Source organism: Anopheles ziemanni, chromosome 2 (assembly GCF_943734765.1).
Source record: "Anopheles ziemanni chromosome 2, idAnoZiCoDA_A2_x.2, whole genome shotgun sequence".
In the NCBI taxonomy this organism is placed as follows: Eukaryota; Metazoa; Arthropoda; class Insecta; order Diptera; family Culicidae; genus Anopheles; species Anopheles ziemanni.
In genome coordinates this window covers 83,112,985-83,250,170 of record NC_080705.1, presented here as the reverse complement: position 1 = coordinate 83,250,170, position 137,186 = coordinate 83,112,985, and the positions used below count along the sequence as shown (strand labels likewise).

At 44.1% G+C, this 137,186-nt stretch overlaps 19 protein-coding genes across 20 annotated transcripts in view; 8 read left to right on the top strand and 11 right to left on the bottom strand.

Moving 5' to 3' along the window:
- Positions 1 to 1,784, bottom strand: part of LOC131294557 (uncharacterized) — a 4,008-nt gene extending 2,224 nt beyond the window's left edge. Inside the window, exons 1-3 of the mRNA XM_058322602.1 lie at positions 1,673 to 1,784; positions 925 to 1,001; positions 85 to 593 (exon numbers count right to left, since the gene is read on the bottom strand). Of these exons, the coding sequence (XP_058178585.1) occupies positions 85 to 593; positions 925 to 1,001; positions 1,673 to 1,772 (686 nt within the window). The 5' untranslated portion in view covers positions 1,773 to 1,784. The remainder of the gene's footprint in view (positions 1 to 84; positions 594 to 924; positions 1,002 to 1,672) is intronic.
- A 416-nt stretch (positions 1,785 to 2,200) lies between these two features.
- On the bottom strand, positions 2,201 to 3,656 carry LOC131294556 (odorant receptor 82a-like). Its single transcript, XM_058322601.1, has 4 exons — positions 3,181 to 3,656; positions 2,666 to 3,101; positions 2,381 to 2,533; positions 2,201 to 2,263 (listed from the first exon to the last, which is right to left on the bottom strand). The coding sequence occupies exons 1-4, from the start codon at positions 3,654 to 3,656 to the stop codon at positions 2,201 to 2,203; spliced, it is 1,128 nt and encodes a 375-aa protein (XP_058178584.1).
- Positions 3,657 to 25,202: 21,546 nt separating this feature from the next.
- Positions 25,203 to 28,469, bottom strand: LOC131294555 (ionotropic receptor 75a-like). The gene is made up of 4 exons (XM_058322600.1): positions 28,146 to 28,469; positions 27,579 to 27,962; positions 25,721 to 26,539; positions 25,203 to 25,616 (listed from the first exon to the last, which is right to left on the bottom strand). The coding sequence occupies exons 1-4, from the start codon at positions 28,467 to 28,469 to the stop codon at positions 25,203 to 25,205; spliced, it is 1,941 nt and encodes a 646-aa protein (XP_058178583.1).
- Positions 28,470 to 29,560: 1,091 nt separating this feature from the next.
- Positions 29,561 to 33,085, top strand: LOC131281904 (uncharacterized). Its single transcript, XM_058311268.1, has 5 exons — positions 29,561 to 29,813; positions 30,040 to 30,128; positions 30,220 to 30,514; positions 32,629 to 32,915; positions 32,993 to 33,085. The coding sequence occupies exons 1-5, from the start codon at positions 29,561 to 29,563 to the stop codon at positions 33,083 to 33,085; spliced, it is 1,017 nt and encodes a 338-aa protein (XP_058167251.1).
- Positions 33,086 to 36,365: 3,280 nt separating this feature from the next.
- On the bottom strand, positions 36,366 to 42,611 carry LOC131282668 (CTD small phosphatase-like protein 2). The gene is made up of 6 exons (XM_058312193.1): positions 42,485 to 42,611; positions 38,697 to 40,561; positions 38,135 to 38,523; positions 37,947 to 38,066; positions 37,774 to 37,876; positions 36,366 to 37,701 (listed from the first exon to the last, which is right to left on the bottom strand). Exons 2-6 carry the CDS (start codon positions 40,554 to 40,556, stop codon positions 37,636 to 37,638), a joined length of 2,538 nt encoding a protein of 845 aa, XP_058168176.1. The 5' UTR covers positions 40,557 to 40,561; positions 42,485 to 42,611; the 3' UTR covers positions 36,366 to 37,635.
- A 761-nt stretch (positions 42,612 to 43,372) lies between these two features.
- LOC131294554 (DNA polymerase epsilon subunit 4) lies at positions 43,373 to 44,399 on the bottom strand. The gene is made up of 3 exons (XM_058322599.1): positions 43,966 to 44,399; positions 43,806 to 43,895; positions 43,373 to 43,740 (listed from the first exon to the last, which is right to left on the bottom strand). Exons 1-3 carry the CDS (start codon positions 44,360 to 44,362, stop codon positions 43,475 to 43,477), a joined length of 753 nt encoding a protein of 250 aa, XP_058178582.1. The 5' UTR covers positions 44,363 to 44,399; the 3' UTR covers positions 43,373 to 43,474.
- Positions 44,400 to 44,684: 285 nt separating this feature from the next.
- On the top strand, positions 44,685 to 45,321 carry LOC131294553 (uncharacterized). The gene is made up of 2 exons (XM_058322597.1): positions 44,685 to 44,731; positions 44,798 to 45,321. The coding sequence occupies exons 1-2, from the start codon at positions 44,685 to 44,687 to the stop codon at positions 45,213 to 45,215; spliced, it is 465 nt and encodes a 154-aa protein (XP_058178580.1). The 3' UTR covers positions 45,216 to 45,321.
- Positions 45,322 to 83,334: 38,013 nt separating this feature from the next.
- LOC131282935 (G2/mitotic-specific cyclin-B-like) lies at positions 83,335 to 85,489 on the bottom strand. The gene is made up of 6 exons (XM_058312762.1): positions 85,294 to 85,489; positions 84,618 to 85,130; positions 84,364 to 84,549; positions 84,186 to 84,302; positions 83,791 to 84,117; positions 83,335 to 83,714 (listed from the first exon to the last, which is right to left on the bottom strand). The coding sequence occupies exons 1-6, from the start codon at positions 85,318 to 85,320 to the stop codon at positions 83,409 to 83,411; spliced, it is 1,476 nt and encodes a 491-aa protein (XP_058168745.1). The 5' UTR covers positions 85,321 to 85,489; the 3' UTR covers positions 83,335 to 83,408.
- Positions 85,490 to 86,279: 790 nt separating this feature from the next.
- Positions 86,280 to 88,564, top strand: LOC131282864 (G2/mitotic-specific cyclin-B-like). The gene is made up of 6 exons (XM_058312407.1): positions 86,280 to 86,393; positions 86,557 to 87,069; positions 87,138 to 87,323; positions 87,402 to 87,518; positions 87,587 to 87,913; positions 87,990 to 88,564. The coding sequence occupies exons 1-6, from the start codon at positions 86,367 to 86,369 to the stop codon at positions 88,293 to 88,295; spliced, it is 1,476 nt and encodes a 491-aa protein (XP_058168390.1). The 5' UTR covers positions 86,280 to 86,366; the 3' UTR covers positions 88,296 to 88,564.
- Positions 88,565 to 88,917: 353 nt separating this feature from the next.
- Positions 88,918 to 98,687, bottom strand: LOC131281490 (A disintegrin and metalloproteinase with thrombospondin motifs adt-1-like). The gene is given in 13 exon segments (XM_058310825.1): positions 88,918 to 88,973; positions 89,036 to 89,237; positions 89,338 to 89,601; positions 89,685 to 89,938; positions 90,006 to 90,465; positions 90,528 to 90,579; positions 90,653 to 90,939; positions 91,002 to 91,251; positions 91,319 to 91,447; positions 91,518 to 92,475; positions 92,478 to 92,606; positions 93,745 to 93,817; positions 98,517 to 98,687. Coding segments are annotated over 13 exon segments (3,285 nt in total).
- Positions 98,688 to 100,516: 1,829 nt separating this feature from the next.
- On the top strand, positions 100,517 to 101,855 carry LOC131288172 (proteasome subunit alpha type-4). The gene is made up of 5 exons (XM_058317287.1): positions 100,517 to 100,642; positions 100,775 to 100,980; positions 101,048 to 101,345; positions 101,427 to 101,550; positions 101,625 to 101,855. The coding sequence occupies exons 1-5, from the start codon at positions 100,640 to 100,642 to the stop codon at positions 101,771 to 101,773; spliced, it is 780 nt and encodes a 259-aa protein (XP_058173270.1). The 5' UTR covers positions 100,517 to 100,639; the 3' UTR covers positions 101,774 to 101,855.
- A 54-nt stretch (positions 101,856 to 101,909) lies between these two features.
- LOC131281402 (protein immune deficiency) lies at positions 101,910 to 103,051 on the bottom strand. The gene is made up of 2 exons (XM_058310731.1): positions 102,334 to 103,051; positions 101,910 to 102,264 (listed from the first exon to the last, which is right to left on the bottom strand). The coding sequence occupies exons 1-2, from the start codon at positions 102,994 to 102,996 to the stop codon at positions 102,100 to 102,102; spliced, it is 828 nt and encodes a 275-aa protein (XP_058166714.1). The 5' UTR covers positions 102,997 to 103,051; the 3' UTR covers positions 101,910 to 102,099.
- A 756-nt stretch (positions 103,052 to 103,807) lies between these two features.
- Positions 103,808 to 107,311, top strand: LOC131281399 (GPI ethanolamine phosphate transferase 2). The gene is made up of 8 exons (XM_058310727.1): positions 103,808 to 103,959; positions 104,027 to 104,426; positions 104,496 to 104,684; positions 104,748 to 105,090; positions 105,160 to 106,141; positions 106,344 to 106,665; positions 106,744 to 106,901; positions 106,987 to 107,311. Exons 1-8 carry the CDS (start codon positions 103,808 to 103,810, stop codon positions 107,225 to 107,227), a joined length of 2,787 nt encoding a protein of 928 aa, XP_058166710.1. The 3' UTR covers positions 107,228 to 107,311.
- LOC131281400 (origin recognition complex subunit 1) lies at positions 106,641 to 110,355 on the bottom strand. Its single transcript, XM_058310728.1, has 4 exons — positions 110,159 to 110,355; positions 109,900 to 110,085; positions 108,811 to 109,832; positions 106,641 to 108,726 (listed from the first exon to the last, which is right to left on the bottom strand). Exons 1-4 carry the CDS (start codon positions 110,269 to 110,271, stop codon positions 107,414 to 107,416), a joined length of 2,634 nt encoding a protein of 877 aa, XP_058166711.1. The 5' UTR covers positions 110,272 to 110,355; the 3' UTR covers positions 106,641 to 107,413.
- A 385-nt stretch (positions 110,356 to 110,740) lies between these two features.
- Positions 110,741 to 114,010, top strand: LOC131281401 (DNA replication licensing factor MCM4). The gene is made up of 7 exons (XM_058310730.1): positions 110,741 to 110,923; positions 110,998 to 111,548; positions 111,619 to 111,717; positions 111,789 to 112,768; positions 112,838 to 113,204; positions 113,268 to 113,720; positions 113,814 to 114,010. The coding sequence occupies exons 1-7, from the start codon at positions 110,839 to 110,841 to the stop codon at positions 113,907 to 113,909; spliced, it is 2,631 nt and encodes an 876-aa protein (XP_058166713.1). The 5' UTR covers positions 110,741 to 110,838; the 3' UTR covers positions 113,910 to 114,010.
- A 77-nt stretch (positions 114,011 to 114,087) lies between these two features.
- On the bottom strand, positions 114,088 to 115,077 carry LOC131281403 (uncharacterized). The gene is made up of 3 exons (XM_058310732.1): positions 114,771 to 115,077; positions 114,423 to 114,683; positions 114,088 to 114,347 (listed from the first exon to the last, which is right to left on the bottom strand). The coding sequence occupies exons 1-3, from the start codon at positions 115,075 to 115,077 to the stop codon at positions 114,151 to 114,153; spliced, it is 765 nt and encodes a 254-aa protein (XP_058166715.1). The 3' UTR covers positions 114,088 to 114,150.
- Positions 115,078 to 116,866: 1,789 nt separating this feature from the next.
- On the top strand, positions 116,867 to 118,180 carry LOC131281770 (rhythmically expressed gene 2 protein). The gene is made up of 3 exons (XM_058311120.1): positions 116,867 to 117,021; positions 117,171 to 117,253; positions 117,621 to 118,180. Exons 1-3 carry the CDS (start codon positions 116,867 to 116,869, stop codon positions 118,178 to 118,180), a joined length of 798 nt encoding a protein of 265 aa, XP_058167103.1.
- Positions 118,181 to 118,617: 437 nt separating this feature from the next.
- Positions 118,618 to 120,744, top strand: LOC131282136 (COP9 signalosome complex subunit 1b). 2 transcript variants are annotated; one of them, XM_058311536.1, is made up of 3 exons: positions 118,618 to 118,701; positions 118,800 to 120,193; positions 120,288 to 120,744. In XM_058311536.1, exons 2-3 carry the CDS (start codon positions 118,859 to 118,861, stop codon positions 120,360 to 120,362), a joined length of 1,410 nt encoding a protein of 469 aa, XP_058167519.1. In that variant the 5' UTR covers positions 118,618 to 118,701; positions 118,800 to 118,858; the 3' UTR covers positions 120,363 to 120,744. The 2 variants fall into 2 exon arrangements, with proteins under 2 accessions (XP_058167519.1, XP_058167518.1); XM_058311535.1 differs by having other exon boundaries at positions 118,678 to 118,701; positions 118,844 to 120,193.
- Positions 120,674 to 122,104, bottom strand: LOC131282137 (corepressor interacting with RBPJ 1). The gene is made up of 3 exons (XM_058311537.1): positions 121,957 to 122,104; positions 121,601 to 121,881; positions 120,674 to 121,534 (listed from the first exon to the last, which is right to left on the bottom strand). The coding sequence occupies exons 1-3, from the start codon at positions 122,026 to 122,028 to the stop codon at positions 120,865 to 120,867; spliced, it is 1,023 nt and encodes a 340-aa protein (XP_058167520.1). The 5' UTR covers positions 122,029 to 122,104; the 3' UTR covers positions 120,674 to 120,864.
- Between the last annotated feature and the right edge of the window lie 15,082 nt (positions 122,105 to 137,186).

Sequence of the window (137,186 nt, the reverse complement as noted above, 5' to 3'; positions counted from 1 at the left end):
CGAGGAAAAGGACACCGCGTTGACCACAGACCCGGCCCCTCCCGGGGGGAGCGATGGTTTCGACCGGCCCTTATTAATATTTACCTTCGACGGGTCGGCCCATCCACGTCCGCCGGCTCGACGACCCCGCCATCCTTCCGTAACCGGTCCTCATCGAACAGCTTCCAGAATTTGGCCATTTTCAGATTATTCCGCCGATGCGGCTGGTCTGTCTGGTGCGTGGTGGTGCTTTTGCCGCTACTTGCGCGGCTCCGGAAGGGGGCAGAGGCAGCGGAGGGTGGTCGCTTTTCCGAGCCAAACCTAATGAAATCGCCCCCCGACTCGATGAGATGGCGACCGGCGATGGTGCCGTCGATGCTGCTGATCCTGATGTTGCCGATGTTGGTCGGGCTTATGCTACCGGCCGCCAGCAGCCCACCGAGCGAGTTCGCCTGCTGCTGCTGCTGCTGCAACTGGTTGGCATCGTCACCCGGTGGCGCCTTCCGGCCGCATGCTGCCGCCCTCCCACCGCAGCTCATCTCGGCGGCAGTTTTATTATTCACCGTTAATGCGCGCCCGGCCGGAGAACCGAACAGCTCTATCATGTCCAGATTCTGCACAACGAAGTGAAACAAATTAGATCGAGACGGCAAGGGGTAGTCCGTCCATGCTGAAAAGCCCGTGTCCGAACATCGACATCATCAACTACAATTGTTTGGTTCGTTCCGCCCGAAAGCAATGCGCAATCACATCCAGTACTTTTACGACTGGTTGTTCATTTAGTTTTCACTAATTAAAAACGGTATGCGTTTTAAACACATCATTAAAATGTCAAACATAGTGCCAATAAAATGTAATCTCACTGAAGAATCGAAACTTAATTGAATTGGTGCACTCTGGTATTATATATTTAATTAAACATGCAAGTGTAATAAAGTTGCTTACCCCATAGCGATAGCTGGAGTTTAGCACGTAGACGGTGTTCCTGTTGTTGCATTCTTCCACCAATATGTCGTCCATGTCTGAAATGGCCGAAGTGCAAACAAATTCAAAATACGTCCATGGCGCAGGAACTCTTTACTTTATTCTTGCCAAACGCAAACATTTTCTTTCGTAAGCCACGAAGAGCTCTACTTAGCAAATGTCCTAGTTTTCATTGTGAAATATGTTGAATACTTGTTTTACTAACTAATATGTTACATTTAAAACTATTTTCTTATTTTTAACTAAATAGTTTTAGTAGCGAATTTTATAAACTGCTATTTTATTCTGATTTTTGTTCTCCAAGAGCAATTTACACTTCTATGTAAAGAACGGTGACACAAAGCAGACTTCTAATATTATTGCTTTCCAAAAGTTCAAAAATCTCTTTCAAATTTTTTTTTCGTTTTGCGATGCATGGATATTCTAATTATGTAACAGTTGAAAAAATGAGTTTTCTTAAAGGTTCACGATTCATTTGCAGTATGGTAAATACAGTCTACTAACAAATAATATAAGATACAAAAAGAATACATCCATCACTTCTACGAACTATATCAGCATAAAACTTCGTCAGAAACATATTCATTTAATGAGAGTAAACGATGCGTACACATTCGTACGTTGTGAAATTGAACGTACTCTTCATCGATACGATTTGTTGAAACATGAACGAAACATTACCTAAGGCAGTTGAAAATCTCAAATTTACCTTTTGTGTTGAAGTTGGGGGAGTAGAGAAAGTTCACCAACGCTTTCGAAGGATACTCGTCCCGCTGACCTTGACCCCAAGGACTGCAAAGCGTAGTCATCCACAGCGATTGGAGACCTGGGAGAGGGAGGAGGAAAGATTTTCGTGAAATGCAAACCATCAAGATAAGGCAAATTGCGAAAGACCTGTAAGATAAATTTTATAAGACGACAAGGAGACCCCCATCGTTAGGAGTGATTTGATAAATGGATATTCTTTCGAAACATTCACCCGCCGCAAAGCATCAACATTCCGACCCCGAAGGGGGAATACGCAAGTTTGGCAAATTTATTTTCCAACCAGAGAAACACTGTTTTCTCTTGCAAACGACGTGAAACTCTACGAAACGTGCAATGCAAAAACACACACAAGGTGCGACACGGTGTACGGTGATGTTAACTTCGCCACTTCTAAACTTGTGTCAATGAGGTTAAACTCGAGTACGATACACTCCGGGGACAATTCCCTCCCCTTCGGCGTCTCCTTCCCCTATTGCAGCTCCGTATCGAGGGACAGTAGCATGGTGATGTAGGAACCGGTGGAGTTTAAAATCTGTAACGAAATTTGCATATCATTTGCCTGCGCCTGTCGACCTCGAGCTCGAACGCCCCCCCCCCCCCCCCCCCTCAGCGGGCCACCCGTCAGGCCCTTTCCTCTATCTATTCCCACCTTCTTGAGGGTGGGCAGAGTGGCTTTTATGAATCCTCCCCGGGTGACGATGGGTTTCTGCGCTCGCATCATGCATAATCGCAACCGTTTCTGCACGGCTACCGGTGCCTCGTACCAATTGCTTTGATAAATGGCGTCAGCAACCTTGAGGCCCTGCATGTTCCCACCGAATGGGGGGAACGCGTGGAAAAACATGTTGTTAAAAGATAGCAAAACACGTGCGGAGATGTGTTATGGGTTTTTTTTTGTTTCGTTTGTTTTCCGCTTGGACCTTGGACGCCGTACCTCCTCGTGGATCATGGTACCGTGGTAGCAGTAGATGACCGCCTGCAGCACCATCACGAACGCCATCGCCACCAGCATGAGGGCCCGGGGCGTGCTCATGAATAGCACAAATTGATAACCGATCACGCACAGCAGCACCGAGTCGAGCAGCAGCAGGTAGAACACGGTGTGCCGGAACAGGTCCGTCATGGCCCGGCACAGCTGCAGTACGTCCCGGTGGTAGGCCACGATCGGTTCGAGCCCGCCGGCCCCGCGCCGGAAGTCGAGCGCCCGAAAGCGCCCCTGCAGCACCGCGAAGTGGATCGTCACATTCGTCGCCAGCTCGGAGAAGCACGTATCGACGCTTCCGCTAATGAAGATGGACATGTGGATGGAGTCGCAGTTGAGCAGGAACGTCAGCGCGAACACCGCCGGATGTTGATAATTGTGGGGAAAGCTGCACCACGGTGAAGAAAATGGGGATTATGACGCCGGCAAGCGTCACCGAACGTGAGACGATGTTACGGATTACTTACGCCATCGGTGCCACAAAGTGCAGCCTCCCATCGGCGAGCGTCTGGTAGACGCCAGTCAGCACCGCGCTCATGATATAGAACCATCCCACGATCAGCGCCGAGACCATGTAGATGCGAGTCAGCTTCGAGTGAAAGCGACCGCAGCGGCGGAACAGTGCCAGCTCGTCACCGGTCGCGCGCCCCTGCAGCGCCTTGAACGAATCAATCAGCGCGAAAATGGTCGCCGGGTGGAACACGAAGATGTAGAACTTCGACAGCGTCACCATGCCCACCACCAGCGTCGGGATGGCGTCGCAGATCCGCCCGAAGTGGTGCACGTGCTGGAAGACGAACGTCGACTGCAGGGCGATAAAGGTGACCAGCACCGCGAAGCAGCCGTTCGTCCGCACGCCGGCGAGGACGCTTTTCCTTCGCACCACGCCACAGTAGCGCAGATACCACATTTGCGCGTCGAGAAATTGCTCGATGCAACCCATTACGCTGACGATGCTGATGATGGCGATGATGAAAGTGATATCGTTCGGGTGGACGGATGCTGCCTGAATGCAAACACTTCGTCAGGTTCGAGGAAAACCAGACCACACACTCGCAGAGGACTGGCCGAATGACTGGGCCGAAAGGTCGACGAAGGATTGCACTGCAGTTTTCCACCGCCGCTCGGGATGGAATGGGCACCGGGTTGACATTTATATTACGACCGCGCGGTGTACGGGTGTGAAATTCCCCACGGAGAAGTGTTCCACCCGTGGCCGTTTTTCTCGTTATTTGACAACTGCCCATTACCGGTTGACACTTAAATGTGTTCCGACCCGTGGGCCGGAGCTGGTGGATCGGAAAATTTTGCCCAGGGTAACCCGATACGATGCGACCCACGCGAAGCGTTTTGCAAATTCCAAATTGGTAGGTTCGACTTTTGCTTTAATTTTATACCTTTTCCCCGGCCCATTTTTCCACTGCCACTTTGCATACATATCGTTATGGCGGGAAATGTGAATAGTATTTTTTTTTTTCCTGTGAACGTGTAATCGATTTTTCACTCCCGGCTAACAACGGGTGTAATAAAGCTATTGTGTGTGGAAAATGGGAAAGAAAATTATCTGAACCTCGTTGCGTCGAAGGAACGAACGGGGATTTGGTTTTCGTCGGTTTTTTTCCTTCCTCTCCCTCTCTCTCTCGCTTCGACACCTCGTTCTTCGGGGTGGTTCAGGATATGTTTCAGGCCCACCCAAAACGACCGAGGACAAAGTTCACCAGTTTTGCGCCAAACGATAAGCATAATTGCACCGTTGTTCCACTGCGACAGCTCGCGCTCGCCGGCAACATCTGCGACGCCCCGTTACGCCTTGGCGCTGGTTTTTATTCCGCTACGCATCTTTTTATCGCCGCATGCACATAAATGAAGTAGAAACATTCGCGCTAGGATTTTGATGATGTCCTCTCCCACCCCGCCTACTCTTTAGAAAGGCTAAAGGGAACTTTGCGCCTTTGGGAAACGCGCCACACGCGCCAACGGTGACACAAAACCCACCGAGATGGTGCTGTATTAACCTAACATGTTCATGTGTGTGCAGGGCGATTTTTAGCTGGAAACTGCCGTGGTGTCGGACGAGGGAAGTAAGGTTTTCCCTTCACCCTTCGTGATACCATTCGGCGAGGGAAATGTGACCACCCACACTTGCTAATGAACGGCAACGGGGGATGAACTGGGGGCGGAAGGGGGATGCTGGCTAAAGGGCAACGACTAAAAGACAAGCACAAGAATGACTTGGTTGGTGGGTGTTTTTCTTGCTCCAGTTCCGTCACCGAGCTCCGCAGCATGTGCCAAATAGGAAGAACTGCGGATAATCTCCGGTGTAAATACACATCCGGCCGCGATGGTGCGCGGGTTTTTGGCTGGAGATCAAGTCGGCGGGAGTTTCCCTTGCTCGTGGGGCGTCGTTTATACGCAATTTAACGAACTTCGCCGGTTTTGGTTTGATATTTGAAAAGGATTGTTTGATGTTACTCGGTTGCAGATGCGAGTGTCGTCTCTTGACAAATTAGCTAGGTTGTGTAATGAAGCAATAAGCGAAAAAGTAAGATGGATTTAACATAATGTGTATGATCTTTGCCATGTATGAATATAATTTGTATGTTTGCCAAATATTCCGGGAATATTATTGTAAAAGTGCGCGAACAATGCGATAAGTCACAAATAATAGCAAAAATACCATCATAATAAATTATTCTACTAACATAAACTGGTAGCCCGAATGTAATGCGGCTAAAGTCAACAATATTCTATATAATGGTTGTAAACAGGTTTAAGGTAGCTTTTTTCATTACTTAGAAAATGAACCCAGGCGTTTTTCTATATTGCAAATAATTGGCTTTGATGTTAAAGCGCACAGAAATCTTCAGAAACGAAGTTATTAGTACCATAGCGAGATTAAATCTGGTTAGATTTTTGAATTTAGTGTCACATCGATATTTTAAAATTTTACAGTCGTCTTTTTGAAAAAAAAACAAAAACTCATGCTTAAAAGAAACTGAATTTCCATCAGTTGAAGCGAGAAATTAAATTTAATATATTTTGCAACACGGGTTTATCGTGAATTTATAAATTACATTTATTACGAGTAGGATGTGGTAAAGGGGTCCGCGACAGCCGAGCGGTAGCGCCGGTTAGAAAATCGGCCCATGAGCGCCGGGGCTCACCACCTCGACGGCGTGGGTTCGAATCCCAACCGAGACCGGACCCTCCCCTGTACGAGAGGACTGACTATCCACGTACAATAGGGAAACAAGTCTCGTAAGCCCTTAACGGGCAGGCATGACCAAGTGGTCGTTACGCCAAGAAGAAGAAGAAGAAGATGTGGTAAAGTATTTACTTACTGTATTGAATTATAAAAGAAAAGTAATTGTAAAATTTTTAACAAAGTGTTGAAAAGGAAACCAAATAAAATAGAAATTGTTGACACACTTTTCACCAAGGACTCTTCTTGTATGCAGTTTACTTTATTTTGGGTAGATTATGAATAAAGAAAGTGATAGAAATATCATATGTTTCTGCACTGGTATATTGAACGACTTGAAATTAGTCAATGGTCATACTACTAAGATTTAGCCAAACTAACTCTAAACGGATTGTGGAGGAAACACTTATTCTTAATTGCGTAAAACACGGAAAACCATGAACCATGTGATTTTGTTAATTGTTTACCCATGCGAGCTTGCATCAAATTGCATCAGTGTGATATAATGATAGGTCTTATAATCGCTTCCTTGCCAATTTTCTGCATTTTTTCCCCGCATAGCGTATGCATCCCATCAATTTAGCCAAACGGCTCCTATATATGGACCCGCTCGTTTATCTAATTACTCACTTAGCCATCGGAGTAAGTGATTCTTCCGACGCAAGCTGCACCGAGCACCACTTTGTACAAGCAGGATGTAATTTAATTTGTGCACTCATTACCGACATGCAGACCCGGGCTCCGGAAGCGGCCCCCCGCTACACTCAAGCCGATGAATGCCGGAAACCCATCAGGTGATGAGGACTGGTAAGTGGGCGAAAAAAAAAGAAGAAAATGCTACACACAAAATCAAACCTGAAAGGCGCGCGAAGGCTGGCCATGGCACAAGATCGCACTGCTACAGCGGTTACGCTACATGTTTAGCATAATGAATCCTGCTAGCTAATTGTCATAACTGCTCCGCAAACCGCAGTTAGCGATGTGTGGTCGTAAATTGTTCCGCCTTTTTCCAAGCGCGCATGGCAGTGGCAGCGTAGCGTGGAAACGTAGCGTGAAAACGAGGAAGAATAACTTTTTTCGTGTCGTACCATTCGGAGCGGTCTGCAGCTGACTTGGTGCATGTAGGAAACAGTCACTTCCGCTTGTTGTAATAAACCATCTCACGAGCAGCGATGAGTGAAAAAACAACAGCAGTACATCCGGTGCATAAGTCTAGCGGGTTTGTTTTTCTACTCTCTTTTTGAAAGAATATCTCACCACTCTACGAAAGTAGAAAAACTACAGCTAAGCTTAAACTTTAGAAACGTCAAAAAGAAAATTTGAATCATAAAACATGTAAAAAAAAATAATTCTGCTTCCATTATTACTAGAAACATATTTTTGGTTTTTGTTTCTAAACTTTTATATTACAATCCATTTCATATCCTATCTCTATGCAATCATTTTATTTTATTTTGATAAAAAATCATATGTCGATCATCGTGCTTCGTAACAACACAGATTAAACCGAATAAATATTTTCAGGATTTCGTACCACCACATGTAAAGAGTCAAGAAAATATTATTGCAATTCCTGTTTTAATTTGTTTTGTGTTCCTTTTATGTCTGCGTTTGTTCGCTCCGGGGTTAGATTGCACTTTTAAGCACTGCTCGGACAGCAGACTCTCCTCCGAGTCGAATGGACTTTAAACATAAATATCCATTGCACACACTTAGTGGAAAAGCACGTTTCACTGTCAGAAATTAATTGCTTTCTAGACAAAGCATTCACTTTTTGCCGTCGTATTTATCATTCGCAGTGCACTGCAAACCGACACACACACACACACACCACATCCCGTGTCCATGGATAAGGGCAGCTAAGCTTATTGCATCCATAACGAAGCGAATTGGGTTCGGCTTTCCAAGCGGCAAGCGGGCTGGTTTGTTTTTCTGTCCTCCAAAGCGAAAAGAGCATCCGATGCTAACAAAAAATGACATCAAACGGTGGTTTCCTTTTTTTCTCCCGCCCAAAATTTTGGATGCAATATCGTTTTGCCATGACCTACTTCGGCGATGTGTATGGCGTGCTGTTTTTCATTCGTTTTCTCCTGCACTTTCGAGCTCTAGGAGCGTCGCTTCAAAAGACCAGACCGACCGGTTTATGGCTAACGGCCGCCGTTTTTGCTATTTCCGTCGAGCCTTATTTGTGCCGAAAACAGATTTGGCACATCAGCGACAGTTATAAGGAGAGAGATAACAAGACGTAAATGTTGCGTCAATCTGCTGAGATTAGTGTGACGCTGGCAAGAATAGTTCAAATCGTTTGCTGGTTTGAATGTCTTGGGTGTGTAGAAGAACGATTACGAAACCGTGTCTGATCGACATTTGTCTAGAGCATGACAGGAAGATTGAAATTGGAGTTTTGTATAGAACGCCATGTTAGTCGTGTCTAATTTATAGTTATTAAAAAGATTTTTCAATGCTCTTATTAATTCAGCATGAATTGCGTAGAAGCATATCTAAATATTTGAAAACGAAATAAAATATTTAATTTACCTTCACCAAGGTTGCTATCGAGCTAACTTTTTTCAATAAATAAATCATTATTTGAACGAGATATAACAAGTAGTGGTTTTATTTTCTCTTAAAGCAGGTTGTTTGCGACTCATTACGAGTGTTTTTTAAAATTCTAGAAACGAACGTTTCTTGTGCAACTTGTAATCGTTTGAGTCCCGAAATGGAATGCATCAACCTGTTACATTTTCTTCATTCTGTTTGGATCACTGGTAATATTTTCTTGTTAAACCCAATTGAGATGACTTATCATTCAGTTCCAAAGATTTCTTTGAATTTTATAATTATTTTCACATCTGACAAAAACCGAATATCCTTTTATTACCTCCATAGAGCATTTAGTTTGACTTTTGGCTACTGTAAAATTTGTCCAATTTTATACTTGTAATCCTAAATAACCTTACGAAGTGTTATTTTCTTCTCGCTAACTAAACCCATGGTAATTTTTCCCAAACGGGCTTTTTTATCGCAAGCATTTGTCCGCCGAACAATTGTTCATTCAGTTCCTGCACGGAAAAGCCTCACTTCGTAGCAAGACAAATTTAAAAAGTGACATTTCATTTCCTATTTCTTTTCCCCACCATTGACCACCGAAGCCTTTGTTCGAGAGCTTTTGTAACGCCGTGTGGGCTTAATGGAAAAATCAACACACTCCACCGCCGCCACCACCACCACCACCACTACGGCACCATAGTTCAATAACAAATAATCGAATACCATAAATTTTATTGATTTACGATACGTCTTTCCAGCTTCGGCGGTGCTTCGGCTTGAAAGATGCGGTGGCAATAAATTTTAAAGCTTCCACGCGTTGATACTTGCCATCAGCGCGTGGACCTCAATGCGGAGCGATCCATTTCCCGCTTGGTCCGTTTCCATTCCGAGCGGAAAAAAAGTAAAGCGAAAAAGTCCGATGCGACTGGGAAGCATCTGTGCGATGCGAAAGACGCATCCATTTAGTTTAGGGGTTTGTTTCTTCTTTCCCGCTTTGACCTCCTGTAAGATGGTGGGTAGTTTTTATATTACTTCGTCTGCAGTTGGCGCAACGTTTCACATCTGTGTGTGTGTTCCGCAATACGATTTGAAAGAGAAAAAAAACCTGTTCCCACCGAATGGCAGTGGTTTGGTTGTTTTACACTCAATTTTCCTCAAATCTGTTCAATTATTACGCGCACATGATAAACGTAAAAAGATCGTCGGGCCAAATGAAACAAAAATTACTCAAATGAACTGCACGGAAAATGATCATCCGCAAGAGGCTCGAGAATTCCGGGAAAATTGACGCAATCCACCCTCGACCTTTTCGTCGGCACCAATCAGGATAAACGCGAGTCGAGTTTTCCCGAGGGGTAAAAAAACTCATTTCCTTTCTTTAAGGTTTGTTTTTTATTTGCTGCCTTTCATTTGAACAACTCGGTACGCAAATGTTACGCCAAGATTTGCGCCTGATCCATTCGGAATACAAATTGCAGCGGGAAAAGCCAGCGTTCGGTCCGGGCGGCACTTTATGCGTTGCGTTTGTGGAAAATCCACAAACAAAACCAAACACCACTGCCACCTGGCTCGGCGGACGGGAAGCTGGTAGCATATTGTAACCATGTTTTGTTCTCTTTTTTTTTCAAACAGCCCGTTTCATCACTTTCGTCGGCTTTTTCCCGTATCGTAGCGGACAAAGAAAAAGGATGGATTTTCCCCGGAAGGAACGGAACGGAAGCTCTCCGCCAGTCAAGCACAACCGTTTCAAAGACAATAACGGAAAACGTTTGTTTTGCCTCCCATTGTGCATTGAGATTGCTAAGGAATTGAGTAAACGGTTATGAATTTTCATGCTTATCAAAGCTGCAAACGAATATCGGCTTGAGTCGTACTCAGAAAAAAGGAATGTCTGCCATACTACGAATTTAATATTTCTAAGTGGCTTATAAATGGCAAACAAGTATGTCTGATTTTGTTTTCGTGCTAAATAAAAACCTACAAAAAATGTGGCAATAATACATGCTTGAACAAAATAAACAAAATAGGTGGCAGTTGGTTTTAATAACATTAAATAAAGAATCCTAAAATGATTGAGGGAAAAATCTGATACAAAACAGAAAGATTCACGTTCATCGCAGAAGATAATCTACAGACCCATCAAGCAATACGATTTTCCTTCCACTGCTAACCTCATCTGTACCTAGGGAATCTAGGACAAACGGCTACAGTTTGCGAAGCTCATGTCTTAATAATGCAATCTACTATCGTTGGTAGATTATGCTGGAACGGACGCCTCACTGCTGCTCATTTTACTGTGTTTCATTTTTATTTTTGTCATTCTTACACGCTTTCTTTTCTTAAGACAAGCTTAGAAACCACCAGGCGGGTGTACTTCCCCCAAAGGAAACCTTTTATTCCTCGTTGAGCAATGGCGCAGCGAAACGAGTCCCATCCTGCGAGAACCCCCTAGTGCCGTGTGTTGTCGTTCGACGATGGAGTTATTTCTCGTTCTTTTAATTTAATTTACAGCTGGTCCCTCCATCCTTCGGCTGGCAGAGTTAAGGGCATGAAAAAAATCACACTTGCTGTCTTGAGAAAATTGCGAGAGAAAAGTGGGATGCCTCAGCGCCTGGAACTACCACTACGCAAATGGACCGATGAATATCTTCCAGCATCGCCGCATTCGCCACTTCCCTTGAAAGTTCCTTGGTTCTCGGTCCGCAGTAAGACACAACAAGCAAAGTGAATTAAAACTTACTTTCCCCTTGGACTGGCGTGTAAACTTTTACAATTATGATGGACTACTGGGCACAGCAAATGAAGTGTAAGAAAATGGAAAATTATGTTAGTGTTTTTTTTTGTGTGTGTATTTTTTTCCGTGTGTTTTTTTTTTCACCACCGCGCCAAACAAGCATTATTAAAATACAAAAGGAAAATAAAACCAAAAACTGCCGCTGAACCGATTTAAAAAAACGCAAATGCTGCAAACCATTCCGTGCTTAAAATAATCTGTCTGGAGGCGAGTGTATTTATTCGTGTTAAATTTTGTCACATTTTATCCTTTTCCTCCACCACCACAGGGAAACACATAAATTATGGAAGATACTTAATGGACAATCCCGCTTATGTACGCTTCCATTGTGGCCCTGATTGTTTTCTTTTATGAACCGAACCATGTCCTTTGCAGGCCGTCGCGCCGAAACCGTCCCTTCCGATTCGCTCGGCTGGTTTTATTTTATGAACCTTCTTTTATTCCTCGCCCAGTGTGGCCCAGTGTGGCCCAGTGTCCGGCGAGTTAACCAAATAAACGAGCGCACAAAGCGCACCATATCAAAGGGCTTTTCATTTTCCACTTTTCCACGGCTGATCCCCCCCCCCCCCCCCCCACGTAGGCGAACAACAGAAATAGCGACCGGACGTAACGGAGGTCCGCCTGAAGACGTCGGCCAAGGACGTCACCTTCGCAACCTACGCTTTCTTTTCACCCCCGTAGCCTTACCTTTCTTGATTTCGGCCCACGTCGTGATGGTTTTCTTTTCGGTCGCACAAGACACGACAGGCTCCAGCTTACACGTTTTTCTCCACCGCCACACACGCACACACACACTCCCTCACACACCCTCGCCGTCTTCGGCGATGGTCGCGATCGATAGCGGTTGATCTCGCTGCCCTCCCTCACCTTGTCTCACCGGCCGTTCCTCGGCGTGCTTCCTCAGCTTTTCAGGTACTTAAGCATAACACAAAAGCGACCACAATATCAACAATGACACTCACGGAACACGCCAACCGGATAGCATAACAAACTCACTCCAGCGTCCGGACAGCACACACAAACGCACGCACCCACACACACACACAAGCGGGACGCAGGCTCACTCCGACATTTCCACGGGATGTTTTTCTTGTCGCTTGTCTCCTTTTCGTCGTGCGTTTTCCCTCCGCCACGTTTTTCGATTCTTTTCGTCCGTTCCACGACTCGTACACACAGGCACAAACACACTCACACTGGTTTCCTTGGTTTCCTTGGTTGCTTTGTTCCCCTCACATTCAGTTTTCCACGCCTTTGAGCGAAGGAAGAAAAAAACCTTTCACTGACCTGTAACCGGATTAGGTTTTATCTATTTCCCACCGAAGCTCGGAAGAATGTACCAAAACTGAACGAAAAAAAACAAAGATGTGGTAGAGAAACACAACCACCACAAACCACCCGCTGGCGACTCCTTCCTGTGACCTTTCCACCCGCGGCCCCCCCCACGCGGGGAAAAGTCAGGGACTTGATTTCCGAACGTGATAGGCGATAATTGATTGATTCCGTTGGACACGGTTATTATTAGCGTTGGGCTCCCGCTTGTCGCTGCCAGCACCGGACAGATGTTATCGTTTGTGTACTGGTGCTTTTCCTTTCGCTAGGCACACGCACACAAACACACACACACACAGACTCGTGCAGTGTGATTAGCTGTTCACCGGAGTTCGGAATCGAACCGCACAATCACAGGAGGCTGATAAATTGGGTGACTTTCTCGGGTGATTACGGGAATTTCGTCGCCCGGTTTCAGATGAAATGCGATTGGCTTGTACTTTGGAAAATCCGTTCGCTTTCCGAGGAGCGTTGTGCGATTGATGATTTTCCGACTGCGCGGCACGCCAAGTCTCGAACGTGTGTTCCCGTGTTTTGGTCGCCCCGGAAGCCAGCTGCCGTCGGTGTCGGTGTGGCGAAAGCAAGCCGATTCGTTGTTCGCTGTACCGAGGGCGTCAAAAAACTAACGTTCACCCAGGCTGGGTCGACTCTTTTTGAATGAAAACCCCTGGTGACCCCGCGAGGCGTTCCATACCGTCATTCGTCGTCGTCGTCGTCGTCGTCGTCCTGGCAGGGCTCGGATCCGCCTGATGCTGGCTCGCGTTTGTAGAACGAAGCAGGAGAAAAGCTGTGCAGAGGTTAATTGGGCAAGAGAGTGAGAGAGTTTTCCCCTCGACGAGAGCGGGATAAATGTGATGCTGGCTGCTCCTTCACGCAGCCACGCGCTCGTATCGATCTTCCCGTCGACGTCGTACCAAGGCTCCAAGAATCTTGTCTCCGCGTTGGCGCTGGCTCCGGCCAGTCTTGAAGCCCGTGCCACACGTGTCCGCACCGTTGTCCCTGTTTTCTCCTCCCCCCCAACGGTGGCTGCGAGACGTCAAACGATTGCTATCTGTGCGGAGGGTGTCCTTTCCCGTATAAACAACAAACACCTTTTCAAACGCGCCCGGAGAGAAGGATGCTGGTGAGTGAAAGCTCTCCCTGCCAAGAGTGGCAAGGCCACACAAACACGAGAGCAAACTCCCAGAGAGTCCGTGGCCGAGCCCGATGCCGAACTGCTGCCGAAGATCAAACTAACGGATCCTTGTTTTTGGGTTTGTTCTAACGGCAAAACAATCACATGGTCTAAGAGGGGCTCCCGCGGGTGACCACCCGGAATTGGAACATCCCTCCCCACCGGGGCAGAACACATTTTCTCTCACATGCTTTCCGGTTTCGCGTTCGGATTTCTATTTCATCGCTGGTTCGGGGTTTTTTTTCGCCCCGTTCGCTTCCCTAACTGCTCCAACGGTAAGTATTGGGGACGGAATTGAAACAAATTGAGCATTGAGTTTTTGCATCGGCTGCGCCCGGGCGAAAGGGCATTAAATCTTTGCGGGTTGCGCCTAGGATCGGCTGGGCAAGGGCGCGGGAGGGTGCCCTAATGGCCGTGGCGTGGCGTAAATTGCGAACGGGACTGAAGCAAATAGTCCAATTATGATCGATCAAAATGTTGTAAATAGATTAATGGGAAATTAGCAAAGTTCGCGCGATAATGGGCCCGACAGTTTCTGCAAGGCATTGTTTGGGTTTGTGTGTGTGAATTCTTTTTTGCCGGAATTTCTTGTTATTTTTTATTACACCTGGTTTCGGAAAAGGTTCTTTTGAGTACCGAATAATCAAAGTTGAGAAACAGAAGCTATTGCGAATTCGTTCGATATTACCATGTTCGAACATGGTTTTTTCTTGTTCCTCCTAACAATTTGGTTCTCTTTACCAAATGGTGTCTAAAATAATTTTTAAAAGTATTTAATGAGAATCAAGCAATTTTCTTTATGGTTCTAAATCGCTTTAAAAATCGTACTAAATACGCCTCGTCCATCGTGGTTTACATAAGTTTTATCTGAAAAACACCTGTTTTGGGATCTAAAAATAATATTTTCAGATGATAGTTACCTCTAGGAGATTATTTACATATCTTTAGTTTCAAAACAACTTGATGAAATTGACCACATAAATTCAGTTCCAGTTCTACCTCTTTCGACTCACAAGAAATTCTACATTCATAACAGTTTTAGAACGTGCATTCACCTATTTACCGAAAAGTGGAATGTTTAAAAATGACACACTTTCGTAATGTATGTAATGAGGCTACTATATTGTGGTTATTTTATTTTTAATTTTTGGACGTTACTGGTAACGGCAGTTAGAGTGCACTCATCCCATCAAATAAATATCACAAGACATCACAATTTACAAATATTCATTGCATAAATATGATTGTAGTTAATTGTTTGAAAATTAATATAATCAAAGTTTGTTTTCAATCGTAATCGTAGCGAGGATTAAAAGTCGATAAGTAAGGCAATACAGCGGGCCATCGTCTGTTTGTTAGAAAATCTAATATCAAGTACATATTTTGTAACTCCGGTTTGTATTACAAAAAAAATTCAAGAAATTGGCTAAAGTCGAAGAATTCCGATAACATTTTTTCATGGAAGTTTAATGAAAGGTATTCAATTGCTCTCAATGTTTCAAATTTAATAACAAATTAATCCAACTGTTGACATTCAATAATTAAATACATGAAGTTATGAAAATGAAACCATCGGTAGCTTAAAATACAGTCTACGATTGTACAAAATTTAATTTTAATCATTTCGACTCACTTCATGATAACATTGGCCTATCTCTACGAAAAACTTGATTTAAATCGTGTACTCGAAAGCAAAACTATAAAGTTCATTCCATCTCGCCAAGCTCAACTGCCTCAAGCAGACAATTCTTCACCGATTGCACGCCAAGAACGCGGGCAGCAGCTTAGAATAGATCCAATTTGTGCCGCCACCGAACCAATTACTGAAATTCTCATTTTTTGACACCGAATGTTGACCGGAATCCAATCATCGGAGCCGCGAGCCGAACTTTCCGCCCGGTGACAAGTTGGACGTTAAGCTCATTATCCCCGGGAGGTTGGAAGAGCAGATAGAAATCATCCACTTAGCCCGCCGCAGCACCGAACCGAAGAACCAAGGCAGATTCTATCTATCCACTCCGCACGCGGCAGCATAGCGAAACACACAGACACCAACCAAGATGCTGCTTTCGATTGAGTTACGCTGACGAATTTAAACTCTTAGTGGCGCGCTTTCGCTTTTGCTGGTGTTACATTTTCAATTCCGCCAAAATATTTAACACTTTAAAAAAAAGGCAAAATTGGAATGCCTAATGAGAAACATCCTAGTTGAATGTTTAACATTTATGCAGTTTCAACTGAAAGACTACAAATAAAACAAAATAACTAAAAATTGTTGATAAAGATATTGATATCAAGAAACTGTCGCAAAATTGCGGATATATCATTCGTTGCGATAACATCCAGCCCTTCTTTCCCTTTAACCCACATGTCCTTAATCCTTCCAACAGTTTTTGCACCATTTAAATGTCAGCCCGTTTGCTTTATAACCCTCCAATGGTCACAGTTCCAACGGCTATCGTTTTGACCGAGGCAACCACATTCCCGACCATAACTAACACATTCGTTAGCTTTGGCTCATTTTCCAAGCACTTTCGGTGATCCCACTTCATTCCTCCGGAGAGCGCACACCGGTACCCAAAGTCCCAAAGGTGCCGGGCGATAGTATCGTGCGCTGGTCCGCGCGGCACGCCGTAATTCCATCGATAATAGACCAAATGCATAATGAATTACACAGCTATTAACATGAATGTGGCAAGCTTACCCAAATCGACCTATATAATATTTATATTCACATTACTTGTCCGTGCTGGTGCGGCGGCTGCTACTTGGAACCGGTTCGACTTCCAGTAAGGCGCACCCGGAGATGGGGGGGAGGGTTGCCGGATGACGGATTCAGAAGACGGGAAGAAAGAAAAACTATGCAAGCACGAAAGGAAAGCCCTCCCCGGAAAACTGTTTGAGAGGGGATTTTCCTGCTGCCGTTTCTTTTTTGCTGGCGTATCCTATCTCACCCACTGCGCGCATTGAGTTTACCAAACGAACCGTTACAGATAGCGTTGAGGTGTGCGCTCCGGCGGGCTCGTGTTACGTTAAACGTCGACACCCGAGCTGTAGAACACCCCTTTTGGCTTCCATCCCGTCCCACGTTCCATCTTCTTGCGGCCTACCGAAAGCCATCAGCAAGTGCCCACGGGCTAGCCTTTCGACACCCGAGCCCGCTGTACGTCCGGAGCCGGGGCGGACCATTACGGACGCCAGCCTCCCGAATCAGCCAACGACGCCGACCCCATCGTCATAAGAGCGCCATACATCATTCACATTTCGATGGCCCCTCCGGGAGTAGAACTTTTTCGCTGCACCGTGCTACACACACGCACACACACACACAAACACCCACACTTTGGTCGACTCGTGGTATGTTTTGTGGGCGAGTTTTTCACACACGCGGGCAGGAGGTTTTTTTTCTCTTCAGCTCGTCATCCTCTTCATCTTCGACTCTCGCTTTCCATATTCCCAAAATGGCATTTATGGCCATGGCGTGCGGTAGCAAAAACCTTCCCGACCGTTCCTGGTGGGGTTTCCGCGTGGCAAGAGGAGGCGAGGGTGGAAAAACTGCTCGACACCATCGGTGTCGGATCGGAAAATTCACAACGAGCGGTGGCGGCACCGCGCGGCCATATACGAAAGTGCGGGCCGCCCGTAAAGAAAAGCGAAGCATCCAAATGGAAACTAAATTACTCGCTATTATTTCTGCTCAACGCGCCGGCATTCATCATTTTCCAAAGAAAATAAATGGGCTTCCGAAGCTGGGGCACCGGTAGGTCGCAAGGGCGTCGCTGTTCGCAAGGCGGAGGACTTTGAGGAAATGTTGCCTGCGGTATCGCGCGCACATATTTGTAAAAGCCCAGCCCAGAACGATGGGGAAAGTGTTTTCCACGCTTTGTAGACGTCTATTCCTCTCTGTGGCGTTCACCTTTATCACCCCGCCTGCATGCGAGGTGGTCTTTATGAGGATAAGGAATGGTTGTTAGGCGTCGGAGTGGTATGAAGTTTACATACACACACACACGTGGCCCTAACCCCATAACACAATCCGCCAACGACATGTTGGCATCTGCCGGGAACGGATTTTTCTTCCCTACCGAGCGAACGTTCCGGATCGCTTGATTTCATCATTCCGACTGGAGACGTCTCGAGGTGGAACCTCTTTTGCCTGCGGGAATCGAAGCGAAACCCCCCGTCCCGTATGGGAAATGGTCGTGACGTATGGTAGAACACCGTTAACCACGACAAATCAAAGGCATCACACGGACAATTTATGGGGATTGGCCGCCGCCGCCACCGCCACCACCACCCGTCATCGTCTGGCCTGTCGGGCGAGGATATGTTTTCGGATCCGTGTTCCGTGCATTCGCGCATCCACGGTCGACTGCAGACGGGAAAACACTTGACTTACAATCGGGCCCGCCTGCTTCTGGCAGCTCCCGACTGCTGCTACCGCTTCGACCGCCCGTGTTGTTGTTTGTTGATCCTTCGGCTACGTGCCCCGAGGCGACCGGAGAGAAGCTTTCAAACGGGTAGCAACCTTGTTGAAGTGGCTCAACAAACGGAAGAAAAGCCTCGACGGTGCCTCGGAGCGACCGATGGTATTCAAGTGCGGACGGGAACCATTTCAAAGAAAGCCTTTCATTGTTTACTGTGTTCTTTGATTTTTGAGTTTTTTTTTTCTTTTGTTCTCAAGGGTTGGGATGGTTCGGTTATAGTTTCGAAAGGGGATAAGAGCAACTCTAGCTAGATATACTAAACTCTAGCAGGAAATCACAGGGTTGAAGTTTACAAATTTAAGATTTTAGTTTTGGATTGTGTTTATTATATGTCAAAGCTTTATCCCCAACTAATAAAGTAATAAAGTGTTACTTACCACAGAAAAAAGAAGGAAAATGATAAAATAAATATTCAAGATTTAAAGATGAAAAAATGTGACTCGTTTGTAAAACACAATTTTTCGAATAAAATAATTGTTCAAGCTATTTTTCCTGAGTTTCCTGATTTCCTTGATAATAAAGCATTCTTTAATCGTCAGCTTGAATCGTTTTAGATTTGGAGGTATACAAGACTTTGACATTTACAATATTATTTTTCTTAAAATTTTCTTCAACTGCTAACTTTCAGTTAAAATGATGATAAAAGTAAAAAGTTCGTTTGAGTATTGTATATATTATATAATGCTAATCTTACATTTGTTCAATTATCAGTAACTAATGAAATGTTTCTAATCACTAGTTGGGGACTGTTTATTGATTTTAAAATACTTTAATCAACCACGATAGAGATTTCAATCGACCGCACACTAGTTTGTTGATTTAAAATCAACGACTCAATTAAAGAAATATCAACAGGAATTCAATCAATTCATGCTCATTTGCTGTATAAAGCTTATTGATCGAGTAGAATCACTGCGTCCAGCCTAGAGGGATTTTAGATTTCTATTGTTCTGTGCTAGAGTAATCTTGCATGGGTGTTCAATATTTGTTCGATCGGTGGAAAACCTAGCCATTCGAGTTCATCCCACTTTTTTAATCCTTCCAGCGAAACTGTAACATATTGTACCAACTATTTGTCAAATGTAGCGATAGCGCACTGTTGAGAGGAAAATTTGATTCCACTCTCACACAGCGCACATATCAAATGCTACCGAACGGGCATGATGGCGATTTGCCGGTGAGTGTTTTCCTGCCACCATACAAAACCTCAGAAATCACTGATGCACGCGACGAGGAGAGGCCAAACCACGAAGTACTGTTCATTGTTACAGGCATGTTACCGTTTTTCGCTTCCCTTCAAGCGTGAACCGTGTAGCCGAGCTTTATCCCTTCGTTTCCACGCGCTGCCCAAGGTCAGTTCTTCTCTGGCACCTACTGCGAAGCGATGCAATGGGATACGAGGTTCCAAACCAAATGCAGTAGGACCGAGAATGCCGGTGGCGATGCTTTTCATGATTTCGATTTTCCATCCGAATGCTGACGGCCACTATCGGTCGGGAGTCGATTGGACTGGGGCCTGCGCCGGAAGTGGCGGCGGCGGAAGGCTTCGAAGGCTGCCGACGGACGTTATCCCCTACCCTGAAAGGCTTTGTGCTCCCGTGCGCCGGGCCTGTGATGCCGTGATTTACAACTATTGTGCACCGCCGACCGCAAACCAACAGTCACCGAGCTCGATATGCACTCGAGACCGCTGGATGGAGTGGAAGTGCAATAATTCATCAAATTTGATGCATTTACCGATTCCTGCTGACGCGGTATTACGTAAACCGGAACGTTTTGATCCGCGCCATACGATATCAACGATTTACCGACGGAAGTGCGAGGCACAAACGACATGATTGATAATGGCAGGAAGACGGGGGAAAAACTGCCCTCCTTCAATGCGGCAGTTAATGAACTTATTACCATTTTACTCAACGAAATCAGATGCGGTAAGTGCAGCAATAATTGAAAGTACTTTTGCTTAACTTAAAGCAAAATGCAAAAAATAGTTGAGATCAGAGACGTATTACCAAAACATGGAATTAGCATTATTAAAATGTTGAATCGAATTCTCCTTTGAAGTTCCAAACAATCCTTTCCATTTTTAAAGAGGGCTGAAATCTATAATTGGAGTGTTTTTATTTCAAATTTCAATCGCACAACAAACGAAACATGTAGAGTTTATAACGTAAGACAATAAATTTTTCAAAAGCTCCTCTTAAAGCTCTCAACGTTTTCACAGGGCAAGCTTTCCGGAAAGATAGCGAACAAGGATTTTTATAGCAACATTTTATGGCGTAGCTTTCCCTTTCGATATATTGCTTATGGATAGAGTGGAAAACTGTACATGCGTACTACGGGCGGCATGTTTGACAGCTCTCTTGCTAGTTTTTGTTACTTTGGGAAAAGTTTCCTCTTGCAAGGACATTTATCGCCTTTGTTTTGTGGATTCCCGGTGGAAAACTAAGAAATCGTCGATAAACTTGGTACCATTTTTTACATAACAAATGTTGTGTTGAAGAACTGCTTGGATCCTTGTAAAAGGATGCTTGTATATTTAGTCTGATGGCATGTGGTTTGATAGAGCGTCCTAGCCTGTCAACAGAGTTGTCAGAATTTTGCTCTCACCAACATTACATCCTTGTTCAAGCCTCTCTCCGCCAGAGTCCTTCAAGTCTCAGTGCTCAATTTCAGGCTAAAGTCAGACGGTGTGTCACTCGCCGAGCACAGACGGCCCTCAAACTACGCAGCATTCTGCAGCAGGCAAACCGTGCGTCTCCATCAGTAGTGTATCGACCAGCCGTCGTTTTCCTGCTCGGGTGAAACGGTGTGTTTTCGTAACTATCTGGTGATCGTGAAAGCGTCTCCGTGGTGTTGCCTCCAATTTCTCCACCCCGCTGTGACGGAAGGTGCCAAGCTGGGAGCAGGCCCCATCGGTGGTCAGCTGTTGTGAATTTTGATACAGAACTCCACTCGCGCTCGTGAAAACAAAACGCGGTGAGGGAAACCCCTGACGGCAGGTGATGCCATTCGGAACGGTATAAGCTGGTGTATTGATTTTCCCTTTGGAAGAATATGACCGGACTGGCAGCAGATGGAATAATCGAACAGGAACCGGAAAAATATCCCGCACAGCCCTCAGCCTACACATTCCAGCTGAGTTTGCCCCTGTAAGGCGCGTGGCCTTTCCCCACCCTCCCCGCCCACCGGGTGAGTACATCTTTCGCTGGCGTACTGTGCGTCCGGAAGCCCTTCTTTGTATCATTCTGAAAAATGGAATCGCTTGTTTGTTTTACTTTCCCTTCATTTGGCGTATTTGCTCGTTTCGTTCGGTTTGAGCTCGTTGCGTGAATGAACACGGTAATGTCAGTTTTATTATCATAGTAGTGCTGTAATATTTGAGTGCGGTTTGAAGCTTGATCAAGTAGTAAGTTGCGTAGTTCGTATCATGCCAGTCATCGGGACGCGATTTGTGATGCTATCAAAAGAAACGATGTCAGCCCTCACCAACATTTCGCAGCTCCTCGACAACTTACAAACACTTTCGCCAGCGCTTTCGTCGCCTATTTTTGCTGCCGAGAAAACCCCGCAGTCAACTTGATGTTGTTCGCACCATGAACAAACGCTAGAAAATGGTCACGAGTGGCTGTGGGTGTTTGTGTGTTTGTGCGTGCCCGAGGCTCTAAGGACTACGCGTGTGTGTATTTATGTGCGTGTGCTAGATATTTGGGTTTCACTACCGTAGCACGGCGTCGCCTACTATGCAGCAGTGAAAACGGCGAGCTGTCAGACGAAGCAGTTTGGGTTTCCATCGAATCGGCTTTACGCGGGCGCCTGGAAAAATAAAACGGAGGAAAACCAAGCAGGGAGAAGCGCTGAAGGCCTCGTAACGAGCGTATCATGTTTCTCGCTTCCCTAAGCATCACATTCCTCAGCACAAGCGCACACACACATGCAGACACCCACCGACCTGTACTCCGTAAAACACGCTGGCTAAAAGCACTTAATTAAACGGTTCCCTTCTCACCCGGAAAGCCCGATCGCTTTCCTCGGGCGCAGGACGCATGCCCTCGGATGGTTTTGCTTGTCTTGTCTGGGTTTTTCCTTCACGGTGCGATATTTGATATGTGATGAATTATCACCACTCCGCCCTTGACAGCTCCGGCCAGTCGCCGTGCGCTCAATGTACGGTTTTCCTCCATTGTTGCTGCAGCAGTTTCATTGTTTTCCTTCGTTTTCCAAACCCACCGTATCGTGTTTATGGAGCAAATTATAGGTCCTAACAAGCATCAATTCTTGCATCGAATTTCGGGACTGTGTTAGAGAAGAAAGTCTTTTGTTACACTAAAATAAAATAACTAAATAATTAAAGGAACATTTTGGATTTATGTGGGTGAAATCAAGATTCGATACTTTGAAGCTGTTCAGCTCCTCGTAATTTGTCATATGGTAGAATTTTGATAACATATTTTGATAACATATAACTTGTTTATGATCAAACGTCCTAGCATTTTCCTCCTTTTTCGAAGCAATGTCTATTTCGTAAGTCTACTACCCAGGGATTACTAGAAAAACAGGTCACAAAAACCCATAAATGGAATCATGCTGGCCAGCACGAAAAGCTTCGACAAATTCGTAAAACGGTCATCCTTCATCCATCAGCAGCAAATCAATCTATCAAAAGGATAACGTAATAAAACTGTTGACGAGTTGACGCCGGGATGTGGAAAAGACAGCCAAGAGTCCTTGCGGTTTTCCGCTCACAGCCCCCACCCAACCACCCGTTCCCGCTCACCGGCAGGCGTTCGGAACTTTTAAGCCTCTTGGCTTGGCCGGCGTTGGCTGGAAAATAAGCTGTGTCATTACGGGACTAGTTCATTTTCTCGCACCACCGGGTGCCGTCAAGCACACTTATGCGCCCTTCCGGATGAAGTAGGCCGCGAGCTTTTCTATAGTTGTCCCCCCACCGCACTCCCTAAGAGGAGCTGCTCCTGTGGTTGCTATTGGTTGCTGAAAACTGTGATAAATGGCGGCCTCTTGTCACTCAACGAAGAATGTGCCAGCTTAAGAATACGTTAGCTGTTTGAAAAGCACTCGCCCTGACCCGCTTCACGGTGAAGACTACGCTCTGATAATCGGTTAAAAGCTGAATCAGTTTATGCGTCTCTTTACCCTATTTATACACCTCCCTCTTTGGACACGAGAGCATTGCCGGCAAGGTCGTGTGACAGTTGAGCTCCATTGTTCTGATTGGAGTTAGTATGCGTTTTTTGTTTTCTTCTTACTTCTCGTACTTCAAGCCGATGAGCTAATTTAAATGTTGCCTCCAACGTGCCTTTTCTGCTTGATTTATTCGCATTTTTTTTATCACGGAACTAGTTTACTTGCTCGTCTTGTCTTGCTTTCCGCCGTCAACATCAGCAGTACATGGCCTTAGTCATGCTGTTATGCTAGTAATCGTGTACCTTTCATCATGGAACATAACCACAACGGCCACCAACGGCCCTGAAAGCCATGATGCCTTATAAAAAAATTGTAAACTAACAATAACTACTTCCATCCGATCCATGCGAAAGACCTAGAGAGTACCGACGGAGAGCTAGTGGATCCGCTGTGTGACTTGCCATGATTTTTCGCTTCTTGACGGTGAACTTTTTCCTCGTTTCCCCCCCCCCCCTCCCCCAAGCCCGGGGTAAACAACGTTCACGCTGCGGGAACCGCTGGAGGAAAACTTTCGAAGGACGAACGCTCCCGTCAGATAATCGATAATCGGTGTCAAGAAGATGTGGCTCGCCGTGGTTTGGTTTTCCCATCGACATGACCTGGGTTGATGTTTTGGCCTCACCGAGCCATCCGTTCGTTTTCCCATGATGTAGCCATCGACATTGAGATGGGAGAGAAAAAGCAACATAAAAAGGCGCTTCCAGCTTCGAGCTCCGAGTTGGTGGTTTACGTCGGGGCTGGGTATTTCGGTTGACCTGTTAACGTTAAACAACTTCGTAGATAATTTAAAGCCGCAAAAGATTTACAACAACACTAACTTGAACGTTATTATACAAACGACATGCAGTTGCAATATCTGTTGGGACGAAATTTAATTTAAGATGGAATCTTCTAACAAACTATGGATAAAAAAAAGTATAAACTACTGTGTATTGAAATTATTTTGGCACTCACTAGATTTTGCCGTCCCTTTAACTCTGATCTCTTTAGATGTGACCTTGTAATGTGTTTAATTTTTTTTTATAAACATCATTAAAGGAACGATAACATTTATGAGTCGTTTACAATATGTGTAACAAAATTTGTTAAAATATCTTTCGATAAAATTTTGGTGTTTTGATTACTTTTTTCATTGTGCTGTAACTGGAGATTTTAAGTGATTGAGGGCGCATTAGTATATTTTTCCCAATTTGAACACTTTTTGAGACCAAACCAGAAAACAACTTTACACAAATAATAAAAATACTTGTTGATACAAGGAAATAAAGCTACTTATTACGGTTTTTTTGTTCTATTTATTGTTCTGTTGTTTGTTTAAAGCTTACTGTACTGTTCGAACTTATCGAAGGCTTTTATTGTTCTGAGATATTAGGATCAGTATCTTTAGGAACCTCTTATGCATAAATGAAATTTTGCGATATAAATAACAACAAACTATTCTATTAAACACTACTTTTAAGCTTGTATTAGAACAGTAGGAAATATGAAGCGTAACGATTTAAGTAGTAGTTAGTTTAGTGAAAAATGCTGGTATTATCATAACATTGATTTGAATCGTGCATTAACACACAATGCCGAAGGCAACAAAAGCAATCGTGCGAACATAGGCTATGTTGTTTCGTCATTTTGCAAACCCTACGGAGAACGTTCGATGCTGAAGCAATTACCACGATGCGATTATTGCAGCTTTCGATTTTCAAGAGCTGCAGCAAATCCGTAACACTGTTCGAACGGAGCCCGGCCGGAGATTAATCCCTCGCTCTAGCCTGTTTGGCTTTGATTATTTTCCGGCCCCGGCGAGCCCACACGGACCGCTCCTTGAACCAGGTCCTCTCGACTGCGAGCGCCAACAGGGCGGCCAGAAAGCCGACGGCAAGAAAGCAGTACAAATAACGCATCTCCACCAAGCGGACCGAGGTGTAGCCGGCGGTGGGATTTTCACACTGCGGCTTCTGGTGGATCCAGATGATGTTGAACCGCTTGATAATGCCGACCTCCCGCTGCCACATCAGGCGCTGGCGCATCAGCTCCCGGTACTTGCTTCCCTTGACGATCGGTATGCCGAACGGTGGCAGCTTGAGGGCCTCCAGCTCGTGCAGCTTGCAGACCTCCTCCGGTGCGAACGTCTCCTTTATCACCTTGTAGGCGGCATTCACTTCCGCCTTGTGGGAAGGGAGCGAAACAGGAGATATCGAATTAAATTCCAATTACCCTGGTCGAACTGGGGGTGAGTTTTCTTCGCCAAAGCGGGTCAAAGCCGTCGTACCTCGAAGGCGTACAGCTCGTGTTGGACGCGACCAATCCCTTCCGGTGGCTCGATAAAGGAACGTTCGCCGTGCGGCCGAATCTTCCTCCGGTACAGCTCCTGTACGTCCGGATCCGGTGTCTCCGTGTAGTAGACGCGCCCGTAGCTGGTGTCCATGACGCCCGCCTGCAGTGGAGACCGCACTAGGTCGCCCACGGTCATGATTGCCCGGCTCGGGCTCTGCAGCAGGGCCACGATGCTGGCCGAGTAGGACGTGATGATAAAAAAGCTGGTCAGCTGGAACGAGAACATCAGCAACCGGGTGCCGTTGAAGTGTGGCACCAGCTCGTTGCCTCGCTGGCTCATGACCCCGATCAGGTAAATGAGTGACTCGATCACGGTGTATCGCTCCGCGCCATAGAAACACCGAAGGGCCACCATCGCGATCCAGTAGACGACCATCAGTGCGACGCACGACAGCCACACGCCGACGCTGAACGGCAGCTCGAAGATGTTCGACACGATCGAAAGCGGGGGCTGCCGGAAGATGATGCTGCTCCGGATGATCAACGTGACGACCATGAAGTCGACCACCTCCAGCCGCTCGGTGCGCATCAGGCATCCCATGCAGCCGAGCTCGATCGAGCGGTTCTGGAACTTACCCATCAGACCGCTAAACGTACCGTTGCGTTTGTACCCGCCCGCGTCCACCTGCACCATGTTCAGCGTGAAGTTCAGGTCATACATCAGCTCGCGGATGAACGGAAAGTTCGCCTTCGTATACAGATCGTGCACGTCGTTCCGGTCGTCCAGGCTTTTAAAATACTCCGGCGAAGTTATCTACGAAGGAAACAAAACAAACGAGTGAAACCAATTTTGGGAAAATTTCATACAAAGTTGCTTTCACGTCAAGTGAGGAACTCATGAATCTAAAACAAAACAGAAGAAATCTCATTAGGATGAAAACCTGAAATACTCGCGATGGTTTTCCGTTTAAAAATCTATTAGAAGTAGTAGTTTTGGTCTTTCATTAATAATCGGAAAAAATTTATGATATTTTCTTTGTTGGAAAATTAAATAAAATAAGTTTCTGATGGGCTTTTGTCGACATTGTAGGTTCGGGAAGCTTAATTTCGACAACAATTATAAAAACATGTGTGTAAATAGCTATACACATACCTCCTACAAATCTAGAAAATGCCAATATAATGTAAAGCTTATTAAATTTAAAATTAAAAGTTAAACACACAGCACTAAAAACTGGAGTTGTGTTGAAAAACACCAGGCGCCTCCATAAAAGTCGCCAAAGCGTCGAATATGTTCAGTAATTTCGTTGATTTACGTGCAATATTCGCTAAAAATATTATTCATTTATTTAATTTTAATTTATTCATTAAGTTATAACGGGCGTTACCGTATTGTTAAAGCCATCATGTTCTAGGCATTATCCCGGGTTTTCTCGGTTAAATGTTGTTCTTTGATAGGACTGAAAACTGGAGTTGTATTGAAAAACACCAGGCGCCTCCATTGAAGCCGGCTAAAAGTCGAATATGTTCAGTAATTTCGTTAATTTACGTACAATGTTCACTAAAACATAATGTTCTTTTAAAAAATGATCATAATGATTGGTTTTTTTTATAATGTACTAGCTAATGTATTTTGGTTTCACTACACACGTTGTAGAATACCGAAGCGTAGGAACTTTTCCCAATAAATAATTCAATGAAATGCCCCCTCTTTTGGAATAAACTTGGTGGAACAGAAACAATAAGACATTTATACGTAAAAACCCGATCAAATTACTGCAATCTTATGGTGTTGAAGTACGTCAAATCTATCCCCGAGTTTTAAAATAGACTTAGCATTGGTTGGTTCTTACCGCCATTCCACATGGCATGGAATATCCTTGCAGATTACGCCTTCTAGCCGCGCTCCGTGCGCTTAACTTTGCTAAGCTCTTCCGAAGCAAGCTCTCGCCACCGCACATCGTTCCGTACTCGGTGACAATCACTTCCGGCACGAGACGGGCATTGCGGTTGGGTTTGAAAACTTCCACCAGCGTCCAGCCGTCGGTCACGGGACTTCGCACTCTAATCACCACGTTTGTGTACGGCATCGTGTCGAGCAAGCGAAATCGATCGTTGTAAAGCTCCACCAAATACTCCAGCAAATCTTCATCGGCCATTCGGTGCGTGTCATTCGGGGGATTTTCCACGAACAGCCAGTACACATTTCCCACCAAAAGTTTATTCAGCTCACGACCCTGGTGGAGAGAGAGGATGGGGAGGGCCGTGCGTTCAAGAAACAACAAGATCAGCGTCAGGAAAAGTGTCACCGTAAAAAGCTCCCTCTTCCGTTAAGCTTTCCGTTGACGGCTGCTAATCTCATGGCTTGCTTGTGCTTACTAGGTCGCTTGCTTAATTGTTGCCAACCTAAGCCTACCTACCATTTGTCGCATCTCGTTCAGCACACTCTCACACGTCGCGTCGATCAGCATTCCTCCCTTCGAGTACTGGTTCGGGTACACGACGGCCAGGTCGGGCACGAACTGTACCAACATCCCTCCATCCCGGGTGAAGGTACGGAAAAACTTGTGCCGTTCCGTGTGGTTCCAGCAGCCCAAAGCGGTCACAGATTTCACATCCCTTGCCCGATAGTAATCGACCGCTAGCTCACCGACACCATCGATCCACTGGCCATCGACGCACGCCAAACGAACGCACAACCATAAGGCAGCAGCGACACACGGCAGCACGTTTTGACCCGCCATTTTACTCGGTTTGCTCCGGTTGCTTCGAAAAGGGGATACCGATACGGTCGTGGCCTCGATGTTTCTCACTATGAACCTTCTTGAGCCTCGACCGGCCACGACGTGTGTGAAGATCATGAGCTATAAAACGCGCTCCTGAAGTACCGATAGCGATGGAATGTCCCAACACGGCAAGACGGCCCATAATAATGTCATTACCGGGAAATCGTACAATTATGGTAATGAAGGTAATTCGTGCCGTTTTGTGCAGCGAAATTTCGTTGTCGCAAAAATCGAAAAATTATCCACAGACCCGGGGGGAAGGGTGGAGTCCAACGGGACGGGACGGGGCGAGGAGGGAAACAGGATCGTAAATTATGATCGTTAAGCCGAGTGCCCTCCACGGGTTTTCCACGGTTTGGGTAGATTATCTTTCCACACTTTTGCTACAGTTTTCCTTCCGTGTAAACGTTTGTTGCTGCTTCCGGTAATGTGTTTTGTTTTTTTTTTCTCTCTCTCCTCTCGCTACCCTCTTACTTTTTACATACTTTTGTTTTTCAATTAGGCTTTTGTTTCCTGTAGCGTACTGAACAGTAATAATCGATTGGTACCTATTTGCTATGCGCGTATGAATAAATTTCGACCGTACCTACACACCTACACCGTAGATGCTCGTTTGCTTGGCCTTTTTTTCCGTCCTCCATGCTTCGATGGTTCTATTTCATAGCTTGCATATTGTTTTGATACATTTTTCACCTTTTTATCGCTCCCTCCGTAATGTTGCTGCTCCATCTTCCACTCGCATTTTCCGCTTTTCCCATTGCGATGATGCTGTCTTTCATTTTTCCAACTCTTTTTTTATCTTTCCTTATATCTCTCTGTCACCTTGTTTCCTTATCTCTTTAATATATCCTTTGTTTACTTCCAGTTGTGTGGGTACTTGAAAAACGCTACTCTACCGCTTCTCCACCTTGTAACCGTAGCGTTGACCGTGGACGGGTAAAGAAAAACCGCGTGCTCGCCCGAACGCACAGTAAACAAAACACAGAAAACCACGGGGACGACCACAACCCCCTGTGCTACGTTTCCCTTTGCCTCTTGCTGCGGGGCAAATGGCACCGTTTAAGCTAAAGTTCCGCATGGGTAGTGGGTCGTCGCGTAGTACCTCTCAGGAGCAGGATGTCGTTGTAGATAGCCAATCCAATCCGGTCGGGACGCTTCTTTTGAACAGTGCGAGCGCAAATGACTTTGGCAGCAGCACCACCACCCTTGACTCAGAGCAGAATAACGATAGCCTTGTCTCGATGAGCAACGACCGGCGCGCCTTAATACTGACCAGTAACACTACCGACGAACCAATACTAGGTAAAATGCCGGGATTTCGCTTTTTTGTTTGTTTTTTTTTTTGTTTTTGGTATTCCCGCCGAGCGACCCGGTCGGTCCGATTTGGGTGTGTGTGTGTTTGTGTTCGATCAAGCCAGATCCGAAAACGCTTCCTTCTACGCCTCAGTTTGGATTTTATTTTTGACCACCGACCGACGATCCTCTTTTGGCATTCGGTCCGTTCTCTAACCGATACGCCTCGTTTCAGGATATGACAATCCGTCACTCACCAACACAGAGTCCACAAACGTTATACCACTAAGCCCACCGCCCTCGTACGAGCATGTACTAGAAGAGGTAAGCATCACGTCCGGACAATTGAATCTGGGAGAAAAATCAGAAAGTCTCACAAGGGTGTATTCACATTTTAACCTTCACCACCCGCCAGAATCGCCTCGCAGCGTTGGATAAGGAAAACAATCGAACATCGATACTGAACCTCTCGCCGACGGCACTCGGCTACGAAATGATGTCGAACAATCGGTCGTCCCAGGAGCAGCTCGCCCCGGCCGGTTCGGAGCAGCAAGGATCGCCCGGTGGTACGCGCAAACAGGAGTCCATCGATTCGTCCCTGTACACCTGCAGCTCGACGACCACGCCGTCGCAGGAGAACCTGCTCACCTGCACCGGCTCCTGCGATCCGCTTTACCAGCTCAACTGCAACGAAGGCCTGCAGGATCTTGGTACGTAAGAAAGGGAGATCCATTCAATATAAGGGTCCTTTTTGTATGCGGGTTCACATTTAAAACTAGAAGTTTTCTAAAACGTGTTAAGAAATATAATTGGCACGATTTTAAACATTATCGAACTGTTTGTAGGGGTGGCTGGGGTAATACGCACCCCTGAGGCAATACGCACCCTTACCCATTTCCCTTGAAAAACGGGTTTTCAACGCGTAAAAAGTAGTCACCCTGCAAGATCAAACTGAAATATGGTCACCCTGTGAGTTTGATAGCTCTACATCAACAGAAACGCGAAATAAACGCAAAACAAAATCATTCTCAGCTCAGACAGTTTTTGTTATAATGTGACAAACCATTCCGCTAAGGAATATTAAGTGCAAAAACCGATATTTACCAACGAGGAATACGAAATTTAGTGAATTGAGAATCAGTGCTTGAGACTGTTCATGAAAATTTCGGAAAGTATGCAGATTTACTCATATTTTAGATGAATATGTGTTCAACCATGAATGGGGGCAATACGCACCCAGTATGTCGGGGTAAAATGCACCAGTTTGTAAACAAACTAATCTTTATTTGACAGTGGATGTTGCCTCTTTGTTGTGGTGCGTATTGCCCCTTTGTTGTGGTGCGTATTACCCCTTTGTTGTGGTGCGTATTACCCCTAGCAAAGGTGCGTTTTGCCTCAACCAGATACAGATCGATAAAAAATTGAACTTTTTCAAAACTGAAAAAATTACGTTTTTCTTAGCAAAAAAAGCAAACATTCCTGAACTGGTAACTAGTTTGAACCTTCATGAATCCTATTCAGTGATAAAATCAACAATCAAGAGCCAAGTTGTTAGAAAATTTTATAGTTTTCCTTAAGGGGTGCGTATTACCCCATCCACCCCTATGTGTTAAGTTTGGTATTAGGATGGTTACTTTTTTGGAGCAATTTTTCTAACAAGTCATTTGATTCTATTTCATCATCTAGTGTATCTCCTCACAGAATCAGCTTTGACAGATACTACAAACAAAGTACATTTTAACATTAACACTAGAATCAAAATATCTCAATTTTTATTTTTAATATCTCAAAAACGATTAAATATTTTAATAAAAGACTTTTGTTAAAAACCTAAGCTACATAAAGGAAACCATTTTCTAATTTTTCTGTTCGACCAGTTTAGAGAACCAACATAACCATTTTACGCACTAGTTGTCAACATGTTATAATTTTCTCAATTTTAATACTTTTTAGATCCATGAAGATTTACTTTTAGTATATTTGTTTCCTATCTTATGGCGTTTTTGCTATTTTAACTCACCTAGTAATTTGTCTGATAGTTCGGTGTAAAGGAGAGAAGACCTGGTTATGTTTTGTTCATGATTTTTATCTTTCCAAAAGAAAAAGTGATACCACGGGAAAAAATATTGTGCACTAGAAAGCTTCTTTTTATTTTATGTTTTTGTTTTGATAATATAAGATTGAAAAGAAGTTGAAAGAATTCTGGCTCGATCTTTTTTACTTCACACCGAGCTAACACAAATACCATATACTAAAAAGTAACCGTTTACGGATTCGAAATTTCTTCAAAAATGGCGAGCCTCAAGGATGTTGAAAAGAGCGTGAAAAAAAACGCTACAAAGAACTCGGTTAAGATCACAAAGCAATTCATAGTATCCAAAATAACTACATTCAAGAAATGCAGTTTTATACTTATTGTGATATAAAATAAGACTCGCAATATCGAAAACTTCTCGTAGCTAAGTTATTTTAAATACTTAGAGTAAGTCGGTAAAAATACTTTAAAAAAAATTGAGTAGAGAATTAATTTCTAGTACAATTAAAGAAATTAATGACCAGTACAACGAACCAAAATGTGTCTGTTAAGATAGATCAAAATTCAACGAAAGGAAGTATGAAAATGTTTGGATTCAACGAAAAAAAAATTATGGATTAAATTTTTTATATTTTATCTTTCACCAAATTTTAATGTAAACTTTACTATTTAAAAAGTTGATACTCTATTCGAAAAGATGATACTCTAAGCCTAAGGACTGTTAATATGTATGATAGTGGCAAAATAACCGTATAATTGACATTAACCATATGGACTTCTCCCATGTAGCCGAAGAAATGGAAACAATGGCCATGGACGAGACATGTCTTTCGAACGAAAACCAGGATACACTTTCGCTGGACGAAGAGTGCAGCTCGTACAGCAACTCCCAGCCGATCTACGAGCAACAACACGCTCCACCCAAGCCGGAGGTGAAGGGTCCGGAGATTCTGTACAAATCGAGCAAGCAGCTGTACAAAGCGGTGGCCAAAGAGTGCGGCATCACCTGCAAGATGTCCGACCAGTGCCGCTGCCTGGATTGTCAGAGTCGGTACTTTGACTGCGAGTACGATCAGGTAAGTCTGAGCGGACCACTCTAGATCAACGATGATCCTCAGCAAACCCTAATCCGCTATCCGCTCGCGCTTCACAGAACGAAAATGAAAAAACTGACGGAGGACTAGGCGCTGGTACGCCCATGTTCATCAGTGAAGTTATGCACGGCACGGCGTGCACCATCCTTTAAGCCTCAAAACCAGCACTTAGAAGCCACCCTGCCAACGGCCACCAAAGCGGCAGCCCAGCAAGGACTGTGTGGACGCCATCGTGGAACTGCATCGTTCCGCGTCGATCACCTACGTGTCTGTGGGAACTTGGGTGGTACTATATCTAAACTGCTAAACCGTTTCCCTAACTTCGGCACTACCAAACCCCGTACGGAGAGGATACCAACAAAACGCTACAACAACCTAACCCCAGTAGGATAGTTAGATAAGTATATAGACACATCGATGGCCTTCAATGACCTGCGTTACCGATTCTTAGGGCTAAACATTTATTTCCCCACGATTTTGTACATCGAGTTTAGGAGCACAATGAGAGATGGGGATGAAGGGAGGGGGGGATCGTGTCAGTCGACTAAGGCCCCAAAGGCGAGGTTGAACCGAAGGCAGAATGGGGAGTCTTGAACAAAAACTCGATCGTCGTTGGCAAACCGGATCGTTGCCAAATTTTTCCTAACTTGTCGCAAAAAAAACGGTGATACTACTACTTTTTGGCAACATTGAAGTGTATATTTACCAAGCAAACTAACGAATACAACGGAAAACTATAGTAATGTTTAGTATATATACTTCCATACCCCACGGGGTATATACATTTAGACGAAAGGAATGCACTCTTTGAACGGTAGAAACCGAACGTTTGTGGCGAACGATTGTGTATTGATAAACAACTTCTTTTGGGAAATTTTGAATTGACGGGCTATTTATAAAGATGGAAAAGGAGAAGGAGAGAGAGAGAGAGAGAGAGAGAGAGACGGAGCGGGCGCGGACGAATGGTTCAATTGATTATAAGGTATGCTTTTATGTGGGCAACTCCAAACGTGATGATATATGTAACATTAAATAGCGCAGTACAGAACAAAGATGGGCAATGATGGCTCTTTCTACCGATACTGATCGTACTGCAGGATTATTAGCATCACACAGAAGAAAAAAAAAAACAATTTAACAAACAAACAAAAAACTGAAGCACGCAACAACTTGCATCTCCCCAAGGATATAAATAAAATATATACATATATTTTTATATAGTAAAAAAAGAACATCGTGTTGATATGACTAGGGTAAAGACAACCACGGTACTGATATGAATATATAAATATATATAAATATATATATTTACACTTAGCAAATTTGAACAAAACCAACACAAGGCGAAAGCGAGTAACAGATGAAACAAAACCACACACTGACTGTGTCCCGGATTAATGCAATTAATGTTTTTGGTTTCCACTCATAAGACGTTCTAGAAACAGACCGGCGAAACCAAGTTAGCTAAACATTGTAGATTCGGTGGGTTCACAGTTTAGGATGACCTCTGTTTGCACAGCTATTCCTTTGAGTAGACTCTCTCTCTCTCCGAACGTTTGGTGTCCGGGGAAAATTGGGGAACCTTTCACGGTCTAACTTGCACAACAACCACTCTGATTAACGCCTAAGTAACAAATCAGTACCGACCACGATGGGGAGGAGGGGATGGGTAAATTAAGAAGGGTAAATTATTCCAATTTACCCGGGTTCATACGGGAGACAAACGAAATCCCCCGGTGGTGGTGTTAGCACATGCGTGCAAACGTGTTTATTGTCGTGTGTATTTGTGTAAAATTATTGTTTCGTGGACGCAGGAACGATTGTCGCCTACGGCGGAGAAAACTAAATTATGATACTTGGAAACGACGCTAAACACTCAACCGGATGGCGATAAAACAAGTAACTAAAACCTACACGCAAAGTATTTCAACCTAACGACAGTATTGTCAGTTACACTAAACAAAATTAAGAGACAGAAGAAAAAATCCCATCACAACCGTTTTCCGTTTTACAATCGGTTAGGAATGATCAAAATGGGCAGAATTCCAAACCGCACGATTTATTGGGGAGGACTTTTAATGCGAATTGATTGTTGAATTGGCTTTGGTTTCCCGCTAAGCGATTATAACACACAAACATAAACACACAACTAAAAATTAGGTGAATAAAAACCATGCACTAAATAAACAACACTGGATGAAACGTTTGGTCCGTGGGTTAAGACTGCTATCCGAAAAACTAACCAAAGGAAAATTTAAAAAAAACAATCATACACTCTTTTTTCGTCAAGAAAAACTGCAACTCTTCTCAAAGGTACACCTTTTCTCAACACAACTTCCGCATTCCAATGTACCCTTCGCTTATGATCACAATTTCAAATAATGCTTCTAGTGAAAGACTGTCTTGTGATATTAAGAAGCGGGTTTAAATCATGGTACTGATAATTTATAAAATTTTTAAGATTTTTTTAGTGTTTTCAAATTTAAAACCATAGTGTTCCATACCAACCATACCGAGCAGGGAGATTTTAAATCAACTTCAACGTATCATCTGATTAAAATTGTTGTAACGAATTTTACAACAGTGAAAGTAAAATATAATTTATCATTCGAGTACGTTTGTGACACACAAAATATGTTTTAGGAAAAGTTTTCTTTTATCTTTGTTTGGGTTATAGGTTCTCTATACCGCTAGGGACCAATTTTCTATACCGTTTCTCTTATTAGATCCAGATTCTTCGGTCCGTTTGTAAATGTTAAATCATAGCAAGCGTCATTTTCGGTAATGATGTTGTTCGGCAAACTTCGCTGGAACCGAAACGTTTCTAATCCTATGTCATATTTATAACTTCCACTATTCAGGTTTACAGGTTTGTCATCGCGAGCATAATGCAAAACAAGGAATGATCATTATAGAGAAATTAATGTTTTATTATTGTTATTATATATGAAACAAATCTCTTCAGTACAATGTCTTAAAAAATGTAGGTAAAAAGAATAGTTTGAAATGGAAGTTGAAAGGTAGCGGCAAAGGTGCACACGCTTAAGACACCCGAAAGCTCGATTTTGATTCGTGCCAACCAGCCCACTCGTAATCGTGAAGGCTGCCAAGAGAAAAAAAGAAGGAATTCGTGAGCCTTTCAGTGGCCCCGAATCGTCATCACTAACAGATTTGTTTCGCCGAACTAAAGAATCTCATTCTAACGAAGCAAAATTTAACAACTAGCAACTAGCGGACAATTGAAACGCACCACTAAGCATGCATTAGGCTGGCGGCGCGCGGAAAGGTAGCTTAAAATGGTGCTCTGTGTTTGATATCATTCATTCGTAACAAGTACATCAACATTTGGTGTAAAGAATGATTTCGAAAGAAATGTGTCCCGCTGACAAACACAACACAGTCAACACACACGAATAGCAGAGAGGGGGCAAGTTCGCTACCAGTATATAATATTATTTAAATTAAAGTCTCCTAATTCGTTTCCTTTCCGCTCTTATACAACACAACCCGGCTGCTGCTGCTGCTTTTCGTAAACATATCATACAATTACGTTGTACATCGGCTGGTGACGTTATAATCATGTGGTAATAAATTAAAAAATATGTTACGCACTATCATCTAATTGATATATAATATAAACCAACGGAAGAAGAAACATTACCATGTAACAATGTCGATCGTAATCAAATTCGAATAATCATCTTTTTACCTCTATCATCTACGTATTGCAATACAATATAACCAGAAATTTCACCATACAACTGAACCACTTAACCGACTCAACTGACTGAAGAATCCTATCTCAAGTTTCTCCTCACCCTACTCGTTCTTATTATCTCTCCTACACATAAATTGTTCTGTTCTGGTACCATTTTCTTTTGCATTTTATCTCTGTGGTTATGTTAAATATTACTTTCCATTCTTACAAGTACATTATGTGGTTTGAGTAAGTGTGTATTAAATATTGATTTCATGTCAGTTTTTGATCATTTGCGTAATTAATGCATCGGTTTCTACTAAGTTGCGTGAAAATTCTTCTCCGCTTCTTATGGCAATAGTGGGGCTATCTCGTTTGTTAATTTTCTGTCCAAACAAGTACAGAACGTTCAAATTAACCACCCATCAGCAAAAGCCAATTCTGTTCTGTGTCTTTTGTTTTACCGATAGTTATTTTGCCGAGCCTTCTCTATAGTGCGATGAATATATTTCGTTAAGAATCAATCAATTAGCTATGCTGGGCTATGCCGTTCCACCAGATTCAATTCGTAGGATATTTCATGTAGTAATTTCGTTCAGTTTGTTTTGAACATATATGCTTTGATATTTACTAGTTATTTAAAGATGTCCATTATAGATTGTTTGTTCTGTGCTTGTGCAAGTATCGTCTTCTTCGTCGTCATACACTTTTAAATGTAAACCATCATCCTTACTGCTACATCCTTTACACACTTTCGACGGTGATTTGATTCGCCGTATAATGCTTACTGTTACGAGATTTCTCCGTTTTAAACTAACCATATTGGGTAATACTACTAGAGTAAGAATTCAAAGGACGATAATAGTTTTTGAAAAAACACGATCCATATCGTGTGTATGTTTGTTTGCTGCTGCTTTAAAGGTGCTTACGTGAAGAATAAACTTGTCAAATTAACTAATCGCTTCCCGACGAACCGAACGTGCAGGTTGATGCCATTTCAACATTTTAGTCCGGAGGCAAGTACGAGAAAAGTCGGAACTTTTCACGAATATGCGGGCGAACATCTTCGCGCTAGATAAGATGGGGAAGAGAAGAACACAGTTTAGGCAATGGAAAGGCAACCAACTTTAAGCTCAATCTTACCATCTCGGCCAGACGCTCCAAAAAGGGAAGTATCTTCATTAACTCCGAATCGCTCTGATCGACGAACCAACTCTCAATTGGGATACCATTTTCTAACTGATAACTGTAAAAAAGAAGGAAAACCACAGAATTTAATTATCACTCACCCATCGGAATACAGATAACGCACTTACCCAAAAGCTTGCGGAGAATTGTCTATGATAATAGTTTTCGAAAGGTCCCTTCCGAGAATCGTCAAATCTTTAATGTAGTTGCCGTTGACTAGGACACAATGCTCACGGAAGAGACGGTACCTGTGTTGGTAGGGATTGGAAACAATATAAGTAACCATTTATCGCACAAGTTTCACCACTAGTCTTACTTGATCAGTCGTCGATCGGGGTCGAGCAGATTGAGAAGCTTATCGGCGTACACACGCTTCGAGGCGGTGAACAGAATCACCTCGAAGATCTGGGACACCTTCTCGAGAAACTCGCGGAAGTACGGCCGGGTGCGGACGAACACCGTATACTTGCACTCCTGGAATAGCACCGGGAACTTGAAGCTCGCATCGGACAGCTCCATCAGGCTGCAGTGTACGAGTGTTTCGTCGAGATCAAGCACGAGACTGAACTCGGGACTGGAGCGGGTTTTTAGTGGCAGGGCCGGACACTTCGAACGCATCTCGCAGGTCAGCGGTGGAAGATGCTTGATGAAAAAGTACGGATCGAACCTGTACGCCGATTCGTCATGTTGTCCATCGTTCGATTCCTGTGCGTTGTAGGGAGGAAAATGGAGTGAATTGAAAACAGGTTGCTATGATTGGAACAGTTGGCTTTTGTATTTGCGTCAGTCATGTTAAGAAGATCTTAGTAACCATAGTGCCTTAGTAACCACAACACCTTTCATATTTAAAGCTTTTGTTTATCAAATTCCACACTTACCTCCATCTCGATACACTCGTTGTTGTCCATTTGCATAGTAGAGCCGCTCTCGTCGCCACACATAGGAATCGTTTCATTGCACTCGATGTTATGGATCAATGATTCCTCCGACACCATACCTCCATGCTGCAGCTGCCCCTGTTGCCCATATTCTGGTAGGTAGGTGGCTCCTCCGCTCGACGAGCTAGAACTGGCCCCTTCATCCAGCATACCACCATCCAACGGGCCACCTCCCAGGCCCGACAGTGACGTGAGTGCTTTCAGATTTTCGATAGCTGTCGTGTTCAGGGACGAAAGGAAGGCCGACTCGTTCAGATTGTCTACGCCCGAGGAGGAGGTGCCACAGCTTAAATTGAGACCAGCGGCCGCATCGCCGCAGCTGAGTAACGCCTGCGTCAACAGCGCATTGTAGGAGAAATCATTGTACTGGCCCAGGTCGGTGGCGTTTTTGTAGTGTTCCTCGTCGAACATGGAAATCAGGTCGGAGGCAGCGGCCACTGCGGCTGCCGTCTGGCTCGGGGAGTAGCTAGACTGCGGCTGCTCTTCGTACCCGCCAGACAGCGAAGAACAGTTGCTGTAGGCGGCCGACTGGAAGTTGGACGATAGCGAGGAACCGGTCATCGATACCGCCAGCGACGAGCCAGACGACGAGGAAGCCGATGAAGAAGATGACGAGGAGGAAGAAGAAGATGAGGATGACGAGTATGACGAGAGCGATGACGACGACGTCATCGACGCCGACGGCATCGTCGTTGGACCGGATGACCCGATTGGTGAGTTGCTGAGTGGGAAGGAGGGGGCGATTACATCGCCAGTAAGATCCGCCGTAGACGTATCCGGTGCGATCGTGTCTGTGGTCGAGTCCACCTCCGGAACGACAACGTCCAGCGACGCCGCAGATATGATGATTGCACTTGACTTGACACAAAAGCCTCCGCCGGAGGTCGACGGTAGGATTGTATCCTCCCCGATTCCACCCCCGCCGCAATGTCCACTCGTCCCCACGACCCCAGATGTCGTTGCCTCGCTACCCAGCTCCGTCGTGCTGTCGCATTCTGTGATGCATTTGGAGTTGAATGGTTCCATTTCTTCTTCGCGCGATTGCGACGGAAGCATCGACGAAGACGAACTGATCGATGGAAGTGCCGGATGATGGTCCAGCAGTGTGTTCTTGTTGGAATCGTACGAAATGATGCCGAACTGATTGATGGCGTCCTCGGGCGCACCCAGCTCGTCGGTAACAATTTTCGAGCCCAACCCTCCCCCAACCGCCTCGTCGGTCGCTTCTCGGGAGGGATAGTTAAGACCGGGATCGGGCAGAACGTTTTGCTGCGGTGTCGAGGGAGAGCAGCTGTGATGGGTAGAGGGAATGGGCACCTCCACGAAGTGCTTCTGATCGATTACGGTGGACCCGTCGAACAGTGTGAGATCGTTACTATCCTGCCAGCAGTTTTCTTTACAGTCCTCAGGAATTGCCACTACCGGCTCCCGGCTGCTCGCTTTGCCACCGCTCGCAGTAGCCGTGGCGCGATGAGTTCGAGTCCCTTTGTACGTGCGCCGGGGACTAGCGACCCTGGTTGGTTTTGGCGCAACCGTAGGGGAAGGTGTCCCGTTTCTTGCCTGAGCCGTCGTCTTCGACGCCGCCGCCGTCGTGGTGGATGTGGTGGACACGTCCTGTCGACATCTGGGAACCGACGAGGAGGTGCCCGACGTGCGGCGTGACGACGACACAAGCTCTAGGGAAACACTCTTCCTGGTTCTCTGCTGGTTTGCCACTTTGAGTGATGATTTGAATTTGACCGCACTTCTAACACTGCTTGAGCGCAGACGCCGATCTCTAGTTTCGCTTCGCAGCCACATTATTTCTGAAATACACAATTGCCGAATTAGAATAAAAGCGTGATTTATAGGCACTAATTTAAAACAATACATTGCTGAAAATATTCTGTGTACTTTTCATTCTCGGCCTTCTTTAATCAACTCATAGCATCGACTCTATCGACACGGTGTTACCATAGGAATCATCATTATCATTGATCGATTTAATATTCGAATAAAAGAAACATTTGAAATCGCTTAAAAATATTACAACCGTCACCGTTGCGTTTGACAGTTAGAATATTCCGTCTTCTACAGCTTCTCCTGTTATTTCAATTATTTGGCGGCCGTACTATACAATCGGTATCGATGGTAGTGCGCCTGCTCTGAAGCGATACTTTGTCGCATCTATATCAGGGGTCGGCAAACCTCTGTTCGCGAAAACTGCTGCCGGCACCTGGGGAGCTCAAGTGTTTTTCGTTTATAAAAATAATAAATACGAAGCACCAATCTCAAGTATATTCTGTGTATTGTTAAACAATGATTATAGAAAATGAATTTAAACCAGTTAAATCTTGTTGAACATAGTCTTACGTTTTAAATGAAGACATATTTAGCATGATATTAATTTGTCATGCGTATAATAAAAATTTTTTTTTGCATAAATAGTTATAAAGCAAACGAATAAATTGCGCTCATAAAATAAATTCCTGCTTCGTAGAAAAATGTTTGCCAACTCCTGATCCGCATCGGCCGCTGGTCCAGCAGAAAAACATGTTTTTTCGTTTCTTATCCACAGAACACATTGTTCCGAGCGGCGTGCATCTACTAGTCGGTATGAAACGAGACAATCTAATAATAGAACTATCAACGTGAGTAATCTACGCAACCTCTCTTGCAATGCGCGCTATGCGAACTAAAATTCATATGATTTGTTGATTTTTTTATCTCGCCAATGCATTGTTTGTGGGCGAATATTTTATAAAATTTAAAAAGCTTCTTTTGGCCAAAACTCTGTTTTTCCTGTGTCGATTAAAAATGTTTGGGGCAATATTTCAAACCTAAGATTGAAATGTCGAAAACCCACTAGCAAACCGAAAAAATACTCCGGCCCAATTGCTTCTTTACGGCGCCAATTAACTTCCAGAGCGATGGAGAAATTTCACCGGAACTAAGTGAGAGCGGTGCACAGTGAAAATGCACCTATGCTGCAGCGAAAGTGGTGTGCATTGGACGAAGAATCAGGTGAAAAGCGCACACACTCGTGCACACGTTCACAGTCCACCACCGATCGCGGCAACAGATGAATCAAGTATGGAAAAAAGAGGAAGAAGGAAAATGAAATCTGTCGGCAGCGCACGGGAGCGAAAACGAGATACCAAAGAAGAGAAACCTAAAGAGCGAGAGCTAGCACGCAACGTTGGTTGTTGGAAGGAGCGTGCCGCGAGAATGCACCAAACAAAAACGACAAGATTTCTGTTTTTATCCATCTTTTCGCGGTTTGGCGTGCGAAATAAATACACGCCATTCCACACACATCCCGCAGCGGTCTTTTACCTCCCCCTCTACCTACTGAATGGCAAAGGAACCTGTCCGAACAAGCACCCGCTTCTTAAATCACGTTTGAGTTCGGTGCTTGGACAGATTTTTTTTCTAATTTTCATCGGCGCTTCCGCACGTACGCCACAGCTTCCTCGGCTAGGACAAAGCTTAGTTTCACGCACATCGTGTCGATTCGTTCCTTGCACACCCTACCCGACTCGAATGCGTGCGTTACTTACGACCATTCGTCCTAACAATAAACAAAAATTTGATTATAAACAAATGTTTCTGGTTTCAACACCCCCACCCAACCTGTGACGCGCACGGCATCAATTTTCGCGGCGAAAAAGACTCTTCCAAACAGGCAAATCGAACGATCGCAAATATTGCCACAAACTAAGCGTGCACCAATAAAACTTTGCACCTACCTTGCACTGCTTGCACTTTCCATCAGTTCAAAACATTTTCGATAGACACAACACAAACTTTTGCACCTTCTTTTGCGCTTTCACGCGAAGAGCCGAGAATTTTCACTGTTTTGATTTTCTAAAATGGCTACTCTTTTGACATCAAACTTCTTCCTGTTTTCTTCTTTCTTTTTCCTGGGGCTCACACGAAGCTCACAAAGTCATTTTTGTGAGTCTTTTCACCACAATTGAAAGCATCTTGGCCGCTCACAGCTTTGCATGAACACCTTGGTTAACTGCTGCCGAACCGGGTATCACTAACACAAATGCGTGTTTTATCACCAATCGTAGCACTCCAACCTTGAGAAAACAATGAATTCTATAATGTTTGTTAAATTATTTACTTGTTCTAAATTTCTTGCCTGTTTCTATTATTATCAGTATAAATATAAGCTTATTTTGAATGATCTACTCTGCACTAAACTGGGTTTACTTTCATGTAATGTTTCGCTCTCGCAAGTGCATTCTTTTAAATGTTGAACGTGTTGTTCAAGTTTGAACATAAATTAATTAAACAAAAACCCATAACAGCTTTACGTTGCTAAACTTTCACATTACATTAAATTAAAATTACAAATATATCGTATCCATTACTGGCCTACGTATTGATTGGAAAATGAAACCAGTTAAATCACTCTTCCACGTTTCATTACTTCCCGCAAGAAACAACAAGAAAAATTTACTAATGATGTTTATGAGATCTATGTGAATTATCGATAGAAAGTGCTCTGGAACACTGAACAATAATGCCTATCGAGTTTGGAGCTACAGAGGAAACTAAATTGGCTTTGCAACTACTCTTGAGGAAAAGTTGTAGAAAACCCGAAATAAGGATAAGAGTGTAAGTGTTTCGTCTTGCTGTTCGGAAGGGAAATCATGCAGAGCAAAAATATGAAAATAGTCGCCCTATGAATGTTCAACAAGATCGGTGAAAGAGGGTGCTGTTTATATTCAGTTATCTTTCATCATCCCTTCTAGAAACATTAGCGAATCAATACTTTCAATCGCTAACTCCACATCTTTAAGTCCCATCGTTTTTTTCTTAGAAGCTATCGTATGGGTGTAGGTATCTTTAGCCAGTGTTTGGACAAACAGTTCCGCAGCCTTTGTCACCAAAAATATCGCTTCCGCAGATACGATTCCTACATCTGGATCCAATTTCATTATTTGTTTCACGCGTGCCAAAGGAAACTGTGCCAGTCGTTCTTCTGAAAGTTCTGAAATGGTTTAGAAGAGGTATATTAACTAAATTCTACAAAAATCAGCCCTCGATCATACGTACCTTTGTTGGTTTTCGAAGCACTTTCTCCATCCGCCACGTCGATGGGTTCGCCCAATTCATTCAAAAGCTCATCGTCATTATCAGCAGATTCTGCGGTTGTTTTCAAAAGAAAGTATGTTGTAAGAAGTTAAATAGTAATAGAATCATTGGTAGAATGTACCTTTGTTGGTGCGTTCTTCCTCTGCCTCCATCCTTAAATCTACAAGTTCGGTTTCGAGTTCGGCCTCGAGGTCAGCTTCGAAATCAACTTCATTTTCAGCTGGTTGTTTGACCAAATTCGGAACCTCCGCATCCGTGGTACCGCTTTCTGGCTCAGATGCAGTCTGCTGTTTTTCACTGTGCTCCCCAAAGTCCACATCCTCGGAAAACACAAGGTCGGGTGTTTCATTTTCAACCGTGTTATGGAACTCTTCTCCGTTGGCTCTTTTATGTTGGCCTGTTGGCTCGTTGTTCCCAATAGTGTTTAGCTGGGAAGGTTCAGCAGCAATTTGTGCTTCCCGCAAGCTTGTGTCGTCTTGAGATGCAAACAAATCTTCGGAGTTGTGAGCTGTTTCCATTTTTCCAAACAAATTGTGTCGAATCGTGGCGCCAATTTACAACTGACAATAAAAATACACAACAACAATACGAGCTCTGTTCGTGTCGCTCTCTGTGACGGAGAATAAAAAGAAATGTTTATAAGGCAATGGTTGAATTCTTACTCTTTGGTTCGCTTCGGCATAAAATTAAGGTGAATACAAAAAACCAATGTATGTAATATTGTAATAACCTTGCATAAAAACCCATAACAAAGTGCTGTCATAACATTGTGTAATTTAGCCGCAAAACATAGGTCTTTTCATCAAAGATCTTCATTAAAACTTGGAATATACAGTAAAAATGGCACAACTTTCAGCCTGTGGTCGATTATTACCGTTCCTCAAGCAGTGAGTATAACCTGTGACACATGGTAGTTATTTTCCATATGATCCATTGATTCGTTTTCTTTCCAGCACTAATTTAAGCATCCTGCTGCGGCAATCGGTTAATTTCTCACAAACCGCTAGCCTCCGAAGGCAGGAAGTTCCGAAGGAAGAGGTAAACAACGAACCGATCAAATACTTCGGCAGCCAGGCATCCCGATGGACGGCACAGCGAAGCCGCAGTGGCCCCAAAGGTCAGGACGTCCCGTGGTTCCAGCCGTACGTGGTAAACTTCAGTGTTGCGATTTTCCTCATCTACTTCTGTATTTTACGCGAGGAAAACGACATCGACGAAGGATTGGGACGATCTCTTTTCGAGCATGTGCCGGGTTTGGAAGAGCAGCAATTAATTATAAGCTACCATTACAACAAAGAAAATGGTCTATCGACAGCGGACATCGAAAGGCGAATGCAAGAGCTTGGAATGAATTTCGAAGCCGCCAATTGAAAAGAATATTTAAAATTGTATATTAAATGCATAGATCCTATAATGATGAAATGGATACATCAACTGCGATAAAATAAAATAGTGAACCTAACACAGTTGATAGAATTAACCATCACTTCATTTGCAATTGGTGCTATTTTTAAAAGTCAATTCCTCGAGTTATGATCGAAATATGATATTTAAATTAACTGTATTTAATTTTCAACAAAAGCACAGTAAACAATTTAACTAAGAAAAGCATTTAAAAAATCTAAAACTTTTCTTATTGTGCTAAAAGGAATTGACAAACTACCCCAAGTTAAAAATATATTACTTACAAAATTCATCAGTAGAAAAAAATATTTATTACATCATAATCGTACAAAGTGGACGAACGCTTTCAAACATATTTGTGCATACTTACGTGGGATTCTTCAACAATAACTACATCAATCGGTTTGTTTCTACATCATCGATTGGGTGCGGTTTTGTAAACTATATTTTTATTTGCCTTTGTGTATACTTCACATCATTGTCTACTGTATTGTACACTTACGAACTAAATGCGGGGTATGAAAGTCATCATGTATCAATAGTTTGAATTATAAAAAAAGGAAGGAAAGGCTGCGGAAGTAGCCGTTTCGTAGTAATAGTAGTATTTGATTTGCATGCCTATACACGTCCGTAGGGAAGCACTTGTTTCCCTGCCCACTGATCATGCCTATAAACTAATTTGTAGTTGCTGCTAGCAAACATTAAAACGATTGTTTAGTCACCATTTTGGTGTATGTGCTTCGGCAAACGTTTGCTATCCGGCCGACTGTCTCCGATGTTGCGATTCGTTTGACCTCAAATGACCAAGTTACAGTTTCTTCGTTCATGCACCGTAACAGGCTAGGTAGTCTATACTATTCATATAATTTATATCCTCGCATCAAATGTAATGTGTTTGTTCCTTTACCATTTCGTTCCCACGGTTGGCATCAGAAACGAAAAGCAAACATTCTTAATGTCTATCTTCAACACTTGCCATATAAACCATCAAACTTGAACGACAAAAGAAACGAATTGAATTTTATTATGTGCAGAAGTGTTAAACTGACGGAAGGTTAAACTGGCTACCGCTACGGTGATCCATGCGGGTCAAAACGGGGAAATACAAAACTTACATCTTCCCTTTTCCATCTGATCTTGTTGATGTTACTTGCAATGGATACGGTGTCTGGGTTTTATGTTTATGAAAATGGAAAATCTAAGCTGCAATATTTCCACGGCACAACCCGATCGATCAGAAGCGACCACCGTTCACCTTCCTTCGTGCTCTGTTCCTAGCTCTGGATGATTGCTTGCCTTAACCTATGGACCGTTCCCAACGAGTGCAACGTGACGAAAGTATCCTCGCAGTACTGTCGTCACGCTTGATTCGTTCGGGACGGGGGTTTCCTCCGAAGAGGATCTCTATACGTGTAATTGCTTTCAATGTACTGTGGAAGAAATAGGCAAAGTGATAGCAAAAACGAGTCCCTAGTCGAAACTTCAAGCTAATGAGCCTCGATCAATAACGGAACGGTTTTAGGGAGTTGTCGATGTCGATGCCGGTGTCGCAAAGTCGACGTTCTGCTACGGTAGCGCCTCGTTGCGTTCCAGTTGGCCATTTCGAGCCATCCGCAAACCAATCCAATCCAGGAATACGGTCCCCTTTTTGCCTATGTTGGGCCCCGGCTTGGGTTTGTTTGCGGCCAGCACGAAACTACCGAAATGGGGGATGGGGCTGATAGTGTGGCTCCGCAGATAATCGATTACATTCCGCTCGTTTGCCGTCGATCTGATTTCGCCGATGAGTTCCGAATGTACCGGAGGGGCCGCATGAAAGTAAATGAGAGAAGAAATGATTTCAAATTAGTTAAAATTCCTTACACACACGCACTTCACAATCATCATCTTGGGGAAACCATTCCGAGGCTCACCAAAGCGTTGAAGCTAAATGAGAGCGCGACGTACGCCAGAAATGAAATTAATCCCCCCGGCCCGGTAGCAATATCTTCACGGTCATGGTAGGGGAGCGCAATTCGAGACGCATTTCCACGGCCAAAGGGTGAGCCAGCCAAACCGTTGCCAAACGATCGTACGAATTTGTTGATCGCGAGCAGTGACGGGGTTTTGAGAATATTGAGGAATATTTCCTGTCGTACTTCGAGTTAAAAGTTTAACTAGACTTTAAAGAGGGTTCTTATAAACAGCAGAACTTTGAAAATCTCAAACGAACTTTAATTTGGTTATTGTAAAAGATAGAGTTAGCTGGCAGAATCGGTATCCAAGCTGCTTCACTGATTGGTAGTAGCAAAGTTTAAGATTGCGTTTGAATAACGGTTTCAACTACATTAGTGTATGTAATTGTAGGAATTTATGAAATTCAAAATGAATGGAAAATGAAAGCATAAATTAACGAATGCAGGTATATGATTCCAATCACGATTGGTACAAAATCGATGAAATTAATTGGCTTAAGCAAAGTATCACTGAAATACGATTGGGACCATTTTTTACAAATAATCATAAGTTAATTTAATAAAAAAATAAGAAAAGATTGTTGCTTGTGGGTGGTAGTGGTTAAAACCGACATTGGCGCAACGGGTTTCCATTCGAAGGAGAAGGAGGGAACAAAAGTCGGTACGATCGGTGAGGGAGTGGAGGGAAATTTACAAAATTCACGCACGAGTGTTTAAATTGAAAAATAATTTTGCTCCAGCAGAAAATTAATGAGTTTTCCTTTATTCGATCTTAACCGAACCGCCGCCAGGTTCATCCCCCCGCGCTCCGCGGCCACCGAGCTCGGAATTATTGTTGCGGCATTTTCCACCACCACCCCGTTCCACCGTCGTAGGGCCCACGATTCCCGGAATGGGCTACGGGCACCACAAATCCACCTCCTCACCACCCATCCTCTCCCCGAACGCACACCGACACCGCACCCCATCGCCATTAAGTGTGACCATTGAACCGGGGCGCGCGGGTGCCTTTATTAATGGGTGTCTTTTCCTCGTTCTCGCTCCTTCTCTTGTCCCCCCCACTTTCTCTCTCTTTCTCTCTCGCGCCCTCTTTCTCTTCATCATTCTCCGTTCCGTTGCATCCCATCCGTGGTCCGGGGCACTGATCGACCGCGTCCGTGGTAAAATTCTTCTTTAATTTATGCTTAAGGGCAGCCGCTGTCTCATCACACCCACCCATCCCGGGTACTCTCCAGAGCCCAGCGCGATCGTGTCCAAAGCCAACTGTGTTCCGTTCGTGGTGGTGGTGGTGGCTTAAACACGGCCAACAACATCTCCTATCAGCTGCTGCCGGTCCCGCAGAACCAGATCATTATTGGATCGGCCGGAGGAGCCGGTGGGTGGCGGTGGTGGCAAACCATCGGACAATACCGACCGCGAATGGGTGGTCAATTGGTGGCGGGTACGGGGATCCGAGGTATCGATCAAATTCCACCCGAGTCCGGAGCATTCCCAGTTGTTGATTTCCCAGCTCGATGATGCTCGGGGTTTTTCTTTATTTGTTTGTAATGTTTTATTTAATCTGATTACTTCCATTGCTATCTTCCGATTCAAACACGATGCACGTCTCGCTGGAAGCTGATAGTATGCTTGCGTGCAAATGAAAACGTTTAACCACGGCGAAAATGGTTAGCAGAGATGATCAAACGGGGTCGAGGTGGAGTGTTGATAGCCGTGCTTCGTCTATTTCAGGCTAATTTTCGTTTCCGAGATCTTAATCTAAAACTAACAGCACCGAAGATAGGTACAACCCATTCGGACGGATGAAGCTCACCAAGTTGTTTTACATCTCATCGCAACCGGGCAACCGGCAAAGGGCTGCAAGCGACGAAACTAAAACTGAAACCAGGACCTTCAAGGCCGGGGAAAATGGACGGACGGACGGGGGGGCAGAGGGATCGAAGAAGCGTGCAGAAATTATGAGCCGATCCTTAATGCCACTCGGTCAACCACATGGACCTACTGCCCTGCCCCGCACGTCACGCCCGGCATTCGCGCTCCCCTTTCCATGGGGTTTCGCATTGCCCCGCGGGCTGCAAAAGTGCATAATTCACCCCTTCGTAATAATATGCACCGAGCCGATATGGTGTGCGGGAGATGGCAAAATGAAGCATAAATAATAATAAGCAAAAATCAAAGTCAAAGCACTTACGCGGGCGGGAAAAGCCCTAAACGGTGGAGGGAAAAATGCAACGGAACTGGACAGAAAACCTTCTTTCCTTCTGTACACACACAAACACACACAGGCATATATTGGATCGTTGGTATATCTTTCCCCGCTCGTCAAAGGTCACGTCAACGTTGCGGATTAAAATCGCACCAAAGCGAAAGAGTTACGAGTGACGGGCATGGGTGAGAAAAGTAACAAAATCAAAAGCGGAGTGATGCAAAAGAAAAAAAGAAACAGGAAAATCCGAAGGAAAACTGCACGGGTAGGTAGGGAGCGAGGGATGGACGGTAAGAGATGGTAATTCACAAAATAAAATCCCCTGGAAAAGGGGACCGAACGGTCGGCCGGTCCGCGGTTGCGTCCGGGGGGCAACACAAGCCCCGCACTAGGATGATTGGTTGGTTTGTGGTGAAAATAAACGTAATTACCCCGGTGGACAATTATTCCGGCCAGCGCCCATTGGCAAGCGACGAACCCGGTGGGACGTTGAAGCGGGAAAGTGCCGTGCTTCGGGGCCTTGGAGGCATGTCGGGATGACGGGGTAACGTGATCCATAACTCAATTCGCTTGCAATGATTTTTAGAGGCAGTTTTGCTTTCATTGCTTTGTACTTTAACCGACCTGGTGTTTGATACTTCAAAGTGATACTTAGTTACAATGTAGAAAAATATGTGATAGACATGTTTTGTTGCGTGATTTTAGAAAATCATTTAGATTCTAAAAATCATTTACAGACTGAAGAAACGTCATGCAGTTTTTCTGAGCTACCGTTTAATTTGATAAACAAACAAAATTGTAGTTTCATTCCTTGTCGATTCTCACTCCAATTTTGATTTCACTGATCATGATTTGCTTTAAGTCACCATCTCAAAAAATCAAAAAAGAAAAATATCACCAATAAATTAGTTTATTACATACTATAGTTTTTTACACTCTTGCTATTCAGAGTGTATATAGAGTATATGATATTATACTCTTCAATATATTTATTTCTCTGGGGATGTATTTGTAGTTTTTCTTTAAAATAGTTGTTAAACATACAAATATGAATCAAAATCATTCCATAAACCTTATTTACTATGATAAATGAACAATCATTAGCGTTGTTTGATCCATAAAAAAACACCATCAGTCGTCTAAAAGAAAATCAGATTAAATAGTAAAATTACCAAAATTAAATGAAGTCTAAGATATACTGATTATTTTAAGTAAATACATAGTAAAGTAATTTTTAACCAATCCAAACAAACAGGCTAGAGAATCTGCCTTGAATCTGAATTTGAAAGAAAATTCAAATAAAACTAGATAATAACTGCACTTCCTTCTTCTCGATCAGCAAGGAACCTTACAAAAGACAGAACTTTATGTTCTTTTATCAGCAAAACATCCATATTTAAATGGTTCAAATGAAAATAAAATTCAGGTTAAGTGAAATCTGTAAATAATCGTGCTTTGAGCAAAACCCAAAGTAGAAGAAAAGGAAGTTGAGCGTATATCTTGAAAGCTTTAAACTCAAGACTACAAAAACACATGCGAAGAATAATTCCTGCCAGGTTGATTACCAAACAAAGAGACGGCAAAATAAGTTAGCTGGACCAACGTTGCTTTTTTTCTTTCGTCCCGTTTCCAAATTGAGAATTTTCTTCATCTGGTACTGGCGTTGCGGATCAAACACATCCCTTGCTCGCCTGGTCACCACGGTAATGGGGTGTGTGCAAATGAAAAGCAACGATCGCAATGCGACCGGACGGGCGGAGAGAGAACAGAAGCTTCCCTACGCCACTCGGTGCAGTATCATTGTCACACGGGACCCGGTTTCGAAGCTCGAAGAACCAAACACGAAGTTAATCCTTTAATTTTGCATTAATCTTACCATCGCCGCGACCGACCCCAGCACCACCGCCACCGAACGGCACAACACCACCATCATTATATGGAGGCCAGTCGCAGTTGCATTCGCAGAGGCAGTCGAATAATGCTGGCCACCATGTGCAGTCCAACAGCGGAGGTTCACTCGCACAAGCCCGTCCCGGTCCATCCGTCTGTCCGTTCGCCGGTGGAATAAATTATTCCAAAACCATAAACGTATTCGGTTCAGCTGCCCATAAGAAACCTTTATTATCGGGCATTTCCTTATTTTGCCATGTTGGATAAATCTGGTTTTACGTGTGCTACACGTAGGTCCCGGTGCGGTGAGGTCGGCTGGTGCCCGGGTGGAATCCATCAACTTCTTACTTATTTCAAAATTATTGTAAACCGCTGCCACTCATCGGTCCTGTTTTGTGTTTCCCGATTTTCCCGGCCCAACGTTCGCTCTTGTGCCCGACCGGGGTTAGTGGTGAACTTCCCGCGAGTCGCATGGAAGGATTTGAGGCCGCAGCGAGCACACAGTGTCACCAGGAGGAGATAAACACACGGCCTGGGTCCTGGGTTTGTCGAGCTTTTCACGATCAGACCTATTTCATGTAGGAGGTGAAGGTACGCTAAACCCTCTAACGAAAACTTTAATAATTTATCATCTGATTCGGAAAATAAATTATTAAAAGTAACGCAAACTGGTGCATAGTGTAACCAAATATGAAAATAAAATAGCTTATACGCTGTTGTCTATAAAAAACGCTTAGTAAAATGAACCATAGGCTGTCCGTTTCACAAACACGCAGCCAAGGGTTAAGGTACATAACGACGTACACACCAACATGGCACCGAATCGTGGCCGGGGTCGTACGAGTCATTATTGTTTTATGCTTCAGATTTCGTGCCCTCCTTCGAACCGTTCTTACACGGCATTTCCCAGTGGGCGTTCAACGGGAGGCGATCACTCCACCAATAGTTGATCAGCGTTCTTCGGTGGGTCGATCAATCGCTTCCACTTCCCATCGATCGTGTGCGTAACCCCGATCGGCTACTGGAAGTCCTTCACCGAATATCGACACCAGATTGAGGGATAGCCACACTGCATTTTTGTGAGATGGAAATTTCATGATTGAATTACTCCATTTTGTTTGAATTTTATTGAACCATTTCTCATCATTATTTTTTCCACAAACGTGTCCATTTGTTCACCACAAATTCCAGTTCATTTTAATCGACCAAAGAATAAGTTATTTTTTAACCATCGAAACGTTAGTCTTGTATCATTAGATTATGTTAATTATGAGCGTCGTTAGAAAATAAACGAAACTGAATCTCCACCACTCGCACCATTCAATTTAAATTCTCACCGAGCGTGAATTTCCACGACCCTAGTTCCGTTTTCCCACCACAACTCCTAGCCCGATATCGTAGCTGCTCGCAGTATTACTCGCAAAACAAAGCCGCCGGTACGACACGACGTGGGGCCGCGTCCCGCGTCCGCTGTTTCAGCATCGATTCGTCGATAGTTTAGGACAAGATTTACAGGTTCGTTCGCACAATTCACAGCTCCTCCCAGCTCCCGCTCATCCCGCCAGACCGGCCGCCTCGTCGGCAAGCGTCGATGCGTGATGCGTTAAGCAGCATAAATCTTGCCTTCGATCCTTCCCATCCCATCTCCCGCACCGGTGCGCCTGTATGTATTTATACACGTTTGCATTCGAATATAAATGCGACGCAACGGGACGCAACGTGTGTCGCGCGGGGAGACAGGCGGGGGATTTCGCCGCGTAAAGCGCAAGAAAACGACGCAAATCAAGCACGGGCAAGAACTGACCGTACTCCGTAAGGGCATAATAATGGCCATCTTGCCAGTGGTTTCATGCCGACCGGGAGGATCGCACCGATCGATCCTGGCTCTGACAATTCATCGCCAGCGATTGCATTGCAATGAGCCTTGGCGGGCGCATCAGATGGCCACATGCGCCTTTTTCCGATACCATTTCCCCTGCCCCACTTCGCCACGAACTCAATATGTAAAATAGTTTTTCACCAGCCCCCAAGTTCTTGCACCCCCACCCCTCCATTACGGACGCTTTTCGCCAGACGCTCCTTCTCGTGGAGCCTTGATTATTTATATTTTTCTCGCATTATTTCTATATTCTTTATTGAATTATTTTATTTCCATTGTATTCCGATGCTCGCGAATGGCGAAGCTCGACCCGCCGGACAGTTTCCTTCGAGCCCATATTACAAAACCGAACCGCTTTTGCTTCATCATTTCCACCATTTTCACATTTCATTCTCCCCAAATCCTCCGCCAAAAGGTAGTCGAAATCCAATGATTGCGGGAACGGGCTAGCCGGCAGATGACAGAACGGCCAAGCATATGCAAACCCCGGTCTGCGGTTTTCGGTTTTTACGAAAATCTAATGAATATTGATGGTCTAATCTCTTTTAGCTCTACGCTCATTATGCGCGATAGTTTGTTTGACAATTGTTAGAGTGATGAATTTTGTATTTAAACAAAAACGGATAAAAGCAAGAACGCAAATGGTTGGATAATTTTGGGAAAAAATTAAACCATACTCCCGGGAAACAAATGCACCATGAATATTCAAGTACGTGAAACTGATTGGTAAAGTGGATAAAGATGAGTAGTGATCAATCTTAGGAAGAAAAGGCAGGCATATGCAAAGATCCCATTTAATTTATTTTATTTCGTCCTATTTCGGAATGAAAATGGGAAACAAAATACTAATTGATGATGAAAAAATAATCCCAGACCTACGTTCTCATAAGATTATGTAGGGTTTATTTTGCTTATGTACGATATTTTCTACGTTTTCCATCCGTGATTATTGCTTCAAAAATTAGGGAAATCTATTTTACTGTGAGTTTTTTTGTACCAATTGATCTTTTTGTTTGAAACTGTTTTGTAATGAATTCAGGTAGTAGAAGGGTTTTAAACTTTACTTTTTTCGGCACTGACGTAGTATGAAAAAGGAAAACAATTTTTTTCGAATATTTGTCGACAAAAATATGAAATCGAAAGCACATACAAAGATTTAGTAAATTCTTATTGAACGGGATACGACATCTATGTTGTTTTTAAGATTAGCTAAAAAACAGATTTGATTCAAAAACTGATGTTTGAAATGAACTAAGTCATAAATACTGGAGTAGTATTATAGTTACAGCCATAATGTGTTATGATGCTGACACGCGAATATAAGGTTTTCGCATTTAAACAAGAAATAGTGCCCTGTAATGCAAAAATTTGTAAGACCCACAAAATACTTTTCAATGCATATTACAATGCGATATTTTAAAGTAATGAAGGGAGTGCAGACAGCAAAAGGCACAACCAAAGCATATTAGTCCTCGTCGATCGCAATCTTTCCACATGATGGTGGTGGGTGTACTTAGGCCCGATTGACCGAACACCGCAACGCCTGCCCGTCTGGCGGCGACGAATCCCAAACAAAAAGTAAACCGGCAGGCCACGTTCGCCCTCGAGGTCGGCCAGGCGAGAAGAAATTTAACGCAAAACACACCGAAAACGTCCCTGCGCGGGCCCCCAGTACACATGGTAAACTTATTTCGATAATTATTGAATAATAAATTACACCTACAGGGTCGTATTATGGACGCGAATCGATCCGGCAGGATTAAGCCAGCAAAAGCCACCATGCTCGCCGGCCACGGACAAGAACAACGGAGCCACAACGGCAACAATCTGCTGCTCCTCGGGGCCTGCAGTTTGGAGCCGGGTGGCTGTGTTGGTTGTAGAACGGGCATCGCTGCATCTCCCCGGAGCAAGTTTGCCATCACCGTTTTTTTTTTGGTCCGTTTTTCACCTGCGCAGCTTGTTTTCTGCGCAAGCCGCACTATGGAGGCTTCAGAAGGAAAGACATGTCCAAAATGAGACTATCATTGATACAATAACAATGAGCTTTAGTACTCTAACTATTTGTATGCTGTTGAAAGCCCCGAGGAAGTCGGTTAATTTAATTCACAACGAATTTGCACATCAATCATGACATATTCCAAACAGTAAATGTATCCAATTTACATCTTTCAATATTATCATGCAATATAGATAAGATTTACAACACAAACAGCAGCTATGTACCCGAATGTTTTTCAGTCAAGCATAGATCGAGACCATTTGTTGGCAATGTAAAAATATTACAAATTTTGTCCATACGCAGATTTAGCAACATCTACTGTGTACATCCCCTGCGAATAAACCGTGATCAGCTTTGCGCGTTCTCGAGTGCTTGCGGAAGGATATGCAGGCAAAGATTGCAGATACGCCGGCTGATCATACCGGGGGGGGTTTGCTTTCCTTTGCCGTGGCGCGGGCCCCGTTGCCGACAATGATTTCTCGCGCAAAAATGTCTCGCACCGATCGGCGGCACGTCACCGTTTTCTTCTTCCCAACTATTTCCACCGATCAGCAAGTTTTTTCGTACCGAAAAGGAAAAAAAAACCGCCCGAAACATACCCGCATGATGGGAAATAAGAGTACCGCAGATTAAATAATTAACGTTCCAACTTAATTGCGAATAAAATTAGGAATGTGTCGCGATGCGATCGGATGCTTTAGTTTTGCCTTGTCGAGCCCCACTGATCGGGAGGTGTTGGAGAATGTTTACCTTAATTTAATTATTTGAATGTGAGAAAACACATTTGTCCAAATGATAATATGATAGAAGGCACTTTTGGAAAAGTAAATCGTTGATCTCCAGCGGTGTGGCGATTAAAACACGGCATGAAAGGCGGTAGAGTATAAGGAAAGTTTTACGAAAAAGTAATGATATGAACAAAAACAAGTCACAAAAGTAAGCAATTGAATTAAATTAATCTAATTTCTTGTTCGTTTGCATTCCTTCTCCTTCACTTAAGTTTTGTCTAGTCCTTTAATAATCCTTCCAATAGAAGTTTATTTGAACATTTTCAAATGGAATAGAATAGCTTACGGCGATCTCTGTACTCTGTACCACAAGAAGATTGGGCCTCTAATTGAAAAGTCATTTCCGTCCAATGTATCACTCGTTACCATTTATTTTCTACCGTTCTGTTACGTATCGGGCACATAGATTTGTTCAATTAACATCGTACGTGAAGAATAACTGCGCTGGAAACCAAGGGCGGAGTGGAACAAAAAATGGGAAAACGAAAAATGACCAAATCAAGCGTAAAATGAGAGCATCCGAGGGGGATGCTCGGGATTTCGGTGCCCGCTCGGACGCTAATTGCAATCGCAAACACCAGAACCGAAAGCGCTCCAGATTTGACGAGCTCAGGGACAGATTTAACTTATTAATTTGACACAACGGCTGAAAAATAAAGTAACGTCACGTACGTTACACTGGAGTGAGGCAAGTAGCGCACAATGGCGATCGGAACGTGTGGTGTTGAGGCAGTTGAGGACTCTAATCGGGTTCGGAAATCTTCTTGCCGAGCCAGCCGTTGGAAGCTAATTTACATTACAGATTATCGACGCTAATTGATATGCGGATATTTCGGTCCACTGATGAACCACGTGATATGCCGTCCGACACGTTGGCTGGGAATGGGGTAGGGAAAGGAGCTTGGTGGTGACGACTCAAAGAGAGAGAAAGAGAGAGAGGGGGAAAAAACGTCCGGCCATCCCGGTCGGTATGATAATTGTACATTGTAAATATGCCCGAGTGAATCTGTCTCTAACGCGACGACCGTCGGAGATCAGAACGGAGATGTTGGGTCCCTTCGGTCGCGGGAGTGGCCACAACCGAGTTTTTCCACACCGCCAACAGACGGCGGTCTGGTGTCGGACAAGCGAGAGTCCGAGCGCAAATGCAACAAACCGACGCAACCGATAAGACCTTATTTGTGCGTTCGTTTGCTCGTTTGTTTGCCGTGTTGTGGAACGACGTGAAAGCAACGAGACACACACGCACGGCAAGTTGCATCCGAGATCCGATAAGCTTCGGGAGAGTAAAGAAGGAAACCTCCCCAAAAACGTATATTAGGATTTATGCTAATTGCGCCGGTTGGCGGTGGGCCGGAAGGGGTCGGAGCGCATGGGACGATGGGATAAAACAAAACCAAACCGAAAGAATCAACAAGACCAGACGGAACCACCTTTGACACAGAAGGATGCTTGTGAGATGAGCTTCACTGTAGTAGCCTTGAGGCCGGCGCACGGGGTGGGCGACTGTTGTGGTGATGACACAAAAGAACGAAAGGGGGGAAAAAATGTCCGGATGCTGCTGTCAAAAAGTGACATGATCTGTTCCTTGTCGCGGTGACACTGACGGATAAATTCTAGATTTGGACTGGAAGATCAACTGTGGGGAGTTTTGCGGACACCACTGTATTATGCAACCGAAAATTAACAAATTATTTCCAGCAACCAACAATCAATAACTCTTTTCTGTAAAATATTTAAACTGTTCAGTTAATGGTTCTTAGGCAAGCCACCGTTGGCTACCATTATTAAATCTATGAATTCAAGAACTCGTTCGAAGCATACGTCTTTCAAAACCTCCCACCACGACGGTGAATATTACATGAATAACGCAACGCCAAAGATTTACATCGATGTTGTTATGCAGACAGAATGGAATGAATTAAACGAATCCGGGTTGATCCGCATTAATTCTTAAATTCACCTTCACTAACGAATGGGTTCATTGCGAGGCGAGCTACAAAAAGGGCTGAGATTAATAAATTCACCAATAGCCCCGCGACGACAGAGACAAATCCCCAGACGCGGAAAACACAATTCCACAAGCACTCCTCCTTCGCCCGGAGGTCGAGAGGTATGTGTGTGTGTGTGTGGTAGTTGCAACAAAAGAAATCCAATTATAATTTCGTTCATTTCTTCCTCCCCCGTCAACACTCTTACTCGGGGGAGATCTACGGCCAAGGTAGCTACGAGCTGTGGTAAGAAATCCGATTCGCGACAAGAATTGTCCTTCGAGTTGGCAGAAAAGAGCTAACGACACCACATACGTACAGACACACACTCTGGAGCTGGCTCCTGGTCGCTTAACGTCTCGGAAACGTCCGATGTTTCAAGCCATTCCACACCTTCCCGGCGTAAGTTTGATCCTCGAGGACGGCCTGCAGAGGAATGCAGGAGATGGCGTGCGGAAATGCTTTGTTTTCGCGCTCCTGATTTTTCCCATTCCGCTAATCACCACACACGGACGGATGCACAGGATCATGGCGAAAAGCAAAGTGGACGAATGAGAAAAGCATCCCCCGACGCTCGATAAAAAAAAACCCCCGTTAGCTCCCGAACCTCGCGGGGCGGCTGTCTGTCGGACTTTGATTTTTGGCAGTCAGCCATCAATTATCAATAAATAAATACTCGTGGTGCATCTTAAGGGCGGTGCATTTCGGGACCCACGCTGCAACTACAACGCGTTCGGCTACCGCGCGGGAAAGGCGAAGCGGGACAAGATAAGTGAAGAAAGAAAAACAAAAACCGAAGCAAACGCTCCTTTCGTCCAACAGGGTCATTCATCGGGCCAGAAGACGGGAGGTATTATTAAAACGGGTCGAAAAGGATGTCAACGAATCGATGAATGGAATCGTGGATGGTTTACAATTCACTCGCCACATTATTCACGGCATCAAAATGGCGAATAATGGCATAATATTAAGCCGCGCACCAAAAATGGCAGCGCTGAATAAAGAAAGCTGATGAGTGTCCCGTTTTTTTTCATTTATCAGGTTTCCGAAAACCGACTGTGCGACTCCGAAGAAAGGGGGTTTTTTTTGGGATAGATTTTCATCATACCGTGATATGAAGTTTACTAAACTAATTAACAATTTAAACCTCAACAGTTTATAACTTCTTAACGTACATTTCGAAGTGTAGAAAACATAATTGAAAAACTACAACCGATTCCCATAAATCTGGTGCTTTAAACGAAATTCAAAACTTACGCTGAAAGGCAACAAAATGGCTGGTCCTTAGTAACGTAAACAAAGGAACCATCAATTAAAAGGCAGCAGCATCGTACCAAAGAAGGAAAAAAAGCACGCTGCATAAATTTAAAACGATCATCGAACGCGCGGAAGGCGCATACTTTGATGCCAGGCTAACGGTTTCTCTGTAATTAATCATCCATTTGCAGTTTCGTGGAACACGTTTCGGTGGAAGGGGTTTCATTTAATTTATTCCTTTTTTTAATGCATGCACATACACACACACGGGCAGTGAGACTCACGCAAATCGCGAAAGGAACCGCGAAAAAGGAAAACGTACACAATGGTTGCTCCAAAACCAGAGCATCACTTCCTATCGACAGACAGAAAACTTGCCCTTTCATACCATTTGGTTGCATTTTCGCGGCATCACGGGATGATCCTGGCAGGAGCCGAAAAATGTGTGAATGGAACCGTTTGGGCGTTCGAGGCGATTGACGCTGGTTGGTTTATGCAGGCGAGCGAGGCGAAGCCGTCCATTGAAAGTGGACCGCTAATTAATCGATCCTTCTGGACGGATCATCAGCTCCGAAGGCGCATTCGGAACGAAGGAAGATAATAAAAAAGAGGAACACACACATTATGCACAAAGAGAAACACATTGGCCGAAGAATGCGAATGAATCGGGTAATACTCGTATACATAAATTCTAAAACAACGAAACAGCGAACACATCCAACGTGCGCTTGTTTAATCACCCTTTGTTTTGGAAAGCTTGTGGCGAAGGCGACATCACAAAGCAAACCAGAATTCTTGCCAAAAACAACAAGGAAGTAAAAAGGAGACGAGAAGATGCCCCATATTACTTGCCCCCAAAGGATGGACCGTCCTTGCTTCTTAGCGGGTTGAGTTTTTTGTGGTCTCCATAATTCCCTTTGGTCCTTACTGCTCCTACCTTCCCCAAAAACGTCGAGCGCCACTGTTTAAGCCTTCGCCCATCTTTAAAGCCGTTCAGCTCGATCGCTGGCTGTGACAGGCTCATTTCGTCGTTCGAGTTCTTCCTGCCGGAGCCCGGTGGACGTGTGAGGATGTTCGCCAGATCAACCAGTTTAATTTATTTGGCCTCAAACGCCCCGTTTGATCCCTTTCTCATCGCTTTAGCAGGAGGGGAGCAGCGGGTGTAAAAACGGAAACCGTTGCAAGGGAAAAATCTCCGAATATTGAATGAACTTTTATGCCAAAGTAAATGACACAACGGCTTTTCCATCGCTCGCTGGGAAGAGACGATTTAATGGGCCCGTAGGGTATTTATTTGCCTTTTTCCGGCCAAGCAAAAGACCGTTTTTCTTGTTGTTTCTGGGTTGTTTGACATTCTGTTCAACGCTTCCAAAACCGAAAAGCAAAAGTCAAAATATAGCAAATGCGCTGCATTTAAAAGTGCCCTTCCTGTTTCGTTCTAGCTGTTCCCTTTATCCCTTTTAAAAGGCTGGGCAGTGGCAATGGTTAGACCAACTCAATTCAGATTAAACATGGCTTTTCATAATCAACGGATTGATAATCGTAAAGCTTGCTTTTAATTAAATATAGCCAACCTCTAAATATTCAGATTTATTATTCAATTATTATATCAAATAGTATTTGATTATTTTGCTTGATTTTAAAGGCAGATACTTGGCTGAACCAATGAAACTAAACATGTCCACACCTTTCATATTAGTACCATAGATGTTATGTTTAATTTGACATCGTTACTAACTAATCGGTTTATCCATTTATTTCGTACTCTTTTGAATTGTCACTAATTTTTAGTTTTAGTTGTTGCTTGTCGATTTTCTGTTTCACTGATTTTTTTTAAATTTAAGTATAACTTCTGTAGATAAATTAAGAATTCTGTAATTAATTTCAGTGGAAGAAAATTGTTTGCGTTCGGTTTACTAGACGAATATTGTAAACAAATTACACCATCTCTACGTTTTTGGACCATCAATATCGCAATTTGAATGCAACAACGGACGCTAATAAAAAAGAAATATAGTCATTGTAAATTATATATGATTTAGCATTCCTAACGTAAGCTTAGAATGAATTTGTTGTTTTCTATCTATGATTTGGGTCATCTTGCTTGTTTAAGACCAGGCAAATCTTTTTTTAACATCCCCGCGAATCAAACACCATTTTTCGATCTCCAAAAATCGTTTCGGGCTTCCAAACAAACAATAATACGGGCCCGGCCCATTAGCTCGGCTCGAAACTCCTTTCGGAGAAAGTATGATTACACGGTGCTGCACGACGACTACGGAATGGAGTGGAGTGAAAGGAGCGCAAAAATCTCTGCCTTTAATTGAATTAACGCGTTTGAAGTTTTAATCCGCCCTTTCATGGGAGGAACTATCAGATCCCGGGGTCTCGGAGCGAGGCATAAAATCAAAAACATTCCTCCGCGCCACGGCCGGGGTCACAAAACTATATCAAATCATTACTAACAAGCCCTCGTGAGGCTCCGTTCGCTGCCGTCATCGGCATCGGGGTGTGTTCGTTCGCATTATCCCGGAGCCCTTCTTCGGGAGAAGAAGTTTAGGTGCGGGTGTGTGCGCGCGCGCGCGCGCTTTCCAATCCCTCTGCCCAAAGGAAGCAAGGGGGGATAAGGGGACAAGAATGAACCGTTTTCCCCCGGACGGCCAAAGCAGCTTTTCCGGAGGTCGCAAGGGGGGCCTGATACCTTTTTTTCTGCCCTCCATCATCGCAACCCTTGCTGACCGCTTCGCATGATTACGCCGAGGCGGATCGTTCGTACCGAAAAATCGTCGGTTCTACCTCATCGGCGACCGTAATCGTAATCGAAGAGTCGTTGGTGTTTTCATCGTCATCATCATCATCATCATCATCGTGAACTGCGGCCTGGTCGGACGAGAAGGGAGAAGGAGGAACAAAACCCCTCCAAGACGGTGAGGAACACTGCCTCCCGTGAGAGGGTGGATTATGGACCGAAGGGTGGGCACAGTCTTGAATGGGTGGGAGGCGGGTGCGGGAATATTTCGTTTCGAATATGCGCATGCGCGGCTGATTAATTATTATTGAAATCACAGCTTTGCGCGCTGTGCGAGCCCGCGGGACCGTTGCGCGGGTATGTCATTAACCTCCTTGACTCGACATCGGCGAAAGATTAATTGAATGACTTTTAATTTTATCTGACATCATTTACTTGTAAATTAATAAAAGCTTTCCCAACCACCACACTCGCACGTAAACGCAGCCACCTGGAGCCGGTGGGCGATTGGGTGGGGGGCCGAGTGGGAGGGGGGGGGGAGCAGGCTTTGATCACGAGCGTGATGCGATGATCGAGCAGCCCGTCGCAACAAGCGATGATCCACGGGCCCGCTCATCGGCTCTCTGCATCGGCCGGCCAGCAACAAACGCCCCGGGAACACCACAACCACAACAATGACAGTAATAATAACAGACACTTTGATAGCAGCATAATGTTTCGCGATGCGCTGCGCGGTATAAGATAAATCCGCGGCGATCCGGGAAAGTCGGCGTGGCCGCGAAGAAAGAAAGAAAGAAACACAGAAACGATATCGAACCCTGGCGGGCACGATCGTGAATACCGGCGTGCAAATAAGCTCCGGCTAGGCGAGAACAAAAATTCTCCTCATTTCACCCCACACTTGTGTCGGTGGGGGGGAGTGTGGGTGGGTGAAATGTGGACAATGAAGAGGGGACCACGGGAAGGGTGGGACACTTGGAGATCACCAGAAGAGAGTTCACTAGAGAAAAGGGGGCGCAAACCAGGGCGAGGGCAAAGAACGACATGGTTACAACAAAAAATCCCCCCCCCCCCCCCAACCCCCCTCCTATCTCTCATCGAAGAGGTCGGTCGTCTCTCGGTAGAGCCTCAACTCAAGACAAGAGCCTCAAACCCAACGCCCGACCACATGGTTTTCCGTTCGGGGGTGGCCAGAAACGTGAGAGAGAGGGGAAGACAAAGTCCGCATTATTTATTCAACATTCGTATGGAATGTATCATTTGTATTTATAACAGAGAAGATACATGTACAGAAATCATCGTCGTTTCGTCGTCATCGCCGTCTTTACTCATCGCGCGGGCCGATACTCTCGAAACATTAGCCCCGTGGAAGGGAGCAGTTGATTCTGGGCTGGGTGGTAAGGAAGGGAGGGGCGTAAGGTGAACGAGCGAACGAGAAAACCATAGTTAAGGAGTTAAATTGGAATGGAAGGAATTAACGTCTTCGACGACTTCGAGAGATAAAAGGTGGACGCGAAGAATAACAGAATAAATACATGTGGGTGAGGCGAGAAGTGGTGGAAATGAGCCCGCCGTGAGCGGGCGGGGCGAACGGTGATCAAGCGAAAGAAAAAAAAACGCCTGAAAGAAACCGGGAAATAGTTAAAAAAAATCACATCCCAAACACTTCAATCAAAACGAATTAAGAATTCCAAAAAATTAAATAAAAACAGAAATAAAGTCAAAAGCCAACTGGGGGAAGTGAAGAGAGGCTGCGCACAGGTGAGGCGGAACAGAATGGAAGAGATAAAAAGGAAAAGGAAGGAGAGAAAAAACGATACATTCCGACCACACCAAAAATTTTCGTCAAAGCTCGCGAACGGCGTGTCACAACAAAGGAGAAATTACAAAGGACACTCCTTAATTAATTAAATCGCGCTTGTGGCGCGGGGAGAGTGAGATCGACCCGATCGCGCACCGCCTCGCGTTTGGACGATGATCGCGATCATCCCCCTGATGATGCTGATGGGTGGGAGTGGTTTGATTATTTTTTTTTTTGCCACAAGTCTGTTTTTTATTGCACCACGATTCGTTCGTTTTTATGATTCTCGTTCGATTTTCGGTGAGTTGGTAATTGTTGGCGCGTCGAACGCGAGGGGGGCGAGAGTGAGTGGGGAAGCAGTGTTGCACAACGGTGGCCACCCGCACCAGAGCACAAACTTTCCGTCACAAAATCGGGCAACTTTAACCCTCCCTCCCGCTTTACCACCACTGGCCGAACGTTCCTTGACCCGGATACGCTGGTGCGTCCTCGTTTATTTACATACAATACACGCAAACATGGCGTTTGGAACTGATTTTTTTTTTCTTGTTTCCTAGTTGAACCCATTAACCACTAGCCTAACCTATCTAACAACGAACAAACATCGCATCTGTCATACGGGAAGCGTTAGTCATCGTGATTTTTGGACATGCGTTCATTACACTCTCTGGGAAAAACATCTGGAATAGCTAGAGCTGACTTCTTTTGGAAGCGAATAGCATATGAATCTTTCGTTTCAATCTCCAAGGTTAATCAGATGATCTACCTTTTGGATATCAGTAATCAATCAATCAAAAGAAAACATCTATAAAACATAAATGACAACAAAACTTTTAAACGATGAATACACCCGTTTCCTCAAATCAAACCAGAGCCTTTGGTGTAGGATATTGCGGTAGAAAACCAACTGATAATTTGTTTAAAAAAATAAACTATTATTTCTAGAAATAATAGTTAATTAGTTAATATAATATATATATTATATATATAAAGCACTAAATGTATAGTAGATATTTAGCACTAAATGTATAGTATTATAATATATATATATATATAAAGCACTAAATGTATAGTAGAATAAAATGACCTATAAGCGCAAAAATGTATACTTCCATACTTTATTTACATAAATAAAACCAATACAAGCCAATTCTAAAGACGCTGTAGAATTTGTAAAAAAAAATTGTCAAATTGGAACTAACTAAAAAAAAATGTAACAAATTTATCTATTTTAAGTATTATTCTACAAATATAAATATTACTTTACAATCAATATTTATACCACAATCGAAAGAAATATACATAGGGGTATGGAAAAGTATTAAAAGAAATAGATGTTGATATTTATAGTCTGGAAAAGAATTAGTTTTATATAACAGAAGTGAATGAATAGAATGTACAAATATTCTAATGCAAAACCAGCGAAAGTGTACCAAGACTGGTAACGGAAAGGTTAGGATATATTATTTAAAGAACCAAAACTTTTGAAGCCAATTTAAAATAAAAACCATCTCAAACAAACCAGACAAAGCTGAAATCGATGCTCATGTTAATACTTAATCAGACACTAACAAACAACAATTATAATTCACAGTGCCAGTCGCGGCATTGCCCTAACCAGCAATTCATCGAACTGCTACATTAGTGTAATTATCACTACCATCTAACAGTCCCACCCACCCTCCAGAGCATAAAAATATGCACCATTGTGCACGGAAGCGCACGGAACGAAACGAACGATTGTCATTGTTTAACCCATGTGCAGCGATGCACCGATCCGTTGTAATTTCCTTAAATGGATTTCTGTCCCCACCGCATCCGGTGGCGGGTGGTATCGCACCCGAGGGGGTGAAGTCGGTGGCAGCAAGGGAGCGAGTCAGAGCCATCCATGGGGTTTCGTTTAAGGGCAACCCTCCGGATCACCGGAAAGGCGAATGGAGTTAGCTTTCCGCTGCGGCTTTTTAGCAACAATGCTTTTTAAATGCTTTCGCGCGACGATGAAGATCGGAAGCCCATTTACACGCCGCAATGGTCGCCATTCCGGGAAAATGGCAGCATCGCTCCGGCAGAGGCTGGAGAGCCGGGCCAGGTGAAGAACAATATAACCACGCATGAACCTTTTAAATGCACGGACACACGTGCAGGCACCCATTATGCGGTGTTGATCGGTGTGTCGTATTTTTATTTCTCCCCGCCCTTCCTTCCCCGTGGGCGCAACAATGGAAATAATAAAGCACGGTGGTATCGTTGGCATTGCATCCGCAGAGGGACGCTCCAACCAACCGTGGATTCTACGAAATCGATTAACCAAAACCCATCGAAAGCTACCCCATATTGCCTACACGACGCCCGGTACGGGATGCTTATGAATTCCACGCTTTTGGCATATTTATGAAAATTTAATAACTTTCGCTCAAACTGGGACACGGTTTGGGAAGCCGAGGTTGGCCTTAGCGATCTGGCAAAATGATCGCATCCCTCTCGTGGAAAAAAAATGGCAAGACACATTTCTCATACGGAAGCAGAACCGGAGAGGCCCTTGCAGCTTCATCCGCAGCACAGGAGGACCCACGGTGGACTTGTTTCGATCGTTGGTGTTGGAATTGCAGAGGAAGAAAACAAAAACACCAAGACCATTCGGACCCCAGGCATGGCCAGGGAGTGGGAACCGGTGTACCGCGGGTAACATCATTAATTCTTTCTCACCTCATTTTAATATCATTTTCCTTTTCCGTACGCGACCAATCACTGCATGAGCATCGCGCGGGGAGGCGGGTGAAAGGGTGATGATCTTGCAGGCTGATCCCGATACGTAGGCATAACCCTGGCCACAGCCACGATGACGAACTGCGTTCACACACACACACACACACATGGCCAGCGGGGGGGAGCAGAGGGAAACTGCAACCGCGAGGTGCTGAACCATGAATTCGCGCTCGTGAAGAATGTGGCACTGCAAAACCCGAAAGGAGTCCCGGTCCTGGCATGGTCGCCAAGCGTCTAGCCTCTTCTAGCGATGGCGAGTGCATACTAGCTGTTTAATTCGACGGTTGCTTCTTCCCGTGGAGTTGCGGGACCAGCGCACCGAAAGGGCCACCACCATGCGGTTTCCCAATGAACGCGCGCTAAAGGGTCAGACGGACAAAAGGTGCGAGAAGAATCTTTCTTCACGTTTTCCAACCGACGAGCGATGGTGCGATGGAGTTGACGGCGGGAGTCGGATCGCAGCAGCGGATCGATTGCGCTAGACTTACGGTCTACCTCCTGTGGATTTTCGCGGCACCGGCACAACCGGTTTGAACGATGCAACGTTCTTCGGAGCAGTCCCAGCGTCGGACGGTTGCTCCTTTGGAGGCACCCTTGCACCCTTCACCAGGCCGAACCGGGCGGCGGCTCGCGCGGAAAGACAATGAAAATCTGTTTTATTATCAGATTAAAGGCAGATGAATTATGAATACAGAAAATACCTAATGAAGTTCATTATAATCGCTCGCGAGGAGCCTTTCTCGGGAAGGATGAAGCCGGGTGGGATGCGGACGGAAAAGCAGAAACGAACCCGGGACCCTTGGCTTAGGGTGAGCAGAAATAATAAGTAACAATACCCGGGCCAAACAGGGCACCAGAAGAACAGGACGCAAGCCGACGGAAAACTCTCGAGAAGCCACCAAGTCGTCTGTGGTGCAAAAGCTGGACCCTTCCGGAGCGGTGTTGCTTCAGTCCTAAGGTGGTTAGGATAGGAAGGCTTCGGATGAAAGCAGTCAAGCATTTTCTGCATCACACACGGCATCGAAACCAGGGAAGGAAAATTATGATCGTCTTCGTACAGTGTTCTGTCGGTTTATTTGTAACGTGTACCACATGAGCATTTGGGCCTGTATTAAACTAATTTATAACATATTTTCCACCGGATCATTTTCTGCGAATATTCCAATGCATTTAAGATGTTTATAGGACATCTTTTTTTTATTAATGAATTGATCAATTGTTTCACCATTAATTGACAAACGAGCGTATTTTTATCTTATTCATCGATGTGAAGTAATCTAAATTCTTTTGAATAAATAAATCCCCATCGATACATATCCTCCAGTCGTGATATACACTATGTTGTTTTTATTGATTTCATATCAGATTAGTAAGACAGTGCAGAAATTTGTACTCAAATTAATACCACATCTTGTAGCACCAAATGTGAATGACGGTTGCCGGTATGCTTTATAGGAGCAAAAACTGTGGAGACGTAAATCTAACGGCCACGTCGACAGACGCTAAAATATGGTGATCGTACTCCACACACTGCCTCATCGTATTTCTATCAGCGATCCGGAATTTAGTACACGAGGCAAGGCTTGCAGAACACCCTGAGAAAATGGATTGGTGGTGCGTTATTTACGATTATTTACTTTCATCTTTACTTTTCCCCATTCGTAACGGGCCCCGGTTGGCCACCGTAGGAATAAATTGTTTTATTGTACACGGCTAACAATCGCTAAATGGAATTCTAATATATCACGGAAACGGTTGACCCGGTTGGTTTCCAGTGCCCTTTCGCAACGTTGGAAAAGCAACCGGAATATAGAACATATTAGGCTAACATTAACGTACATAAACATAGTAACATTTTTCCAAGAATTTTATTATTACTTTTTATTGTAACGGGATGGTCGAAAGCGGCTCGAATTGAAAATATCATTAGTTTTCTCTGAGGTCAACTGTTTTGATCATTAAAATTTCTTGTTTGCGGTATATTATAGATCGGTGTTATAAGTTATATAAATAACATTTTTCGTCTTTCGATCACAAACCAGCTTGTACTTTTTATCGTTCACCTCAAAGTTAGGAAAGATTTGCAACCTCACAATAATGGTACTTTGTGGATCAAAGTATTACCAAATATCCTTCTGTCAAATAAAATTACAATCGTTGCAAAAAGGTATGTTTTAATTTTTTTTAAGTCATTCATGTTGGGTTTAGATGGGCATCTCCCAATCGCTACAAGATATCCGAATTACTCAGTAAAGATGAGGTCTCTGTGAGCAATAAAGAACGTGCTTAAAATCTCTAGCGCAGAAAACCGACAGTCAATTCATTCGCCAAACGCTTAGATTCCCACGGAAATCGATCGTGCACACCCTAACCGCTATGCATAGTGTGCCAGCATGTTCCATTTGGCTACACATAAAATTCACAGGCCCCGCAGCATTCCACCACAGCCCACAAAAAAAACCGCCAAACGAGTGGAGGGAATAAATGAGTCCAATCGCGGCCAGCGTGCAATGCCACCGCGCCGATCCTATTTAGTGGTTAAATTAAAATCGTCAATTGTTGCGACGCAACACACAACCGTTGTGAACCGCTTATAATTGTCAAGATTTGAATATTAACGAGCGACAGCAGCCTACTTCGATTCCAGCACGCGGACGTACCCATCACACGCCATGTTACCAACATGGCGCGGGAAACACAGAAGAAAAAAACCAAAACCCGGCCACTCTGCGGAGCTTCACCTCTACCTCCGGTGTGCGGTTCGTTCCGCTGATTACCCGCCCTCGGTCTCGGGCAAGGGGGACATGACAACGTTGGCGTTGACGGCCCCGACGATCTTCTGACCGCGGTGACGAACAATTATATTAATGGTCATTTTAATTAAATTCATTCCGAATGACACTGCCACGGATGTGTGTGGCCACGCGGGGTGGACAACCGGCGATCCGCTCGGAGTGTGTGTGTATGTGTGAGAATCGTCAAAAGGCCACATGTGACGGGGGTGGGAGTGAGGGGTGCCTGGACCGCAGATCACACACGGGGAGAGACACGAATTTGTCGTACTCGTTTGAAGAATAGCAATTATTTTCATTTGCATTTGCGGTACCATTCCCGCACACTTACTAGCACACGTGCGCTCAAAATAACAGCATAACAGTTCACTGCTCTACATATTCTCGAGGACCCCTCCCCCGCAACCCTCCCGAGCAAGTCCCCCGTTACACAACTTCGATCAAGGTCCATTTTGCTTTTTTTTGGGGGGAGTGGGAAGGAAGCCTCTGAAGTTTCTGATTTTGTATGCACCAGGTCTGCGCTTCCAATGGTGTGTGGTTTCCCCCAGTTCCTATGCTGCTTTTCGTCTGTTAAAGATCCATTTAACAACGATTAGAACTACCGTACGGTACTAAGTGCTTGCAGGCGAGCTGAGTTGAAACCGGACGTAGAACGTGGTTCCATTGTTTCTGCGTATGATGTCGTGCGTACGTGCCAGGTTGCTGGGTATAATCATCGTCATCACACGACCGTAAAATAATGCAACCAATTATTAGTACATGTTCGCGTTCATGATGAAACAATGTAAACAGACCAAAGGCACAGTTACATTTATTGCAAACATAACATGAAAATTAAAGGGCCATAAACACCACAGTGTAAGGATAAGAAATAGGTATCAGAATTTGTCGAATGTAATTTGGTTTTCTTACTTCATTGACTTGCTAGGCAAGCAGAACGATCTGTCCTACAATTTTAACTATTCTATGTAGTTTTATGTTATGGTAATAGTTCTTTTGAACTTACTAAAATTTCAAACAATGAACGATTTGTAATATAATTATATAAAATAATACATATAACATCAATAATGAAGCCATCTTTGGATAACATTTTCATTTTTATCTGTCCTCAGGTGAAAATCAGTTTTTTTGTTTAGAAATGAATGTTATTGATAATAAGTGTTTTAAACAGAGTTTATTACCTTTTTTATACTTCTTCTCATAACATTTCTTACTATTTCTTTATTTTATCACTCTTCTAACTACGGAAATACCAAGTGTATTTTTTTTTCTTTTAGTCGCCAGCATAAAAAATTAACGCACACTCGAATCGAACCAAACATCGGTTAAAACTTTACCAGTCACCACAAAGTCCTCTATCAAACGCTTTGGCAATTTAGATTTCCATTCTTTTTTTTCCATTTTGGCCTTAATTGACTTTTCACACCTCTAACTAGCCCGTTTAGTGTGCGGCAACATCCCGAGCGAGGCCGCAGTCGGCTTCAATTTTGAGGCGTTATAATTGAGCTTCCCCGGGATCCCCCGTCAGATTTCTCCGATTGGTGGATTGCTGCGCACCCGGACGCGTCTCGGAAATCGGAGTCTCACCCCGTTTCCAACCCGTTTCCAACCAGGAGGCCCCAAACCAAATCGCTCGCAGATCGTCCACCGTGCGCGAGTCTGTGCGGCCATCAGTTCTCACCAGCAACGACAACAGTGGCCGCAGCCGCCACTACTCTTCTAATGATATGATTGTAATTGCCACTAAATTAGCCCATGAATGCGCGCACCACCGATTGTCCAAACTTTCCAACGTCACCTTTTAGCCCGTCCCCTTTTTGTGTGTGCCCGGAATGTCACCTTCAATTATGATTTATTATGAATTTCATTCGCCCTTTTTGCGTCCGCCACTGTCCCGATCGTTCTCGCGGAGGCAACACTTTTAAAAAGCCCCAACGGCAAGCGGAAGTGTGTGGTTTTTGAATCGCCACACTTCGTAGCTCTCTTCACCCTCGGTGTGTTTCCTCTCAAATTCGTTTCCACTAAACAATGTAAGCTGATTATCAGCAATTATTTTCGGCGCGGAAAATCGTTGTGTAATTATTGTGTAATTTTCGGTTAATTTGAATGGGAGAAAAAATAATGCCTAATTTAATAATAATGGCACAAGACACCAGGCCTGCCGGAGCGGAAATTAAATGAGCGAAGTAAGGAGCAATAGAGGAGCGTCGGGGAAGCGGTGAAAGCGGGACGGCGAGAAAATTAATGAACAAACCCGAGCGGTAAACACATGCGTGTAGCTAAACGCAACTGTGTAGCAAGGGGTTTCCCGTTTCCTTCCTTTCCTGTAACGATGCATCGTGTTTTCCGTGGGGCCGTATGGGAAAACCCCATGCAATCACACCAGCAGACAGATGTTGTAAATGCCCGCAAATGACGATTATTTGCTAGCATTGAAAGACGAGAGACAAGGCAAAGGAAGCGAGTATAATTAAAAATTACATTCAATTTTCTAATCATTGCATTTTGCAAAACAAAAAACCACAAAGCTTCAAACCACCTTCCACGGAGTACGAAAAATGTCATGCAAGCAAAGTAAGATGTAACACACATGATTTAGATACAAATTTACAAACGGCGAAGAAAACGCGTTCCTCGGGAAACCGCTGTTAAACGAGGCAACAGTTTAACGACGGCTGCTGGAAATTACTCCGGCAAACGATATAATAGCGGCACGATGACACAAAAACGCATAAATGCGTTCAATTATCTTCAATTAAATTCAAAAGTAAATCAAAAGCTTACGCCCCAGTCTCAGTCAGGGGGAAAAAAGCGAGGGGGGAGGCGAATGCGTTTGCGTTACGTTTTGCGCATCAAATGTGCATGAAAGCGCCATTAACGAACCGCGCGCAGATTGACAATGATAATTGGATGGCACTGCCAGACATACACACACGGGGCTCTCCCTAGAGCTACCGGCTTTTTCTTATGGCCACAGGAAGCCTGGGTGCAGCGTTGGTCTGACGCTTCCTACCTTTTACTCCCGCCATTCCCGAATGCTATGGACGGGGGAGGCTAGGAGTGTGTTCCTGCTTTCTTCTAACGGATAACATCGGGGCAACGCACAACAATGGTGCAATTTATGATCTTGCTTGCAGTTGATCTTGTTTCAGTCGAAGAATGATTTAGGTCATTAGAAACGTTTTCCTGTAAAAGACATGGGTACGTTTAACGATAGTTTTAAATTAATCTCATATAAGCAGATGATATGCAAAGGTTGCTTTGAAGATTTTCCTTAGAATTATTTTTTAAATATTCTACCGGAACTCTGCGTTTTAACCGTTACATCCAATAAAATTTTCACCATAGCTTCCGATGACTCACCGATCACTCATCCAAACCCAACCGAACCCGGAACACCCACCACGTACTCCCGAAGCGTTTACCTCCACGATAAATCATGCAACATTATAGCCCCAAAAGCCGGCACAATGTCTGGCCGTTTGGGAAACCTTTAGTCTTTAGCTGGCATTCCTTCCAAGTCGTTTCGATCGGGGATGGAAAAAAAAGGTACCGCTGTATCACACCATGTCCCGACGGTTAATCGTATGCATCTCCGAGCTCGTTTGAGGGACCTCTGCCCTGGGAAAACTACATCGACTCGCCTAGGGGCATGTCAAGGTAGATAACCACCAATTTGCCGCTAGACAAAAAACGGTTTCGTAGAGAAAGTCCACCACTCGCATTAAAGCCTCGTTGGGTGGGTTGACTCGGGAGGATTGAATCTCGAGAATCTTTCTCTCGCTTATGCGCCACCATAAACCAATATGACACCACCGGCGTCGCCGTTCTACCCTGTGCCCGGAGCGTTTGATGGTTCTCGAAACAAATGGGTTTCCAAACACTTCGCGACCGATGATTCAATCGGTGTTCGGACCCAAATCATGCTGGAAGATCGTAAAGAAGCGGAGAGATGTTAAACAACACATCTTCGATCCGTTCGCTATCACTCTGTCTAGTTTGAGCGCGTGCTTTCTTCCTTTCCAGTTCGGCCGTTACGAGATCTTTTCCCAATTCAATCTACCTCCTCCACCCGGGCAGTGTTCCAATCTTGTTATAGATCGGATTAAGCCTAGCGTAGCCGCGACGATCCTCACTTTGGAAGCTCGAACCCCAAACTCGAAGCGAATGAATGGGACCATTCTTGTCCCGTTGGAGGTTATGGTTGGTCGGCATAAAATATCGATGAGATGAGGCTCATGACGATGCTCACCCGCGGGGTTTTCCGTTGGGATGTGTGTTTGTGTGTGTGTGTATTTTTTTGCTCATCCTCTGCCTCTCTGCCTTTCCCTTTTCAGCTGCAAATGGTATACCCGTACCATGCTTTGCATTCGCCGGCCACCCACCCAACCTGAAGAAATTGCCTCAACAACACCTTCTTGGAGTCACATTTGCCACAAACCTGTACCCATCTCGTGTGTGTGTGTGTGTGTGTGTGTGTATGTGTGTGTGTGTGTGTGTGTGTGTGTGTGTGTGTGTGTGTGTGTGTGTGTGTGTGTGCTGTGTGTTGCTGTTCTGTCCTGTATCTGAATAAATATTTCCAAAACCTTACTCAAAACCATTCTACACACCGCAGAGAGCGGGCGACGTGTATTCTAGTTGAGGGCAAGTTTATTCTCAGCCGGGCAGCAGACCGCGGCCACAATCATGATCACGATCGGGAGATAATGATGATTCCAATATTTATTATTTTAAACGCACACATAAAATATGCACCCACTGGGGCCGCCCGCCACACGACGACACGGCACGATGTGGCCGCGAACATCGTCGTCGCGCGCGCGCGCGAACCCCCGCTCTTCGGGGGAGGGGAGTAGGAAAAGAAGAAGGCGAAATTCAAGCGGACAGGAACAAATATTAAAAATTAACAAACGAATCGAAAGAGGAAAAACGGTCATCAAACACTCCGAAACGACACGGGGAAAAGAGAACCGTAAGGACACCAAACAGAACGCGGTGAATCTGCGCAGGAGTAAAGAAGTTCCGGTATGATTCTTTCCCTTTGCGATATTTGGACGGTGCAAGCGAAAAACTGTGGTATTCATTGGTTAATTTTGAGCATAAATATTAAAAACACTCGCTGTCAATAAATTACAACAAGATACCAAAGCGGACCTTAGGCCTGGTAATTGTCAATATGGAACAGTGACACAAAACTTCAAATAAATAGCTGAACAAAGTTGAAAACAACTTTAATAACACCTGGATTTAACCACTTAAATCCCTGAAATATGCGACAACGCAAAACAATAAAAACAACTTATCTTAATTTGAACTAAATATTTTTGTTAAACCATGTATCCATAGTTGTAGCTAAAAATTTAATCAAACCGTACAGTTTAACTTATTTTTGTTGTTACACTTCATTCACAAGGCAGCATTAAAGCCGCGGCGGGCAGTGTATTTCCAACGTCCAAAGTCGACAAGAAAGTACGAACGCACGACGAAGAAAATAAATTCATTGTCAACCCGATCGGTTCGATCTTCGCCTTCGCCTTGTTCAAACCAGGCAAAAAAGAAAACAAACGCCTGCAAGTCACCAAATTTCGGGCGCGAGGATCAATTAAACACCGAACAAAGGCCGCCAGCAAGGGAGCATCATCATCAGATCGGATCGATTTCTTTAACTGCCGGCGGCCATCATCAAGCGAGCAAAAGGGGACAAAAAGCCATCCGCACGACCATGGGCGAAGCCTGCGCCCGGTTCATTCAGGGCCAGCTCGAGCACGAGTGGGCCCAGCATCCCCGTCATAAACCAAAGCCCCATATAACTTCGAGACTCCGAGTGCGCTGGTTAAAACAAAGGCGCGTTAAAATCGCGCATTTTTCGCTTGAAATGAACATTTCACAAACCAAAAAAAAATGGTAAAACGCCGAAAAGAAAGAAAATGGGGAAAAGCCGTTTCGCTCCAGCCAGCCTCTGCATCATCTTCGCCAGTGCGCAATTGTGTGTGCAACGCGCGGTGCAACAATGGCAGCAGCCATTTTCCTCCTCCTCCTCGCGTTGGGGGATGGTTTTATTTTTATCGCGATTTTTTTTTGCTTTGTTTTTGACAACTTTCAACACAAGTAACGATCGAGGGTCTGTCCATTAGCCACCAAATGATCTCCACCCCCTTTCCGGTGGTGTGTTGTGTACGCGGTTTCCCGGCCGTTCCCGGGTTGCACCGTATATGTTTATGCTCCAGTTTTCCCCCTCGTTTCGTCTTGCCCGTTACTTGCCTGTACGCGCGCGCGCGCTCACACACATAACAAGCCGCTCGTAAGGGCCCGAGAGATCGTTTTATCCTTTCGGCCCGGACGCAAGCAGACGCAAACGAACCAAAACAGAGATGAAATGAAGAAAGCAACGGTAACAAAAAAAAATCGGATACCGGTGGGTTGGGAGTGATGATCGCTTTTTTACGGCATCGAAATGATATAATTAATTCACGCGCTCTCGACATTCGCTCGGCCCCAAAGGCTCGGCAGCAACCAGCAAGCAACACGGGGTGACAGGGCGATGAAATGGTCAGGCCCACGGTACGCCGCTATTTCCGAACACCCGTAACGCCCTCGGAACGGCGGGGGGAGAGAGAGAGAGAGAGGGAGGGATTTCTTCAAACAAAAGTGCGTCCGGAGGCCACCGAAGCACCGGGCCAACAAATCCCGCGAACGAAACGATGGCGATCGCGCACCAAAAAGGTCCGACTGAAAAGAATCTTCGGAAAGGCAAAAGAGGAACAATATAAAAGCTGACCGAACGAACGCTTCGAGACATCCGTGGAGGGCGCACTGAGGGCGCGGCTGTTTAACCTTACCCGGCCCTTTCTTCACACTCGCTTCGGTTCTTCATTCATACGGTTGGTTTTTCCTTTTCCTTTTTTCCGCCCGCAAGGGCCCGGCGCGTTCGGCGACTCATGGCAGTTGGGCATCATATTTTATGTTTGAGTTTTATTTATACTCAACTGGTAGGCTCGGTTGCTTTCCCGCGCTCAAGTCGTGCCGGGGGAGTAGTGTCCTTCGGGTTGCGCTGAAGCTGCCCCGGGATTCAATTTTAATTGTCACACCTCGTCCCGAAGGTTTGCGGAACGGGAGGATCTTCACGTGCAGAACGTTAAAAGAAAACAAAATAAATAAGTAGAAGGTAGAGAAAAGTTCGTTCCCGCTTTACCCCGAACGAACGACGTTGAAATTGACATGACTTAAATCATGTGCCTTTATGATTCGGGCTTCGTTCGCTACGGTCCACCACTTAATGCTCATTGAAAAACAGGGACCAAGTAATGCACGCGTCCCTGCCCCCTCAGGAGGGACCATCGAGAGGACGGATTGTGAGAACGGGCACCCAAATGAACCGCCATCGTCCGGGTTCGTTTGCATTTTTAATTCATATTTGGAATGTTAATTTGTTTTGTGCAAAATAAGGGATTCGTTGCTTCACTCGCGGGCATACGGAACGACCCAGCCAGCGCGAAACCCCGAACAGCCTGGGGACAGATGTGGAAAAGTCGAGCTCATTCGCACTCTCCATCTTTCTTTCCACGTCTCTCTCCCTCTTTTTCCCCTTCTTCCACGTCACTCTGACCCTCGTGCGCCCTTTACGACCTCAAACCTAAGCAAGAATAATAAAGTCCGCCGCACACCGGGGTTTGCTTTGGGCCTCCTTGGGTGGATCGATTCTTTCGGCCTCCTTCCCTGTTTTTGTTCGCGCAGCCAAGCAGCCAAGCCATCTTCGCGTCCTCGTCCTGTCGAAGATGCACCCGCGGGCGCACTCTGCGGCGCGGTGCAAACTCATTATTGGAGCTCCACGATCGTATAAGCATTATTATTTATTGAAAATTGTTTTGCCTGCCTCAAAATATATAATTACCGGCCAGCCACCACCGGGGTCCGGCAAACGGCACGCTGCATATCGTTCTAACCCCGTGGGGTGGATATCAAACTCCTACCCCTCCCCCATCACTCCTCCGCAGGAATACGGAGCAATCCGGATCGACATCAATCCGCGCACGCTGATTGTGGAGGGCCGGATTCCGCTGCATCATCCAATGCACTTTTCGCGCGCCACAAACCGGCTGCAATCATCGGCGGACGGCAACAATAAGGCACCAATCTGGACACACACACACACACACACAAACACCTTCGAGCGAAGGTATTGATCGATGCTCTAGGAAAACCCTGCTGCACTTTTACACTTCCTCCCCGCGTGCCAACAGGGTTGCTGATCAAACACCGTCCGTACAAAAGCCATTGAACCGACGATCGACCGCTCGCCAGTGGATGTATCAGACGATTTCCGCAAAGTCATGTTTGCGAGCTCTAGAAATCTAGACCCGCGGCGAATTTCTCTGTCGCAATTAAAACCGTCTTGTACGCAAAGGCTGAGATGCACAATCCATCCCTTAATGGCGGGCAAGAATAAAAACAGCATCCATACGATCACAGAGGTTGCGTGATGGTAATGGAAAAATGTTCAAACACAAAGGGAAACCCCTCTAAGGTTTAAGATAAAGTTACTTCAAGTCAGTAATTCACTTCAAGAAATTGCCCGCCTTAGATTCGATAAGAAATGGGTCATGTTTAAAATGAAGTTTGAGGAAACCCATTTTTACCGACGGTATGAAATAACCATTTTATGAAGAAATTAATTGGTATAATTCTTTTCTGCAATTCGCATAGTGTTGAGAACACTAATATAAATCTTTTAGCAAGAATTAAAAAATATTCAAAAAGTAATACGTTTACTTTATGCTCATAAGCTATTTCTCCGCTTTTGACAACCATTTTATTTTATATGTTTTTTAATAAACTTCAGTTCAGGTCTAAAATCAACTAGAGTTTTTTTATCGAAACTTTGTTTGTTTACTGTAACCTCAACGTGAAAACGGTTTTTAGTAGAATTGAGAGAGGGAATGATACTCGCAGGTCAGTATGTTTCATCGTTAAACGTAAAGTTTTAAATAACAGAGCTTTTCTATCTTGCAATAATTGTTAAAATTTTAAGGCATTTTATTTGCGGAATCAATTTAGAAAATAATAGACGCAACTTATTTCAGCTAGTTAATTCATTCGGCCGTTTATTCTAATTTGACTGTTCCGACCAGGATATTTCCGAGTAACAATTCTTTAAGGGATGATCCGCAGTGATGTTTTGAAAAATTTAACAATTTTCTCTACATTGGTGAAGTTGACATGAAAAAAAAGTTACATGAAAACCAAACAAATAAGTCCACATACAAAAAAAATGGGGTAATGCGAGTTTGAGATTTATTTATACCATAGTTATAAATGTTTCCTTTAAAACTCTTAAGTTGCCCTAAATCGATCATGTCAATTTATTTTCCTATGAGTTTTAAAATTAAAATAAAGTACCGAATTGAAGAACAGTGATGGCAACAAATTTCTAGAAAAGCAAAGCAAAAACGCACGTGCAAAACAAACAAAATGGTTATTTCTTCTGATCAATTATTTGCTCAATATTTAAAATCAAAGGCGCTGGTACGACACCTAGCATTAACTCTCGTTAGCAGCAATCCAATTAGACGAACGTGCTAGAACCGTTAGACCGTACCGGCCATAATTCGATCTATGATCGGTAATAATCCAAAACTTCAATAACGAGCATCGATGTACGATCGATCGGGGCAAGAACCGAATCTAAGAACGTATCGAAAGAAGATTGAACACAGTAGTGGTAGCAGGATAAGGGCGGCCGAGTTGGAGGGAATGAAGAACTTAAATAAGCCCCCGTACGAAAAAAAAGTCCCAAAATAATCTTCCTAGCCAATGGATGGAAAAAGCCAGCACTACGTGGCAGGAGAAGCTATAAGAAATTATGGAGCAAAAACGGGAGGCATACAAAAATAATAATTACTAATAATTACCCCTTGGTGAAGGTACACATTTAATTGAGATGTTTTCGTTTCGTGAATTTTCGTGCCCCACCATCCAACACCGGGAGCGGAGAGAAAGAATGGAAAGAAAGGAATGAAGCAAAGATCTGTGGCCAGCTATATGTCCATAAAGTGTCTATTAAAGATGCCGGGCAGGGCAGCACCGGCAGCGGGAACAGACACCACCGAGATGAAATCTCATCAGCAGAAAAGGGAGTAGATAATTAGTTTTCATGTTGAAAACAAATTATTAAAATGATTAGAAGCCCGGGCACGCTCATTTGGCGCATTAGTATTCTTTGGCAAGCGCTCTGGGAGAGCGTTTGTTGCAGTTCGTCCATGGCCAATCCGGCGAGAAAAGGTTCCTGCCTCATATGCATACTTGGACTGAAATGAAAAAAAACTAAAGTTAACTTTGTCTGTGCGTGGTTTATTTTCCTCCCGTTTGCTTCTTCCGCTGCTCCTTACGGCTCTTTAAATTTTAACGATCGGTTACACTGAGCATTGAAATTCAAGGTTTTAAACACCCAACCTAACCCGACGAGACGTTTGTTGGATGATTTGAAATTGTGTTTTTTCGTTTATTTTTCCCCGCAAAGCACGATTTCGATACATTCCACCCAGGCAGGTCCGACCAACTCCCGGCGCGACTCATCAAGCCTCTTCTTTCGGGCCCGTTCAAGCATCCCGTTCACATTACGCCCCACCATGCGGCCGTTCCTTCGACCGTGCGTATGCTTTTTCATTGACAATAATTACGCGTTCGGCGGGAATTAACGAGAAGATGAGAATGCACGACGATGGGGAGGTGGGGAAAAAAAGCACACAGAAACAGAACACACCATAGGCACACATAATTACACTTACCTTTCAGAACGCCGAAAATTTCCCAAATTAACGATGTACATCCGCCGCTGGTGAAGTGCAGCATCGGCAGGAGCGCTTCCAATTCCAGGTTCCTTGGTGATGTGATGGAGCGGTCCTGTGATCGGCGGTGATTCTGCGGGGGGGTTTTTTAATTCCACCCCAGCGAAACCGTGCGTCCCCAAGGATGAGCGCCAGAACACCTTTAGCCAGCCGTTGGCACGATGGCGACGATTAAAGGGCAAACGGGTGATTATCGGACGAAATAATTCACTGACACGGATGGATCGCATCAATTTCCGGGACTGCTCGGTTGGTCCTTCCTCGGCGTTTCGATGGTTGCTGCGATACGAAACCTTCGCAAGCAAACGCACGGTGGATAAACACTGCCAACTTGGATTTGGGAAATTGCACAACACCGACGAAGGGAAAAGTACACGAAAAGAACGCACATGTCGGACACAATTTGTTTTAACACGTACTGTTTGCGTAAATGCTATGCATCGCCGAACAGAAGTTGAAGGAGTGATGGAACACTACACTTAAAAGCAATGCGTAAAACTAATCGATACACAACTCTTTTTAAAACTTCCTTACTTTATAATAAAAAGAATAAAGAACACTGAAAGTGTAAAATGTGAAACATTTTTGTTTTTCCTAAACACTAACACACCACTAACCGTGGTAGTGCCGTGGGACCATGGCCAGTGGTCCCACGGCCCAGAGCACGCCGCCGTCGGGCGTGCGCTCCTCCGCGTGGTTACGCGCCTCGATCCACGCGCGCCGGTGGTTTGTTTATGAATGAGCAGCGAGTCTCGCGAAGATCGGTTCGCTACCCCGCGAAACGTTCCAACACTACCACGAGACTCGCGGAGCGGTAAAATTCGTGTTTTTGTTCGCGTACGCACCACTACCACCGTGTTGCGGCGTCACGTGTGGCTGATGATGTCGCACATACACACATTGAGGGCTCACGCCATTGTTGATCATCTCCGCTTTGCCCAGCGATCCCTTCCGCTGAATGATCAACATCATATCGCGATCATGTTGGATCCTCGATGAGAATTGTGGCGCGCCAGACGCGCGTGAACCACGTTTTCGTTTTACCAGGTTTTTAAAATTGTATTACAGAGAGTACGTATATATGAATAATTTACTCTACATCAAATGGTTCAAAGCTAAAATAAAAAATAAAAATTTATCATCATTATTGTTTACTGAAAGTAGTGGAAGCGAAACGAAATTATGAAAATAATCCAATCAGATGCGATGGACAAGTGGCTTCTTTCATACGGCGACATTCTAGAAAGTTTATCGAGTATTGTAGACAATCACAGCTTTGCATCGTGGCCGCAACACCGAGTCATTAGAAAATAGATAGAGCCCTTAATCATCTCAAGTGACTGGTTCGTACAAGAAAATCACTCTATAACAAGATAACACCAAACAAGATGAGTTTTCATCATTATTGCCCACGACTCTAGAACAAGAAACAACACCGTTCAGCTCGGGTCCAGTGGCAGACATTTTCATCAACACAATCAACTGAAATTAACGACAACGGCCCACCACCAACTGCGCTCCGGTTGAAATCGTTCATGTTAAATGAATAACATCCCGTAAAATAGCTGTCGCGATACGAAAACCCATCGCGGCCCAAACCCGTCCAGTATCCCCGTCCCGTTCCACGAGGCGCGCTCATCATCGGATAATCACATCGGACCAGATTTACGTTTCATCTCCACGCCGACGTACGGGGTACGGTATGGGGTGGTATGGTACATCCGCAAACCGATCGTCCAGCCACCGCTGCGACGTATCTCAGCATCCCAGTGGGACGGCATTCATTTCGGCATCAGTGACAATGAAATCAAAACCACCTAATAGCAGCACTACCAATCCAAACGCATACATCGGATGACCAATGAGTGGCACCCATAAATGGAAGCCATTGCGGCGTCCCTGCGCCTCTGCGAACTTCCGTCGTCTTCCTTTCCGCTGCACTCGACGGTTGTTAGTTAATATATATGAAAAGCTGTCACCCATTATCGTCATTATTTCATTTAAAAATGTAGATCTAATTATGTGCTGGTGTGTTTGTGTGCTTTTACACGGGTTGCCACGGTGCCGCAACGGCAGGCGGGCCCTACCAGCAGAATGTGGACCAAACCGACCCGATACCGTTGACGCTCGCCGTTACACTTATGTACATGGTGTCCTCCGAGCTGATCGTTCTTATCATTGAAATCGAAACGAATGGAAGCTGCCGGACGGCTGGAGGATACGATACCAGATGAGTGTAAATTAAGCCATAATAAAGTGACATCTTTGATAAGTAAATAAATCTTGGTCCATTATGGGACCACGGACGGACAATGGCTGGCCGTTGTCTCAAATTGTCGCATGGACTGCACCCAACGCGGCGAGCAGACGGCTTTCTTTTGACAAAGGCGCGATTCGAACGTAGTCAATTACAGAACCGCTCGAAGCATATGCATCTAATTTAAAAAGCGCGAGACCCGAATTAAAAATGAATGCAATCATTCTGCGGTCATTAAAGAATTTCACTGTTATTGTTGCAGAACGAAATAAATCGGAACCTCGGAACATTACGCTATTTCATATCCGACTGCATATGTAGCTTGCAAGAAAGTTTGCTCAATTTTTTATAAAGGAGTTTGTTGTCAGTTTGAGTTTGAGTTTCAGTTGTGAAAAAAGTGATAATAAATTGAAACAAAAGAGACAAATCAGTATAAACGTTTCAATATCCGAGTGAAATCGTAAAAACATAAAAAAGTTTAACTACACAATTCAACTACATGAAAAACGCAACCATTTAGAGCAACTGCCAAGAAAAATCCTGTACCAATTTCTTTCAATTTCTGCATATAACGAGCATATTGCTTCTATGGGACTTTATCATTTTTTATTGATTAGATGTCCAATGATATCTACGTTTGATTTACCTACGATTACAAAATTAAGTACACGAGTAAAACCATGCGCTTCATTAGTTTGAAGTCGATGTAACAATTCAAAATTTATGCTATTCCTATTCAGTCATATTGTGGGATTTTTATCCCACAACAAGGAATGCATAATGAGACTTCTTTTCTGCAGTTTTTCTTTGCGTATTAAGTTTTACAAGTACGTGGCATTACAAAACAAAAATTTGACTGTCTTTCTAAAACTCACAATGTTCTAAAACTCTTTCACAATTCACCTTACAACAATGTTTATGTCGTCAGTTAAGTCACACACAACAACAACTATTACACCTTAAATAGTTCGTCTTCATTACCATTACATTACCAACTTACCCTCGCTCAATGAATCAATTTCAACCCCCTTCAGCTTTGAATGGGTTGAAATGCATTGCAGTTTAGAGGATGAGTATTTTAGCCACGTAGCCTTCAGTTTTTTCTCCGACATCTTTGGCACCAGCTTTACAACGCTTGCCAGCCTTCGAACAATTGGTGCCAAATCATGCACACTGTAGTGCGTGTAATGTTCTAACGTTCGATTCCAAATCTTTCCGGATGAACCATTTCCTCCACGAGACGATACGGGAAAGAGATACAGAGAAATGTACAACGCAGCTGCAGCGATCTACGAAAAAGAAAATGAAAAACAAAACATTCGTATTACTGATCTTGATGCCATTCTATTAACTTAATTAACCTACCTCCGATGGCTTGTAATGAGCGGTGCTGTAGTCCACACTGGCGAGTTCGATTAAATATTTTGCCAACACATGGTTAATGTCCGATGCTTTGGCGGCCTTCGAAAACCGCCGCAAAAAGTGCGTTGGGAGTGGTTTGCCCAAGTTGAAGTCTAACTGCTTAACAATCTCCTTTTCCATATCCAGGATTTGCTGTTTCTGGTACGTGTCGTCGGTAATGAAGACGAAATCATGGATCTCTGGTGGAAACAGTTCCTCATACTTCGAAGCAATGAACATTGCGGTCACTCCGACAAGCTGAAGCTGCCTTTTGGGGACCGTTTTCACTTTCTGTACACGCGAAATATGAAACATTTTTAGGGACATATACAATAAACCAACATCTATGTCGTACTCACCTGTAGATAGCGATCGATCAGCGATACTGTCATGTGGTAGGTGTCAATGTCGAGCTTAAACTGATGGTGCACTTCGTTAATCCAATCGATCAGAATGGTTCGCATTTTAGCAGTGATCTGTGAAAAAATAGAGCCATTATTCAGTACGATATAGATTGGGCCATTTAACTCTACGTACCTCTTTTTGGCCATCAAGGAAATTTTCCTGCAATGCGTATCCTCGAGTACTTTCCAATCTGTTCAGATAGTTGTAAATGTCGTTCACATATTCAGAAACCAACATCGGATTCCATGCATCGTTTATGTCAATGTTTTCGATGCTTTCCAGCAACTTTTGCGAATGCGTATCCAAACGTTCCGTTTTCTATATTGTTTAAAGAAATAGGACAATTTAACGTACTGTTCTTAATTACACCATTGAAGTTCACTTACCGCTGCCAAATTTGTTGACTGGGCAATGTCTTCAGTGGAAGATGCAGAGCTGCATGATGTTTTCTGTTGACCCTTCCGATTCTGCTTCGCTAGCGAACGCAAAGATAGCTGACTCTCTTCCCGTTTCAAGCCTACATGTTTAACCTCATTGCCTTTGTTTAATTGCACTTGTACTTTCACAGCCTCCTGAGCTGTTGACTGAGTCTTGGCCCCGGTGATGACGACATGTTTTACATCAGCTGCACTTTTTGATGCATCTGAGCGTGTAATGGGTTTCTTCGTCACGGCTCCTACCGCCACATTTTCGGTTTTCTTCCATCGGGTATCGACGCGAGGTTTGATGTTCTTCAACGTTGGGTTTGCTGCTTTTAAACTCGTTCCTTTGTCAGTGCCCTTTACCAACAAATCCTGAGATTCATGGCGAAGAACTCTGTTCCCAAGCTCTCCAAGAACCGGTCGTCTGGCGGCAGCTACCTTCTTCAATCCTTCATTCTGGTGGGAAGCGGCGTGGTTCTAAACAAAAGAACATTTTGCATTAAACGACTTTAGGTTCATCATTGCAGCGTTCTGCACAAGATGGCCTCGACAGCCATCGTCAATACGTTCTAGCATCGAATCAAGAAGCCATTGCTGGGCCAATGGCGTCATCTTGAACACTTTCGTGCGACCAACTTACCTCATCGATTCTCATAATACGCGACATTTTACAGGTAGTAGAATCAGTGTTCACGATACGGTAAGAAGTCTTCGTTCCTAAGTTGCACTTCTTCGCAAACGGCACAAAAAAAGGCTACAAATATACACAACTGTTAAACACGCCAACGGCGCACGGAATGATGCGATAGGACGACTGTCAGCAAAACCGTTGAAATTCGTATGAAAACGAAGAGAGATTGAGAGAGAATGAGCGTTTTTAAATCTATGCCTGCTCCTCTCACTCTCAACTGTGCGTTTCGTGTGCGTTTTTCTTGACGATTCAAATTGACAGTTGCTTTGTGTTTCTATCGATATTAATTTTTTACCTGAATAAAATTTCTCAGGAAAACGGATAAAAAAAGTAATGATAATGATGTAATACTATTTTTAATATCGTACGAATAAACACGGCTGCATGAACCTCGCGCAACGTTAGGTTTGTACAGTAAATAAGATTTGTCAAAATGTCCGCACGAGCATGTTCGTCTCCAAACTTCTTTAGCATAATTGAAAGATATGCTTGTGTTGTTTCGAGGTGCAGGTTTTCGCAAAAAAAAAATCAAAATACAAAATGAAAGTATTATTTTTGTGAACAGGATTTTTCAATTGCATGAACAAGATGGGAAATCATTACGATGGTCAACAAATCTCTTTTGAGATAACCGTATTAATTTAACTGTAAGGATGAATTCAATATCGATGTAAGTACGGATAGCAGGTAAGAATTTAATTTAATTTAATTTTCTATCGATACGATAGATGTACGAAGCAACTGTAAATTTGAATCGCCATGAAAAACGCACGCGAAACGCACTGTTTTGAGTGAGAGGAGCAGGCATAGATTTAAAAACGCTCATTCTATCTCAATCTCTCTTCGTTTTCATACGAATTTCAACGGTTTTGCTGACAGTCCCGGTCTCATCATTCTGTGAACAGTTGGCGGGTTAAACAGCTGTGTATATTTGAGGCGGTTTTTAGTCCATTTAAAGAGCAATCCAGCGTTGAATCGTGTGTTTTTAACGGTACGTGAAGGCTGATTCTACTACCTGTAAAATGTCGCGTATTATGAGAATCGATGAGGTAAGTTGGTCGCTCGAAAGTGTTCGAGATGACGCCATTGGCCCGGCAATGGCTTCTTGATTCGATGCTAGAACGTATTGACGATGGCTGTCGAGGCCATCTTGTGCAGGACGCTGCAATGATGAACCTAAAGTCGTTTAATGCAAAATGTTCTTTTGTTTAGAACCACGCCGCTTCCCACCAGAATGAAGGATTGAAGAAGGTAGCTGCCGCCAGACGACCAGTTCTTGGAGAGCTTGGGAACAGAGTTCTTCGCCATGAATCTCAGGATTTGTTGGTAAAGGGCACTGACAAAGGAACGAGTTTAAAAGCAGCAAACCCAACGTTGAAGAACATCAAACCTCGCGTCGATACCCGATGGAAGAAAACCGAAAATGTGGCGGTAGGAGCCGTGACGAAGAAACCCATTACACGCTCAGATGCATCAAAAAGTGCAGCTGATGTAAAACATGTCGTCATCACCGGGGCCAAGACTCAGTCAACAGCTCAGGAGGCTGTGAAAGTACAAGTGCAATTAAACAAAGGCAATGAGGTTAAACATGTAGGCTTGAAACGGGAAGAGAGTCAGCTATCTTTGCGTTCGCTAGCGAAGCAGAATCGGAAGGGTCAACAGAAAACATCATGCAGCTCCGCATCTTCCACTGAAGACATTGCCCAGTCAACAAATTTGGCAGCGGTAAGTGAGCTTTAATGGTGAGTGTAAGAACAGTACGTTAAAATGTTCTATTTCTTTAAACAATATAGAAAACGGAACGTTTGGATACGCATTCGCAAAAGTTGCTGGAAGGCATCGAAAACATTGACATTAACGATGCTGCGAACCCAGCTCTGTTGTCTGAATATGTGAACGACATTTACAAATATCTGAACAGATTGGAAAGTACTCCAGGATACGAGTTGCAGGAAAATTTTCTTGATGGTCAAAAAGAGGTAAGATCGATTTGTTCAAACATGGTATATGTTGAGGAATACCTCAATGCCAATTTCACGTCTTTAACTTCTTTATAGGTCACCCACAAGATGCGAACCATTCTGATCGATTGGATTAACGAAGTGCACCATCAGTTTAAGCTCGAGATTGACACCTACCACATGACAGTATCGCTGATCGATCGCTATCTACAGGTGAGTACGACGTAGATGTTGGTTTATTGTATATGTCCCTAAGCATGTTTCATTTTTCGCGTGTATAGAAAGTGAAAACGGTCCCCAAAAGGCAGCTTCAGCTTGTCGGAGTGACCGCAATGTTCATTGCTTCGAAGTATGAGGAACTGTTTCCACCAGAGATCCATGATTACGTCTTCATTACCGACGACACGTACCAGAAACAGCAAATCCTGGATATGGAAAAGGAGATTGTTAAGCAGTTAGACTTCAACTTGGGCAAACCACTCCCAACGCACTTTTTGCGGCGGTTTTCGAAGGCCGCCAAAGCATCGGACATTAACCATGTGTTGGCAAAATATTTAATCGAACTCGCCAGTGTGGACTACAGCACCGCTCATTACAAGCCATCGGAGGTAGGTTAATTAAGTTAATAGAATGGCATCAAGATCAGTAATACGAATGTTTTGTTTTTTAATATATTTTTCGTAGATCGCTGCAGCCGCATTGTACATATCTCTGTATCTCTTTCCCGTATCGTCTCGCGGAGGAAATGGTTCTTCCGGAAAGATTTGGAACCGCACGGTAGAACATTACACGCACTACAGTGTGCATGATTTGGCACCAATTGTGCGAAGGCTAGCAAGCGTTGTAAAACTGGTGCCAAAGATGTCGGAAAAGAGAGTTAAATCCATGTGGCTAAAATATTCCTCGTCAAAGCTGCAATGTATCTCAACCCACCCGAAACTGAAGGGGGTTGAAATGGATGCGTTGATCGAGTGTGACCTACCTCAGTAACCAAATCGGATGAAGTCAACCAGTCTTGGCAGTGTAAGACAAATGCTCTCGTAGCAGTACATATTTGTAATTACGAAGCGCCCTTCGATAGTGGCCCGTTCTATGTATGTTTATTTTTATAGGTTCTTTTACTTGACCCTGGGAAAGATTATCCGCCGGAAATTTTTTCTTTTGTTCTATGACAATTTGTTAGTAGCTTATTATGTTTTGTGCGTGTGTCTAATTATAAAGATATAAATGTTTAAATCAATTGATTTCGTAACACAACATTTCAACTCATGTTTGTTTAGTTCATACGATTTTTATCAACTACACATTCGAAAACTACAACATTGCCATACAACATTTATCATTGTCATACTTTGTCATATAATAATGAGAATTCTACAGAAACAGTAATAATTTCTATCATTTATTATTAAAAATAGAACGACAGTTGGAAATGTGTACTGCCTTACATTTATTGAAACGCATATGGCCCCAAAATGTTTTTGGGACCATTTATAAAAGTATAAATACATTACAAAAGGATCATTAATAAATAACCAGTTCCATGCATGCAACTATTGCTGCATGCCAGTATGTTTCGGTATCACGCAGAAGAAGCTCTACGGCTTTTTGCTTAAGGGTCGATATAAACGGGATTCCTCAAATCGATGTGCTCCTCTAAAATGATATCTTTTATTAAAAAAAAAATTATTAGTAATATGTTCATTCATCGAAAATTCTGGGTTTGTTACTGTTTTCACTGCGTTCTCTTGAAAAGTTGATGCTCGCTATCAGACTATCTAGAAATTCTTGACTGATGTGCTCTGTAATGTTGATCGGTTCAAAGTACTCAAAGTGCCTTTTGCTTCGCCTCGTTTCGAGGGCCCTTTTAATCCGCATGTTCGGTAGAGTATTGTAAGAATCGTTGACGGGTATGCCGTCGTTGCCGAAATGCTGTCGGTAAGGAAACGATACACAAGACGACAAACAAGAAGCGGGGTCGATATTCAGTTCATTTGGGTCAAAGCTACCGATTGTCGTTGAGAAAACTTACCAGACATTTGCCATTGATACAATAACGGTTCGGCTCGTTGTGGTTGCACCGCGTCCCGAAGGGAAAGTGCCCTTGCTCTCCATTCACCAGATAGAAACGGTGCCGTATAAACGTATCCTGGCACGCGACCCGGCAGCTCCTATCCGGATCTTCGATGCTCGGTGCAATTTGCATGCCTATCCCGGACAAACCGGTCACCTTCTGCTGATATCGTTTGCAAAGTTGCGTTGCAAAATCGTACGTCGACATCACCTTATCACATGCCTGTGACAAAGAGAATAAATGTTAGCATGCCAGTGTCCTTGCGAATAGATATGGCGAAGGATGTAGGTTACGGGGACACGAACTATCGTATTGGCGGTGCAAAGTTGAATGTTTGTGTTGGTTCCCACCGATGAGGAAACTATTTGCACGCCCTTTCCTAGCTCCATGCAGCTGAAGTGACATCCCGATTTCACCTCCCAGCTGTGCTTACGCCCTTGAAGCTCGGACAACTTGTTGAACTCGGAATGACGCTCTTGCCAACGGCCGAAAATGTCCGCTTTTTCCTTGAAACGATTCGTTTCCGGGTGCGGTTTATGTGCCGTAAAGTTGTTCACCTCTAGAACTATAAAATTTCGGCTCGTTAAAAGTTGTAAAAAGTTTTCAGCAATTACTCCTGTACTCACCCGAGTTTTGTGTTGAGCTTTCCACCCTGCGATCATTCTGGCTGCTCGGTTGATTTGGATGGTTCAACGGCAAACTCTTATAGTCCCGTCCGTTCTCCTGATGTATGCTATTGCCGTTACGCTCGCCGTACTGGTAAGACTCGGTACATACGGTTGCCTCAAGGCGGTAGTAATTATTGGAGGTATTGTTGCAGCTAAATCGTTCGCATCGTCCGCTCACACAATAGTACGCATCGTCAAAGTCCCCGTTCCGTACCTTGCACGCCGTACCGTCAGGGTAGATCCAACTTTTCGTCTTCGGTACACCAGACTTGGTCTCGCAGAACACCTTGCACGAGTCCTCCGGGTCTTCGGCAACCTTCTGCAGCCCGAATCCGATGATGTCGGCATCAAACTCCTTCGCACGGCCACAAATTTGGTTGGAAAATTCCAGAATCGTCGTACGAGCAATATTGTAACACTATACGATTGGAAAAAATGGTTTGAAAAATAAACACAACCAATGATTCCTTAAGTACACACCTGCTTGGCGATGCACGCTTCATACTTTCGAGTAAATCCAGAACAATTTTTACTGCGGAAAACAAAATGTATCGGTAAAACACGCTATATAAGGGGAACAAAAGGAACATCTTTTTAACACTCACCGTTTGTCAAGACATTTCCTGGAAAATTGCCGTAAACCCGTACTGCCCTCCTTCAATCTACCCGACTCGCCGTACAGACATCCCGAAACACACTCGGTTGGTTCGCTCCAGCTGTCCCAGGTCGGGATTGTGTTCAACGTTCTCGAAATGTCCTGCCGTAAGCTGGCGAACTTTAACCCTTCGATGAAGGTTTTCTTATCGATTGTTTTAAAAGCGGTTATATGCTTCCCGGTCGATTGTATTGTCAGACCGGGAATTTTTGAGGCACAAACACCGCTTCTACACCACTGTGAGGTAAGGAATTAATGTTGAAAAGATCGAAAAGGAAATTTTACGTATTCGTACTCACCATCAACTTCCCGCAGCTCGTGCCCTCCAGTGCCGGGTGCGACGTCCAAGTGTAGCGATCTCGCTGACAGTGCAGATCGCGGCAAATGTCGGTTAGGTCCTGGGACTTTGATCTGGTACTGTCCTTGCCGTACTTCAGCAGGCACTGTTGGTCAGCATCGAATCGCTCCCCGGGTAGCTTGCCTTCACCGGTGTGATCCAGTGACGATCCGTAGTGTCCTCGATCAAATAGACATGTCGCTTGTGACGTTCTGGTAACAAAGTTTGGGTTAGTTTAGACTGGAGTTTTGTAAAAACACATAGTAAACACAATCTTACTTGAGAAAGGTGTTCAGGTAGTTACGGCTGCACGAGGACCAGGTAATTTTCCCACTGCCCAAAGTCGGTGACATGATGTACAAGCTGGGATCACAGTTATTATCCGACGTATCATGACGCATACCCAAGCTGTAATGGAAATCAACATCCTTTCGCAAGAGTTCTCTAGTTTCTGGCTGCACTTTCCATCAAGACTTACTTGTGTCCAATCTCGTGCGACACCACGAACACACTTTCAAAGTGTTTCCCCTCGTTGATGGTGCAACTGGAAGTGATCGTGCACATGCCAGCGACCGGCGCTAGCCCAACGACCTGGTTGCTCACCTTCCCGTTCTTGCTGACCACGAACAGATCCAGCCCGGTAAGGATAACCGCGTGATCGAAGTGAACCGGGTCGGCATCGGAAATTGGGTTGAGCTTTCGCTGCCAACCGCAGAAACTATTCAGATAGATATCAATGTCGCTTGATCGGCGCAGATCCTTGGGGTCGTTGTGCAGTATCTCCAACCGTTTCAGGATAAAGTTGATCGGGTGGCCCAACGATGGATGGTTGTACAGCAGCTGCACGCCATTTATCATCGCTAGCACGAACCGGATCAGGTGGGCTTCGGTGTTTTTCGGATAGTTCTTCGACATGTGCCGGTACAGGTCCTTATCTATAAATATTGCAGTCTCAATGTGCAACACATCCGGCACCTTAACGCTGTGGCCCGTAATGTGTCGGCGTGGTCTCGGACGCTCCATCAAGCCACCGGGTAGCCTGCGTTCCCTTTCGGTGATGTCTGGCTCGAACATGGTACGTGAATGGTCGCTAGATTGGCCCGCCCCGGAAGAGTCCCGCGACTTATTGCGGGTCAGCACGACGTGCGCCCCGCTACCGAACCGTTCCGGTAGTGGATGGATCACCAAATCGGACGCGTTCGAACGTATCAAACCCCGGATGTTGCCTTCGCACAGATCGAACGCCGCCCGCTCGTTCCGATAGAAGCAATCCTTATACCGCTGGACTCGATCGTACGAATCGTCCAACAGTTGCGTCGCATTATCGAAGCTCTCAATGAAGGCAAACGATTCATCGATCAGAATGTCGGACTTTTGCAGTCGCAGCGAAAAGCTATCATCTGCAATGGAAAGTGTTCAGTACTTTAGCAAAGGCATTCCACGCCATGCCCGCCTGGGGACCGCTTACCACCGGCACTGTCGCTCATGTTGAACCGCACAAATCCCCCACCCGACGCTGACCTGCTTTGGCGTTTTCGTTGGCGTACATGAACTATCTTGAAATCATCTGGAAAACAAATTGGTTAACATTGAAGTGCATGGAGGAACAATGGCGTTTTTCGAAACCGATCCGGGGCGGACGTTCCAGGGGTTGCAGTGATCGACTATTGTGGCAGGTCGCAGTGCATCACAAACGGATCGCGAGACGTTCGGTTACCCAACTGGCGTGAACTTGAACTTTGGACAAGCTAATCCAATGGTTGGTACCAAACTACTTAACAGTGGTGTTGGGTTTGCTCAAATCCATCCACAATTGCAGCATCCAAAACGAATGCAAGTGCACATCAATGGGAGAAAATACTCTTCCGTTATGGTAAAGTATTCTCTGAAACTTCTTCCGTTATTTATCTTCCAGATTAACTGGTTTCTTTTTGCTAGTTTTTTTAACCTTCTTCGATATTACCATTTTTTTAATCGGTGTGAAAATAAGCGGTTATTTTTCTTTTGTTAATATGTAATTTTAGTTCAATTTATACAATTTTAATACAAATAAAACACATTCATAATATATGCCAATATATACCAATTTTCACAGCCTAAACGTTGCTTTTACAAAAATTAACCACAAATACCTACGGCCATATATCCAGGTGTGTTTTGTAATACTTAAAAGCAACAATTCTGTTGCTAGAAGAGTTCCGCTTTCTGGGAAAAAATAATTAATTATGTTCAAGATTATGTTTGTACACGTGAAGGTTTCTGAAAAATTTAAACTAAAGCCCAATATAACATTTTCTAAAACCTAAACTATAACTAATCGCTAAAGTTCAAAAGTAAAAAATACTTTTTCATACATAGTAGACCAACATACCGGGGTAGGTCGTTGCATAGGAATCGATGAATTTTTGTGTTTAAAGTTTAAGCACAAAAATCTATCGATTCCCATACATAATAGAAAACATTCTGGTCGTACACAACCGTAGTGTTTGGTCCTAGATATCAGGGTTAATTGTACTATTGTGCCAAAAAACGACCTCCCCGGATTTCGCACTAACAGGTACCAATGGATGCTTGTCCAGTGGGCGTTTGTTCAGATCCAAACGCCTATGTGTCAATCGATCAAAACTCCTTCCGGTGGGCATCGCCGGTCCGTTATTAACCGAAGTGTTGCAACCGTGTCCTCGGCGCCACCTGTGCATACTCACCGGCCGTACGGTCGCCAAACAGCAGCATTTGTTCGTGTTCCGCGAGAAAATTATGCAAATTTCTTTCATCGATCTGCAACAAAGGAACAAAACAGAGGCATCGAGCAATTTGTAGGTTAAATTTCATGCAATACACACATTTACAAACAATGCCTCCCTCTCCTCCCATCCAGCTGTGGCGCGTGCCGGTTATCATCGCCACCCACGCCGGCGTGCAGAGAGGGTATCATCATGGCATGCTTCTAATGGGTGGCTATCGTTTGCCAAGTTATGGCTTGAGACGGCGAAGATCGCAGCGTTGCATCGCTGCGGCATGAGAAAACCAAACGGAAAACCGACCGCAAACATTCTACGGCTGCAGCTGCAAGCTGCATCGGTCGGAAGAAAGTTAATGGAATGCAGCGAAAAGAAAGGCACCGGAGAGCGCGCACCTTGAAAGAATGGTTAGGACATTTCTTTTCCTTCATGGGTCCATTGTATCCGTGCTTTGATGAATGTACATTGTGCAATGGTCTATTGGGTATGGAGGTTAGATTGGTGCGAAGACCCCACCGGTTATCATTAGCATGTGGCCTTTCTCCCCGGTGTCAAGCTTGGCTTAAAATGTCTCGAGCGTCAAATGAAATTTAAACCTGAGGTCAAATGTACGGCTATTGGCTCCTTTCTCTAAAACTTCGGATCATTTGTTGTTTTGGGAAAATTGTTCAAAAGATGTAAACATACATTCAACATTTTACAGAACGTAAAAGTGTGGTTTTAGTAAGAAATTAAAAATATTCTTAGGCTCGTTATTGAAATCACCGGTTTTTTTAAAAATTTTATCAAGTTATTATTTCGATCGATGTCACAAAAAAAAAAATTTGAAAGGACGGTGTTTTTCCAACAGAAAACAGGAAATTTATTTAATTTATCATTTTGAATAATTTTGGTATTTTTCAATTGGCAGAATTACTCCGAGTCAAAACAATAAAATCTAGTTTCAATCCGATTTTCATTTCGCACCAATGAAAAGTAAAACCGACGGAACCTGCACTGGGCGGAAGGTCACTGTGGGAACCGGCACCGGCATTGTCCACCTTCCCCAATGCGGAAGTATGTTCTAAATGTTCTCACCTCCTCGTCAGTTGGGCTCCACGCAACCTTATTCTGCCCGGTTAAGTTCTCTTCTAGGTCAACTTCATGGCCATAAATCGTCGTCAATGCTCGCCCCCAAAAGTAGCTCTACTGCGGACCGAAAGCTAACCATAAACTGCCCATCCTAATTACCCTAGTTGAACACCACCACCTGCCCCGGCCACCTCTCGGGGCCACGGAGAGCTGACGGGATGATAATGAAAATTTAAATAAGAAAGATGCTGTTTTACCACAGCTGGTAGTGTTGACCAGTGTTTTACATACATATTTACAACCGCAAGTGCGCAATGGGAGCGGACATGGACGCGGCTAAACAGGGCTGAGAACATCGCATAAATTAACGTGCCGCACCGGTTGGATTTAGTCGCCTTTTTTGTGTGTGTTTATAGTTTGATTGCATTTCCATTTCACCCTCATCAGGCAGTGCGTGTTTTCTAAAATATAGATCGGAACATTATGCGTGTAGCACCGATTTTCCCGCCTTCCGTCCGCGAGCCGAGGCGTTCGTGACCTGCACACGAACAAACCATTAGAGATGATTGCGGCGATGTTCGGTCAACTACATCATGCGCGCGTGGTTCCGGTTGGTGTAACCTGCACTCGTCGTGGCGCCTATACTAGGACACACTACATAAAACTCCGGCGGCGCAATGACATATGTTTCGGAAAGGGGTTCTACAGAGAAAAAAAGAAACTTACCGAGCTTTCCGAGCCCGAAGCTGATGAGTTGGAAACACTGTACCCTTCTGCACAGTCAGTCGAGCAATAAACGTGTATATAATTGCATTGCTTCTGCGCGGACGGAGATCGGACCCCAAACTTTAAGGAAGATCATCTCTAGCAGAAACACTATTGGTCTGTTCGTACAGCGTTAAACGTCTGCCGTGAGAAGCAACACTAATTACATTTTGTTTTTACTTCTCCCCGCCCAAATTCTGATGCAAACAGCTAAATCACAAACGGTAGGCGATGAGTTACGGTACAGAAGCCCCAAATGTCGTACAATATATTGCGACGGTCACACCATTTGGCAGTCGCTTCTTCGCAGGCGTAAGCCATCCGACAGAAGCTCCGGCCATCGGCGTGGGGGTGATGATTTTAAGCCCCCGATACCTCAACGACAAACGGCAAGTGTCTGGAATGGTCTGTCGAAAGACAGACATTTTTCGGTGGTTTTTATGGAGCATGTTACATCAACCGACCCGTGAGACTATGACGAGAATCCGTTCCGTTTTCCAGCGCGATGCGCACCGGGCGATAATGTTTAGAAGCGGGCGCGTGCTGTTTTCTTGGTGGACGGAATCGGAAAATTTACATTTTCGGTGCTCGGTGTGGCGAAAACCCCCGAGCAGCGCCGGTTGCTTTCGGGCGCTAAATAGATTGAAGGCTGGCGATAAATCAAACCTACGCAGGGCTGTTTTATTTTTTTCCACTCGGGAGTGGGTGGTTCGCGAAAAATGGACCTATTACCACGCGTTCACATCTCGGGAGGGTTTTCGCTCTGCGCAACAATGCTGCCCGGCGATAAAAGCTAATGGAGCAAGCATGGCACACAATTTCACTTTTACGATCACTTATGCCGTTGAATGGAGACGCCAAGATCGTGCCACCACAATCGCTCAATGATGGCAGTGAAACCGGTAAACTGCAGGTATTAGTTGTGCCCCGAGGAATCCCATTAAAATCGTTGCAAGAAAAGTGTTAATCAACATTGCTGACACGCTGCAATGGTGATGGGCGGATGGATGCAACCCGAAACAGCACAAACCGTTTTTACATCCTTTTAAGTCAAGTGATGGAGCTTTAATGTTTCGCGCGGTTGCAACATGCTTTTTTGGGAGTATCTTCATCAATCAAGGCCAACTTGACGGTTGGAATTCGAAAACGGAATGAATGGCCAAACTAAAAGTAGAACTCTGTCACACACGTGTGTCAAGTTCACAGCAGGTTACAGCGAAACAATAGCATTAACATTCAAAATACGAAACAAAATTAACCTTTCCGAGAATCACCTTCACTAGAACGAGCCCCAAAATCGAGAGCGAAAAGTGCAAGAAGATATCGTTGTGGAGCTTTTGACATTCAAATTATACGAAAATAAAAAATGTTAAAATGCTAAACCCATTGTTTCGAACAGCCTGCCGAGTTGAGGGAGTCCAAATTTGAATTTTCACCTGAAAACTATCATCCTGCCTTTGACCGCAACTCGTTCGGAACATGCTCTCCCACGGATGACATGCCGGCGTTAACGAAGTGTTATGTTTCCACGCCTGGAGCACATAATCGTCGCGACGTCGGGGAAGAATGGAGCGATTAAGAGTTTACGCGCGTTTACGGCAAACAAATGAATCAGCAAAATTTTCCATCAAGAGGAGAAAATTCGTCAATTTAAAATTTTTTGAATAAACACACCAATGACCGTTGAGTGACGTCGTTGTGGATGATAATTTAGAAACGAATTTGTACCTCAACGGTACGCATGATCCTGGTGGCAATTGTAGAGACCACCCGCCGAGGCCAATCAACCTTCTAGTCCATCCCCCTCCCTCCTCACCCTCCCGTAGCCTACAGCAGCAGGCAGAATGTTCAACGCACCGTGAATGACCGGCGTCCATTCGCGATTATTGATGGGCCAATGAGTTGAGTAAACTTTCGTGTGACAAACGTGGCTCCGGCAGCGTGTAATTAGAATCCAGGTCATTGAAACCGCCGATCTGCGACCCGACCAGCCCACCTGTACCGCCGGGTCGTTCTGAATCGATGTATATTTTGCGATATGAGCGTGAGCATCACGAGCATGGGCGATGTGGCCGTTTGGCCACAGTCCGCTCGCAGCATAAGCTGGTTAACTAATCCGTTACAATGGCAAAGGTAGCGGCCACGTTATATTGAATGTTAGAAACATTTCATTCGATCAAAAAACTTATAAACTCGTGGGTAAGACATTCTTAGATTTTTAACGAGTTTATTTTTGATTTGCCTAGTTTGAAAAAAAAAACATTTCCATAAAATTTGACTCTCAGTACGAATAAATGACTTCATTGCCTCGAGATACCGCCGGAACGGATTGTGGGATAAAATGGTTTGACTATTTAAAGCAACCGAAACAATAGGAGGAAACGGAGCTACGAGGAAGCATTACTTGAAGGTGTTTTTTTCTGTCTAGCAGGTTTAAACCTGGCATGAAGAGATGCTTCCCTTTTCCGTTCACCGACGACCTCGACAATTTAACGACCTTCGTAGGGGACACGCAAAAGAATCTGGCAAGAGATATGCCACAAGAGATGTAAATTTTGGAAGCAAAAGATGTAAATTGAAAGTTTTTATAATTTTAAATGAAAATGTATTCCATATAGCACCTTGACTTGAATTAAATAAGTTGTAGGGTACTACGGTGCAATTAAAAAAAAAAAATGCAAAACAGGCGGAAACCGAAGTGAAAGGAAAAGTGTAGTATCTCCTACTGTTTGGAAACGAAACGTGCGAGATCCTGAAGATAATATAATGAATGTTGCACTAACTGTAAATAATAGAAGCTGCTAGTGCATGTGGTAAGCAAATTAAAGAAACGAAAATCAGAATGCATGCACAACCCAGGCCTCGCATCCACAACAAACGGGAAAAACATAGCTTCTCACCTTCGTATTATCTAACACTAAGTGGTTCACTTTTTCTACATCCAGGTGAAGGCAGTGGACGGGCCTGTGGTAGCAGGCGGCTAGCAAGATAATCGCCAGCAGTGCAGCGAGGTGTAGCATGGCGCAGTCAACAGCTGTGCGGAACGGTGGTTGGAGTCGTGGTGGCCACATTTTTCACTTTTCACATAGCTTCGGGATTTCGATGACATCCAGCGCTGCACGGGTGCACTTGTGCGCATTGGAGGAAACTGTCGCGCCGATTCACGTTGCTGGCTCAATTTACCGTTGGAAACGTTATTATACAATCTTCATTTTTAAATCTCCTAACATCACTTCCTTTGCGAGACGAGCCTTGCGAGCCAGGTGACACAACAACGAATTCTACACGACTGACTCCGACGCAGTGCCAGTCCGTTGATCCGCGAATGATCTGCTTTATTCTAGCACCAGCGGAGGAGCATTACCCTACACATCGACCGGCACGGTGTACCACCTCACTCGAAATTCGCTTTATGATGAGCCCAATTTAACGCACAATTATTATTGTTTGTAGTCGTTGGAGCTCAAACCACTTCAGCGGCCACCGGCGTAGGCGTAGAGCAGCGCGCACGTGGGACGTTTGAACACCTCGACCGTTTGCATTTAACTGAAATAAACATTCCGTCCGAGCTACCGCGTCGAGCCCATCGCGCTCTCCACATCGAGCAGCATAGACCGCAAGCATCGCGCATCCCTGCTCTAGGAGGGGTAGGGGATTTCGATTCGCCGGTTGAACTGATTTTCCGTACCGATTTTTCCTCCCGAATGCCTGTCTCGCTCTGGCAGCATCGCGTTAAACCGTTCGCGCGCGCGATAAATGCTCCACGTTCTGCGGAATGCTAATTGAATAGTGTGAGCTTTTAATGCTCTGCTGTTGTTTGATATTGTAACCGACCAATGCTGGTTAGAGGGCTTTGGCTGGAAAGCACGTCTCTGTTTTGGACAATGATAGGAATTGTCCAAGAGAACCAATAGAAACCAATATGAAATGGATGCAGCCACAAGAAGGTACGAACTGTAAAAGATAATAGTTTAGGAAGTAAGGTTAATCCCAAAGTCCCTCTTAATTAATATAAATTGATTAGGTTAGAGAGTTGGAAGTCACATCAATTAGGGTTCCTTTAATCTTAGCTCTGTCATGGGCAGTTTACTTAAACTAATGTCAAACAAAAATGCGTATCACTGTGTGATTTAGTGGGTGCACTCATCATTGGAAATTTGTTCTATCCGTCCTAGGAACGACTTCCATACAAAATAGATCCTATTATCTTACTTATAGTATCTTATTACGTAGATGTTAATATTATACGAAAAGAGGCACAATTGAGGGTTTCATTTGCAGAGCAAGACAATTTGTTTGATTAAACGAACACAATTAAGATAAATCACTATAAATTCGTCTCTCGTATACCTTTTTTCATTACAATATTCTTCTTCTTCTTCTTAGTCTGTGAGGATTTACACCAGTACGGCTGTTGAATCCAACTTCCTGGGCCTTCGCCAGCTAACCTGGTGATGTAGACCTGAAGGGAAAAGTGAGGGTAAAGGGCTGGCAACTAAGGCCATATGCCCCCATCACACTATTCAGAAATTCTACAATCTATTGTGTCGGTATCAAATGTGTACAACACGTGTTCGTTAGATTTTTTAAAAATTGCGCTCCCGCTTGGGGGATTATTTTCATAGGGGCAGCTATCAACATGACAGTTCATTAACTCCTGTGTTTGTAGTGTTGGCATCAGAAGAACGGAATTAGGAACCAACTTGGTTCGTATGAATCTTCACAGAAATTGTATGTATTTTATGATTTTTGAGAGCAAATATAGTTCTATATTATAATATATAGAGAATGAACATAGTTCTCACGGTAATAGATCATGTTCAAATAATGTTTTATTCCATTCCGTTTCATCAGATTGCCAGGAACGGGTCGGACTTATGGGTGCAATTTGATGCTGCCAACTCTACAACGCTGAGTCGCCGAAATTGTTTTGGTCGCTGCGTTGTATCCGAAGGATCGATCTACGTTCAATTATCATTAAACTTAGTTTAGTAAAGCTTTCCATTGTTAAAACTAATTAAAAATGGTAAGTACACTCTTCATACTGCTGCCTAAGTGCAAAGGCCAACCATTTACATCCCTTTTGCTTCCGTGATGCCGCTTACTACTTTGAGGTTATAGTGTGTTGAATTTATGCAAACTCACTTCTTCTCCACAGGCCCGTCGTTATGATTCCAGAACCACTATTTTCTCGCCGGAAGGTCGGCTGTACCAGGTGGAGTATGCTATGGAAGCTATTTCGCATGCCGGCACGTCGCTTGGAATCCTTGCAAAGGACGGCATCCTGTTGGCTGCCGAGCGTCGTAACACAAACAAGCTTTTGGATAATGTAATCTTCTCAGAAAAGATTTACAAGTTGAACGAGTATGTTTCGATGACGACATTTAAGGAACTTTTTGGGGAGCATAACTTGTTGTTCTCCTTTTTGTAGAGATATGGTCTGCTCTGTGGCCGGCATTACCTCGGATGCAAATGTGCTTACTAACTTGCTGCGAGTTATCGCTCAACGGTATCAGCTGAACTACGGCGAAGCGATGCCCTGCGAGCAGCTGGTTTCCCATCTTTGCGACGTGAAGCAGGCATACACGCAGTACGGTGGAAAGCGTCCGTTTGGTGTCTCGATTCTGTACATGGGTTGGGACAAACACTACGGATACCAGTTGTATCAGTCTGACCCAAGTGGAAACTATGGTGGCTGGAAGGCTACTTGTATTGGCAATAATTCGGCGGTTTGTGTTTGTTCCAATGTTACTTGCAGATGCATTTCGTCATAAAGTTTACTTATATTATTTCTTTGAATAACATTCTAGGCCGCAGTTTCCGCATTGAAACAGGAGCTAAGCGATAGCGATATTACGCTGTTACAAGCTCAAGATTTGGCAGTAAAGGTTCTTTCAAAGACCCTGGACATGACTAAGCTAACGTCTGAAAAGAGTAAGTATTAACCTGTTTTTGTTTTGATGGACGTTTGTTTGATTGAACTCGATCACCTTTTCATCTTCTAACAGTTGAGATGGCTGTTCTCACCCGGGAAAACAATAAAACGGTCATCAAAATTCTATCCAGCGGCGAGGTCGACGCTTTGATCGCTAAGTACGAGAAGGCTGAAGCTGAGGCAGAAGCGGCGAAGAAGGAAAAGTTGGGCCAGAAATCGTAAAATGCAAATGAAATTTAATTTACATTGCGGTGGGGACACTAAATATTAAAATAAACGAGCACAAGAGTGCTTTCATTCGATACATTTTTTTGTTTGTTCATAAGAGACTTTTTTCATGTTTTTTTTACTCTTAATGTATTCTTTATTTAATTTGTAATTGAATAACCGTATAATTATTTTCGTAAAACGCTTGAAGCATACAAATTTGGATTGTAATTGGAAAAGGCACTTATTTCGAACAACATTACTGTCCGTATCACAATCTAATGGTAAAAAAGCTTAATTATGATCTCGTTTGATGTGGAATGTTGTGAAACGTAGAGATCTTAACTATTACTTTCATTGATATAGGCTTCTTTTTTCTTCTTCCAAATTTGCTTGATGTAGTACACTGTTTCTTTATGTTTATTAGTCCATAACAGCGTAACAAGTCTGCCCAAAGTCGGATCATCATCGTTTCGAGTCCAATCTAGTACAAAGTGATAGATTTGCTAAAAAGAACAAGCAAAGAAGGAAACGTTTGAATTCTGGCCATAATTAACATACCGTAAACGACCTACCTCCGACAGTGTCGGATGATCTGCTTCGAATGCATCAATTTGTCCATCCGAGTACTCCAGCCTACGAGCAAATCTCTTCCATTCGTAACCCAAATGGCGGGAAATGACATCCAAGACTTCCGTGTCCACCTCTTCCTGGCTCAACATCATTTGTGAAATGGTATTGGATAGCTTTAAATTGGCCCACTTTACGTTGGACGCCTGCGATAAACCGCTCGTTGAGGCACATTCATCCTTTACTGGATTGTTGAAGGTGAAACTGTTGCCGATGTGGAGATTGCTAGAGTTTTTGATCTGGAAAACTTGCATTCCAGTTGTGTTTGATATGGATGTTTGTGGTGCCGCAAGGGTGTTTTGCTGAAAATTGTTCACAACGCTGGAGGCTGGCGTGAGACTACCGTCCGGCATCGGTTGCAGGGCGTTAGGGAACGCAGGTACAAGCGTCGAGTTATCCGGTCGTAGTGTTTCAATGGGTTGCGCATCCGCATCGCCGGTTTGGGAATCCCCGTTTGCTTCTGGCGTGGTGATACTGCTGGTGCTGGTTGACGGTGTGTTGCCTTTATTTCCTTTGGGTCTTGGCGGCAATGGAGAAGCGTCTGTTTCTAGCTTTGAAGAACCAGTTTTGTTGAACAAATTCCCCAAAATGTCGGAAAACTTGACCATTTTATAAGCGATTTTTAGTAAAATGACTAATTCTAAACAAGCACCACAGGTCTTATCAACGAAGAATCTTGTTGTTCTGTCCAACTGTCAAATTGCGAACCGCCAGGCGAATGACTCATTCGAATAAAAACTCTTGGTTTGGAATTATAATACAGTTGGTCCCCGCAGTACGCGATACTCGATATACGCGAATTCGCAATACGCGATTTTTTAAAACTGACAGCTCATAGCGTTGCTCGAGTTCTGATTAGTCAATTTTACTTTGTTTTGGTAGAATGAAGTTTTTAATATGCATTTTTTAGCAGAGATATAACTATGCAATATAAAAAATGGAACACTTATTAGTTATTTGGATAAAAGATATGTTAAATAAGCGGTTCCCTCTCAGTGTCAACTCTTCAATATGAGGTATAAACGATATGGCAGAGGAAATCCGCAATACGCGAAAATTCGATATACGCTATTGCGTTCGGTCCCAAACATTCGCGTACTGCGGGGACCAACTGTATTTAAATAGAAGTCCTATTTTAAAATAAGCACCATGATGTTGGTCAGCAATTAACAAAAATGAATATTCTTACAAAATATCGAAACATAGAATTAAAAAAGTTTAGATGCCAAAAAATGTGTTCTTCTGGCAACCAGGCTTTTGTTGTTGTTTACGAACAAATTTGTTCATGTTCAGCTTAAGCTACCGTCAAAATATCAAAAATTGTGTTGTTTAGATTTTACAAAGCGAAAGAAAGTGCAAATCAACCGACCGGTGTAATGAAACTGAAAGTTGTTTAAGTTATCATTCAGCAAATTTGCAATGAACGTGAAACTAGCGCACATCGCAGTATTCAATTTTCTAGTGTTCTTGTTTTCATTCAGTTTATTTTGCTACGGATTTTTTCCGCTATCATTTTCGCCTTCCACAAAATCTAGCTTGAACGAATTGCCTCGGAGTGTGGAAAATGCGAGGTATGATTGGATTGATTCCAACTACGGCCTTCAACACAGTTTTAGATAATCCTTCTCATTATTACAGCGTTGATACAAACAGTTACAAACCTCGTATATCCCGGGCGGTGTTTATGCTTATCGATGCGTTGCGGGTGGACTTTATCGAACAGGAAGCCAATTTTAAATTCCTCAACAAGCTAGTAGACGACGGCAAAGCATGTCTTTACCGACTAAAGGTGCACCCACCGACGGTGACGATGCCCCGGATAAAAGCCATGACCTCCGGTGCCATACCAAGCTTTCTGGACGTAATACTAAACCTGGGCAGTCCCGAAATGAAGCTGGATACGTTTCTCTACCAGATGAAGCAACGTCAACAGAAGACCGTATTCTATGGGGACAATACATGGACCAATATGTTCCCGGATATGTTCCATCGGCAGGGAGAGAATGTAGATTCACTGTATGTGAATGATTTTTATGAGGTAATTTGTTGGATTTCACGTTTTTCCCTATAACAACTTAATGATACATGTTTTGTGTTTAAATTACAGGGCGATCAAAACATAACAAAATTTCTAAATTTAGAACTACAAATGTATGACTGGAAACTAATGATATTACATTACCTTGGCTTGGACCACATTGGACACGTGGAAGGACCATTCAGCGACAAAGTGCCGGGAAAGTTACAGGAAATGGATCAAGTTGTAGAGACTATTTATCAAACCATGCATAAATGGGTAAGAAGCAAAATATGCTCATCAGAACCATGTCATACTCAATCTAACATGTTGCTTATGTAGGAAAAAAAGTATTTCACAAAACCATTACTGATCATAACCGGTGATCATGGTATGCGGGACTCTGGTGGCCATGGAGGATCGACCCAACCGGAAACTATTGTGCCACTAGTCGTCGTCAGCGATCAGTGTCGCAAGAGTGATGAGATATTCTTGCAAATAGATTTAGCCCCAACGATGTCCATTCTCACGGGTGTTGCAATACCACATGCTTCCATCGGGTCAGTGATTGAACCAGTGCTCCAGGGATTGGACAACGAAGATAAGCTCTATGCATTGTACTATAACACCCAAAGACTCATCAGCAAAACGGAATTAATTATGATGGATAGATTGCATGCAACAGGTATGCACAGTAAATTGAAGAAGGATTGTTTATAAATTTGAAAGTAACCAAGTTTTTGTTACCTTACAGATATGTACAAGAATTTTGAAGAAGCGAAAAGACTACACGTTTCGTTTATGAAAGATACAACGAACATTGCATCGTACAAAAGAGCGCTAATGCTGTACTCATCGGCAGCCAAAAAGCTGACCGAACAGCTTATTACCAGTTACATTCGGTACGATTTGGTATTCATCGTAATTGGAGCCACGCTGAGTATTTCGTGTACCGTTATGGCGTTTTTCCAAATTTTACAAACTCCAAGCACGGAAACGATTTCTTTGCATCCCAAACTGTTTCCAGCCGTTTGTTTGTGCATAATTACTTTTGTATTTCTTAAGATACTATCCTTTGAGAAACAGTTATCCGTTCCAAATTATGCGTTAGATGCTGCTCTAGTCGGCCTAGCCTCAATTCTTTCCACTATCTGGTGGTTAATATTGGTTCTTTTGAAAGGCATTGAAGTCCAAAGACTGAATTTACGAAACATTCCATCTTACAAAACCTTGGCTTTATGGTTTGGCATAGTCTTCCATTGCCTTTCGCTGGGAAGTAGTTCGTTCGTCGAAGAAGAGCACCAAACGTGGTATTATTTTACTAGCTCAATCATGGTTCTGCTAACCATACAGCAGCTACAAATAATGAACCACACGATCGGTATGATCAACCATCCACAAACGGATGCCGCCTTAATCGACGTTTGTCGCGATGAGCGCAACCAATTCTGCATCTCTTCGGTCGCTTTCTTGTGCGTTCATGTTCTCATTCGACGCTTCAATCAAACCGGAGACAAGTGGCAACATATTCCTGATGTGGGTGACTGGTTAGCCAGCGATGGAAACAAAGTTTGGCTGAGCTTGAGTATGGCTGTTGGGCTGTTCTTTTTGGTGTATCAAATCTGCTGCCTCGGAGGGTTACTTACGAATGTGCTTTCGTTAACTGCGGCTCTGCTGATCTACTACTATCGAGCCGTAACGGGCGCGGTCAGTTTTTTCGGGCGTAATCCTCCAAAGTAAGTACAATGAAAATGTAATAATTTTTTTTCTTATTATTAGTTTACCTTGTCTAACGTAACGATATGGAGGCTTTTTAGTCACTCAGTTTGAATATGCAGATTTGAAATTTGTGGTTTAATTTAGATTCTTGAATCATTACTCAACAACAACCTATTATTGTGAACAAACTTATGAATATTTTCTTTTCTTTTTTCACAGTTCATCGGTTTGTCTCACAATATTTTGGATTAATCTCCTGGAAATATTCTTCATCGGATTCCTGCCAAAGATGTACCGGTTGGTGATGGGCCGCAGAAACCCAAAGCGATCCACCGAGCTGTATGATAATTGTCTGATTATCGTCGCTTTGTTATCCGCACTGTTGCACAAACCGCACAATGTACTGCTCGTCGGTGTACTAATGGCCTCGAGTAGATTCCTAATACAACGAATCGATCGTGTGATAGAGCATTCGGATACTAACCTTATGTTCAAAGTGATCATACACTATTGGTTGGGTAAAGCATTTTATTTTTATCAGGTAATGCGACAAACTTACGCTACTTTTTATTTTGTTTTATAGAGATTAAAAAAAAAAACGCTTCGCATCTTTTTCCAGGGCAATTCAAACAGTTTGGCCACAATCGATCTCAACGCCGGGTACGTGGGTCTGAACCATTTCGATATTGTTCGTGTCGGAATCTTCCTAACCCTGCACACGTACAGCGGACCTATCCTCAGTTTTCTTATGTTAATTCATCATCTGTTCAATGCGAAGTACAGTGAAAAGTAAGTGTGGCATAAACAAATCTTTTCAAGTGTATTCTAAAACAGTTTCTTTTTTTCTTTATTATCATCATAGCCAAATGCCCCGAGTGGAATCGGACGGGTTGAGCTCCCGACGTCGGATTCTATCGCTGACCAACTCTCTGACGATGTTACCCGTAAGCTTCTTTATCATAGTGGCGACAGTGTTGCGAGATCACATATTCGTGTGGACCGTATTCTCACCAAAGTTAATGTACGAATATTTCCACGTGTGGTTGGTTCTGATAAAAATCATTCTAGTCATGTGTTTACTGAAGACAAATGGTACCAACTAATGTGGACGATAAGATTAAATAAAGTTTATAATGCGCGATAAAGCAAGAATTTAAAATTAAAGTTGTGTCAATAGATTTGTTCTTCTTAATCCTAACATAGAATCTACAGTCTTTTGCGAAACTTATTAAACTCACACAAAATTAAAACCATCTTCGTCTAGGTGTAGTTAAAAAAACAAGTTATGTTTACAGCAGTTTGCTGGCCTGAAGCGCATAGTGGACATCGTCCGTACTGACGTTGAGGAGAATTTTCTGGTAAATATCGTTTCTGCCAGTCTCACAAATTAACAAACGGGAAGCACCGAGCCGTGCGCAGATAGCCATCGCACGCCCCGGATTGGGCACGGTGATGCCAGAAAATGCAGCGAGTGCTTCGAACTGTGCATAAACGCCAAGAAAGTTACATTCCTCGATACCAGTACGAGTGACCTCGGCCGTAACTGCTTGCAGGAATAGTTGCTCCATAAGCGAGCAGGATCGAATCGTTTGAACCTTTGCACTGGCGATCATCTCAGCCAGCGCCTGCTGAACGTGCACCATCGAAACCGTTACCTCTTGGTTGGTCTTCTGCGACTGATCATCGGCCAGCTCCGTAGCCCGACGGCAGATATCAAGTGCGCGTCTTGCATCACCCGAAACAGCTGCAACCTTACGGGCGACCAGCTGCACGGCGTCACTGTTAAAAGCGCTTGTACCGGTCAACCGGGCCATCACAATCTCTTGCAGTTGCTTGAAGTTGTATGGTTGAAACGTTAGCCGGGTCAGACCGAGGCGGGACGCGATCTTTCCCATCAGCAACCGCTCGGGCAGATCCATCGTGTTGGCGATGGTTACTACGATCAGCTGCGCGGTGGACAAAGTAGGCCAGTTGAGCAGATTGTACACGACGTCCTGCCGACGGTTGCACAGAATGTCGAGTTCGTCGACGAGCAGCACCGTCGTTACGCGCCGGGGTGCCTTTGTGGTGAACCGCTTGTCCAGCAAATTGTACGCCTGCTCCCAGGCAAGTGTTTTCCCCGTCAACTGGCGATAGATGTGCACGTACGCTTGTCGTGGCTCCGTCAACCGCATTCCGTTGATTTCGATAAAGTCAAACTTGGGTATTTCTTCGTCGTCCGAAAGTTGTTGTAACGACCGAATGACTGCCGTGGTTGTTGCCGTTTTGCCCGTACCGGGCACGCCCGAAACGTACATACACCCACCGCATCCGTCGTAGATTTTGCTCTCTAGAAAGTTGTATATTTCATCAAACTCTTTCTCCCGGCACGGAAGGCTGGTCGGAATGGCGGAAACGTGCAGCCGCTCACGTGCAATTGCTAGATCGTTTGCGCCGTCCTCAACCGGCGCATCGCGCGAGTGAATATTTGGCTTGATGGCTCCGGACCTAATTAATTTCATTTTGCTGGCGCTTTTAGGTGTCCCTTTATCCTTTCCGGACGATAGGCTAGGGCCAACCGAAGAAGGACGTCCCCGACGTTTGGGCGTTTTCGGTTCCTCGTCTACCAACACCATCGGTTGCTCCCGGCCAATCGACGAGGACCGACCTCGACGTTTGGGAGTAAACTGTTCGTCGTCTGCAGCACGTTCCGGTTGCGCTTTTTTCGGCGTCAGTTCAAGCACCCGCGACACACGCCGTCCATTCCCACATTCTTCAACGATGTTCGACAGTTGAATGTTCCTCTTCGGTGTTGCTACACTCTCCTGGCACTTGGTGTTGGTGCTGGGTGTCTTAAGGATACTCTTGCGACGAGTGCTTGCGGATGGAGTGCCAACTGGTTCGACTTCCGATAGAAGCAACGATTTACGACACTTCGGAGGAGAAACGTGTTCGACTGGCATCGAACCGGAAGTAACTCTTTTCCTCAGTGACCTGGGAGTTTCAGGATTTTTTTGGTTTTCCGATAAACGTAATTTTATCTTCATGTTTGAAGTGTTGCTTGCATTATCATTTATGATGGAATAATTCAAGCAATCGTCATCGGTTCCATCATCGGTCACATGAAAGCTTGCGTCAAGATTTCGTTTAAAATTCATAGAGCTTCTCTTTTCTCTGTGCATCTTCGATTGTTTCCTTGGCGACACATTTTGTTCGTCGTCACTGATATCGACCTCGCTGAGTGCGTTGGTAATGAGGTCAATGTTGCTGCTCTTGACGTCGATCAATTTTACAGCCCAACGATCTTCGAGAATTTTTTCCCTATGATTCTCACTAAGCATTACAATGTTTTCCACCGACTTCGTACGAGTGAGTTTCAACTTAGGAGTTCTTGGGGTCCCGAGGACCATCGGTTGGTTCGATTTGTCCAGCATTGTCTTTCTCCTGCTCGGTGTCCTAGACTCAAAGCTAGGAATCAACGGTTCAAGGTGCCATTTCCTGGCTGACGATTTCTCCAATTTATAGCGCACGAAAAACACCGGACAACGGGCAGTAGATGTTGACAAAATCTCGGCCAAGTTTGCCTGTACCGATACTTTCTCCAACCGGCAGGCACTGAAGATGGTCTCGATCGATATGTCCGGGTTAAAACGGGAGTCTTCAACCACTTCCCGTGGATCAAAGGAATAATTTTCATCCCCGGTGATTGTTTTAGGTAATCCGTTGGGTCTGCAAAAGTGCCATTAAGCTATGTTACTAATTGCCGGTGAACGGATTTACGGCAATCGAAACCTACCTTGAATACCACTGCACGATCGCACGACAAGGATCCATTTTGGTGCACGGTACATTGAAGACTTCATACATATGTACAATTCGGGCCACGTCGCAGCCATCGACCGAGTCCGGTTCGGCCGAATCTATATTGGACACAAGTACACAGTTTCCCACCTCCAAAGTCATCGCACCGAAAATACATTTCCTTGTGGGAGAACAACGAATGAAAATGGTCATTAAAATCTCATTTTCTTCCCATCTTCACCGTCTGCACTTACGAGTAGAATATGGCACTGCGATGTTTGACTGTGGTGATCTCCGGATCATACTGCTTGCCAATCCACGTAATGGGGCAGCTGGTGGTGTTATTGTTGAACGATTTTGTTTTCATTTTTAAACAGTAACAGCTGGGTAAAACTTAATAAAACAGAAGCACTTTTTAGCAAGAGATCGCCAACACCACTTGTGACCGATTCGAAACCTGCGAACGGAATGATGTTTATGAAGGGTGTTTTGGCGCGATCTTACGAACAAGATGGGTAGTGTTTAAGATGTACGCACGACGAATGTTTTTAAACTTATTTGTTAAAATAGAAAATGTTACGATTTGCATGTATAACGTTCAAGTTTTGATCTCAAAACAATTAAGATAATTTTTTGTACTCATATTGAATCATACTTGTGTAATATTTAGAAACAAAATAAAAAAAGAACATTAAAAAGTGTGTATTTACCTTGAATTTTCATTCGGCTTTCTTGAAATTTTTTATTTTGTGTAATATTTGTTACCTCAAAGCAGCAAAGCGCGCGCTTTTTGTTTATGCAGACACTTCGTTGCTTTGCATTCCAGTTGAAAGTGCGTTCCCTGCGCGGTCCAAGTTTTTATTGTTTAAAATTACGATCACTACTCGTTTATCGTTTTCTTTGTTTGGTGAAATATATTTAATTGTTCTCCATCATGTCGAGCCCGGCAAGATCAACCCGCAGTCGCCGAGGGGTCGATAGTTCGCAGGAAAATACACAGCAAACACCACAGAAGCAGAGTACGTAGCTGTGCGAGTTCGTAATTGGTTCAAAGTTTATTGCATACTTATATTCTATGTGATGTTTTTCGCAGCAACTTCTAATAGCGAAACGGAAACCCCGCTGCGCATGGGAACCCAAATGCCCCAGAATGGCGCAAGCGTGGTGCTGGAAAGTTCGGACCACGTAGTGGTACCGACGTCGCCGGCGGCGGATGCACCGATCGTGCAGGCCACAAGCCCTTACGCCCGCGCTGTCGGCATGAGCGAAATCGACATGAGTTCTCCGCTCAACTATGGGACGCCAAGTTCGATGGGATCGATTCGTACGCCCCGTTCCGGTGTGCGTGGTACACCGATGCGGACGCGTCCGGATTTGCGCGTGGACAAGTTCCCCCGGCAGGTGAATGTGGGCAGCTCGGACGCTCGAATGGACCCGATTGCCGAAGAAAGCCAGCAGTCGGCTGGTGACCAGCAGGCCGCCGGACCCCGATTGGTGGTTTGGGGCACGAATGTGGTCGTCACCGAGTGTATGGCCAAGTTTAAGCAGTTCATAATGCGCTACATCGATCCGGATGCGGCACAGGATGAGCTGACCGAAGGAATCAATCTTAATGAACCGTTGTACATGCAAAAGCTGGAGGAGGTGAATTGAAAACGTGTGATGGACAGTGGGAATCGAAATTAACATGAGATTCCTTTACTTTATATTTTAGTGTCATACACTTGAGGAACCATACTTTAACTTCAACTGCGCCCATTTGAAAACGTTCGATGAGACGCTGTACCGTCAATTGATCTGTTATCCACAAGACGTAAGTTTCTGAAGAACGACGAAGAAAGTTTTCACTAAATTGTCACCCACTAAACGTTTAAAATTTCTCAGGTTATTCCTGCACTTGACATCGCCGTGAATGAAATGTTCTTTGAACGATACCCTGCGGCTATTCTGGATCACCAAATTCAAGTACGTCCGTTCAACGCGGACAAGACACGCAACATGCGTGCACTGAACCCGGAAGACATCGATCAGATCATCACGATCAGTGGAATGGTAATCCGCACGTCGAATATTGTGCCCGAAATGCGCTGCGCGTTTTTCAAGTGTTCGATCTGCAGCTTCACCGCCGCCGTCGAGCTCGAACGGGGACGCATTGCGGAGCCAACGCTTTGCTCGCACTGCAACACAAACCACTGCTTCCAGCTGATTCATAACCGGTCCCAGTTTGCCGATCGTCAGCTGATCAAGCTGCAGGAATCACCGGATGATATGGCGGCCGGGCAAACGCCGCACAACGTGCTACTGATGGCGCACGAAGATCTGGTCGATAAGGTTCAGCCCGGTGACCGGGTGACCGTGACGGGCATCTACAAGGCAATGCCGATACAGGAAAATCCCCGCCAGTCGAGCATGAAGTCGATATACCGAACGCACGTGGATGTGCTGCACTTCCGGAAGGTCGACAACAAGCGCCTGTACGAGGAGGAAGAGGGCAAGGATCACATGTTCCCGCCGGAACGTATCGAGCTGTTGAAGCGTATTTCCGAGAAACCGGACGTGTACGATCGCTTGGTGCGCTGCATTGCGCCATCGATCTACGAAAATACCGACATTAAGAAGGGCATTTTGCTGCAGATGTTCGGTGGGTCGAAAAAGAAGCAGGCCACCTCGGGGCGGCAAAATTTCCGTGCCGAAATCCACATCCTGCTGTGTGGTGATCCGGGCACGTCGAAATCCCAGCTGCTGCAGTACGTGTATAATCTTGTGCCGCGCACGCAGTACACGTCCGGGCGTGGTTCTTCCGCCGTCGGTTTGACCGCGTACGTTACGAAAGATGCCGAAACTCGCCAATTGGTGCTGCAAACGTAAGTAAATCTTCGACTCCTTTTGCTGGCTGGATTGAAATGTATCTAACTTTCTCGTTTGGATTCCAGTGGCGCGTTGGTTCTGGCCGACAATGGAGTGTGCTGTATCGATGAATTCGACAAGATGAACGATTCGACGCGCAGCGTGCTGCACGAAGTGATGGAACAGCAAACGCTCAGCATTGCCAAGGCTGGGATTATCTGCCAGCTGAACGCACGAACATCTATTCTGGCCGCAGCCAATCCATCCGAGTCGCAGTGGAACAAGAACAAAACGATCATCGATAATGTGCAGCTTCCGCACACGCTCATGTCTCGGTTCGATCTGATCTTTCTGGTACTGGATCCGCAGGACGAGGTGTTCGATCGGCGCCTTGCGACACATTTGGTTTCGATGTACTACGCCACACGGGAAGAGAACGAAGATACCTTAGTGGTATGTTTGATTTTTGTGTCGTTGATGTTCAGATTTTAACGGTGATTCTTTGTTCTCCCCTAGGACATGAGTGTGTTGCGTGATTACATCGCTTACGCAAAAGAACACATCAACCCGGTCCTCTCGGAGGAAGCACAGCAACGACTCATTCAAGCGTACGTCGACATGCGAAAGGTAGGTGCGGGTAGGGGACAAATTTCGGCCTACCCTCGCCAGCTGGAAAGTCTGATCCGACTGGCGGAGGCTCACGCTAAAGTGCGCCTGAGCGAAACCGTCGACGTGGTCGACGTTGAGGAAGCGTGGCGCCTTCACCGGGAGGCACTGAAGCAATCGGCTACCGATCCGCTTTCGGGTAAAATTGACGTCGGCATTCTTACGACGGGACTGTCTAGTGCGGCGCGCAAGAAGCGTGCGGAGCTGGTGGCCTCAATCAAATCGAGCCTTAAATCGAAGGGCAAGATCTCCACCATTCCCTACCAGAAATTGTTTGGTGAAATTAAAGAGGCTTCTCAAGTGGTAAGTGTTTTCTTCTATTTTGGTAACGGGAAATGGGGTTTTAACAGTGTTACTAACTTTCTTTTTAATTTTTTGTTATTCACTTCAATCCAGCTTATCACCAAGGAGCAGTTTGAGGATGCCCTCAAGGAACTGCAAGATGAAGGGGTAATAGTAATCGTCGGTAACAATACGATTCGAGTTTGTTAAGTGTGTTGCGTCGATTAATGGATTTTTTAAACTTAAGTTTCTACTTTTTACTCATACTTTAACTGTTTTTCTCTTTACTATTAATCTCCACAATAAAATGGTAGTATTGAAATGTCATGGATTTTACAAAAGAAGAAATCGGATACTTTTATTTTCCTCTATTGAGAAATCTCCCTTCTCTCATATGATATTTTATTATTTTTACAATTTTTCGACTAACTTTTCACCTAATATTATTCTACTACCCTTCTACGGTTCCTCCTTCTTTCTTCAAGGGTTTCAAATCGTTCAAGTAGATAGTATGTTTCTCAAACAGCTGCACCAGTTCTTCGCTAGGTTTGTTGTACTCTCTATCAAACTCGGAACCAACACTCCAGAGCGATTCCAAGTCGTACTGTGGCCTGGCCTTTTCAGAAAAGATGTGTAAAGCTATGTTTCCTGTGGAAAGATGAAAAAAAAGAGAAATCGATAAGATTTGATCCACAAAACGTTGTCTGGGGAGGACTGTCCTACCTAAATCTAACGCCATCCAGTCGCTGCTCGATTCGCCTTCAATTTTCGGTATCAAATCGGTCGGGTGTCGTTTCATTTTGTACACCTTGCGAACGAATTCCGCCAGCCCACGCATGTGCCTCACGCTCCGTCCGGACACTATGCACAAGTAATCGACGTATTTGATGTCTTTGGGTACGGTGCACACGAAGATGTTGATCGCACTGTTTAACCTCAAGACTGTGACTAAATCCTCTATTTCATACACACCCGACTTTCCACCTGTAAGTTTGATAAAGGCGTTAAAAAAATCATGTAGGGTGTTTCACAATTGATTAACGGGAAACACTTTCCCGGTAAAATACTCACGACTAAGGTCAATGCCACTGTACATGTCCGGCAGGTCATCTTTTTTCTCAGGCTGAGATAATCCAGCTTCGTGCAGCAACCGTTCTTCGTCCACATCCAGAATCACAGGGGAATCAACGTCCCGAAAGACCTGATACTTTGCAGCGATTGACCGGGCACTAGGGATGTTCTCGGGTGCACGCTTATCCTTTTTACGCTGCTCCTCCAGCGGAACTTTCGACGAGAATTCATCGTGGAATAGTCTTACTGATGGGTTGAGCAATTCTTTGCGAATCCGAGGCAGTAATCTTTGAAAAGTTGAACACATTTTGCGAGCGTTTGTCGAGTCTACCGTATTAGATGCTTACGGTAATGTGTAGAATGAAAGATGCAACGTGCATAAACAAAAACATGGATGGGAGAGTTGAAAAGTTCCCGAGTGTTGAAGTCCCTTAATTGGTCGCTTGGATGACATAAAATAATATGAATAATAATTTTGATGGTTCATGAAAAAATTGAATTTAAATAACAGCCTCTTTGCATAAATAATATGCCACAGGAACTTTGATTATTTTTGAAAGTGGGGAACATGAACATTTTAAAACACTTGTTATGTTTTTAGTAATTCGTTTAAGTGGAAAATTGCCATTTTTCTGCAGTGCTAAGCTAGAAGTAATGAGAGTTTTCCAGAAGGGAAAGCTTCTATTAGTTGACGTTCTATTAGTTAATTCGAAAGGAGGTAGATACTGTGATCGCTGGGAACAGTGGCGAAGGAAGCCAAACGGCTCAAAGTCTCTATAAATCCTTAACACGTTCCGTACCAAAAATAATACTATCAAAGGACGAGTTTTGCTTGTTTTTTACAAACGAAGAAGGGCGTTAAAGAAGAGGTAAAAATAGTATGGAGCATACAAAAATCTATGTTTTACACGAATAATAGCATCACCCATATACGGGTGACATGGTACGGAACGTGTTAATACTACTTCTACATACCGCTTGATTGTTTTAAAAGTTTGATCTTTTTGATTACTACTTTATACAAGACGATAATTCGTGCTTTGTTTTACAACAGACAAGTTTCAATTGAACCGAAAACAGCAAGACAAAAATAGGGTGTCCTTATCTAGTTCCATGTGGTAAGATCAAGGCAACGATTAACTCTCCGCTAGGCGTCCAAATCAAGGTTAAGTTTGTTTTCCAAAAATCAACAAAACTGACCTTGAATCCAAACACGTGGCTTTCAATTGGACGATCACAACAACAGCAGCCTCCGATCGTTCCAACCAAAATAGAAAACGCACTGTAAGGTGTTTTGTTCAAATGTACAAAACACGCCGAAAGAAGCATAAAAAAAGGTTCAGAGTTTTTATTGACACAGATCTGTCTCGACTAGAGGAAGTGTTTCATTTGCATTAAGTTAGTTCAACGACACAGACATCGCATCTTGAAGATTTGTTTTGTTTGCCTTTCGCGATATACGCACCCGCGCGTGCCATCCAGAACTCTTGGCGATATCGGTCATAGATAAGTGCAATGTTTTCGTTATCGCAATGCAAGTGGCGTGTAAAATATTGGACAGACAAACAGACATTATTCATCTGAACAAAGAGACGATCATTTTTGCAACAAGATATTCAAATACTGGGGAAGTTGAGAGAAACAACCAATTTAATATTTGGTTGGAAAGAAAGTTGATCGTTAAAATACGATCAAGCGTGTAGATCAGAAGCTGTAGACCAGTCGTTGGGGAAGAATATTGATACAGCCTACACTGCAGAATCCATACTCGACAACACTCGAAAACACAAATCAGTAACCAAAACATTGGCCGGTCTTATCAATGAGATAAGCATTCGAGCACACAGCCTCACTGGGCAAACACAACGAAAAGGCTTGGCCGTGCGGTGATTGGTGAAACCGATGCGGGGCCAGCATTTTTCCGTAAACTCAAGTGGTCCCGCGTACGCCGGTTCGGGTATTATTACGTTGGCGACTGTTGAACCGAACGCATCGTAATACGCGAGTTCTGTCCCGTCCCGCCGTTCTATCTGTCGTGCGAGTCGTCATTCTTTCGGGGGGCTATTGCGATTATTTGAAATCTACCGGCCGTTACCATGAGCTTGTCCCGGTTCCGCCTGATAACGTTCGACGTGCACAACACGCTGCTACAGTTTCGGTCCAGTCCCGGCAAGAAATATGGCGAAATAGGGGCCATGTTCGGAATAAGCAACAACAACAACCAACTGGTTTCGAACTACATTCAAAGCTGGTAAGTCTGCGCAGTACGCGTGCCACATGCTCAGATGCGTACTGGAATTGAGCCCTGTTACGATAATTCGCGTTGGTCTGGTTAGATAGCGGGGATTCTCTTACTTTTTGCAAACTTATTTTTATTTCCCTCTATTCCTTATCCGATAGGCGCAAAATGAATCGGCTGCATCCGAACTTTGGACTGAAGACTAAAATAACGTACAAACAATGGTGGCAAATGATGATAGACGGTAAGTCGCGTAGGCTCCGCCAGGGTTACGTAATGTAATACCCACCAGGATTCAGCAACTCCCCGTTAAAAGGCAAGGGTCTTCGATTTGTAGTTTCTGTGTTAACATTGAAATGACGTTGATGTGGGTCAGTGGCAAAAGTCAGTAGATCTCACGAAGCACATGGCCCAGTGAACGATAGGATTCCCGATGGTACTCGTTATCAGTAAACTTGGCCGCCGTTGAATCTGGGCGACGACGGGCAGTGCTTTCGATTATGTGATCGATCTGATAGCGGATAGGGGGTCAATGATTTATTTTATTGCCTTCGGCGTGGAGTGGAAAGTACCTGCAAAATATGAATTACTACAGCAATTGAATATTTTAGGAATATTCAACGAAAACGGCACACACAACACTCCACCGGAAAAGATCGAGCAGATGACCGAACACTTCATGGAGTACTTTAAGACGAGCGTCTTTTGGCAGCATTGCTATGGGTCGGTTGACTTCCTGAACTATCTGAAACTGCAGCGACACGTGGAGTCGAACGGGCACAAGGAGCCACCGTTTAAGCTTGGCGTCATTTCCAACTTCGATCCCCGGCTGGACGTGCTGCTGCGAAATATGAAAATTAATCACTATTTCGACTTTGTGCTCAACTCGTACGACGTTGGCTATATGAAACCGTCGAAGGAAATTTTCGACCGTGCCATGCAGTCGGCCGAGATAAAAGACCTTAAGCCACACGAGTGCCTGCACATCGGTGCGACACCGGCGACGGATTACTTTGGCGCACGGAACGCCGGGTGGTACAGCTTACTGGTGCACGAGAAGTCGGCCGAAGAGTTGACGCGAAAGTACGGTCAGTTGGTTGAGGATAATCATGTGTTTTCTAGTCTGTTTGATATCCACAAAAAGATATCGAACGATTACATGAGATGGTGATTGATATTAAAGGAACATGTTTAAGTGTTTGTTAAATGTTTGGTTAATAAATTTTAATCTTTACAAAGCTAATCAATCGGAGTTTGTTATTAATGATTATTAATTGATTATTAATGAAATTTTGATTTGCACTCAACATAATTGAGCCACACATATTGATTGAACAGTATCTTACAACCATATGATTGCACTAAAACATTTTTTCATCGAATAAAGTGAGCAGAACTCGTACAATTTGTAGCGTTTTTGGAACTTTAGAAAACAATTGTAGGTTTCCTACCCGCGTATCAAAAGCAACAGACAATTTGAACAGAGGAAACTGTCAAAAATCGTACATTTTTGGACTTGTCAAAATCAAGATAAAGATACATAAAAGGCTGCCATGATCCAACCTTTTGCCTCATATCAGTAACCTTGGCCCACACCAAAAGGAAAGAAAGGATTTGCGGAGAAAAATATTTTCACTTCTCAAAGCTATTCGGGATAGGTTTTACAAAATGCCCCTTCCAGCGTGCTTTGCGGTAAGTTGCGGAAAATGAAGCGGAGAACTTTGCAATTGGTTTTGTTTAGTCGTTCCACCGGAACTGGCCTTATTCCTATCAAAATATTGCGACCGAAGGCATCTGGGATCTGACGCGGCATTTGTTTTCCTTCCTTCCACAGAACGCGGTCGAGCCGATGCAGGTGGATGTTCAGCCAGAAGATAACGAAAACAACGAGGAAGATGTGTATATAGTGGAAAATCCCTCGATAGATCTGGAATTGCTTGCTAATCAGTACACGGGCCTGGCAAAACTGCATCGCCTAATCTATGTGGCGGACCACTGTCCATCGTTGCGGCTCGAGGCGCTACGGATGGCAATAAACTACGTTACGACGACCTACAATGTGACACTGTACCAGCATCTGCACAAGAAGCTGGCAGATAATGTTAGTGCGTTATTCCTGCCCGACGTGACCTCCCAGTCGGGCGGGTCGCAGGAAATACCCACCTTCGACGCGGCCTGGGTTGAGACGAAGAGTAAAAAATCCGCCTTGAAGCTGGAGAAGCTGGACTGCGATCTGAAAAACTACAAAGCTAACTCGATCAAGGAAAGTATCCGTCGAGGGCACGATGACCTAGGCGATCACTACCTGAACTGTGGCGATCTTTCCAATGCCCTTAAGTGCTACTCGCGGGCCCGGGACTACTGCACCAGCGGTAAGCACGTAGTAAACATGTGTCTGAACGTGATTAAAGTGTCGATCTACCTTCAAAACTGGTCCCACGTGCTAAGCTACGTCTCGAAGGCCGAGGGCACGACGGAAATCGCCGAAACGCACAAAGAAAAAGACCCGAACCAGGCTGTGATCACACGGTTGAAGTGTGCGGCCGGGTTGGCCGAGCTGGCGACGCGCAAGTACAAATCGGCCGCCAAACACTTTCTGCAGGCCAACTTCGACCATTGCGAGTTCCCGGAGATGATCTCTACGAACAACGTGGCCATATACGGTGGGTTGTGCGCACTGGCGACGTTTGACCGACAGGAGCTGAAGAACGTCACCACCAGCAGTTCGTTCAAGCTATTTCTCGAGCTGGAGCCGCAGTTGAGGGACATCATTTTTAAGTTTTACGAGTCCAAGTACGACTCGTGCTTGAAGCTGCTGGATGAAATCAAGGACAATCTCCTGCTGGACATGTACATCGCACCGCACGTGAACGCGCTCTACACACAGATACGCAACCGGGCGCTGGTGCAGTACTTCAGCCCGTACATGTCGGCCGATATGCGCAAGATGGCCACTGCGTTCAACCGCTCGGTGGCGGCACTGGAGAACGAGCTGATGCAGCTGATCCTGGACGGGCAGATACAGGCGCGAATTGATTCGCACAATAAAATTCTGTATGCCAAGGAGGCTGACCAGCGGAGCGCCACGTTCGAGAAGGCGATCAATGTGGGCAAGGAATTTCAGCGCCGCACACGCATGCTTATTCTGCGGGCGGCCATGGTTAGGCGTCACATTCATGTGAAGGTATAGTGGGCGGCCTACCCGACTAGGGACGCCCAGGGTTGCCGCATGGGGACGCTCGGTTGCACGCGCTAATGAAATGTGTCTGTACTTACAGAATCAGCCACGCGAAAGCAGTGCTCATGGTGCGGAAATTTGTGTCCCGGCCAGTGGTTTGCTGGCGCGCAATTGAGTAAATCTGACCGAGGAAGACTTTTTCGTTCGCTTCAAAAGAAAATCCAAATAAGAATACTTACGCCCTTGACAGTGCTAGAAAGGGAGGGATTGTGGGAACACAGGCATTGTGGTTTAAAAAGCAAAAGTAACTTAGCAATAGTACTGAAGGCGAAACGAAAGCATTAATACCATTTTCGCAACGCAACATGTTATCAGTTCAGTGCATATTTAAGTAAACGCCACTTAATTTCGTGTGTTACGCTTCCTCACCATCAGTGACAATTTCGGAATGGTTTGTGTTTTCAAAGGCAACTCATTGAATTCAGTTTCTTGCTCGGGCTCTATTGATACGATATGTTGAGCGAAGTTTAAAATTTTTTCAATAAACTAAAGTCTTAAAAAAAGGTTTTTGCAAATTAGTTCTCCGTTAGGGCACAGCATTTGGTGTGGGATAATATTCATGGTCCGTGAGCCAGTGTCTTCCAGTTGATATGGGGTATATGGGGATATGGCGTCTTCTAACGCCTGCTTCGATCCCGGCGCGGGCTCGCAGAACGATCTCTACGCTTACTGTGCTTCGCCTCGTTACTGCGCGACGCACCGCCGTACGGTGAGCGGGATCGACTGCGATGTCGATACTTTTCCCTGCGTTCGTTACCTTTTTCGCGGGGTTCTCTGCGGCCGTCGTGCCGGTTGTCTGATTTATGCGTGGTTTGTTTTTTGCTCTTCTTTTTCGTTGACTGCATAACCGCACCAGAGTCCTCCGAATCGGACGAGGACGAATTACTGCTTTCGCTGCTCGAGCTACTAGATCGTCGTTTGTGCTTCTTCTTCGACGCACGTTGTTTCTTTTCGATCTTTTCCAGTTTTTTTAGCAGCTTCTTTTTTTGCTTTTTGGTCAGCGAGCGTATGAATTCTGTTTCGGGATCTGCTTGCTCCACTTCCGGGTCTGTTACGAGCTTGTGGGATGTGACGAGCTCCTGCGCGGATCGTTTCATTGCTAGACCGTCGTCGCGCAGTTGCTGCTCCAGCTCTCCTTTGGACAGTACCTGATTGGCCTCTGCTTCAGAATGGATTTTCTTCGCTTCGCTCATCGAAAGGCTGTACATGGTGCACTCTTTGTCCGTGTTGATGTGTCCCCATTTGTGACATTTAATGCAGCGTACATTACGCACCTGGATACCGAACCTGCAACGGAAGGCACGTACACAAAGGTTGCACTGGAAACAAACTTGGCGTGTTGATATTACTTACGGTTGATCGCGGATTTCTGTGTCTCCCTTGCAGTAGCTTTCGCGGGGGGCATTGTATTTGCGCTGCCACTCGAACTTGTACTCGGATTCGTTCGATTCCTGTTCGCGTTCCTTCTTCATGCCCGGGGGCAGCTCGTACATGAAATTGACGCTCAGCTTGTCCTTGCTATCCCTGCTGAGCATCGCTTTGTTGTCGTGTAGTTCCTGTTCCTTTTCATATTGGTTTCGCAGTTCTTCCTGCTTCTTTTTGTATGCTTCCGCCTGCTGCTCCGCCATCCATACCTAAGGGGCGTAAGAGGTTGGTAAACAACGTGAAAATTAACGCAACTGGCTTCGATCGGTAGATTTGCGACATACCCGTTTCAAGTTATCCCTTGAGGCAGGATGGAAGAACTTTTTGCACATGTAATTATTGAATCCTTTACCCATTTTGACTGATAATTGCGATTTAAGAGGATTGAATCGAAAAGATACGCAGTTTCTAGTTGCTTTTTCGACTGTTTTGTTTTACTTGTATTTTTTTTATAGATTGACAATTGAGCTGTCATCCTTTTTCAAGGTGCTTACATATTTCCTAATAGCTATATCAACCTTACTGTAGACGGTAGATTTCGATGTTTTGTTATAACCATTTTATTGTAGTTTGGTAAGGTATGTTTCTATAATTACATTCAAGGTGTCGCTTTATTCAACTGAAAAAATCGCTATTTAAAAATAATAAAAAATAATAAATTTCAATAAAATCGAGAATGTCTCATAAAATAATTGTCCAATAATAAACCGGGCACCAAATACCTACAATTATGTTAAACATGTAGTTTTCATTGATATAATCAAGTTTTTATATTTAAAATATCCTGCAAGCTTCACCTTCAGAGGAACAGGAGCAAAATTCATGTTTCAATACAGTAACAATTTATTTACAATTCACAAAAAAATCTAGTCAATTCATCTGGAAAAACATCGGACACAAAATGAAAACTTCGGAAAATCGATCTCCTTCTACCGCCACCATGAATTATGAAGGTAATTAAACGTCCTCGCCTGTTGCATCCAGATTGCACGCTTTTGTAAACCATAGTCCAGAGACATTACGATTTTATAAAATTATACCTTACATCGATGGACTGAAACTAAAACAAACAGTCCGTTTGATGTTTCCTTGCTGGCCTACACGGGCTTGATTATCCATAGCTATTTCAATAGAAATCAGCAGCTATAAAAGAAGACGCATCGAAGGGAATTCATGTTAATTGTGAGATAGAAACGAAAAAGTCACCACGGCTCAAAGTTTCTATTAACTTTACAACAACAACAATTGTGTAATAATTAGTTTTCTGATAAAACTGCAGGCGTGATGGCACATTCGGAGGATCATCTTCCGGAGAGCTATTTTCGATATCTTAAATTCTGTGGTGTTTACCAGCGGCCAACGGTTGGCAGCCGTCTGCGGGTCTGGTACACTTGTGTCGCTCTCTGCATGTTTCTTTTCTTACATCTGGCGTACACCCTGCCGAATCGATCCTCGGGATTGATGGAAATCTGCGATGAAATCATGTTCATACAATCGTGCCCGATCGTGATGGTAAAGTTCAACATGTTTTTGAGCGATCGCGAGCATATGTACGCCTTGATGGAGGCGTTTAAAAAAATTCACGTTCACGTAGGTGCAGCTGAGGAGGAGCTGCATCGGTTTGTAAAGTGCCATTTCATTCATGCGAAACTTGGACGGATTTACATTATGAGTGCGACGACCGTAATTGTACTGTTCATCCTGAATGCGATTTCGACTAGTGTCTCTCTGTCGGTGCAAAGCGGAGAGCTCCGATTCGTCACCCCGACGAAGTATGAAACATCTCAGTAAATGAAAGAATAGAGAATGTAGAATGAATGTTGTTTCTTTTACAGTTTTCCTTACAACTACCAGCACCCGCTGGTGTTTGGCCTAACGATTATCTTCTACATCGATGTGTTAATAATTGGTTCGTGCATCAGTGTCACGGTGGATATATATTTCTCGGAGTTCGCAAACAATCTCGTAATTCACTTCGATATCGTCGCACAGCGATTTGCAAAGCTCGACTATTCCGGCTCAGCCAAAGCGGCCACCGAACGCGAGCTAATCTGCTTGATCGCGTATCACGGCGAGCTATTGGAACTGGCCGGAAAGATGGTGCAGCGATTCCAACAGGTTATCTTCTTCTTGCTACTTATAACCTCCACGATTCTGTGCGTCCTTGGGTACGAGTTTGTCGTCCTCGACAGCTTCTCCAAGCGACTGCAGGTAGTAACCGAGGCAGCGATTTTTACGAGCCAAGCGGTTATCTACACCTATCACGGATCGCTTATTTGCGAAAAGGTGAGAACGTCGTTGAAGGATAAATGATATGTCGAAATAAAATATTGTTTTTCCAGAGTGCATCCGTTTCCGAAGCTATTTACGCGAGCAATTGGTACGAAGCAACCCCACCCATCAAAAAGATGATCTATTTCTGCCTGATGCGTGCGCAGAAACCGATCGTCATGAAGGGTGGTTTCATCGAGGCCACGTTGCCAACACTGAAGAAGGTAATTAATAATGGATGAACATCGCGTCAATCGAGTGCATGTAAAATTATGCAACTGTTCGTTTTTTCCCTTCAGATTCTTAGCTCTAGCGGATCTTACATAACGATGCTGCTTTCGTTGGAATCAGATGTGTGAGGAGTTTTATGCTGAGATCCAAACGATACTCAATAGCCTTATGAGTTACAGCCCTGCACACAAGCATGCTTATTAGTTCTGCAGAGCTTTCATGTCACAGAACTGCGCTTATAATCCACATAAAAAATATTCCTTATAATCCAATCTTCGGCGAATTGAATTGTATACCGATTGATGTTCGATAAAATCGCTTATTGCATGTTGTAAACAAAAGAAAAGTGGAATATAGAGTTATAGGTAGTGGCCTCGGGAATCACGTTGCATCTGCTTGGAATTGTACTTGGAAAAGGTTTTCTTGGGGGCAACATGCATCCTCAGAAGAGTTGCAAGTCATCTGAGCCAAGTGAAGGTTTCGAAATAAAATCTTCTTAATTTTACTACTTACTTGCTTATGTGGCGCTACAATCGCTGAGCGGTCTTCGCAGCCCATCGGAGCATCTTCCTCTCGTACACGGCTAAGAGGGTTTCGTCAGATTTGGAGAGAGTCCATGTCTCGGAGGCGTATGTAAGCACTGGTACTATGTATGTCCGGTATAGTCCCAGCTTCGACTGTCTTGACAGGTATAGTAAGTGGAACAGTTCTTTCAGACCGATATTACCGGTTAGCTTCCAGTACCCTAGCGCGAATTTCATTTCGATCTTTGACCGAAGATAGGTGAAATTTCGATCGACATCAAAAGTGCGTTCACCTACTTGTACATTACCCCCGCGTAGGCTTTCGGCAATTGTTGGTAGGGCCGTTGTTGATGGTGCCACAATCATCTTGGGTTTTCCCTTGTTAATCTTCAGTCTGAGGTTATTCGCCGAGATATTTTTTTTAATGTGGCATGACATCGCCAAGTGAGACAAGGCCTCTCTCCGAGGAGAGTTTGTGTGACCGAAAGACGGTATATTATAGATCGGTGGTCAGCCGTTCGTAAAACCGGAGGGTGCCAGACTCGAGATTCGATCCCACACTTGTGGCGTGGTGTTTCCTTGCTTCCTTCCTGATATCGAATTTTCGCGTGTTGCGGATTTCTTCTGCGATATCGTTTATACCTCATATTGAAGAGTTGACTGAGAGGGAACCGCTTATTTAACATATCTTCTATCCAAACTACTAATAAGTGTTCAATTTCTTCTATTGCATCATTATATCTCTGTTAAAAAGTGCATATTAAAAACTTCATTCTACCAAAACAAAGTAAAATTTACTAGTCAGAACTCAAGCAACGCTATGAGCTGTCAGTTGTAAAAAATCGCGTATATCGAGTATAGCCTACTTCGGGGACCAACTGTATATATTTCAATTTGTTTTCTTTGACATATCGACCATGTTTGGTCATGCCTACCCATTTAATCAAATGTTATCATAGTTTTAATAGTAATAGTAGTAGCTGTCAATTCCTGGACAGGTGCTTATTTCATCACATGAAAGCACATGAATCCGGCTTACTAAGAAGGATTCACTACATTAGCGGGAATTTTACTCTACCTCAACTTAACTCCTAGCATCTTCTCTATTAATCACGGCGTGTATTGTATTTAAATTTTGCCAACACATCGATTAAACGTTTGGGCCTCGCAAGCGCCCTTTGCATATCATGTTTGACATAACATGAATTAGTATCGTTGAAAAGGATTTTATATTAGCCTGCGATGTGTGGCCTGAGAAATATGCAGAATCAAACAGGTATGTGGTGTGGTGAGCGATGTGAACACAGTGTGTGTGCACTGGTGTGCACTATAAGAACGGGGCAGGAATTACTTGTGTGAAATAAAGAGCTTTTTTTAGTTTATCCCTTATCGTTTTCTTTCTTACAGGTATGCTACATAGAATAAACATATTTTTAAGGTAATCTTAAATATTATGTATTGTTGATGGTAAGTGGACACCAATAATACAAAATACCTGCAGGATAATGGGAAGAAACCCAAACTTATCACCGATTGAAAATTAGATTGCATGTTTTTGAGTAATTTTAATTTTATGTCTAACTCGTGGAACGTTGTAATACTATGTAAAAGAGCTAGGGTAAGTGCTCCTATAGTGGTGCTAGTACCAATAGTGGTTGTAGTGGAACAAAATTCCAGCTCTACGACGAAATTCATACAATGGAGATATTTGTTCTTCTATGAAATGTTCTTTGATCTTCTGCGAAGTGTTTAAACGACAAACCTTCCCATTCCGTACCAAATTAAGGCTCCAAAATTAATATTTTCCGAACAGATTGTTCTAATATGCTGGATTTCTTAACAATTTTTCAGGTATGCCATGATTTCCTTAAGGCTATAAATCACTACAAAATGCATTGGTTTGTGATAGGTCTATGAGAGCAATCCATTGGTCTATGGCCAAGAAAATGCATTGGCCTAAGCAATTTGGCCATTCTGTTTTAAATTTGCTTCGAAAATAAGTCACAGTCGAAATATATTCCGTCTTTCCCAAGTACTACCACCACTTTAGGAACACGATACCACAATTATAGGAACCATACCACCATTATAGGAGCAACCAAATCGGAAGAAATATACGCTTTTTTCGTCTATTTTTAATGTTTTACGGTGAAAATAGATGTTTTCAAGAACAAAAGTCGTGTTTCGATCATAATTAGTACAAATATGTAAAATATTGTGTTATTAACACTCATAAATAACATCATATTGTTAGTTACATTACTGGTACCTTTACCCCATATGTAAAAATAGTAAGCGAATCCCTATAACATGAAATTGTTCAAGGTTACGCAATGAAAATGTGGAAAAATCGATCTACCTTTCGCACTGCCATGAATTATAAAATCCATTACACGTCTTAGCCTGTTGCATATAGCATGCACACCTTTGTAATGTTGGGATTAAATTATAGCTTCTATCAGTAAAGATTGTTTATTTACGATGTCGATGATAATTCCACGTTCACAAAGATTTCCCTTTTAATTAAGTTTATAGAAGAAGAAAACAGTTCGTTTGATGTTTATGTGACAGTATTAGATGTTCCATTGATATTTCATTACTTCATCTGCTATAAAGGTAGCTACACTGAAAGAAACGTATGTCAGTCGGTGTAATTTCTGGTTAAACTGCAAGTGCCATGCTTCATTTTCCGGAGAGCCATTTTCGATACCTTAAATTCTGTGGAGTTTACCAGCGGCCAACGAATGGCAGTCGTTTGCGGGTCTGGTACACCTGTGTCGCTATCCGCATGTTTCTTCTCTTACATCTGGCGTACACCCTGCAGAATCGATCCTCGGGCTTGATGGAAATCTGCGAGGAAATCATGCTCATACAAGCATTCCCGATCGTGATGGTAAAGTTCAACATGTTCTTTAATGATTGCCAGCACATGTACGCCTTGATGGAGGCGTTTAAAAAACTTCACGTTCACGTAGGTGAAGTAGAGGAGGACCTGCATCGGTTTGTAAAGTGCCACGTTGTGCATGCGAAACTAAAACGGATCTACATTATAAGTGCGGCGGCCGCAATTTTAATGTTCATCCTGAATGCGGTTTCGACTAGTGTCTCTCTGTCGCTGCAAAGCGAAGAGCTCCGATTCGTCACCCCGACGAAGTATGAAACACCTAAGTAAATGAATGAATAGAGAATGTAGAATGAATGTTGTTTCTTTTACAGTTTTCCTTACAACTATCAGCACCCGGTGGTGTTCGCTCTAACGATTATCTTCTATATCGATGTAGCGATAATTACATCGTGCATCAGCGTGACGGTCGATACGTGTTTCTCGGAGTTGGCAAATAATCTCGCAATCCACTTCGACATCGTCGCACAGCGTTTTGCAAAGCTCGACTTTTCCGGTCCAGCCAAAGCGGCCGCCGAGCGCGAGCTAATTTGCTTGATTGCGTATCACGGCGAAATGTTGGAACTGGCCGGCAAGACAGTGCAGCGATTTCAACAGGTTATCTTTGTCCTGCTGCTGATCGTCTCCATGATCCTCTGTGTGTTGGGGTATGAGTTTGTTGTCGTTACGAGTATCTCGAAGCGACTGAAAGCAGTTACCGTGGCAACGATTTTTATGTCGCAGGCGGTTATCTACACCTATAATGGTTCGCTTATTTGCGAAAAGGTGAGATCGCTACTGATGGATGAATAGTATGTCGAAATACAATTTTCCATTTCCAGAGTGCAGCGGTAGCCGAAGGCATTTACGCGAGCAATTGGTACAAGGCATCCCCGGCCATTAAAAAGTTGATCTATTTCTGCCTAATGCGTGCTCAGAAACCGATTTTCATGAAGGGTGGTTTCATCGAGGCCACGTTGCCAACACTGAAGAAGGTAACAAATAATGGATGAACATCGCGTCAATCGATTGCATGTAAAATTATGCAACTCTTCGTGTTTTCGCTTCAGATTCTTAGTTCTAGCGGCTCTTACATAACGATGCTGCTTTCGTTGGAATCAGATATGTGAGGAGTTTTATGCTGAGATCCAAACGATACTCAACAGCTTCATGCGTTACAGCGCTGCACACAAGCAAGCTTATTAGTTCTGCAGAGCTTTCATATCACTGGCCGTCCACACGGCATCGTAGCGTAGCGATTTTGACACTCCATCGTAGTGTCAACCATTTTTTATGGCCTTGGTTAAGGCCTCTCGACCAACATTTTCACTACGACGGAGTGTCCAAATCGCTACGCTACGATGCCGTGTGGACGCTGCCTCACAGAATTGCGCTTATAATCCACATAGGGAATATTCCTTCTTCGGCGAATTGAATTGTATACCGATTGATGTTCAATAAAATCGCTTATTGCATGTTGTAAACAAAAGAAAAGTGGAATATAGAGTTACAGGTAGTGGCCTCGGGAATCGCGTTGCATCTGCTAGGGATTGTACTTGGAAAAGGTTTTCTTGGGGGCAACATGCATCCTCAGAAGAGTTGCAAGTCATCTGAGCCAAGTGAAGGTTTCGAAATAAAATCTTCAGTTCTCCAAATACACGAGTTAATTTTACTACTTACTTACTTATGTGGCGCTACAACCGCTGAGCGGTCTTCGCATGGTCAGCCCACCGGAGCATCTTCCTCTCGAACAAGGCTAAGAGGGTTTCGTCAGATTTGGACAGGGTCCATGTCTCGGAGGCGTATGTGAGCACTGGTACTATGTATGTCCGGTATAGTCCCAGCTTCGACTGTCTTGACAGGTATAGTGAGTGAAACAGTTTTTTCAGACTGTAACAAGACTGGTTGGGTGCCAGCACCCTAGCGCGAATTCCATCTTCAACGTTGATAACAACTCTGACCTTTGACCCAAGATAGGTGAAATTTCGAACGACTTCAAAAGTGCGTTGACCTACCTGTACGTCACCCCCGCGTAGGCTTTCGGCAATTGTTGGCAGGGCCGCTGATGGTGCCGCATCATCTTGGTTTTCCGTCAACAGTCCGAGGTTATACGCCGCTTGCCGGTTAATCTTATTCGTCGAGTTAATTTTACCACTGTATATTTCAATTTGTTTTCTTTGTCGTAATGATCATGTTTGGTCATGCCTGTCCATTTAGGCACATGTTATCATAGTTTTAATAGTAATAGTAGTAGCTGTCAATTCCTGGACAGGTGCTTATTTCATCACATGAAAGCACATGAATCCGGCTTACTAAGAAGAATTCACTACATTAGCGGGAATTTTACTCTACCTCAACTTAACTTCTACCATCTCTTCTTCTCTATCAATCACGGCGTGTATCTTCTTTTTCTATCTATCTATCTATCTATCTATCTATCTATCTATCTATCTATCTATCTATCTATCTATCTATCTATCTATCTATCTATCTATCTATCTATCTATCTATCTATCTATCTATCTATCTATCTTTTTTTTTTTTTTTTATTAATTTGTTACGCGAAGAGGAAATCTTCAGTAAGACACCCCACACACTAGGGGTAGTCGAAGTAGTATATCTTCTTCTTCTTCTTGGCGTAACGACCTCTTGGTCATGTCTGCCCGTTAAGGGCTTACGAGACTTGTTTCCCTGTTGTAGTACGTGGATAGTCAGTCCTCTCGTACAGGGGAGGGTCCGGTCACGGTTGGGATTCGAACCCACGCCGTCGAGGTGGTGAGCCCCGGCGCTCATGAGCCGATTTTCTAACCGGCGCTACCGCTCGGCTGTCGCGGACCCCGTAGTATATAAGCGCTCGAAATTTTGAATAAATCAGTTATTTTCACCAGAACACTTAAAATACAGTAAAAGAGCGAGTAAAGGACCCGAAATTCTCTTCTCCAAACATCAAAATAATCCGAAAATTCCGAACACCCTTCCACCTTACGCTTGATTCTACTCGGTCAGCGGCACGTCACGCTACCGGTTTCACGTAAGTTTTTTCCCGGAACTTAGTGAAAATCCTAAAGGCTTCTCTCCTTTATCGGCACGTCACGGCTCGGACGGATGTTTGGGAAATTCAACAATTTCTAGCTTTCTGCGTGGTCCTCTCCGTCACTGCCCGGACTGGTCACGCTAAACAAGCATTCCCAAACTCCTCGTCTGAAAAGAGTGAAGGATAACTCGCTGGAACACCTCTCCGTTAGCGGCACGTCACGCTGCGGATTCCGATTTACCTGAACTTCAGGATGAGGAATCAAACGTTGTTTTCTCCGGTGTCGGCAAGTCACGGCCCGGACCGAACACGTTGATACCCAAACCGACGGGCCTCCAAATGCGGAGAAGATTCTCGCGTCAAGTTACAGTTACGCAATGAAAATGTGGAAAAATCGATCTACCTTTCGCATTGCCATGAATTATAAAATCCATTACACGTCTTAGCCTGATGGATATAGCTTGCACACCTTTGTAAACCGTGGCAAGGATTGTTAGGATTAAATTATAGCTTCCATCAGTAAAGACTGTTTATTTACGGTGTCGATGGTAATTCCATGTTTACAAAGATTTCCCCTTTAATTACGTTTATAGAAGAAGAAAACAGTTCTTTTGATGTTAATGTGACAGTGTTAGATGGTTCATTGATATTTCATTACAAATCATCTGCTATAAAGTGACATGGAACTTCTTCTGCACCAGAGCCATTTTCGATATCTTGAATTCTGTGGTGTTTACCAGCGGCCAACGGTTGGCAGTCGTTTGGGGGTCTGGTACACCTGTGTCGCTATCCGCATGTTTCTTCTCTTACATCTGGCGTACACCCTGCAGAATCGATCCTCGGGCTTGATGGAAATCTGCGAGGAAATCATGCTCATACAAGCATTCCCGATCGTGATGGTAAAGTTCAACATGTTTTTTAATGATTGCCAGCACATGTACGCCTTGATGGAGGCGTTTAAAAAACTTCACGTTCACGTAGGTGACGTAGAGGAGGAGTTTCATCGGTTTGTAAAGTGTCACGTCATTCATGCGAAGCTCGGACGGATCTACATTATGAACACGGCGGCCGCGGTCTTAACGTTGATCCTGAATGCGGTTTCGACTAGTGTCTCTCTGTCGCTGCAAAGTGGAGAGCTCCGATTCGTCACCCCGACGAAGTATGAAACACCTAAGTAAACAAAGGAAGAGGGAATGTAAAATTAACGTTGTTTCTTTTACAGTTTTCCCTACAACTACCAACATCCGGTGGTGTTCGCTCTAATGATTATCTTCTATATCGATGTAGCGATAATTACATCGTGCATCAGCGGGACGGTCGATACGTGTTTCTCGGAGTTGGCAAACAATCTTGTAATTTACTTCGACATCGTTGGGCAACGATTTGCACAGCTCGACTTTTCCGGCCCAGCCAAAATGGCCGCCGAGCGCGAGCTAATCTGTTTGATCGATTATCACGGCGAGCTATTGGAACTGGCCGACAAGTCGGTGCAGCGATTCCAACAGGTTATCTTTGTCCTATTGCTAATTGTCTCCACAATCCTCTGTGTGTTGGGGTACGAGTTTGTTGTCGATTGGAGTATCTCGAAGCGCCTACAGGTAGTATCCGAGGCAGTGATATTTACGTCGCAGGCGGTTATCTACACCCATAACGGATCGCTTATTTGCGAAAAAGTGGAATATAGAGTTATAGGTACTAACCTCGGGAATCGCGTTGCATCTGCTTGGGATTGTAATTGGAAAAGGTTTTCTTGGGGGCAACATGCATTCTCAAAGGAGAAGCAAAATGCTAGAGCCAAGTGGAACCTACAAAGTAAAATCATCAGCTCTCTAAATCAAGGATAAACACACGATTTCCGAAAAGGGCCAGATGATTAAAGAGAAACCGAAGGCACGGGCCGGATACTTTAAACGATGAAAGAAGATAAAGTATTTAAAATGTTATCGATAAGCATATAACCGGAACACCTCGTTAAGCAATTTTCATCTTCATTTTTGGGAAGAAAACAAACCTGACATCGTGAACAAATCCGATAAAAATTGTGAAAATTGAGAAATTGGGCTTTTTGTAGGAAGCACTAAAATATTCTTACGGGCCGGATAAAATCATTTGGCGGGCCGGATTTTACACCTATATATTTTAATTAGTTTTCTTTGACGTAATGATCATGTTTGGTCATGCTTACCCATTTAAACAAACGTTATGATAGCTCTTATAGTATTTATGAATTAGAGACATTCTACATTTAGCATAGATACATTTTTATGTTTGGTTTCTACTAATGTACATTTTAAGAGAGCCATGCGTGAAATAAATGGGGTTGAGGGGGCCTCTTTACTCCTGGATCAGATCGTTCCTTAGCGGACGATCTTACTCTGTGCGGGTGAGGGGGGTTCTCTCTGATCCGTACTTCGGTGTATCGGGTGTGCCGCATGGTAGCATCCTCAGCCCTCTCCTGTTCTCTCTATTCCTTAATGACTGTGTCAGTGTATTGCCCCCTAACGGGCACTTACTGTATGCTGACGATGTCAAATTATTCCGCCCTATATCCTCTCCTTCCGACTTCTTACTCCTTCAAGAATCCCTCCAAGGCTTCTCCGACTGGTGCTCCGCGAATGGATTGACTCTCTGTACATCCAAGTGTTGTGTCATATCCTTCAGTCGCTCCGCTGGGATGACCCACTACGACTACTGTATTAGTAGTGTTGCTTTGTCGCGGGTGTCGGTTGTCGAGGACCTAGGGGTGTGGCTTGACGCCGCCTTGTCCTTCAGTGTGCAGATTGACAAGGTGGTATCCAAGGCCAACAGTATGTTGAGGCTTATTTCTCGCATGGCATCGGAGGTGCGGGACCCGCGCAGCCTAACAGCGCTGTACTGTTGCTGTTGCTGGGTCAGACCGATCCTCGAGTATGCTTCCGTGGTATGGACCCCAACAGGTGTCACCGCCTTGGGAAGGTTGGAGGAGGTTCAGAGACGCTTCACGCGCCTGGCGGTGAGGCGTCTTCTCGGCTACAATGCCTCCTCCCTCCCGCCTTATGAGTCGCGGTGTCAATCTATCCACGATTCAGACTCGCCACCGGAACGCTCAGGCTATTTTCATCGCCCAACTTCTCCTACACTCCATTGACGCTCCGGATCTCCTCTCTCATATCCCTCTATATGCCCCTTCTCATAACCTTCGAGAAAGGCCTCCTCTCCTTATTCCCACGCGCCGTACGCGTTTCTCCCAGAATGATCCATTTATCCTCGCCATGTCTTCTTTCAATAGTGTTAGCCACCTGTTTGACTACAACGTCTCCATCCCTGCCTTTCGTTCGCGTCTTAACAACTCTCTCTTGTAATCTATCCCTCTCCTCCTCTCGTGTTGTTGTTTTAAGTTTAACTATAGATTTAAGATACTTTGTATAGCCCGCGTGGCAAACATTGTGTAAAATAAATGTAATGTAATGTAATATCATATAATAAAAAGTTATGCTCAGAACTAGATTTGAAAAATATAAAGAAGATAGAAGATTAGAATAAACAATCGTTTAAATTAATACCTTTCTATCTATCAGGTGTAGAAATAAAAATTATCGTTTTTCCAAAGATTGCAGGTATTCTTAAGTTTTATAATATGTTAGTTTTGCTCGCTGAAAATTGAACAGTGTTAGGTTCTTTGTGTTCAAACGACAGAAACTTGGTAAGAAACCTGGTCGCAACTCGATATTTACAATACATCCTGTAGCAATATTTAAACTTCATTCAAAAAGTACGATAGGATTGTGATAACTTACTCATAATTTTAGAGGTGAAAGAGGCCACCCGGCTCAAAGCCTCTCTAAACCATTTTTACTACTACTACTTACTCATAATTCGACTGAAATAGTGTGTGTTGCAACTAATTTCGACTAAACTCCGTGCGGTGGTCAATTCCTTGACAGGTGCTTATTTAAATTGGCTAACATCCCGTCGCACATGAATCCGGATTACTAAGAAGGATTCACTACTTTTATGTTCTTTAGATTAGAAGAATTTTAGAAGATTAGAATAAACAATCCTTTAAATTCATACCTTTCTATCTATCAGGTGTAGAAATAAAAATTATCGTTTTTCCAAAGATTGCAGGTATTCTTAAGTTTTATAATATGTTAGTTTTGCTCGCTGAAAATTGAACAGTGTTAGGTTCTTTGTGTTCAAACGACAGAAACTTGGCAAGAAACCTGGTCGCAACTCGATATTTACAATACATCCTGTAGCAATATTTAAACTTCATTCAAAAAGTACGATAGGATTGTGATAACTTACTCATAATTTTAGAGGTGAAAGAGGCCACCCGGCTCAAAGCCTCTCTAAACCATTTTTACTACTACTACTTACTCATAATTCGACTGAAATAGTGTGTGTTGCTACTAATTTCGCCTAAACTCCGTGCGGTGGTCAATTCCTTGACAGGTGCTTATTTAAATTGGCTAACATCCCGTCGCACATGAATCCGGATTACTAAGAAGGATTCACTACTTTTATGTTCTTTCACTTTTATGTTTATCAGCACACGTAAATTACATAATTATCCATAGACTATATTTACTACGATCACGTACACTTTAAAAACAGAGGTCCTTGGCCTAAAACTTAACGGTACATAAAACAGACGCCACGCGCGGCTCGTCCGTGCCCGATCCTCTTCCGATCCCCAGCCGAAGTCAACTGATCGACGGACGCTGCGCATTGACCCCGATGGATAGCAGGAACCCACATCAGCTGATAACGGCGAGTTATCAGTGAGTGGCCCAAAGCTTATCCATCGGGTCAGGTCCTATCACAACAACTACATAAAGGGTAATGAGAAGTAAAACCGATCTTTTCACTGATTGAAATTTAGATTTCCTGTACGGGTGAATGTTCTTAATCTCATTCGTAATATAAGAAATTTTGTAATACTTTTATTGGGTAAGGGTTATGTGTGAAAATAGTTAGCTAATCCCTATTAATTGAAATTGTTCAATTTTACTCAATGAAAAACTGAAAATATCGATCAGTCTTTCGCGCTGCCATGAATTATGCAATCAATTATACGTCATAGCATGTTGCATCCAGTTTGCACACCTTTGTAAACCATCACAAGGAACGTTGGGAGCAAATTATAGTTTCCGCAATAAAGACTACTTATTTACGATATCGATGGTAATTCCATGTTTGCATTGGATTCCCCTTTATAGTAAGCAAATAGTTCGTTTGATGTTTATGAGACAGTGTTCGATGGTCCATTGATATTTCATTACAAATCATCTTCTGTTAAGCGTGCTACACTGAAAGAAACCCATGTTAGTCGTTATAATAATCCTCTTACTTTCTGATAAAGTTTCGATTAATCTCTGGTACTGCAAGTGTCATGGAACTTCACTTTCCGGACAGCCATTTTCGATACCTTAAATTCTGTGGTGTTTACCAGCGGCTAACGGTTGGCAGCCGTCTGCGGACCCGGTACAGCTGTATTGCTATCTGCATGTTTCTTCTCTTACATCTGGCGTACACCCTGCAGAATCGATCCTCGGGCTTGATGGAAATCTGTGAGGAAATCATGGTTATGCAAGCATGCCTAATCTTGATGGCAAAGTTTAACTTGTTCTTTAGTGATCGCGAACAAACGTACGCCTTGATGGAGGCGTTTAAAATTATCCATGCTCACGTAGGTGAAGTAGAGCAGGATCTGCATCGGTTTGTAAAGTGTCACGTCCTGCATGCAAAGCTTGCACGGATCTACATTATGAGTGCGGCGGCCGCGATCTTTATGTTGATACTGAACGCGTTTTCGACTAGTGTTTCTCTGTCGGTGCAAAGCGGAGAGCTCCGATTCGTCATGCCGACGAAGTATGAAACACCTAAGTAAATGAAGGAATAGAGAATGTAGAATGAATGTTGTTTCTTGTACAGTTTTTTATCCTACAACTACCAGCATCCCGTGGTGTTTGTCATAACGTTGATCTTTTACATCGACATGCTGATAATTGGTTCGTGCATCAGCGTGACAGTGGATACGTGTTTCTCGGAGTTGGCAAACAATCTTGTAATTCACTTCGACATCGTTGGGCAACGATTTGCAAAGCTCGACTTTTCCGGCCCAGCCAAAGCGGCCGTCGAGCGCGAGCTAATTTGCTTGATCGCGTATCACGGCGAACTGTTGGAACTTGCTGGCAAAACGGTGCAGCGATTCCAACAGGTTATCTTCGTCCTGCTGCTGACCGTCTCCACGATTCTCTGTGTCCTTGGGTACGAGTTTGTTGTCGTTACAAGTATGTCGAAGCGACTGAAGGCATTTACCGTGGCAGCGGTTTTCACGAGCCAGGCGGTTATCTACACCTATCACGGATCGCTTATTTGCGAAAAGGTGAGAACGTCGTTGAAGGATAAATGGTATGTCGAAATAAAATATTCTTTTTACCAGAGTGCAGCGGTTTCCGAATGCATTTATGCCAGCAATTGGTACGAGGCAACCCCAGCCATTAAAAAGATGATCTATTTCTGCCTGATGCGTGCTCAGAAACCGATTGTCATGAAGAGTGGTTTCATCGAGGCCACGTTGCCAACACT

What these genes read in the sequence shown, in the direction of transcription:
- LOC131282137 (XM_058311537.1), bottom strand. Translation starts at nt 122,028, where the DNA reads ATGGGTAAAGGATTCAATAATTACATGTGCAAAAAGTTCTTCCATCCT. An exon ending in CAAGGGATAACTTGAAACGG is followed by an intron (nt 121,882 to 121,956) that starts GTATGTCGCAAA and finishes TACGCCCCTTAG; the next exon opens with GTATGGATGGCGGAGCAGCA. An exon ending in ACAGAAATCCGCGATCAACC is followed by an intron (nt 121,535 to 121,600) that starts GTAAGTAATATC and finishes CTTCCGTTGCAG; the next exon opens with GTTCGGTATCCAGGTGCGTA.
- LOC131294553 (XM_058322597.1), top strand. Translation starts at nt 44,685, where the DNA reads ATGGCACAACTTTCAGCCTGTGGTCGATTATTACCGTTCCTCAAGCA. An exon ending in TTATTACCGTTCCTCAAGCA is followed by an intron (nt 44,732 to 44,797) that starts GTGAGTATAACC and finishes TTTTCTTTCCAG; the next exon opens with CACTAATTTAAGCATCCTGC.
- LOC131294555 (XM_058322600.1), bottom strand. Translation starts at nt 28,469, where the DNA reads ATGGCGGGTCAAAACGTGCTGCCGTGTGTCGCTGCTGCCTTATGGTTG. An exon ending in TGAACGAGATGCGACAAATG is followed by an intron (nt 27,963 to 28,145) that starts GTAGGTAGGCTT and finishes TCTCTCCACCAG; the next exon opens with GGTCGTGAGCTGAATAAACT. An exon ending in CCATGCCATGTGGAATGGCG is followed by an intron (nt 26,540 to 27,578) that starts GTAAGAACCAAC and finishes TTTCCTTCGTAG; the next exon opens with ATAACTTCGCCGGAGTATTT.
- LOC131282668 (XM_058312193.1), bottom strand. Translation starts at nt 40,556, where the DNA reads ATGTGGCTGCGAAGCGAAACTAGAGATCGGCGTCTGCGCTCAAGCAGT. An exon ending in ACGAGTGTATCGAGATGGAG is followed by an intron (nt 38,524 to 38,696) that starts GTAAGTGTGGAA and finishes TACAACGCACAG; the next exon opens with GAATCGAACGATGGACAACA. An exon ending in TGGAGCGTCTGGCCGAGATG is followed by an intron (nt 37,702 to 37,773) that starts GTAAGATTGAGC and finishes CATCTTATCTAG; the next exon opens with CGCGAAGATGTTCGCCCGCA.
- LOC131282864 (XM_058312407.1), top strand. Translation starts at nt 86,367, where the DNA reads ATGTCGCGTATTATGAGAATCGATGAG. An exon ending in GTATTATGAGAATCGATGAG is followed by an intron (nt 86,394 to 86,556) that starts GTAAGTTGGTCG and finishes TCTTTTGTTTAG; the next exon opens with AACCACGCCGCTTCCCACCA. An exon ending in AGTCAACAAATTTGGCAGCG is followed by an intron (nt 87,070 to 87,137) that starts GTAAGTGAGCTT and finishes TAAACAATATAG; the next exon opens with AAAACGGAACGTTTGGATAC.
- LOC131294556 (XM_058322601.1), bottom strand. Translation starts at nt 3,656, where the DNA reads ATGGGTTGCATCGAGCAATTTCTCGACGCGCAAATGTGGTATCTGCGC. An exon ending in GTACCATGATCCACGAGGAG is followed by an intron (nt 2,534 to 2,665) that starts GTACGGCGTCCA and finishes GGGAACATGCAG; the next exon opens with GGCCTCAAGGTTGCTGACGC. An exon ending in CTCTGCCCACCCTCAAGAAG is followed by an intron (nt 2,264 to 2,380) that starts GTGGGAATAGAT and finishes ATTTCGTTACAG; the next exon opens with ATTTTAAACTCCACCGGTTC.
- LOC131281770 (XM_058311120.1), top strand. Translation starts at nt 116,867, where the DNA reads ATGAGCTTGTCCCGGTTCCGCCTGATAACGTTCGACGTGCACAACACG. An exon ending in TCGAACTACATTCAAAGCTG is followed by an intron (nt 117,022 to 117,170) that starts GTAAGTCTGCGC and finishes CTTATCCGATAG; the next exon opens with GCGCAAAATGAATCGGCTGC. An exon ending in GTGGCAAATGATGATAGACG is followed by an intron (nt 117,254 to 117,620) that starts GTAAGTCGCGTA and finishes TGAATATTTTAG; the next exon opens with GAATATTCAACGAAAACGGC.
- LOC131281401 (XM_058310730.1), top strand. Translation starts at nt 110,839, where the DNA reads ATGTCGAGCCCGGCAAGATCAACCCGCAGTCGCCGAGGGGTCGATAGT. An exon ending in AGAACGAAGATACCTTAGTG is followed by an intron (nt 113,205 to 113,267) that starts GTATGTTTGATT and finishes GTTCTCCCCTAG; the next exon opens with GACATGAGTGTGTTGCGTGA. An exon ending in TTAAAGAGGCTTCTCAAGTG is followed by an intron (nt 113,721 to 113,813) that starts GTAAGTGTTTTC and finishes ACTTCAATCCAG; the next exon opens with CTTATCACCAAGGAGCAGTT.
- LOC131281402 (XM_058310731.1), bottom strand. Translation starts at nt 102,996, where the DNA reads ATGGTCAAGTTTTCCGACATTTTGGGGAATTTGTTCAACAAAACTGGT. An exon ending in ATCATCCGACACTGTCGGAG is followed by an intron (nt 102,265 to 102,333) that starts GTAGGTCGTTTA and finishes TGTTCTTTTTAG; the next exon opens with CAAATCTATCACTTTGTACT.
- LOC131281904 (XM_058311268.1), top strand. Translation starts at nt 29,561, where the DNA reads ATGGCACCGTTTAAGCTAAAGTTCCGCATGGGTAGTGGGTCGTCGCGT. An exon ending in CGAAGGCCTGCAGGATCTTG is followed by an intron (nt 30,515 to 32,628) that starts GTACGTAAGAAA and finishes TCTCCCATGTAG; the next exon opens with CCGAAGAAATGGAAACAATG. An exon ending in TTGACTGCGAGTACGATCAG is followed by an intron (nt 32,916 to 32,992) that starts GTAAGTCTGAGC and finishes CGCGCTTCACAG; the next exon opens with AACGAAAATGAAAAAACTGA.
- LOC131288172 (XM_058317287.1), top strand. An exon ending in AAGATTTACAAGTTGAACGA is followed by an intron (nt 100,981 to 101,047) that starts GTATGTTTCGAT and finishes TCCTTTTTGTAG; the next exon opens with AGATATGGTCTGCTCTGTGG. An exon ending in GTATTGGCAATAATTCGGCG is followed by an intron (nt 101,346 to 101,426) that starts GTTTGTGTTTGT and finishes ATAACATTCTAG; the next exon opens with GCCGCAGTTTCCGCATTGAA.
- LOC131282935 (XM_058312762.1), bottom strand. Translation starts at nt 85,320, where the DNA reads ATGTCGCGTATTATGAGAATCGATGAG. An exon ending in GTATTATGAGAATCGATGAG is followed by an intron (nt 85,131 to 85,293) that starts GTAAGTTGGTCG and finishes TCTTTTGTTTAG; the next exon opens with AACCACGCCGCTTCCCACCA. An exon ending in TGATCGATCGCTATCTACAG is followed by an intron (nt 84,118 to 84,185) that starts GTGAGTACGACA and finishes TCGCGTGTACAG; the next exon opens with AAAGTGAAAACGGTCCCCAA.
- LOC131282136 (XM_058311535.1), top strand. Translation starts at nt 118,678, where the DNA reads ATGCCCCTTCCAGCGTGCTTTGCG. An exon ending in CCCTTCCAGCGTGCTTTGCG is followed by an intron (nt 118,702 to 118,843) that starts GTAAGTTGCGGA and finishes TTCCTTCCACAG; the next exon opens with AACGCGGTCGAGCCGATGCA. An exon ending in GGCGTCACATTCATGTGAAG is followed by an intron (nt 120,194 to 120,287) that starts GTATAGTGGGCG and finishes CTGTACTTACAG; the next exon opens with AATCAGCCACGCGAAAGCAG.
- LOC131294554 (XM_058322599.1), bottom strand. Translation starts at nt 44,362, where the DNA reads ATGGAAACAGCTCACAACTCCGAAGATTTGTTTGCATCTCAAGACGAC. An exon ending in GGAAGAACGCACCAACAAAG is followed by an intron (nt 43,896 to 43,965) that starts GTACATTCTACC and finishes AAACAACCGCAG; the next exon opens with AATCTGCTGATAATGACGAT. An exon ending in TGCTTCGAAAACCAACAAAG is followed by an intron (nt 43,741 to 43,805) that starts GTACGTATGATC and finishes AAACCATTTCAG; the next exon opens with AACTTTCAGAAGAACGACTG.
- LOC131281400 (XM_058310728.1), bottom strand. Translation starts at nt 110,271, where the DNA reads ATGAAAACAAAATCGTTCAACAATAACACCACCAGCTGCCCCATTACG. An exon ending in CGCAGTGCCATATTCTACTC is followed by an intron (nt 110,086 to 110,158) that starts GTAAGTGCAGAC and finishes TTCTCCCACAAG; the next exon opens with GAAATGTATTTTCGGTGCGA. An exon ending in ATCGTGCAGTGGTATTCAAG is followed by an intron (nt 109,833 to 109,899) that starts GTAGGTTTCGAT and finishes GCACTTTTGCAG; the next exon opens with ACCCAACGGATTACCTAAAA.
- LOC131281403 (XM_058310732.1), bottom strand. Translation starts at nt 115,077, where the DNA reads ATGTGTTCAACTTTTCAAAGATTACTGCCTCGGATTCGCAAAGAATTG. An exon ending in CAGTGGCATTGACCTTAGTC is followed by an intron (nt 114,684 to 114,770) that starts GTGAGTATTTTA and finishes TCAAACTTACAG; the next exon opens with GTGGAAAGTCGGGTGTGTAT. An exon ending in CTGGATGGCGTTAGATTTAG is followed by an intron (nt 114,348 to 114,422) that starts GTAGGACAGTCC and finishes ATCTTTCCACAG; the next exon opens with GAAACATAGCTTTACACATC.
- LOC131281399 (XM_058310727.1), top strand. Translation starts at nt 103,808, where the DNA reads ATGAACGTGAAACTAGCGCACATCGCAGTATTCAATTTTCTAGTGTTC. An exon ending in GGATAGATTGCATGCAACAG is followed by an intron (nt 105,091 to 105,159) that starts GTATGCACAGTA and finishes GTTACCTTACAG; the next exon opens with ATATGTACAAGAATTTTGAA. An exon ending in TTCGGGCGTAATCCTCCAAA is followed by an intron (nt 106,142 to 106,343) that starts GTAAGTACAATG and finishes CTTTTTTCACAG; the next exon opens with TTCATCGGTTTGTCTCACAA.